The sequence below is a fragment of the Solanum lycopersicum genome, chromosome 4 (genome assembly GCF_036512215.1).
Source record: "Solanum lycopersicum chromosome 4, SLM_r2.1".
In the NCBI taxonomy this organism is placed as follows: domain Eukaryota; kingdom Viridiplantae; phylum Streptophyta; class Magnoliopsida; order Solanales; family Solanaceae; genus Solanum; species Solanum lycopersicum.
In genome coordinates, this window is record NC_090803.1 from 7,460,400 (window position 1) to 7,604,578 (window position 144,179).

General features: G+C 33.1%; 10 protein-coding genes, 3 long non-coding RNA genes and 1 pseudogene across 31 annotated transcripts; 6 read left to right on the plus strand and 8 right to left on the minus strand.

Annotated features, from left to right (window-relative positions):
* The first annotated feature begins 10,319 nt into the window (after positions 1–10,319).
* On the plus strand, positions 10,320–11,985 carry LOC138348261 (uncharacterized). Its single transcript, XR_011220571.1, has 3 exons — positions 10,320–10,438; positions 10,568–11,639; positions 11,758–11,985. It is a non-coding gene; the product is annotated as an uncharacterized lncRNA (long non-coding RNA).
* A 133-nt stretch (positions 11,986–12,118) lies between these two features.
* On the plus strand, positions 12,119–13,425 carry LOC138348260 (uncharacterized). Its single transcript, XM_069297041.1, has 3 exons — positions 12,119–12,169; positions 12,251–12,778; positions 12,879–13,425. Exons 1-3 carry the CDS (start codon positions 12,146–12,148, stop codon positions 13,086–13,088), a joined length of 762 nt encoding a protein of 253 aa, XP_069153142.1. The 5' UTR covers positions 12,119–12,145; the 3' UTR covers positions 13,089–13,425.
* Positions 13,426–13,678: 253 nt separating this feature from the next.
* Positions 13,679–15,950, minus strand: LOC138348262 (protein FAR1-RELATED SEQUENCE 8-like). The gene is made up of 2 exons (XM_069297042.1): positions 15,588–15,950; positions 13,679–15,500 (listed from the first exon to the last, which is right to left on the minus strand). Exons 1-2 carry the CDS (start codon positions 15,856–15,858, stop codon positions 13,756–13,758), a joined length of 2,016 nt encoding a protein of 671 aa, XP_069153143.1. The 5' UTR covers positions 15,859–15,950; the 3' UTR covers positions 13,679–13,755.
* Positions 15,951–22,747: 6,797 nt separating this feature from the next.
* LOC109120093 (GPI-anchored hemophore cfmA-like) lies at positions 22,748–24,515 on the minus strand. The gene is made up of 2 exons (XM_019213481.3): positions 23,430–24,515; positions 22,748–23,356 (listed from the first exon to the last, which is right to left on the minus strand). The coding sequence occupies exons 1-2, from the start codon at positions 23,727–23,729 to the stop codon at positions 23,162–23,164; spliced, it is 495 nt and encodes a 164-aa protein (XP_019069026.1). The 5' UTR covers positions 23,730–24,515; the 3' UTR covers positions 22,748–23,161.
* LOC138347859 (uncharacterized) lies at positions 23,844–25,396 on the minus strand. The gene is made up of 4 exons (XM_069296439.1): positions 25,010–25,396; positions 24,734–24,917; positions 24,003–24,502; positions 23,844–23,921 (listed from the first exon to the last, which is right to left on the minus strand). Exons 1-4 carry the CDS (start codon positions 25,394–25,396, stop codon positions 23,844–23,846), a joined length of 1,149 nt encoding a protein of 382 aa, XP_069152540.1.
* Positions 25,397–34,039: 8,643 nt separating this feature from the next.
* Positions 34,040–36,707, plus strand: LOC109120087 (uncharacterized). Its single transcript, XR_002027531.3, has 5 exons — positions 34,040–34,264; positions 35,039–35,128; positions 35,200–35,243; positions 35,440–35,699; positions 36,313–36,707. It is a non-coding gene; the product is annotated as an uncharacterized lncRNA (long non-coding RNA).
* A 7,311-nt stretch (positions 36,708–44,018) lies between these two features.
* Positions 44,019–57,128, minus strand: LOC101264813 (F-box/LRR-repeat protein At5g63520). Of its 4 annotated transcripts, none has more exons than XM_004236550.5 (10): positions 56,828–57,128; positions 54,041–54,148; positions 51,434–51,526; positions 51,207–51,338; positions 50,922–51,023; positions 50,583–50,622; positions 50,299–50,451; positions 46,286–46,467; positions 44,998–45,116; positions 44,019–44,700 (listed from the first exon to the last, which is right to left on the minus strand). In XM_004236550.5, exons 1-10 carry the CDS (start codon positions 57,041–57,043, stop codon positions 44,241–44,243), a joined length of 1,605 nt encoding a protein of 534 aa, XP_004236598.1. In that variant the 5' UTR covers positions 57,044–57,128; the 3' UTR covers positions 44,019–44,240. The 4 variants fall into 4 exon arrangements, with proteins under 4 accessions (XP_004236598.1, XP_010319178.1, XP_010319177.1 ...); XM_010320876.4 differs by having other exon boundaries at positions 50,922–51,035; positions 56,828–57,121; XM_010320875.4 differs by having other exon boundaries at positions 51,434–51,550; positions 56,828–57,094.
* Positions 57,129–68,937: 11,809 nt separating this feature from the next.
* Positions 68,938–75,347, plus strand: LOC138347860 (zinc finger BED domain-containing protein RICESLEEPER 2-like). Its single transcript, XM_069296440.1, has 6 exons — positions 68,938–70,087; positions 70,245–70,940; positions 71,391–71,492; positions 72,102–72,202; positions 74,894–75,007; positions 75,081–75,347. Exons 1-6 carry the CDS (start codon positions 68,938–68,940, stop codon positions 75,345–75,347), a joined length of 2,430 nt encoding a protein of 809 aa, XP_069152541.1.
* Positions 75,348–76,584: 1,237 nt separating this feature from the next.
* On the minus strand, positions 76,585–77,182 carry LOC138347861 (uncharacterized). Its single transcript, XM_069296441.1, has 2 exons — positions 77,102–77,182; positions 76,585–76,824 (listed from the first exon to the last, which is right to left on the minus strand). Exons 1-2 carry the CDS (start codon positions 77,180–77,182, stop codon positions 76,585–76,587), a joined length of 321 nt encoding a protein of 106 aa, XP_069152542.1.
* A 10,187-nt stretch (positions 77,183–87,369) lies between these two features.
* Positions 87,370–88,908, plus strand: LOC112941334 (uncharacterized). Its single transcript, XR_003246432.2, has 2 exons — positions 87,370–87,605; positions 88,414–88,908. It is a non-coding gene; the product is annotated as an uncharacterized lncRNA (long non-coding RNA).
* Positions 88,909–93,198: 4,290 nt separating this feature from the next.
* On the minus strand, positions 93,199–100,117 carry LOC101264509 (F-box/LRR-repeat protein At5g63520-like). Its single transcript, XM_004236549.5, has 10 exons — positions 99,799–100,117; positions 98,592–98,699; positions 97,349–97,441; positions 97,127–97,255; positions 96,820–96,909; positions 96,558–96,597; positions 96,273–96,425; positions 95,087–95,268; positions 94,212–94,330; positions 93,199–93,836 (listed from the first exon to the last, which is right to left on the minus strand). Exons 1-10 carry the CDS (start codon positions 100,051–100,053, stop codon positions 93,371–93,373), a joined length of 1,635 nt encoding a protein of 544 aa, XP_004236597.2. The 5' UTR covers positions 100,054–100,117; the 3' UTR covers positions 93,199–93,370.
* Positions 100,118–104,651: 4,534 nt separating this feature from the next.
* On the minus strand, positions 104,652–107,734 carry LOC101264204 (xylan glycosyltransferase MUCI21-like). The gene is made up of 3 exons (XM_004236548.5): positions 106,692–107,734; positions 106,536–106,607; positions 104,652–106,024 (listed from the first exon to the last, which is right to left on the minus strand). The coding sequence occupies exons 1-3, from the start codon at positions 106,927–106,929 to the stop codon at positions 104,763–104,765; spliced, it is 1,572 nt and encodes a 523-aa protein (XP_004236596.1). The 5' UTR covers positions 106,930–107,734; the 3' UTR covers positions 104,652–104,762.
* Positions 107,735–127,716: 19,982 nt separating this feature from the next.
* On the plus strand, positions 127,717–133,288 carry LOC101263896 (glycine-rich RNA-binding protein 4, mitochondrial). Of its 16 annotated transcripts, none has more exons than XR_002027520.3 (6): positions 127,717–127,891; positions 129,014–129,082; positions 129,160–129,266; positions 129,491–129,547; positions 129,756–129,943; positions 132,899–133,288. XR_002027520.3 is itself a non-coding variant. In XM_004236547.5 (5 exons), exons 1-4 carry the CDS (start codon positions 127,798–127,800, stop codon positions 129,536–129,538), a joined length of 318 nt encoding a protein of 105 aa, XP_004236595.1. In that variant the 5' UTR covers positions 127,717–127,797; the 3' UTR covers positions 129,539–129,547; positions 132,899–133,288. The 16 variants fall into 16 exon arrangements, 6 of the variants coding, with proteins under 6 accessions (XP_004236595.1, XP_069153147.1, XP_010319175.1 ...); XR_002027522.3 differs by having other exon boundaries at positions 129,772–129,943; XR_011220572.1 differs by having other exon boundaries at positions 129,756–129,883; positions 132,899–133,039.
* LOC101248187 (uncharacterized) lies at positions 130,603–135,436 on the minus strand (annotated as a pseudogene).
* Positions 135,437–144,179: the final 8,743 nt, after the last annotated feature.

Below are 144,179 nucleotides of genomic sequence, written 5' to 3' on the forward strand. Positions count from 1 at the left end.
GGCAGGACGGATCATCGCAGGCACGACGGGCCGTCACAAACTGCGTAACCCTGACTGGGTCGGATTTCTGTTAAAAGTTTTAAGGGGCGTTTTTGACTATTCCTGCTTATAATTATAAAGTTAGTGGTTGAATGTTAATAATTCAATTACATGGGGGTTAAAGGAGATAACCTTGAATTAATTAGTGGGGTACTTTGGTCATCTTTTACACTTAATTATATGGTAATTAGGATAAAAGAAAAAGAGTTTGAATAAGAAAAAATCAGAAAAAGAGAAGAGGGAGAATGAACGAACGAGAGAGGGAGAAACGCAGAAGAAAGCAAAGCATTGGAAAAGTAGATTTCTTGACTTCAATTCTTCGGTGGAGGTAGGTTATGGTTTATGTGATTTCATAGTAAACTCTTAATAGCGAATGATATGTATTGGGTAGTATTGTAAAGTCTTCTATATGCTTAATTGTGTGCTTGCATGATGTGATTATGTAATTGTGACGAATTAGCATGATGAGACTGTTGAATCTTAAACCTTAAAACCTCTCTATTAATGATGATGTCTTGGTATAAAAGAAGGCTTGATGAACTAAAAGAATGAGGTTAATGGATCGGGTGTCACGAACCGACATGTAGTATTAAGGGATCGGGTGTCACGACCGACACATAGTATTAAGGGATCGGGTGTCACGAACCGACACATAGTATTAGGGGATCGGGTGTCACGAACCGACACATAGTATTAGTGGATCGGGTGTCACGAACTGACACATAGTATTAGGGGATTGGGTGTCACGAACCGACACATAGTATTAGGGGATCGGTTGTCACGAACCGACACATAGTATTAGGGGATCGGGTGTCACGAACCGACACATAGTATTAGGGGATTAGAGTGTCACGTTCCGACACAAGAGGAATAAAGAGAATGAATCTTGAATCATGTTAATGGACTCAATTTAATGAACCTATTTCCTAAATGAGTATGGTATGGAGGCTTGAGTCCTCATGGGTGTACTTGGCGTTATTATCAATGATCCTTGTACTTGTTGTTGCTACCTGTTGAGTATTGTAGTTGATTTTATGATATCATCTGATATATATTGCTTTCTATTTTGAGTTGGCTGATGATATCTACTCAGTACTTATGTTTTGTACTGACCCTTACTTGTATGTTTTCTTTTTGTTAATTGTGGAGTGCAGCAAACGTACCGTCGTCTTCAACTCAACCGCAACTCTAGCCAGTCTTCATCACGTCAGATTTCAGGGTGAGCTATTGTTTCTAGCTTGGACTGGATCTTCTTCTTCACGTCTTGATGCCTTGAAGTTCTGGCATAGACTATATGTTTAGTTATTTTAGCTTCTTAGATACTCTTAGATTTAGTAAGCTGAGGATAGATGTTCTTGTGATGATGAGTTCCAAATTTTGGGGATAATGATAAGTTTTGAGTTTTACAAGTTGATTATTGATTCTGTTAATGGTTTTTAAGTCTTCCGCATTGTTTTCTATTTATTATGTTTGAAATGTTGGGGTTCAGATTGGTTGGTTCGCTCACATAGTAGGATAAGTGTGGGTGCCACTCACGACACATTTTGGGTCGTGACAAACTTGGTATCAGAGCATTATGTTCGTTGGTCTCATCACACAAGAACGAGTCTAGTAGAGTCTTAAGGAACGGTAGGGGGACGCCTTTACTTTTCTTTGAGAGGCTATAAGACTTTAGGAAAATTTCAATTCTTTCTTTCTTTCGTGCTATTACTTGGGTCCAATTGGTATCTAGGTGATACAAATTGGTATCTAGGTGATAAAAATTGGTATCTGACCATCTTCACTCTATTTCGCAGATGGTTAGAACTAGAGCAACAACCGCGCCAACACCAGCACCGGCAAGACAAGAGGCGTCTGAGCCAGCCACTGAGACTGTAGCTCGAAGAGGAGCAGTGGCAAGAGTTCGTGGTAGAGGTCGCGGAAGGACTCCTCTAGAGGAAGAGGACAAGCACCTGACCTATCAGTACTAGGGCGGTGACTCCTCCACCGACTGAGGAAGTAGTAAGAGAGGGGGAGGAAGGGGAGAATGAGCAAGTGCAGAATGAGGAATTACCACCCCAACCTACCCCAGAGATGATTAATCAGGTTCTTGCTTACCTTAGTGGGTTATCTGATCAGGGCCAGACACCTCCAGTGTTTTCTGCACCAGCGACTCAGGTTCCGGGAGTATAACATGCAGCTGTTGTGGCTCCCCGCATGGATGCCTCATTGGAAATAGGCACGTTTCCTCTGTTGACTACATGGCCTATAATGACAAGTGATCAACATGAACTCTTCAGTAAGTTCTTGAAATTGAAACCTCCAGTCTTCAAGGGTACTGAATTTGAGGATGCCTATGATTTTCTGGTTGATTGTCATGAGCTACTACACAAGATGGGTATAGTAGAACGATTTGGCATCGAGTTTGTGACCTATCAATTTCAAGGGACGCCAAAATGTGGTGGCGATCGTATGTTGAATGTCAACCAGCACAAGCACCACCTACGACTTGGGCATCATTCTCTAGCTTGTTTATGGAGAAGTATATACCCCGGACTTTGAGGGATAGGCGGAGAGATGAGTTCCTGATCCTAGAGCAAGGCAGGATGTCAGTTACTGCATATGAGGCTAAGTTTTGTGCATTATCTAGGTATGCCACCCAGCTTTGCTTCAGTCCACAAGAGCGGATTCACCGTTTCATGAAAGGGTTGAGGTCAGATTTACGGATTTCAGCCTTACAGGTAGCTGCTGCAGCAAAATCCTTTCAGGAGGTGGTGGATTTCGTGATAGAAGTGGAGGGAGTGAAGCCAGATGACTTCACCATGGCATCGACATCTAAGAGGTTTCTTAAAGGAGGTGAGTTTAATGGTTCTTACTCTAGAGGGCAGAGTTCAGGAGGTTATCCAGCCCGCCCTATTAAGTCTTCACTACAGACTGTAGCTGGGGGTCCACCGCAGACCGGTCAACACTTCTCTGAGTTTGGAGGTTATCCTCAGACTCCGTCGTTCTCACAAAGACCTCTGCTTGAATCCAGAGATTGTTATGGATGTGGAGAGACTGGACATATTAGGAGAAATTGTCCAAAACAGAGTTATAGAACCCCAATAATCAGAGGTAGAGGTGGTCATGGAAGAGGTCGTTATTTGGGAGGACGTGGTGGTCGAGGTAATGGTGGTCATCAAAACGGCCGGGGTGACGGGCAAAGTGGAACTACTACAGCGCCACATGGTAGGGGCAATGGACAGACCGGTGATAGGGCCCATTGTTATGCTTTCCCTGGGAGATCTGAAGCGGAGACATCTGATGCTGTCATCACAGGTAATCTTTTGGTTTGTGATTGCATGGCTTTTGTATTATTTGATCCTGGATCCACATTTCATATGTATCTTCCTCATTTGCTATTGGTCTTAATTTACATTGTGAATTGCTTGATATGCCTATTCGCGTTTCTACTCTTGTGGGTGAGTCTGTGATAGTTGAAAAGGTGTATAGGTCTTGTCCTGTGACTTTTATGGACAGCAATACTCATGTAGAATTGGTTATCTTAAAAATGGTTGATTTCGATGTAATTCTGGGTATGATTTGGCTTTCTCCAAACTTTGCAATCTTAGATTGTAATGCCAAAACTGTGACATTGGCCAAGCCTGGGACAGATTCGTTGGTGTGGGAGGGTGACTACACTTCCACTCCAGTTCGTATCATCTCCTTCCTTTGTGATAAGAGAATGGTTAGAAAGGTTTGTTTAGCTTTCTTGGCACAACTCAGGGATGATACTACCCAAGTACCTTCAATTGAGACGGTTTCAATAGTCCGTGAGTTTCTGGATGTGTTTCCCGCAGACCTTCCTGGTATGCCACCGGATAGGGATATCGACTTTTGTATTCTCTGGAGCCGGGTACTCGCCCCATTTCCATACCCCCTTATAGGATGACTCCCGCTGAGTTAAGAGAGTTAAAGGCCCAACTTCAAGAGTTGTTAAGCAAAGGCTTTATTAGACCAAGTGCATCCCCTTGGGGTGCTCCTGTTCTGTTTGTGAAGAAGAAGGATGGAAGTTTTCGGATGTGCATTGACTACAGACAACTGAATAAGGTAACTGTTAAGAACAAGTATCCTCTTCCTCGCATCGATGATTTCTTCGATCAGTTACAAGGTGCTTGTACCTTCTCAAAAATCGATTTGAGATCTGGTTATCATCAATTGAAAATACGGGCAACGGATGTGCCCAAGACTGCTTTTCGGACCAGGTATAGGCATTATGAGTTTTTAGTAATGTCTTTTGGGCTTACGAATGCCCCTGCTGCTTTCATGAGCTTGATGAACGGCATTTTTAAGCCATAACTGGATCTCTTCATCATTGTATTCATTGATGATATACTGGTATACTCAAAGAGCAAGAAAGAACATGAAGAGCACTTGGGAATGGTATTGGAAATGTTGAGGGAGAAAAAGCTTTATGCCAAATTCTCTAAGTGTGAGTTTTGTCTAGATTCAGTGTCCTTCTTGGGGCATGTGGTTTCTAATGATGGGGTGATGGTGGATCCTTCTAAGATCGAAGTAGTGAAGAATTGGGAAAGACCTACTAATGTTACAGAGGTAAGGAGCTTCGTTGGTTTATCTAGCTACTATCGTCGATTTGTCAAGGGATTTTCTTCCGTTGCTTCCCAATTGACAAACGTGACTAAGCAGAGTGTTCCATTTGTATGGTCGGATGAGTGTGAAGAAAGCTTTCAGAAGCTCAAGACTTTGTTGACTACTGCACCAATTCTTACCTTGCCAGTGGAAGGTAAGAATTTCATTGTTTACTGTGATGCATCCTATTTTGGTTTGGGTGCAGTGCTAATGCAAGAGAAGAATGTAATTGCTTATGCCTCGAGGCAATTAAAGGTTCATGAACGTAATTATCCTACCCAGGATTTGGAGTTGGCTGCAGTAGTATTTTCATTAAAGCAACGGAGACATTATCTATATGGGGTTAAGTGTGAAGTCTATACAGATCATCGCAGTTTACAGTATGTCTTTACTCAGAAAGATTTGAATTTAAGACAGAGGAGGTTGATGGAACTACGGAAGGATTATGATATCACGATCTTGTATCATCCTGGGAAAGCTAATGTTGTGGCAGATGCTTTAAGTAGAAAGGCAGGAAGCCTGAGAAGCCTAGCCCACTTGCAGGTTTTAGACGCCCATTGGCTAGAGAGGTTCAGACCTTGACTAATGACTTTATGAGGCTAGAAGTAAATGAGAAGGGAGGATTTTTGTCCTGTGTGGAGGCAAGATCTTCCTTTCTTGATAAGATTAAAGGAAAGCAGTTCACTGATGAGAAACTTATCCGGATTCGAGATAAGGTATTGCGAGGAGAGGCTAAAGAAGCAAAAAGCAATGAGAAAGGTGTTTTGAGGATTAAGGGAAGGGTATGTGTACCCCGCGTCGATGACTTGATTCACACTATTCTTACAGAGGCTCATAGCTCAAGGTATTCTATACATCCTGGTGCAACCAAGATGTATCGTGACCTAAAGCAACATTTTTGGTGGAGTAGGATGAAGCGTGACATTGTTGATTTTGTTGCTCAATGCCCGAATTGTCAGCAAGTAAAGTATGAACACTAGAGGCCTGGAGGGACACTTCAGAGAATGTCCATTCCTGAGTGGAAGTGGGAGAGAATTGCAATGGACTTCGTGGTTGGTCTTCCAAAGACAATGGGTAAGTATGACTCCATTTGGGTAATCGTTGACAGATTAACTAAGTTTGCTCACTTCATTCCGGTTAAGATGACTTACAATGCAGAGAAGTTAGCCAAAATTTACATCTCAGAAATTGTTTGATTGCATGGAGTTCCACTCTCCATCATATCAGATAGAGGTACGCAGTTTACTTCTAAGTTTTGGAAAACATTGCATGCTGAATTAGGTACTAGATTGGATCTTAGTACTGCATTTCACCCTCAGACCGATGGTCAGTCTGAGCGAACGATTCAGGTTTTTGAGGATATGCTTCGTGCATGTGTGATAGAGTTTGGTGATCATTGGAATAACTTCTTACCCTTAGCAGAGTTCTCATATAACAATAGCTATCACTCAAGTATTGATATGGCCCCATTTGAGGCATTGTATGGGAGAAGATGTAGGTCTCCCATTGGGTGGTTTGATGCATTTGAGGTTAGACCTTGGGGTACTGATCTTCTGAGGGAATCATTAGATAAAGTGAAATGCATTCAAGAAAAGCTTTTAGCGGCTCAAAGTAGGCTGAAAGAATATGCAGATCGAAAGGTTAGAGACATGGAGTTTATGGAGGGCGAGCAAGTTTTGCTAAAGGTTTCACCCATGAAAGGGGTGATGCGGTTTGGTAAGCGAGGTAAGCTTAGTCCGAGATACATTGGACCATTTAAAGTTCTGAAGCGCGTGGGGGAGGTAGATTATGAATTAGCCTTGCCCCCAGGACTCTCAGGGGTGCACCCGGTATTTCATGTGTCTATGCTGAAGAGATACCATGGTGATGGAAACTACATCATTCGTTGGGATTCAGTCCTTCTTGATGAGAATTTGTCTTATGAGAAGGATCCTGTTGCCATTTTGGATAGAGAAGTCCGCAAGTTGAGATCAAGGGAGATTGCATCCATCAAAGTTCAATGGAAGAATCGACCCGTTGAAGAGTCCACTTGGGAGAAGGAGGCCGATATGCAAGAAAGATACCCACACCTGTTTGCAGATTCAGGTACTCCTTTTCGCCCTTGTTTTTCTTCTTGTGATCGTTCGGGGACGAACGATGGGTAAATTGGTATCTATTGTAACGATATGGCAATAAGTAGTATCATTTATATATATATATATATATATATATATATATATATATATATATATATATATTTCTCTGTTATTATTTTTCTTTATTCTACTTACCAATAATTTTTTGAACAAATTTGAAGAAAACATAAATGATACTACTTATTGCCATAAGAAATACCATAAATAGAGATATATTTCAAAATTTAATATATATTATTAAAATTATCAAAATATTGTTTGAACATAGGTGAGTTTTTATCATATTCTAGACAAAATTACAATAACTAATTTGTATCTAACAAAGGTACATATTTGTGACAATAAAAAATTCATAAAACTTCAAACATAATAAAATTCATGAAAAAAAACATAATGCACACATCTTTTTATGACTTTAATCATAAGAACATAGTGAAAAGAATAATATAAATTAATGTAGAAATTTAAAACTCTTATCGACACTATTTTCGACAAACTAATCAACAATCAAGAGTCTTCTTCACCGAGTCAAGCATAAGAATTTGATAATAATAATAATAATAATAATATTAGCAAAACACTACTTCAAATATGAAGTGAAAAGAATAGTCATGAGTAGAAATAATGAAAACTCATTCCAAAGAAAATAAATGAAAAGAACACGCATCTTCCTTAACCTTAATCACAAGAAAATAAATGAAAAATAGAAATATAGATCGATGCACAGTTTTTTTGAACTTTTGTCCAACATCCTTTTTGACAGACTAATCAACATTTAAAAGTCTTCTTCATCGAGTTATGCTAAAAGATGAATGTGATCCTATAATAATAATAATATTTATAAAAACAATGAAATTAAAAAAATAATCTTGAGTTACATGGAGAGAACACACAATACATCTACCTTAATCACAAGAAAATAAATGAAAAATAGAAATATAGATCGATGCACAGTTTTTTTGAACTTTTGTCCAACATCCTTTTTGACAGACTAATCAACATTTAAAAGTCTTCTTCATCGAGTTATGCTAAAAGATGAATGTGATCCTATAATAATAATAATATTTATAAAAACAATGAAATTAAAAAAATAATCTTGAGTTACATGGAGAGAACACACAATACATCTATCTTTCTTAGTTCCTTAGGACCTTAATCATAAGAAAATACATAAAAATAATAGTGTATAATCAATGCACAATTTTTGTTACTCTTATCCGACATCCCTTTTGGCAAACTAACATCCAAGAGCCTTCTTCTTTGAGTTATGCCACAAAATAAATTCGATCCTACAATAATATAAAGATTAACAATGAAATTTAAAAAAATCTTGATTTACATGGAGAGAACAAACAACACATTATGAATTTATAAAGGTAAAATTTGAGAATATATCATAAAGTGTCATAAATATTGTAATTAAATACTTGGGGGTTATGAATATGAAAATTTAATATTAAAAGAGTTAATGATAGTATTAAAAGTAGAAATTTAATAGGTATAAGTTATAAATATGAAATTGTACAAATAAATGAAAGAGGAAAAGAATAAATATAAAAACGAATAAAGGAGATGAAAGAAATAATTTTATATTATATATAACTATAACTTTTATGGATTGAATAAGTAATAAATATTTTAACAAAATCATAATGTGTTTTTAAATTGAAATAACAATAAATGTTGCCATAAAGTCTAAAGATAGCAATTCAACAAAAAATTCTTTATAACAATTTCAAATTTGAGGAGTGAGTAATTTTTAAAAAAATTGATTTAAAATCTATTTAATTTGGGTAATTAATGCGATGTTAGTGGGCTGAGTTTTAAATGGGTTGGACTGCATTTTTTGGGCTATAACTGAGCAAGTAATTAGTTATAGTATTTAGTGTGATGTTTTTACTCATTTATGTATTTGTTTTGAGATAAAAATAAAAAATAAATCAGAAAAAGATAAAAATAGATATTGGCAAATGTTGGCCATTGGAGGGCGCCACATCAGCGGATCAAGATTCAGATTTATATATATATATATATAGATTTTTTAATAAAAACTAATTAAGTAAATATTAAATTCTAAAAAAGTTAATTGACCATCTTTCATTTACTAAATTAACATTGTTGCTCTAATAACTTATGCTTAGAAACTATATCATCATGCAATCATTAATGTTTCAATGCAAAAAAAAAATCTTTTTAGAAATTTCTAAGGTTATTTTGTAATTTACAAGTATTTAATATGGTTCATGTATTAGAAAAAAGCGTGTTATCGAAGAAAAATTTGTTAATATTCTCATGCATATATATGATGATTAATTTGTATTTATCTAATTATTGAGTATACACATTCATTTTTGGATACTGGACTAGAGTGTCCCAACTATCTAAGTCTAATTATCTTTTAAACTTTGACAAACATATGATTAATGTCCTCTTCCCGATAGAATTAGTAGATGGGGACTTTTACAATTAATTTGAACTTTTACATAGATTGTGATACAATACTTTCATTCAAATTGAATTTGTTGTATATAATTAGTTGTATATAATTAGTACATGCATACCATTGCAATTGATAAAAATATAATTGGAATTGATAAATTACCTTCATTCAAAAGGATTAACATATGTATAACCAGGTTATATATGTAGAGTCCGAAACTCAAAGGGTAAAAAATATTAACAAAAATTTCAAAACGGTATATAAAATTTTATATAAACCAAAACGGTAAAATCGCTGCCGACGCAGCGATTTCAAAATGTTTCTTCTTACAAATCGCTGCCAGGGCAGCGATTTAACATTATTTTTTAATTTTCTTTTTTTTAAAAAAAAATAAGGTATATCGCTGCTCTGGCAGCGATTTACGAAGAGAATTTTTTTTAAAAAAAATCGCTGCCAGTGCAGCGATTTATAAAAAAATATATATATATATTTTCCAATATAAATCGCAAGGCAGCGATTTATAAATAAAAAAATTTTGATATAAATCGCTGCTAGAGCAGCGATTTACAAAAAAAAAAATTCTTATAAATCGCTGCTTAGGCAGCGATTTATTTTTTTTAAAAAAATTTGTTATTAAATCGCTGAGCAATTTTTAAAATAAAAAAAAATTTTAAAAATGTTAACTTATGTTTATAATTTATAAGAAAATATACATTATTTTAAAAAAATTAAAAATAAGTAAATATATTTTCTTTCTAAAAAAAGATATTATATTGAATTTAAATTTAAATAATATTTGAATTCAAATAATTAATTTTTTTAAATAAAAAATTAAATGAGAAAAATTATTTAATTTTTTTTAAAACAAAATTATATACTTTTATATATATATATATATATATATATATATATATATATATATATATAAAGTGAAAAGGATCACATGACAATAGTAAAATTTTTTGTTTTTATTGTATAATTTGAAGAAAATTTTCACAAGTTAAAGTGGATGACATCACAATCGTAAACCTTTGTTTTTATTGTAAGTTTTGAAAAAAATATTCACATGTAAATAGTACATCATACTTTGAATTCTATAAATTGGTAGTTCAATCTTTCAATCTTCCAATCCAATCTACTTTCAATCTTCCACAATCTTAAAATTCTTGTTATTCTTCAAATTTTCTAAAGTTTTTAAAAGCATTTTCTTTATAAGGTGAGTTTAAATTTATTTTATTTTAAATTTATTTTAATTAATTTTATACTTTTATATGATATTGTTGATATATTCAATCGTTTGATACTTATATTAATGTTAATTTTTATTTTTATTTTTTGTGTATAGATATGGATCCATCAAATTTATACGTACATCCTGGTCCAGTAGAGCATGATGTATTAAAAATTCAAGTTCATCATCGTTCCGAAGGAATTTGGAATGGTAGCATAAAAGAAGAGAGATGTTGCTTATATACGCGTCGTGGTGATATTGAATTTTGGCAACATTTAAAATATCATCCATTACATTCTCGCATCCTTCAATATTTTGAAAATTGTAGATTTAAAGGAATTCTTGATGTTGGATGTGTGCCGTATGACTCCGGATTAATTTCTGCTTTAATTGAAAGGTGGCGTCCGGAAACTCATACTTTTCACATGCGAACTGGCGAGGCTACCATAACTTTACAAGATATTGAAATTTTATTCGGAATGGTAGTAGATGGTAGTCCTATAATTTTAAATGGAGCTGATTCTTTAGGGATTATAGGTAGACAAGAAATGATTTTTCAATTAACAGGATGGTTACCCGATACTAGTTGTTTTTCTGGTGTTAGTAGATTGTCAACATATAAATTGATTGAGTATATCGAAGGTTTGGAAGTTATTAACGATAACTCAACTGAGCATGAAGTTCAACAAAGATTTAGATTATATTTATTATGGTTATGTGGTGGATCAATATTTCCGGATAAATCTAATAATAAGATTAATTTGGACATTTTGATTGACATGAGAAATTTAGATTTAATGTCAACTCAAGCATGGGGATCGGCCGCATTATCATATTTGTATAATTGTTTATGCCGTGCGTCAATGAAAAAATCAAATGAAGTTTGTGGATTTCTCTCTTTAGTGCAGCTATACATATTTTTTTGATTAAATATTTTTTATATACTAGTAATATGCACTTTTAAATTTAAGTGCATTATAAGTAATGGTGAATTTATTTATTGTAGATTTGGGCATGGGAAAGAATTATTCCCCTGCAACCATTGCCAAAGCCTCTAAGAACCAATCAATTTGAGGCTTTAACTGCACTTGCACGTAAATGGACGCGACGTAGAAATCATCAAAATGAGGCACGAACTGTAATCGGTGTGATTAGGGATGTACTTGATAATCTAACTGATGAACAGGTATTTAATATTATTAGTATCTTATACTTTTTATATTTTATTTTATTTTAAATAAGAATATATTTTTTTCTGCCAATGTTGTTTTTATAATTATCTTACTTAATTATTTTTTTTATAGTTTATTTGGCAGCCTTATTCGGAAGATGTTATTAATGGATTGCCTGAGTGGTGTCGGTCAGGACAACGTGTCTGGATGGCACAGGTGCCACTGATTTATGGAATTTATCGTGAGTGGCACATGGTTGATCGTGTTGTGAGACAGTTCGGTTATTTACAACATATTCCTGGACCGTGTACCCAATTTTCCGAATATCATTTTAAGCGTGATAAACGATCAAAAATAAAACAAGAAGATATAGATGCATTTAACTATACACAATATTTATGGGAACAACGTCAAAATCGTATATTTCGACCTCCATTTGTAAGTGATCAAACAGATTACTTCCGTTGGTACATGAGGCATACCCGCACCACAACATGTTGTACAAAAAGGGTATCAACACATGGCAGGAAGACATGAGGCATTAGTATGTATATTACATAAATTTCAAATTATTATGTCAATCTTTAATAATTTTTTTTTATTAATATTTGTTTATTCATTATAGGCTAGAGGTCATGAAATGCAGTATCGTCGAGCTCGGATGATTGAAAATGATGAAAATCAATCTAATGAAATGAGACAATATGCAGCGGAAGTCGCTCGTATTTCAATGGAGTCAATGAATGCGGCCTTTCAGGGAACGCGATTGAGCTTTGATCATGATTACAATCCTCCCACTCAATACGATGAACCACCACCAGTACAAGTATCTCGCCGATCACGACAAACAACACCGAGAGAGGGTGCTCGTCGAGGTAGAAGGACCACTAGTGAAACAGCTGATTTTTCTGCAGGGCCCTCTAACACTAATGTGGCGACTCCCGAGCCTTATTATCCCACATTTGATTTTTCTGTAGGGCCCTCTAACACTAATCCGAATTTTTCTAGTCAGCAAACAGTTGGTTTTGTAACTCCGCAGGTTCCAATATCTGGGTTTGCACAATTTAGTGGTTCTCAATATGGTTTTCAACATGGTATGCGTGAATTTCCGATACATAATTCTCCATTTGGTGGAAGATTGAATTTTTCGAATGTAAGTATAATTATTTTCATACAATTTTTTTAACTTTTTATAATTTTTTTTATTTTTATTGCATGTTTATTTGATTATATTATGTTATATTGTATTATAGGTAACTGCGTTTGATGATTCAAGATTTAATGCTGGGGCTTCACAAAATTTAGTTCTTAATAGACAAAATCCACCTCGGAGAACATCTAGGCTACACAAATCAACTAGATGTGGAACAGGCAGTCACTATCAAAATGAGGAAGATTTTGAAAATGAAGATGAAAATGAAGATGAGAATGAAGATGTAGAAGATTCGGATTCAGAAGAATAATTTTTTTTATGCACCTTTATTCTAAAAGGCTGAAGATTCGAATTTTGAAATATGTAGATTTTGTTGTTTCGTGCAAGTTTGAACAAAGTAATGAGATTATGTTTGAACAAGTTTGCAGGATTTACTTTTCTTTTTGTAATAGGTCAAATCAATACTTTTTATGTTATGTCAAATCAATACTTTTTATATTAGGTCAAATCATTATTTTTTAATAGAGTTCAAATCAGTAATATAATAATAATGTAAAGATATTATACGTACAATATTTAAAATGCACAAGACAAATTAAATTCATGTTAACAAATAAATATAAAAGATATATCATATGTCAAATCAATACTTTTTGTCAACATTTTTGTATGTTTGAACAAGTTTGCAGGATTTACTTTTTTTTTTATCTCAAATCAATACTTTTTGTCAACATTTTTGTATGTTTGAACAAGTTTGCAGGATTCACTTTTTTTTTATCATAAGTCAAATCAATACTTTTTATGTTAAGTCAAATCAATACTTTTTATATTAGGTAAAATCATTATTTTTTACGTACAATATTTAAAATGCGGAAGACAAATTAAATTCATGTCAACAAATAAATATAAAAGATATATCATAATATTAATAACAAGATAATAAAAACACATTAACCTTAAAAACATATACAAAATATTTAAAATCGAGTAGGACATCGTGCCTTTGTGTGACCTGTCTCCTTACAAACACTACATTTTCTAGTCATGCGAGCCGGAGCTATATCCATATCATTCTTAAGTCGGCTTCTTCCTTGCGTACCACTTGTCCGCAAATATTCAGTATTTGCAATTAAATTAAAAGGAGCTGGTGGCCAATACATTTCATCACCCACTGGATTAAATGTCTCACTGTATGTTCGTTTGTAATATTTTGCACTGTAGAATTTACTTACATAAGATTTTGGCTCGATTCCGCGAAGTCCACAAAATTTGATGGCATGCGAACAAGGCATATGATAGTTTCTCCATTTTCCACAAGAACATTTCTTACCTTGTGCAGTAACCTTGTGGACATTTCCACCTTTACCATCATGAGCAAAAGTAAGAATTTCAAAAACTCCATCACCTGTGTTGTAAGTCATCATATCTGTGTGCCCTTGAGCTCTTTGATAATAATCATTAAATTTTTTATCTATCGCAAGTGGCCATGGCATATTACTTTGAAGTAATGCAATTGCAAGATTGTTTCTTTCGACAAAACAATCAACGAGAGCTTTGAACGTCGTTCGAACCATGGCAGTCACAGGAAGCCCCCGAGCTTTTTTCAATAAACCATTATATGACTCAGACACATTTGTCGTCATGGCACCCCATCTACGACCACCATCCTTATACATCGTCCATTTTTCCAAAGGAAATTCATTTAACCATTCATATGCTGTAGGAGACAATGTTTTGATTTGTTGCATCCGTTGCATAAACTTTTTCTCCTGATGCTCGGTAGCAGCCAACCACATTAGATTTTCGAGTTCACTATTTACAAATTTTTTATTAAAATTTGCTTTTAAGTGTCGAACACAAAATCTATGATATGTGTTGGGTGGACTCAACCAATCATAAGATTGAACGCACTGCAAGATTCCTTGATGACGATCAGAAATAAGACCAATTCCTTGTCGTTCACAAACTACATGTGTCCATAATAACTTGAGAAACCATGACCAAGACTCAAAACTCTCACGTGCAACTAAAGCATATGCAAGTGGAAAAATATTTCCATTCGCATCAATTCCAACCGCAATTAACAATTTGATATCATACAAACCATAAAGATGTGTGCCGTCGATAGAAATGACCGGCCTACAACTTTTGAAACCATCAATGCTCTGTTTAAAAGCCCAAAAAAGAAATTTAAAAATTTGCTCACCTTGCATTGTTGTAGAATGATGCTCCCACTCAATAATAGTGTCTGGATTGAATAATTGTAGTGCAGCCATGTATCGAGGTAATGCCTTAAATGAACTTTCAAAATCACCATAAACCACTCGAAATGCTTTTCTTCGACCTTTTTGTGCTTTTCTGTAACTAGGAGTATAGTGATGTTTTCCTTTGATAATTTCACGGATCATCTTAATATTTATGTCCGGATTTTGCATAACATATGGTATTAATGAAGTGGCAATCATGTTATCATTCAAATTGAAATGATCCTCCTTATAGTTATCTGTAAGACAAGTATGCGGTTCAATCATTTTTCCTGTCTTCCACATACCGCTTGAAATCTCTCTAAACCGAATCATCCAATCACACCCTAACTCATGACGCTTGCAAATAACTTTCCAACTTTTACTTTTGGATTGATCACAAAGAAATTCTTTTTTAATAGCAAGACTATATGCTCTTACTGCAGATTTCATTTGCATCTTATTCATAAATAACATACCTAGTTGCATATACAAATTAAATTAATCAACATGCAATAAATAAATAAATAAACAACTATAAAATATTTAGTTTTCAACAATCGAACCTGACTGGATATGTTTAGGATTGTTTGAATTCCAAAGTGCCGTTCGAATGGAACCGTCATCTCTCGTGTACATAAAATCTTCTGCATTTTCGTCAGTGTGATCTAAGTATGGAATCGCTGTAGAATGATAATTAATACTTTGATCTTCAATGGATGCATTAGGTGCATTATCCACATTATCATCATCGTCGTCATACATATCATCACTGTCTGTTAATTCATGCTCGGAAGGTTCATCATTGTGCAACTCACCAACTCGTTCATCACCCATAACATTGTTATTTACAATTTGTGTACAATAACTCACTGCATTTTGAATTTGATCATACCTATAAAAATAATAATATAAATATATTACATATAAGAAAAATAATTTTTAAGAAATAAAAAAACATTACTTTATTTACCTATTAGTTGAATCCGATGAGAAACAATTCAAATGACTGAAATTTTGGCTAGACTCTCCCATAATATTCATTTTTTAAAAATAAATCGCTGCCTAAGCAGTGATTTATAAAAAAAAAAATTTTATTTTTGTAAATCGCTGCTAGAGCAGCGATTTATATCAAAATTTTTTTTTTTTTATAAATCGCTGCTAAGGCAGCGATTTATATTGGAAAATATATATTTTTTTTATAAATTGCTGCACTGGCAGCGATTTTAAAAAAAAAAAATCTTCGTAAATCGCTACCAGAGCAGCGATATACTTTATTTTTAAAAAAAAGAAAGAAAATTAAAAAATAATGTTAAATCGCTGCCCTGGCAGCGATTTGTAAGAAGAAACATTTTGAAATCGTTGCTTGAGCAGCGATTTCATTTTTTTATTAAAAAAATTTTTTTTGGCAAAATCGCTGCCTCAGCAGCGATTTTACTTTTTCAGTCGAAGTAAATCGCTGCGTCGGCAGCGATTTTACCGTTTTGGTTTATATAAAATTTTATATACCGTTTTGGAATTTTTGTTAATATTTTTTACCCTTTGAGTTTCGGACTCTATATATGTATACTTAAACAAAGCATTTTTTTTAAAATTATTTTTTAGAAGAATAAAGGTGAATGATCTTTAGGAGGGATATGCTTTATTTAGTTCGTATTTCTTTCTCTGAATGTAAAATAAAGGGTCATACATTGAAATATAAGATTATTATTCTTTACTTATATACTTGTGTGATGTAATTTGTAAAAACAATTAATTATAATTTACTTGATCTTTTAAGCAATTAAATTATTATACTATATTAATTGATAGAAAAACTTGTCTAATTTGTTTTTAAGATTTTATCAATTACTTATTTATGTTTTTTTTTGTATGGGGTATGTAATATATAATATATAATATATAATACTACCTTTTTTTATCAATTTGTTCTAAAAGGGTGTAACAAAATTGAGACACGATAAATAATTTGAAATGAAGAAAGTAACATATAATTAAATTATTAATAACTTCTTTAATTCACGGAAGAAATAATGATATAAATATCAATAAAATAAATATAAATGTTTATCCTCATTTATTTATTTATTTATCCTTTTGTCTTATTTTGAGACAGGCAAATTCAATGTATTTACTTTTGATACCGTTTCATATTTTAAGTTGTCACTCCATTAATGCTATATTTCTGCATTCTAAGCTCATTTTTTAAAAGAAAATTGAGCATAATTAAATCGGTAAAAAAAATTATATATTAAAAAAAGGGTTGCATTATATATATAGTACAAACCCAAGTCAACCTAAGGGGTCATGCAGTGTAAGACAAGTTTGGAAAAAATGCATGTTGCTTAACCTAAGTTATCATCACAACCCCACATGCATTTATCATCTTTGGACCAATTAAACTATAATATTACATGTAAGGATTTATTCAATTTTATATAAGTTTTAAGTTTCTACTTCAACTTATTTAAAGCTAAAGGTCAAAGCTGTCGACTGACGTCAAGTTAATAGTCATATTTATATATGTCTTTATTAAAGATAGAAAGGTAATTAAAAACATTAGACTCAAGTAAGCATATTTAAATCGGTAAAAAAAATTTGGATACTTACTCAATTTCAAAATCTAGAACCTTAATGGCCACTGCAGTTCCACCAAACAATGTGCCTTTGTACACAGAGTCAGAGCTTTCGTCACCAATTAAATTGAATTCATCAAAATTATTTGTCGCTCATCGAATCTCACGAAAAAAAACTAAATGATGAGTCTTGATATCTAATACCTGTTCAACATCTTTGAACTTTTCTTTCTTCTGTTGTTTCATTATCCAAATTGAATCTAACAAGAATATAAAAAAGAATGCAATAACCACTGGAGTAACAATTTTTAGTAGAACCTCCTTAACAGTTTAAGAATATCAAAAAGGATGCAAGTAAAATTATTTGCGCTTTACGTGTCAATTTAATATTATGAAATTTATAAAATAATATTTAAAATTTATTAACCATTAAAACTAAAACATTAAATTATCTTACATACAAAATTACATAATATCAAACATTAATAATATAAAAAAATTAAAATTATTACATCTTATTATTTATTTTTAATAAAATATTTTGTAGGATTGTGTAATCACCTAATGAATGGTATTCATAACTTTTATAGAATCCATGCCTTTTATTTTTACGAATTCTAATTTTTTTTTATGTGCATTAATTACCCTATGAAATTTGATTATCCGAAATTTTTTGACTAACGAATTTGTATGACCATCTATAATTACCCGAGAATTATATTCATAACTTATATACGATCTACACCATTCTTATAGCATTTGGACGAAATAAGAATTTGGATATTTTTATATTGTATATTAACCTATAAATATTTTGCACATATGTTCGTTCTAAACATTTTGACTCTAAATTTTATAGAACCATCTATAATTACCTGAAACAATTAGTTCTTCTATGGTATCACCTCTTTGAATGCGGAACAACTGAACAATCGAAATAGCAATTCTCTATTTACCTTTTTCGAATTTGCTTTTCGTAGTGACTCATCAAATTATAGAGTGAAATCTTTAGCAATGGTATTTAGAAGGTGTATGATATTCATAGTTTCCATATGTTGCACACTATTCACTACTAGAATTTCGCTGTTTGTCGACTGCTAAATTGGTCAGAATGTAGTCGGAAATTGGAGTTTTCCGATGACTTTCCGACTACTTGTAAGTGGTCGTCAGACTGAGCTTCGGAAAATATTAGTCGACTACAGTAGTCGGAATTTGCGGACTATAGTAGTCGCAGTATATAAATTAAAACCCGATTATTAAAGTACATGAATTGCCGACTACTGTAGTCGGAAAGCTAGTAAAATAATATTTTATTAATTTAAATACTACCGACTACTGTAGTCGAAATATTTTCTAAATAATAATTTATTAATTTAATAATGCCGAATCGTAATAGTTAAATAATATAATAATTAATTATATATTTTCCGATCACTTTGGTCGGCATTTCTTAATCATTCGTTAATTTTCTAAACATTATTCGATAAGAAAGCTATATTTTTAACACATGAAAAATATTGTTCATTTTGGTACACCACCTGCTAAATTATACTACTGCCCATAATGATTTAATAAAACCAAATATCTAACATTATTAATAAACATTCAAATTCCACTTGATTCACAAATTCAAAGTGGAGTACTCTAAAAGTTGAAGCATCATATAAATCAAGTCTAATAAGTATTCAGTTGTTATTTAAAAGCAAAGTAAATAGTTTATAACAAGTCTAAATGTCGTAGCGAATTTCTAAACAACTTGAATATAATCTACTCTTCATCAGAGTAGCTCTCTTCTTCGCCATCATCAGATTCAGCCATATGATTCTCCATGAACTTATGTACTTTAGCATAATTAGCTTCTGATATTTGAAGTCGTTCTGTTAGCTTAGAAATCTCTCTTCACATTGCTTCCATTTCTTCTGAAGTTTTGAGAAGTAGAAGCATCAAACAAGAATAGTGATGGATGACATTAAGAAGGTTGTGCTTCAAGCCCGTAAACTCTGCATTTGTTCACACCTCCTGCTATATTTGTCCATATTGAAGTAATATCATCAAATGTTAGTTGGAATAACACAATATGACAATCACAAAGGAGGAAAAGAAAAAAAAATGAAGCAAAACATAGAAAGCTTTTGTCCAAATTTAATATGAGATGTGTGTTGGATTTTATTTACCCTAAATTTCTTACCATAAATAGGTTTTCCTTTTAGAAAAAGTTTTGTATTGACTAATCCTTTTTCTGGTAGGAAAAGGTTTAGGATTATAAATAGAGACATGTTCCTTCTAACTTAATCATCATTCCCAATGTAGTCTTAAGGGCTTTGAGAGTTTTGGTTAGGGGGAGAATTTATGGGTCGCAAACTTGATACGTTATCACTTGTGTGAACCTCTTATATATTCCGAGTGAATTGGTTGAGGTTGTTTCTCTCTGTATTTTGTACTCTCATATTTATAGTTAATTTCTCATCTCCTTTGTGGACGTAGGTTGATTGACTGAACCACGTCAAATCTTTGAGTTTTTTGGTATATTTCTCGTTGTCTTCTTACTCGTGGTCTTTCGAGGATTGCATTGCTAGCTTTCGTGTTCACACCTGCTTATTTTTTATCCTAACAAGTGGTATCAGAGCCAGATTCAATGAGGGAGTCAGGTTTAGTGCTTCGATAATCGATGATTGAACCAAGTTAGAAGGAGGTGTTCATATAGACGGGTGTAGTTCTAGTCTCAACCTTTTTGACAGTAATGAAGATTTTGTTGGAGAAATTGTTTCAGAGAGGTTCTCTGTGCTAAGACATAAATTTTGCAAAGGAGATTATGGAGAGGAGAAGCTGTTGAAGATTAAGTAAAGAAAGTGGACAAATTTATTTTGTCAGAAATTCAGGTCAAGGGGGAGATTTGTTGAGTTCTGTTTGCCCTAAATTTCTTACCATAAATAGGTTTTCATTTTAAGAAAAGATTTTGGATTGACTAATCCTTTTTCTTGTAGGAAAAGGTTTAGGACTCTATAAATAGAGGAATGTTCCTTCTAACTTAATCAGCATTCACAATGTAGTCTTAAGAGCTTTGAGAGTTTTGGCTAGGGGGAGAATTTATGGGTCACAAGTTTGATACGTTATCACTTGTGTGAAGCTCTTATGTATTCCGAGTGAATTGGTTGAGGTTGTTTCTCTCTGTATTTTGTATTCTCATATTTATAGTGAATTTCTCATCTCCTTTGTGGACGTAGGTCGATTGACTGAACCACGTTAAATTTTTGTGTCTTTTGGTATATTTCTCGTTGTCTTGTTACTCGTGATCTTTCGAGGTTTGCTTTGCTAGCTTTCGCATTTACACCTGCTTATTTTTTGTCCTAACAAGTGGTATCAGAGCCAGATTCAATGATGGAGTCAGGTTTAGTGGTTCGATAAAATGATGATTGAACCAGGTTAAAAGGAGGTGTTCATCTTGATGGGTGTAGTTCTAGTCGCAACTTTTTGACAGTAATGAAGATTTTGTTGGTGAAATTATTCCAGAGAGGTTCTCTGTGTTGAGACATAAATTTTTCAAAGGAGGTTATGGAGAGGAGAAGCAAGCTATTGAAGATTAAGAGAAGAAGGTGGACAAATTTATTTTGTCAGAAATTCAGGCCAAGGGGGAGATTTGTTGGGTTTTATTTGCCCTAAATTTCTTACCATAAATAGGTTTTCCTTTTAGGAAAAGGTTTTGGATTGACAAATCATTTTTCTGATAGGAAAAGGTTTAGGACTCTATAAATAGAAACATGTTCCTTCTAACTTAATCAGCATTCACAATGTAGTCTTAACGGCTTTGAGAGTTTTGGTTAGGGGGAGAATTTATGGGTCACAAGCTTGATACATTATCACTTGTGTGAACCTCCCATGTATTCTGAGTGAATTGGTTGAGGTTGTTTTCCTCTGTATTTTGTACTCTCATATTTAAAGTGGATTGTTCATCTCCTTTGTGGATGTAGGTTGATTGACTGAACCACGTTAAATGTTTGAGTCTTTTGGTATATTTGTCGTTGTATTCTTACTCGTGGTCTTTCGAGGTTTGCATTGCTAGCTTCCGCGTTCACACCTGCTTATTTTCAATCCTAACAACGTGCAAGGTGAAACTGTGTAACCTAAAGATTACTAGTCAAAGCTACTCTTCTCCAAGTCATAGACAAAAATCGTGAGTCTTTTTAATAGAATCTAGGTAGTCATCAAAAAATAGGTATGAATGTGTAAGATATTACTTTTTCTAGAGTTGCTTCAAAAGATTCACTTTTCCTATTTTGAAAGACATGTTCAGACAATTTCTTATAGTCTTATTCTGTATGTGCAGCCATATACTTTCTAAAGGACATATGTCCAAGTAGAAGCTATCTTTGGGCCACACATGTCTAGACAAACTGAAACTCTTCAAAAATATCAATAACTATGTCTTAGATACTCCAAAAATTTTGGAGTTCATAAAGTGTCCAAGCAATATATATATTTCACTATTTTACAATTTAGGCCAAATACATACGCAGGTCCCTAAAGTTGTTCGCGCTTTTCTCCCAGGTACCTCAACTAACCAAGATTCCTATTAAATCCTTTAACCCCAATAATTTGATCCTTTTAAATATTTTTGGCTGATGTGGAGCCAAACGTGATCTCACGTCCTGTAAGCGCGTGCAGACGCTTTAAAAGTGCTGATGTGGATCTTCAACCACCCACCAACAATCTTCTTCCCCCTTTTAACCCTAATTTCTCTCATTCTTCCATTATTTCTCCTCTTTTGTTTCTCTTCATCCCTTATTTCTCCTCTTTTGTTTCTCTTCATCATTATTTCTCCTCTTATATCTCTTTTTCATTGATTTCTTCTTAATCATTAAGTTCCAATGTCGAATTTATCTTCTTCATCGATTTCTTCTTCTTCAACTGCGAAAGTACTATGTCAATGTGGGATTGTTGTGGAAATGAAGACCTCATGGACGCAATCCAATCCTGGACGTAGGTTCCTTTGTTGCAAAACTTCAAAGGTAAATCAAATTCATTTTTTTGTCCAATATAGTAAAGAATCACCTTATTTATAATTCAATTTTTTTCTTTAATTTTGTAGGCACGAGGTGGATGTGGATATTTTTGATGGTATGATGATGAAATGCCTGCTCAAGCTAGGAGGGTGATATGGGGTTTGTTGAAAAGAGTCAAAACATATGAATTGGAGAGGAATCGATCAAGAAAAGTATGGATAATATGCATCATCGTAGGGGTGATATTGGCTACTTGGATTTGTGTAAAAAATAATCTTAGTTGATTCATTTGTCTTCTATTAGATTCCTTCATAAAAGTATGTATGGTAGATTCTAGTGTTCTTTATGGACAATTTAGATCATTTTTTCTACTGTAAATGCCTTGTGTTTTTATTGTAATGATCTAATTGAAGGAATGAAGATAATTTGTGTCTCAAAAGCAGTTAAATTGATCATTCATGCCATTAATTTGCTCTAGTGAGCTCCAAGTTTTAAAGCAGTCAATACAAATTTCTGCTGCTAATTACACAACCAAAAAGTGACTAGTCTACATAAATACATAAATTAGGCATTCTTTGGTGCACTAGATGTTCCACGCTTGTTTTTCCTTGACTGAGTGATATATTGCAACTGTGAACCAGTGACAGCATCTCCACCATTCCACTTGAGTCCTCGAGGCTTATAACCAATATCAATATTTGTTGGAGATGCATCCTTATAAACTCTCGAATTGATAACTTTTTCTCCTGAAGTACCAGGCTGCATGGAAATATCTTCAAATGAGACTTTATATAGTAGAGTAAGAAATGAACAAAATTATGTATACACTTACATTAAAGGTTTGACTACCACTTGCATTTGTATAGATGCCAAATCCTATAGTCTTGGTCCTTTTTTGTCTTCCTGTTGATATTGAAGCTTCCACAGCCCTTGGTTGATCAGGTTGCTGACTTGATACACCTCCAATGTTGAAAACACTGCCTCTTCCAATTTCACTGGCAGTGCCAGTACCTCTCCCAGTGCCTCTACCAGTTCCTCTGTCAGTACCTCTCCCAGTGCCTCTACCTCTGCATGTGCCTCTGCTTTTAGCAGGTTGTTGCTCTGTTCTAACAGCTGGAGAATCAAAACACATAGAACTGCCTTGATGATTGAATATTGGTGACTGACTTGAGCTTGATGGTCTACTAAAAAGTGGTGGCTGACTTGAGCTTGATGGTTGGCTAAAAAGTGGTGGCTGGCTTGAGCTTTATGGTTGGCTAGACAGTGATGGTTGGCTTGAGCTTGGTTTTCTATTTGGGTAGCCTCCAGTTTGTCCCATTTCAGCCTATTAATACAGTAATAATAATTGATTATTGTAAATAATTGAAACTTATTGTAAATGTATTAGAAGAGAATAATAACTTACCAATATTGGACAAGATTTTTTGTTGTGGCCTACTTGATGACACAGTGAACATGTCATTTTTACTCCTCTTTTGGATAACTTTCCATACTTTTTTCTAGGCTCATTCTCTGCCTTTCTTCTGCACTTTGGTGGCCTACCAGGCATGACTTTTGGTTCAGGAGGTTCAATCACTACACCACTAGTGTGAGGCCACATTTTCATGTTTGGTATTGGCTGTAGAAAATGATTATAAGCCTTCAAAAAAGTCTCTTTCCTATACCAATGTACCACTTCATGTTCAGGTTCTATGCCTTTGTGCTGATATGCAAGCACAGCATGTTGACATGGTATGCCCCTCAATTGCCATGTTCTACATGTACATGTCTTCTTTCTTATATCAACAATATGTCTGTATTGACCATCTAAGATTTCATACCCAATATCACCATTGAATCTAACTTCACAAAATCTAGCAAGATCTTTGTTCTCTTCTAGTACTAGTCTAGCCATAGGAGAGATATCTGAGATCCAAGTTTCAGCAAATTACCTCATTGCAATATTTCTATCCATTATCTTGTGCCTAATCTCCTCTAGCATAGTTATGATAGCCTTATGTCTAGCAACTAGTATCCAAGAATTAAAAGTTTCACACATATTGTTTTCAACAATGTCACACTTAGAATGCTCTTTAAAATATGTTTTGCACCAAGTAGTTTTTTCATAATGCAACAAGTCCTCACAAATTTTATTACCTAATTTGTTGAGTTTATCCATCTCATCTTCAAATTTCACTTCAAAACTTGACTTAGCACATCTCCAGAACTGTTTCCTTCTTTCTTCACCACTCCATAATTGATGCCAGTTGGACCAGATATGTCTAGCACACCTTCTCTGCTCACTATCTGGTAGCATCTCACATAAAGCTGGTACAAGGCCCTATGTAAGCAGTTGTAGCGCAAACATTAAAAAGTATTAGCAACACAGGAAAAAAAATAATAGAACAAGATACAATGCAAAAACCATCTAACCTTCTGCATATCTGACATAACAGTCAGTCCATGTCCTGTGCCTAAGTTCAGATCTTCTATCAAGTACTTTAGAAAAAAACTCCAACTATGTTTTGTCTCTATGTCAACAACAGCCCATGCGATTGGAAACATCTGTTGATTTCCATTTCTACCAACAGCAACCAACAATTCTCCCTTGCAAGAACCCTTCAGAAAACATCCATCAAAACCAATAATTTTTCTGCATCCTTCCAACCACCCCCTCTTCAATGCATCAAAGCAAACATAGAAGTAAACAAACAAATTTTTTCCTGGCTGAGACTCTCTATCTGTCCTCACCCAACAGGAAGTACCAGGATTAGTATGTTTAATCATGTCTGCATAATCACACAATCTTGAAAATTCCATCTTCTAATCACCTAAGAACTCCTTGATAATCCTCTTTTTTCCCTATGACAAACAGTTCTTCCAACATATAACCCAAATTTTTTTCTCACTAATTCCTGAATTTCCCATAATCTTATATATGGTTGACAGGTTATTTCATCCTTGAACTTTTCTGCAACAAACTTAGATGTACACAACTTGTTCTTGGTCGATTGAGGACATACATGCACAGGATAATAATTTTTGACAACAAAATCACCAGAATCTTTATCTATACTAGCAAACAGCAACCATTTACATTTCTTGTCCTCACATTTAACTCTAACTCTTTTTTTGTCATTAGGCTTCAATTTTAACCTAGTTTTATATTGACAAGAATAGTCTGCAACAGCTTTTCTAAATTGTTCAGCACTTTCAAACACCATACCAAGCTCAAAAATTGCTACAACACAATCAGGATCAAATCTTACCTTTTTACTTTTTCTTCTTCTTGGTAAATCAACACCCTTCACAAATTCTGAATCCAATTCATCCCTACTGTCTTCACTGTCCAATTCTGAGCTATCTATATATTGCTCATCACCCCCTAGTCTTCCAGTGTATCTAGCAGCCTTATTCCTTTCTATGTCTTCAAAGCCTTTATCAACACCAGCTGTTCCAAGCTTTATTTCCTCAGTTTGAGTAGGTTTTTTCTTTTTCACTTTGTTTCTCCTTTCATTTCTAAGAGATCTTAATTCTTCATCAACCTCAGAGTCATCCACATCAGGAATAGCATCCTCTTGAGAGTCATCACTACTTTCTTCATTTGATTCAGTCCATTCCACATCTAGATCTGATATATCTCCTGGCTCAACTTCCACATTAACATTTTCAGATTCAGCCTCATGATTTAACCCTTCACTTGCAGTCACATTTATATCTTCTAAGTCTTCTTCAACGACAGACCCACAAAGCAAACCTGTTGTGATCACTTCTAAATTATCTACCACATGCTTTACATAAATGTCTAAAAAGTCACCATCTTTTAGGTCTTTGATGAGATTTACTAATGTTAAATCAGTGTCCACCTCAATAAAGTCATTTTTTGTGGGGTCTTTAACACAGAACCCACCAACAGTAATATACCCCAATTGTTTAGTGTAAAAAAGTAACTCGATTATTGAGAAGTGATCCTTGTCGATATTAACATATTCCACCTCGGCTTCCCCTTTATAAGTAATTCCAGTTTTGTCCTGAATAAACTTACCACCATGATGAAAACGAGTTATAATAATGGCGTCCATAAGACTCCCTGAAACAAGGCTCCAAATTTTTCTGACAGTTATGAACAATAAAAACCAAAAAACCCTAACTTTATCTAGATATTAACAACAACAACCACATTGATATTAAAACCCAGTATATATCAATAATAAACACAGGATAAACACATATATTAAAAACACACAACCACAACAACATGTTCGTCACTTACCTCACACTCGTCAACTCGAAAATCGCGAATGAACTCCAAAATCGTCTGCAATCTTCGATGATTCCTTCAACAAAACACTCGAAATCACTATAAAATGTAAGAATTTCAGCTGTAAAAGTAATTGAAAATGAGAGATTCTTAGGGTTTTCTCGTTTAGAAACGGGTTAAAAGTGATTTGGGAGAAAATTGATTTTTAGGTTTGATGATATAATATGTGGCACTGACGTGTAATTTGGTTGGACTGTATTGGTCAAAATTTTCACGTGGGGAAGGTTCATCTCACGCGCCTAATTACCAAAAAAAAAATTATTGAAATTTGGCTCCACATCAGCCAAAAATATTTAAAAGGATCAAATTATTGGGGTTAAAGGATTTAATAGGAATCTTGGTTAGTTGAGGTACCTGGGAGAAAAGCGCGAACAACTTTAGGGACCTGCGTATGTATTTGGCCTACAATTTACTACTAATTCATGAGGACTTAGTTTATACCGTATAATCTTACAAGTGTGGCTTGAGGAGGATAGAAAATACACAAATCTTACTCTAATCTCACTAAGCTTTATTCAGAGGCTTTCTTATTAAATTCTTTGTTTTTTTCAATAGAAGCATAATCCTCCTCTGCTTCCTCACAACTATAATTTAAAAAAAAACACTATTATAAATAACCAAAATGATGTTTACCATCTGCTAGGGGAGTTGCTGATTTACTTCAAGTGGTACTTAAGAAATATCTCTCCTCTGCATCACGAAAAACATGTTGCTTGGAATCACAATGTATCTCAAATCTGCAGTGGCATTTAAATGTATGAATTGCCAGACATAATATCTACTAAGATGAAAAAGGCAAGCACAAATAAGTTTAGTATCCTAAAAAATTTGTAAATTTTAAAAAAGACTTGTTCAAACAAACCTCATTTGTCTCCTAAAAATAACAATTCACGTTTCTCTAACGTGAATTCTTTAAGATTTATTAACAACTCTAAAGAAGAGTTTACAACAGCTCTAATTCTTTAAGATTTTTCATTTAGAGAGACGGTACAGTAGTTTTCTCTTTTTAATTAATGAATTTATCAACTGAAAATATATTTACCAAAGTGAAATGTTCGATGCCCAGGATCGAACAGGGGAATTCACTATATTACTTTACCTTAATCAAAAATTAAATTGATTTTTAATTAAAAAAATATGCAAAATTGCCGACTACAATAGTCGCCGATTTAAAATATGTGTAAATTAGGTATATAGCATTTTCTATAGTAATATTCTCAAGATATAGCATTAGAGTTTGTATTTCAGTATATAACATTTAATATCTCAACCTATAGCATATTATTATAAACTATAATGTTTATTTGAAATAATTAAAAAAATTATTTTTAAAAAAAATGAATAAAAAATGGACAAAAATATAAATGGAAAATGGCATCCTTTATTACTTAAATTAAATATAATTATTAATTGGTGTTAATTGATTAACACGTTTTAAGGAAATTTAAAAAATATTCAGATTAGTTAGTTGCCTTAAATCTCTCAAATTAGTTTAAATAAGGATAAATTTTGGTTAAATTCCTTAAAAAGCTCTAACAAGTTGACATCAACATACAAGTTTTTTTTTTTTTACAATTTTCACTATTCTTTCAGATTTGCAGCAGATATCAGTTTGTTTTTTTTTAGTAATTGAAGAAATTTTGACGTTGGAAAAAAATTGATTTGCTATGATGGAGAACATTGTGTCGATATTAATTAAACATGGTGGAAGGTGGAATTCATCAGGTTGGTTTTAATTATGATTTGTTGGTCTTGATTATGATTTGTTGGGTTTTAACATGGAGAACATTGTGTCGATTTTTTTTTGTTATTTTAAGATCTGATATAGATTATAGAATATTTTTTTGGGGATGAAACAATGTTTTGGTATATATACAGTATCTGAAAAACAACATGTACAAGTATATGTGTTTGAGTTTTAATAAAATTGAAGATTCGCGTAATACTTGATTTATGAAAAAAAAATATAAAAAATGAATTTGATGATGCAGTGTATTTAGTCACTAGTCAAAAAATAAGTATTTATAATTATGTGAACCATTGAAGTATGAAAGTTGTATTAATCGTGTATGAACCTTATATGAAACTTGTATCAATTATGTATAAAGTTTCTTTTTTGTTGAAATAAGAATATATGTTTCTGTTTGGCATATGAAGGTAAATGTTGATATAATTCTGTATGAGTTTTGTATGAAAACTGTATTTTTTTTGTTTAGTTAATTTTTTTTGTGATGATGAAAGCTATATTTATTTTTTTGTTTAGTAATTTTTTTGGTATTTGTGTATATGTGTAATATTAATGGAATTGTTGGTGAAAAAATAGTATAAAATTGGTCGAAATATGAAATGCTAGTTTGTTTGTCTGTTTCCGATTTATAATGCAATGTTTGTATTTTTTTTTTTTGACATATATAGTATGAAATGTGTATTTTTGATATTAAATATTTTTATTTTATTTTTTAATGACATATTTTTTTGGAACTGTTTTTAATGAGCATTAATTTTCCATGTTAGGTAGTACCATCGACGGTTGATACGTATGTTCTTGTTGAAGGACCAAAGAAGTACAAATTTAACTACAAGGTGTGTAGTTGCGGGAGATTTCACCATTATGAAATATCATGTAATCATGTAATTGCAGTGCTTAGATACAAGAAACTGCATGAAACATATTTCAGTTCTGTCTTTTATAGCCTGAAGAATTTCAGAGGTGCATATGTCATCCCTTTTGAACATATCCCCTGCGAGAGTACGTGAAATATACCTAGTTATATTTCAAAGCCTAAATTGATGGCACCCGATCCAAGTAGATCAGTTAGAAAATCGCATGTTGAATGTTAGAAGGAGTTTGCTGATGTGAAATTTAAAAGGTCAAAGGTTACTTGTAGCAGATGTCGTCAAGTTGGACATAACAGAAAGACATGTTCAAATTATTCTGTTAAAAATGATTTCATGATTTTTACTTTTTGTTACACAACATGTTTTATTTTATGGAATGAATTTGGTATAATTAATATTTGAGTAGTTGTGATTTCTTAATATTATCCAACTATAAATAATATTGAAACACATTTTGTGTCCATTTTCAAATTTTATTGCTATACTAATATATAGTTAAACAAGAATCGTACATAGTTCATACATTTAAACATATAATTATACAGTAAAACTCTTGTTAAAATAGTTCATACATAGATCATACATAGTTCGTACAAAGTTCATACATATGGATCAAAAAATATATAATAGTTGTCATACTAAAATGATAATAAATCAAAAATGTGATATCATATTCATACTAGTAGTAATCAGACTCTATACATAATTCATTCAGATAATAATCAGACTTCATACATAATCAATAATGGAAGAAAGATTCATACAAAAAAATCAACAAATTAGAAATGTATGTCATGCCCATACAATTAGTAATCAGACTTCATACAGAAAAGCTAACAAATTAAAAATGTAATGTCATGCCCATACAATTAGTAATCAGACTTCATACAAAAAAGCCAACAAATTAGAAATGTAATATCATGCTCATACAATTAGTAATCAGACTTCATACATACATCAATTTATATATAAAATGGAACATCATTCAAACACTAGTAATATGTATTAATATCGTATGAATTCTGTGTGGATTGATATATTAGTTTGTATGACTTGTGTATAAATGTTGTATGAATTGATATATACATTGATGTATTACTGTTGTATGATTTGTGTATGAAAGTACCTTAGAATTTCATTTCATGATTTGTGTATGAATTGATTTGGTTGTCCATTTATATGACAGTGTTTAATGATGTTTGAATTGATACATAACTTGATGTATGTATGAAGTCTGATTAGTAATTGTATGGGCATGACATTACATTTCTATTTTGTTGGCCTTTTTGTATGAATCTTTCTTCAATTATTGATTATGTTTGAAGTCTAATTACTGTCTGGATGAAATATGTATGAAGTCTGACTACTACTAGCATGAACATGATATCACACTTTTGATTTATTATCGTTTTAGTATGACAACTATCATGTATTTTTTTATCCATAGGTATGAACTTTGTACGAACTATGTATGATCTATGTATAAACTATGTCTGAACTATTTCAAGAAGAGTTTTATTGTACAATTATATGTTTAAAAAGTTGTTTAATATATATGTTTTTTGTATAAACTATGTATGATTCTTGTTTAACTAAATATTAGTATAGGAAAAAAAATTGAAAACGGACACAAAATGTGTTTCAATATTATTTATAATTGGACAATAATAAGAAATCACAATTACTCAAATATTAATTATACCAAATTCATTCCATAAAACAAAACATGTTGTGTAACAAAATGTAAAAATCATGAAATAATTTTTTAACAAAATAATTTGAACATGTCTTCCTGTTATGTCCAACTTGACGACATCTACTACAAGTAACCTTGACCTTTTGAATTTCACATCAGCAAATTCCTTTCAGCGTTCAACATGCGATTTTCTAACTGATCTACTTGGATCGGAAGCCATCAATTTAAGCTTTGAAATATAACTGGGTATATTCCACGTACTCTCGCAGGGGATAGATTCAACAAGGATGACATATGCATCTATGAAATTCTTCAGGCTATAAAAGGCAGAACATAAATATGTTTCATAAAGTATCCTATATCTAAGAACTGCAATTACATGAATGGTGAAATCTCCCGCAACTATACACCTTGTGTTTAAATTTACTATGTACTTCTTTGGTCCTTCAACAACAGCATACATATCAACCATCGTGGTATCACCTAAAATGGAAACTCAATGCTCATTAAAAACAGTTCCAAAAAAATATGCCATTTAAAAATAAAATAAAAATCTTTAATATCAAATAATGCACATTTCATATTATAAATGTCAAAAAAATAATACAAACATTGTTTTACAAATCAGAAACAGACAAACAAACTAGCATTTCATATTTCATACAATATTAATATGCAATTCAGACAACTAACATCATGTTGACCAATTTTATACGATTTTTTCACCAACAATTCTTTTAGTATTACACATATCCACAAATAACAAAAAAAATTACCAAACAAAAAAATAAATATCATACAATCTTATAAGACTCTTAATACAATGAATTAATAGAGATTACTAAAAAAAATCAGAAAACTATAATAAATACCAACATGACGGGCCATCTTCCACCATATTTAATTAATATTGATAAGTTATTGTCCATCAAAATAAACCACAATTTTTTCACATAAAGAAAAACTCAGTCAAGAAAAAAAGGGAGTAAAAATTCTGCAAAAAGAAGAGTGAGAAACGTGATAGAGAGGAAAAAAAGAAAAAAATCATGTTTTAATTTGATTTAAATTAATTTGAGAATTTTAAGGAAACTGAATAATTTAATTTTTTTTTTGAATTCCTTAATATATGCTAATTTGTTAATTATCCATTATTAATTATATTAATTCAAATCCCACAATTGGTGCTACTTACTAATTAATAAATAAAACCTTTTTATTTTATTTAAAAATAAAATAAAATTTAACTGTAAAAATAAAAATAAATATTTAAACATATTAATTAGTATTTAAATAACTACTTATAATTTATTTTTAATTAAATATATTTTAATTGATATGCTATAACTCGATAATAATCTTCTATAAGTGATTTATTTTTAAAAAGTATGTTTATAACTCGATATATGTAGCCTTAAATGTGTATGAGGTGTTATTTTTATTTAAAATATTTTAATAACTTGCCGACTATTGTAATCGAAACACTAGTAAATTTTTTTGTTAACTTTATTTCATAAAACTTATGACTTCTGTAGTTAAAATAATTTTCGGTAAAATATAAAAACAATTAAACAATATAAATTTTAATGTATCGATTATTGTAGTCGGAAAATTTTCCAAATTTTCGATTACATATTTGCAGTCGGGAGCTGTAACCGGTAAATAGCTTATTTCTAGTAGTGATTTTTTTTTAACATTTAGGGATCATGAAACAGGAATTCATATATTTTTTCTCAATTTTTTTTGTATATATTAGCCTATGAATTTTCGTATAAAATTTTTTAGGAAAAATTGTATATAATAGCAAACTAATAACCTAAAATAAATGGAGTAGCTAGTGTTTAATTTAATTGTGCTCCATAGCAAATGTTTGCAAAGAAATTGTCAGGCGCCTCTCTCCCAAATATCTCGCTCGGAACTCTCCTCCAATCTCTCGCTCGCTTCCTCACTTTTTATTCAAACACAAGTGTATAAAAATTGTTTCTAATTGTATAAAGCAGAGAAAATTGTATAAATACATATATTGTATTCCCCTCTTCCAGATCTCGCTCGCCACTCTCCCAAATCTTGCTCGCTGCCCCCGCCTTTCTCACTTATACAAACAGAAGCGAAATGTATAAATTGCGTTTATGTTTGTATAAAGCGTGAGAAAATTGTATATACACATACAAGTACATATATTTTCGTCCTATACACTTATAATTATACAATAAAAATACTCCCCTGCCCAGTTTCTTTTGTCTTTCTCTCTTTCTCGTTTTATATAATTTTCAAATTGTATCTAATTTCTCTCTTTCTCGTTTTATACAATTCGACTCAATTGTATATTCCTTATCAAGTCTCTTTTGTCTTTCTCTCTTTCTCATTTTATACAAATTCAAATTGTATATAATCGTTCTATATACTTATAATAATTATACACTTCATTTTTATACAGTTCTCTGCCCAAGTATCTTTCTCTTTCTTGTTTTATACACTTCGTTTTATACAATTTGCTTCAACTGTATATGTATAGCAAATTATACAGTTTCTATGTTTGCTATGGAGCGCAATTATGCAAACTTTGTTATAACATACAAATATAAATTTTTTATTTGCTATATGTGAAAATTGCCTAATTTTTTACTCTAAATTTTTGTATTAACTAGTGACTGATGTTCATACCTTATGTGGGATCCACACTATTTTTTAGCTATTAGGATCACGAAATACAAATTTAGAATTATTTTATTTCAGTAGCTTATGTGTATTAACCCCCCCCCCCCCTCCCCCTCTCTCTCTCTCTCTGTCTCTCTCTCTCTCTCTCTCTATATATATATATATATACCCTTATTTAGAAGGGACAGTTTAGAGGACTAACACTGCATAAGAAAATTGTACCAAAAGCAAAGTAAATTGTACTACGTTTGCTCTGTCTGATCCATATTTATTGGCAATAGTTGCTTTACATCCACGTGTAAGAAATTGAAATCACCTCTACTTTTGAAATAAATAAATTGTCTCTCTTTGCAAACTATAATCATCTCTATCGCTTTCTCTTTTCATCTTGAAATGGGTGAGTTCTTTTTGTCCCATGTATTATATGTGATAATTGTAAAATGTCTATTTTTATCGTTCAATTCCTAATTTATTTCCAGTTCTTTTTGATATTTATTTGATATTATGATTTTTAATGCATTGTTGTAGGATATTATTCTTGCATGTTACTAATTCGGTTTGATTTAATCAGGGTTGTTCGAAAATTGATTTCTCCATTTTTTATTTTTCTCACTTTTCTCTTTAAATCTTTGCAAGTTCATGCTTTTATTCTATCTTGTATTTTTTGCTTTTCAGTAGTTTATGGTAGAATTTTGCACTTTCATGTTCCTAATTTTGTGTTATATTGATATATGTTTAGAAAATGTATATGTACTAGATTGTGTGATGTAGTACTGTAGCGCATCTAGAGCTTTTTTGTGGGTTTTGTTCTTTTAGAACTTGTCAATTTTTTTTTCTATTTGTGCAAGTTTGAGCTCCCTATTTTGAAAGTTAAATTTTTATTTTGAATTTTGAATTTGACTTGAGAGTTGTATTGTGAATGGCTTAGGAAAATAACAAAGATAGCCTATATGTGGAGCAATGAAACTCGAACGTGAATTTGGGGAAACAACAAACGTATATTTCCATCTTAAGAGTAGTTCCATTTTTTTTAAAAAAAATGAGAAAAAATCATGTGAATGTAGAGTAGGGCATGTGTCTTCTTTCCTCCTTTGAATTGCTTCCCTTTCATATCAATCTGCTAATATTGATCCATTTGACAACTAATTTTAATGTTTTCTTATTTTTCTAGCATATGGAAAGATGCAAGCACAAGGTGGATAAGCTGATAGGAAAAAACATGTTCTCGGGATCACTAGAACCCTTTGGGATGCTTCAACCGGTAATGAAAGCATATAGTTTTTCTCCACCGTATTACAGTAACAAAAATCTTTTTTTTATGAGTTCCTTTAGGCTCATTTGGTGTCGAATGCACAAGCAGAGCAGAGAAGAACAAGGTAAACGTAATGGTAGCACAATGTAATTATAGAAAACTTTAGTATTTAGGATAGAAAGTCGACTGGTCCGTTAAAAGTTTTCTTATTTTGCATAAATTACTTTAAATGTTCTCAATAGAGTTATAGCGTGACATGTGGATGGATTCTCCTAAATTGTTATTGCGTTTGTATCTAATTTTATGCACTACTTTTGAAGTATCCGACACGAAGAGTCCAAGAAACATAGCAAGTAGAAAAAAGTGTCCCCGCAAATGCAGCAGTAAGAAGAAAGGTCTTTGGTTATCCAGGAGGTGACATTGTTGTTGTGATAAACCCTGTTGTCGAAATCAAAATTCTTCGAAAGAGCCGATTAAGCACTCTTGAGCAAAAGAAAAGCAAATACGACTGAAGATTTTTACTTCCCCCTCTTTTACCAATAATGAAAGATATGAATGCATTCCCTTGCCTAAATGAAAGGTATATCAAGTAATATCATTATATATAGTTAGATTGATGATTTATTATCAGGTTGTTTATGAATGTTCATGCAAATCGAACAATTTTCTTCTTGATGTTGTGATCCTGTGCATTACAGTTTAGATTACATTTCAATATTGACATTTTAAACTTGAAGTATAGTTTATACAGAACAACTCACAATAACTCTTACTTGAATACCTTGATTTCTGAAAATACCATATTAAAAAAAATGACAAGCTTTATTAAAATGGATGAAAGCTAAAAAAATAATTCAGACACACATATAGGTCAACTGGTGATATATTATTCAATATTTGTTTTTGTACTTTTTCACTATAGTAAATATTTTTATGATGATCGACATGTCAACTTTTTGTCTACTTTGTATTAAATTGTTCAGGTTGTACATTAGCTTGGATAGTAGTAAATTTATCATTTTTTAATACAATTATCTACAACTCATTTTATTTGTACTTAAATAGATAGTAGTAACCAATGAACTCTTAACGCTTATCTTAAGATTCCACATTCAGACCATAAAAACTACATATCTATTTTATCATTCATTGGTGGAAAATCTAAATCTATAACTATATGATATTCATTCCAGGCATTTTTGATAAAATCAAGATGAGAATAGAGTCATATTTGGTGAACATTTCTTCAACTGGACACTTAAATCGGGGATCGACTCTAAAACCTTTCCTGGGTACATGTATAGGGTGTCAAAGTTGAACTAGGAAGCATCCGTACTGGCATGTGACATCTTCGACTTTACCCGCCTTTGGAGTCTATTTGTAAGTCCAAATTTATGGATGTTCAGAAAGAACTTGATTGATAATATCATTTTTTCAGTTCATAGTGTTGGTTTGATATTTGAGATCTGTTTATGTTGTAAATGTGCAGAGTCTAATCTTTTGATTGTAAAAAAAAGATTATAATCTTAGGCTATGAAATTTATACATCACTTCCCTTGTGGTTAGTGTTTATTTTTTAATGCTCAAATGTCCTCGTTATTCATGTTTTCTTTGTGAATTCTAGCCTCGGGAGTTTCTATCTGATAAAAATAGCAGTAACAACAAGTAAAGAGGATTGAAGCAACAATGTCTTTGACGAAATTTTTCAGTGAAAGAAAGATCACCAACAAATTTGTTTAACTCTTTTTCTACAACTATCTACTATCAAGCTCATCGCTTAGCATGGACGTTAATCATCGGTATTTCTTTTGTCATGCTATTCTCTACAGTATGCTTCATATACAAAAGACATATGTCTTGAATCGAAAATGAACACTCATTTAGTTGAATTAAGATACTGAATGTTGTCACAATTGTTTACTTGGTGTTAAAATGAACTTTATTTGAAGTATCATACCATTATTCAATGGTATTGAAAAATTGAGGATAAGTATAATGTTTTAATTAAATTTTAGTTAAAATCATGAGTTTGAGGTGTAATTTATCCTAGCTGAAACTGCTTACTCTAGCAATATGTTGGTATCTCATATTGAGAAGTACATTGTTGCTATTCCTGGCCCAGTTCACTATATTTTTATGAAATTCTTTGATCTCTACAGGTTTATTTGTTTTTGGCTATGAATAACTTTTGATATATTGGTGCTACTCCTAGCCTGATTCACTATATCTCTAATTTTCTATTGAATAGTGAAAATGTAGGTTTTGAAGTGATTTACTAATACATTATATGCGTACATTTTGATTTTTTTTAGAAGAAATCACAATGGACATTCTTTTGTTTGACCAACAGCTAAGATTATCAGTTTCATGTGTTATTATAAACTCTCAAATATTTAACCTATTCAGTAGGTAACTTCCTGATTTAGTCTGCTGAGTTTAAGTTTTATGAATTTGATGAAAAAACATTTGGAATGATTAGCAATTAGTACTTTTCGATCCTTGCTCGCTTTAACCATTATATTGTTTAGTGAGGTAAGTAACAGAAAAAACAATCGAATTCTACAAACAGAACAGATTAGATCATGAAAAAGGATTGATTATAAATTCTCTTATTATCATTTCTTCAGGTATAATTTTACATGGCTAAAGATGAAAATTGACCTTGATAGACTTTAACAGAAATTTGTGTTGACTACTTCTGGCCTAAGACTGGGCAACGGAACGGGACGTACCGGTACCGTTCCGGTTCGTTCCGGTTCGTCCCGTTTCGGTTGCCTACGGGACGGGCCGGGATATTCTAAACCGGTACACGGAAGGGGACGGAACCGTAGTTTCGTACCGGTGTACCGGTACCGGTTCATCCCGGTTCATTCCGGTTCCGGTCCGGTCCGGTCCGGTCCGGTCCGGTTCCGGTCCGGTTTATTTAATATATATTAATTTTTTTATATTTTATATTTTATATAATTTATATTTATATTTTTTATAAATTATATTTTAAAATTTAAATTTTTTTCAAAAATCCCGCCCATTGAAATTGTAATTTGTTACAAATTTAAATAAATTAAATTGATATTTTTTAATTTTTGTAATTTAATTTACTTTTTTAAAATTACAAATTTTATTTATTTAATATTTACAAGATACAAGTTATAAATATAACTTATAAAATAAATATTAATAAATATAAGTAATAACTTATAAAGTATAAACTTCAAAAGATTTAAATTTTGAAAACTTTATTAGATTACTTGCAAACTTAACAATAATAAAAAAAATTAATAAAATATCTTTAAAATAAACTTAAGTTAAAAATTATAGTATAAATTTAAAAACTATTAATTTATACTTAAAAAATAAAAAAAATTATATTTTCGTAATTTAAAAAATATCGTCCCGTTAATTCCGTCCCGTTCCATCCCGGTCCGTTCCGGTTCATTCCGGTTCCGTCCCGGTATATAGTGGAACGGGACGGAACCGATGAACCATCCCGGTAATTCCGGTCCGGTTCATCCCGATACCGGTCAAAATTCCGGTCAACGGATTCCGGTCCGGTCCGGTACCGGTTCATTCCGATCCGGTGACCCGGTTCCGGTCCGTTGACCAGTCTTATTCTGGCCTGTGGAAAAGAAGATATGTACAAAGAGTTGAAAAGTTGATGTTTTTCATTAAATGATATGTTGTAAATGCGGAATGTTTCCAATTACTTTTTTGTTGATCAGGCGACATCCGGATTTGAACTGGGGAAAAAGGATTTGCAGTCCTCTTAGAGTCTTTTACCATGCCGTGCGTGCGTGCGTGCGTGTGTGTGTGTGCGCGCGCGCGCGCGCACGCCCAAAATTTTTAAATTTTGTAGGGCTATCTAGAATTACATAATTAATAAGGATATACATAACTTCTAAAGGATTCACACCACTTTTTTTTTAGTATTTAAGGGTCACAAACATGTATTAATGCTTTTTCTTTGTTTTTTATGTGTATATTATTATCCTATGAATATTTTTGTTAATATGATTGTTCGGAATAGTTTCACGTAAAATTTTATACGACTATTTATGATTACCTACTAAATGATATTCAGAGTTTCTATAGGATCAGGTGCCATTTTTTTTAGCATTTAGAGGTCATGGAACAGAAATTCAATTTTTCTTTTTAATTTTTTGTGTGTATTAATCTGCAAATATTTCATAAATATATTTATCCATAGCTTTTTGTGTCCGAATTTTAAAGAACCATCACCTAGTGAATGATATTCATTGTTTCAACAGAATACACACGATATTTTTAATGCTAAGAGGTCACGAAATAGAAATTCAAAAATTTTCTCAATTTTTCGTGTACTAAGAATTACTAGTGTACTTATCCCCGTCAACGCGGTTCAAAAAATACATTTACATAATGATTTTTTCTTTTAAAATTTAATTGAGATAAAATACATAATTTCCATAAAACCAAAATAAGATAAGTTAATAATATAAGGTATACATAAAAAAATAAATTAGAACTATATGAAAATTAAAAGCAAAAATAAATCCAAACAATTGCATAATGTTTTGCACATTATAGCTTTCAAAGAACAATTCATTATAAAATCAACATTCATTTTATATAGAAAAGGAACAATAAATCAAAAAATAAATTTATATATATATATATATATATATATGTTATGAAACTATATAAATTTAGAAGAAGAAGAAAGTAGGGAGAAGAGAAAAGATTTCTTATTTCTCTTGAAGTATATTCAGGATTCATAGATCTTTCACAAATCTTATTTACAATGAAGGAAAACCCTTTATTTATAGGAAAAACCTTACTTGGTCCCCAAGTAGGATTCCTAACCATATCCTACTAGGACTCCACATAATTAGACATTCACTATAACACAAATTGTTTATAACACTCCCCCTTGAATGTCGGTAGATTATGTGCCTCGTTAAAACCTTACTAGATAAAACTCAATGGGAAAAAATCTAGTGAAGGAAAAAGAGTACACATATCTAATAATACGCATTATGGATGCCTCATTAAAAACCTTACAAGGAAAACCCAATGGGACAAAACCTTGTGAGGGAAAAAGAGTACATCGCGTATTAACTCCCCCTTATGAGAACATCAATTCAGAAACTAGAATCTTCGTTTTCCAAGCTTGTGCATCATCTTCTTGAAAGTTGTAGTTGATAGAGACTTGGTGAATAAATCAACAATAATGTTACTTGAACATACCTCTTGCATGTTGATATCACCATTCTTGGGAGCTCATGAGTAGAAAAACCTTGACGAAATATGCTTTCTTCTATCTACTTTTATGAATCTTTCCTTCAAGATCAAAGATTTCTGCAAGTTCCTTACTTTAACTTCTTTAAGAAAATAATCTATTGCCTTTTGAAAACTCTTCAAGAGTTTCAATTCTAGTTATCAACTTGCATAACAATATTTGTATATGCTTCACGCATTTTGAATCGATATATTACATATGCTTCATGTATTTTGAATCGATTTAATCCTTATAAAGATTATAAACAAGTTCTCCAAAAACTTGCACATACTTTAGATTTTGAATCCTTCATGACTTTTCATATTAATTCTGTAAAGTGATAACATTCAATATTAAATGTATGATATATTCTAGTGACTAGATTGCAAGTCAAATAAGCTATACGCTTACGAAGATGCATCATTCCACTTTTCACTTGATAATTATTTCTACACAAGTATGCTTTAATAGATGTAGAATTCATATCCTCATAATCTTTTACAATATTGTGCGCTATTGTATCAAAGATATCGTCAACGATATATCATTTTGTATCGATTCACGATACGACTAAACTTTTGAGATCTCACCACTTTATTATTTTTAGGTAGCTACCCCTCCCATGAGGTTTTCATAAAGTGTTATGTCGTAGGCTCTCCAAGAGCACATTGTCTCCTTATTATGATCATTTTGATTCTTTGATCCTCCCCCTTTTCAAGGATTAGTTTTATTTAGAATTGATTAGTCTATCATGCTTCATGCATGTCATAGACTTTATCCTTAAGGGATATTCAATAGATGTACTTACAACTCTTGTGTTGCTTCTAATCTCCCCTTATGTTAGAAAAACTAACATATATCTCAATCTTTTGGAGAATCTATCTTTGTGCATCATAATATATTCATTAATCATATATTTCACATTAAAATTATCATATGAAAACTATTTGGTCCCTGACCATAAACCAATTAACAGAAAAATTGATCATAACTTATTGGTTTGATTCAAACAATTATGTTTGTATGTAATATTATATTTCAGATCAACACATGAAACTTTATTTTTCGTAAACAATGATTTTACTATTTGAGACATGTAGTGTCACATCATCTTGAGTATTTATCATTATTACCAAGATAAATTGTCTTGATTACACATTCTGAAATTGTGCTCTTAACTCAATTATTTTTGCACAAACAATTTTGTGAATGTCAAACTACATGTTGACAACAAACGCACATGTGATTATCTTATAGATGCATCTTTTTATCATAGCACATGATAGGTGAATGTGCTCATATTCACCTTTTATACCTTTCAGAATTTAGAGATTTAATCTCAACATTAGTTGATCCAATCAACTTGTAATGAGAACAAACAACAAAAGAATTCTTGAAGAATCTTCGAATTTTTCAATGTATGTCCATTACTCAGTATGCATATCTTTGGGATGACCAAATTATTCATACCAACTAATAAAATATTAGTACTCGTAAACTCTAAGTTTACTATGTCATGTGCCTTTTGCTTTAGTAAATTTCTGATTTACTATTATACGAGTAAATTTCAATTTTATTAGTCCAAGAGTAATTTTCAGATTTATCACCCTTTAGGTAAGTCATGATCCCATCATTGAAAAAACTAATCTGAAGAAAATTGTGCATGTAACATATTATTTATGCCAATATTTTTGTAAACATCAAGTTGCGAGATAATAGTAGGCACACATGAGACCATATACAAGAAACATTTAGGACCATTAAATGTCTAAACAATCCACTGGGTGGATGACTAGGTCCACAAATATTTGTATACGTTCCTAGAACACAGAGAATTCAATCTCAACTTTCGTTTATGATGGTCTCACAATTAGCTTGCCTTACTAACAATCATTACAAGAAAATTCACGTCTAGCATGGTGGCTTATCACCTCATTCCCTTTAAAGAATGGATCTGTATTTTTACCATTTATCAAAGGCTCTCATTCTTCATGAATGGAACACAATCATCTAAGTACATCAAATTTTGATAATTTAGTACCTCATTTCATATTCATGTGCATCATTTAATCAATTGTCTTCTTTTAGACATTTATGCACTGCTACATTCTCTTTGGAGAATGGTTCTGCTTCAACGAGATATATTTCATGACTAATTTTATCAAAAGTTCATTATTTCCCTTAGTTATCATTATATCATCAATATGGTGCATTGAGACTCAAACTGAACGTCTTATGCCATAAATCAATGAGGGACTTAAACCCAACATCTTTCATCACAAAGTATCAAGACTCCTGATATCTTACTCTCTTGGTGCGATTGGACGTAAATCCATCGTCTTATTCTTTTGGTGCGATAAAACTTAAATTTATCGTCTTACCCACAATGAGGCTCAACCTCAAGCCTTCAAAATAATTGTAATTTTACCACTTTTGATGACCATTAATATGATCGTACATTATAATTACACACAGAATTGAGATTGTTGAATTCTTATAATCAACATTAGTAGTTAATAAATATAGCTTAATAGATCACATACCTCATATAAGGTTGAAAACATACCTTTCACTAAATTGTGCTTATTTAATTATTATAATAAATTAAGAAATTCTCTTTCGAATCGATTAAAATTAAACGTATAGAAAGTCAACAAGACTCTTTAAATACTTACTTTAGATGGTACCTCCAGATCTGTTACATAAATAATTATAACATAAAGATAAATCATACCTTGAAAATATAAGAACCTTATTGCATAACTTATTCAAGATATCTTTTGCACTTTTTTCGTCTTCTTCATCATTCTTTAAGAATAGAATAATCGTGCTGATAACGTATTATGAAACTATATAAATTTAGAAGAAGAAGAAAGTAGGGAGAAGAGAAAAGACTTCTTATTTTTCTTGAAGTATGTTCAGGATTCATAGATCTTTCACAAATCTTATTTACAATGAAGGAAAACCCTTTATTTATAGGAAAAACCTTACTTGGTCTCCAAGTAGGATTCCTAACCATATCCTACTAGGACTCCACATAATTAGAACGGCTTAGAACATAGTAGTGTATTTAGTTAATTTACTTTTATTACAAAATAAATGGTAGTTTCATTTGAGAATATATTTAAAATTAAATTAACAATAGGACGTTTTTCTAATTCAGTATAACAGATTATCTACAAATTAAAAGTGCTTAATTTTTTTAATAATTGCAACATGAAAAATTAAATTTAGTTTCTGATAGCTATTTAAACTTGGTTAATCCTCACTATTTTCCTAAGCTTCTCTCTACCGCTAATTATATTCTTCCAAGGGTTAAAACATGTAAATTTTGATCCTTTTTTTTTTGGATCTAGTATATGTATCAAATATTTGTTAATATATGGCTTTCAAGTTCCAACTAATTATAGTCTCCTTGTGAATTATCATTATTTATTTATTTTAATATTTTCATCATTTATATGATCTAATTGTCCATTCTTCATAAATATAATAAAAAATTGTGCGTATACTTACAATTATACCGAACAAGTAGGACAATACTTGTAGGACAATAATTACCTGATCAATTATATTATAGTTTCTATAGGATCCACACCATTTTTTTTTTTTAGCTTTTAGGGTTTAGGAAATAAGAATCAAGGATTTTGGAATACTGTTAACCGGTTCCATTTCGCCTCAAATTTTGTTGGTCTATTCGAAGATACCAATAAGAATGTGTAAAAAGTAGCACAATTCTTGCAGTAATGTAATTTACAACATTATTAACTACTAAGAAACAGCAACAAATTACAAGTTCAAAATTCCAGAATTTTGTTTTCTTTTGCCAATACCTGTCAGGATTCTCAATGGCAAAACCAGCTATCTCTAATGTTGAGGCAATGGAGGGGTATATGACATAACAAGGTAGACGGTGCTAAATACGTGCAAATTGCAACTTATAGAGCTGTGTTCCTGAGAACCCTGTTCGTATGAGCATAAATCTGCACGTGCAATTTCTCCGGTACAATAGGTTCCTGAGAAAGTAACCCCAGGGAACTTCTCCAAGAAAGGTGAGCCGTCTACATTAGGTTCACCAAAAAATAACTTGCCACGACCACAACAAGCAAACATTATACCACCAAACACAGGCTTCTTGTGTGTAGCTACGCCATTGCTATTAGTATGATCATCACATTCATAGTTAAGTAGTTGCTTCAAATGTCTGAAGTTATTTGCAACAGTGTTGCAAGAAGCACGGGCTAAATCTGAACTTGCATGGTAAAACCGGAAGGAGTCTCCACTTCTGATACCAACACCATGGACATACAGATACTCCTCATCACCACTGCAAATTCTTACAATTAGTTGCAGAAGTGAAGAGTACAACGAAAAGTGTACTAGACTCTGAGCATAGTGGTTTCAACTAAAATTAACATGGCTTTGCACGTTAGCAGAAACAAACTTAGGTGAGGAGGACTCCCGATTCTCTCCAAGAACCATGTAAACTTCCTGGACAATAGTCCCTCTACCAGCATGTGCAAATCATCGCCTCAGGACACCAAAAATGTAGTAAAGACAGAGAGCAGAACATTCAAACATCATAAGTGAAGACCAGAAATGGATAATCAAGTGCATTAATTACCTTAAAACCTCATGGAATTCATGTGTACTTATCCAGCTTGGTTTTTCCTGGCCAATAGAGCATTTCCTTCTCTTTGTAACTCCAATATATAGAACTGGACAATTGTTATGACCTCCAAGCTGGAAAAATCAAATAATAGAGAAACATCTCGAGTCAGAGAATAATGTGAACATGTATGTAAAGAAATGGAACTTGGGCCCAATCCAACCCCACAAGCTACCTCATGGGATGAGGATTGCCCAAGACAATATTAAAAGACCAATTCATCGTACTCACACCATTGTGGAAACTCAACACCTCCTCGCACTCCGATAATACAAGATAGGGTCCTAACATCGAGCAAAATTGGGATGAGTCTGGCTCTTATGCCATGTAAAGAAATGGACCTTAGGCAAGGATTGTCCAATCCATATATAAAGAAACCAGTTTTCCATCCCCACACTGATGTGGAAACTCAACAATGTTCATGGGTTGACACACACACACATGAGTAGCATATAAACTAGGAGAGCAAAATATATCATTACTTAAGACAGCTTCGATGTTCTAAATGGCTAAGTAAAAAATAATCTCCAACCCACAAGAAACCTTCACTTTCAAATTAGGCATTATAGAAAGATTAGTAAACCACAATGGAACTCGATTAACGAAAGCAATTTTCTTTTTTTGGTTCATCTCGAGGATTTTTATTTTTTTTAAAAAGTTTTATTATTCATATCTTATTATATGCCTTTTGCAATTGTGCATGCAACAATAGATCAAATAATAAACGTACTTCTATAAAGTAATTCTTATGAAAAGGGGTAGTAAACATACTTCTGTAGAAAAAACGTACTTCTATAAAGTATTCTTATGAAAAGGGGTAGTAGACATACTTCGGTGAAAAACTTTTTATAGCCTTGATTTGTAAGGTCTGCATTCTTTGAGATGTACCAATGGAATTTGAAAATAAGTAAAGACAGGATGATAGACTCTAATCATCCAAATATCTCCAATATGCCATTATGCATCTCTCTAAACACATTGCATGCTCATCCCTGCTAAAGTGAGGCAAGAGTATTCTGGCAGTTGATGGATCTCCCCGCAATTCTGAACTTAAAAGGCTTCACTATGGTGGAGGAATCAGAGGAAGAGGAAACGAGACTAGTTACACTATACATCTTGTAACCATTTGATAGTCACCTTTTTAACAAACCAGCTGTAAATTACTTCCTTCAGAAACTAGCTAGTTAAAATCTAGTGCTGAAACATTAACTACCAATTTACTTCACAAGATGTACTACCTTACCTCATCATAAATCTGATCTAAAATAGTCTGACCATCTAGACTTCCATGAACTGCTTCTCTTTTTGCAGTGAGCCAAGTTGAGTAGTCACAGGATCTCCCCCTAACAGAAACAGCTTTGTATGTAGGCCCAATCGATGAAATGCCAGTGGATAACATTACGTGAAACTGAGTTTCCCCAACACCTGTTTAAAGGGTCCGAGAAAATGATTGCCACAATGAATCCCTTGACTTATAATATACTAAATTATACGAAGTAACATGAATATTAACTAGAAGATGAGGAATCTAATATTTTAAACTATATTTACAGATATAACTGCAAAAAAAGCAGCGGCATGACTCCAAAAATACTGAGAATTTTCAAAAAGTACCAAGGAAATGCACCTAAAAGATCATGAGCAACAACAAATTTAAAAGAGGATAAAATTTCATTTGAGAAAGCACATGGGGTAGCACTTACTGAAGTTATTCAGAAAAATACAGGTCAAATGTACTACACGGTGCTCAAGCTATAAATTTTTCAGAATACAGCGACCTAGTGAACAATACATACTGTTTTCCAAGGACTGACATCGCTACTTTCCATCAATTTTTGAAATATGATCCACCAATTCCGCAAGGCCCAAAATTTTGCAGGTCCATTTGAAATGACCCAGTGAATGATACTTAGTGCCTCTACCAAACTGACGTCGCTTTTTTTTTTTTGGAGTTTCGGGGTCACAACATAAGAATTCTGGACTATCTCAATTTTTCCCGTGTACTTATGCATGAATATTTCGGAATACGATTGACAGGCTCTGTTTGACCCAGTATTGTGAATGGCGAGCGCCTCAACCCCAAAGGCGAGAGGTGAGGCGAGCTCTTCTAGCCATTTCACACTGAGGCGAGACATGGAAAAGGCGAGCATGGCGAGGTATGGCTAGCTAATTGCGAAAAGAATGGCGGCGCTTTTTTGATTTTAAATTTTTTTAAAGATTTGACTTAATAATATTAGTCAAAATTAGTGGCTTTTTTCTATTTTCAAAATTTGCTGCTCCAGTCGCAATCTCTTCTCCCCCGACTCCTCTTCCCCTCGCATCTAGTTGCTGCTCCAGTGCTCCTCTTCCCCTCGCGTCGCGTCTCTTCTCCTAGACAGTCGACTCCATCATCTTCGAGTTGCTGCACCTCTTTTTTTTTTCTTTTGATCTTTTCAGTTCTTTCTTCTTCTTCTTGAGATGCACCATACACGAGTTTCTCTGTATTTTTCCTTCAGTCCTTCACTGCTGACTCCTCTGTTTTTTTTCTCTGTTCACTGCTTACTGCTAGAAGATCCTTCACTGCTCAAATTTTTTTCTGTTCACTGCTTACTTCTACTGCCTATAATTTTCAAGAGTTGGATAGTTTTGAAGAAGAACAAACTTTCAGAGTTCTAGTGTTGTCTTTTGAATTATTGGGTCTTTAAAGTTTTAGACTTTTTACTATCTACTATTAGTTTTTGAATTGAATATTAGCTAATATATGTTATTGGCATTGAGATTTTGGATATTTATATATGCAATTAAGTATTTTTAATTTTTGGTATTAATTGGTGCCTTTTTGAAAAAAGGCGAGCGCCTCGCCACGTGGCGAGGCAGGCCCTTGTCGTCTTTCGCCGTCCAAAACACTGGTTTGACCCCAAATTGTGGGTCCACTCAAAACAAAATAATGAAAGAAACTCATTGCTTTTCCATGTTCGATGTCGCTTTTTTTAGAATTTTGTAATCATGAAATGGGAATTCAATATTACCTCAATTTTTATGTATTCGTCCATGACATTTTCTGGAATACGATTGACCAATAGAAACGATCTAAACAACGATACTACTTGTATCTCAAGGAGCAACATCGCTTTTTTCTTTTTGAGTTTCGGGGTCATGAAACAAGAATTTTTTTTTTTTTATGACAAGGAAAACCCACAGTCGCTACCCCTTGAGTGCGCACGGGGTAAAACCCCCGTTCCTATGCAATAGCTCACAGACCACACAGGATAGGTAACCCGCACTACGCAAGCGCGGTGCCACGAGCTCGACCCAGAAGGCAAACCTCTTGCTTTCGCTGGCAAAGGGTTTCGAACCCGAGACCTCCAACATGGAAACCCCTCATTTCATGTGTACTAGTCCATGAAGTTTTTGAAAATATGATCGACTGACTTTATTTCATTTCATTCTATTGATTGGTTCAAGAGTCATCATATTAGTGTTTTGGGAAAATGCCTACCTAGTTTGGCCCCAAATCTAGTGGGTCAATTAAATACGACCGACTCAAAGATACTCATTGTTTTTCAAGGACCGACGTCACTTTAGAATTTCGCGGTCACGAAACTAGAATTCAGCTAAGTTGCTCGGACTCGAGTGCAGGTGTCCGATACTAGTGCGGATCTAGAGGTCGGGTCCTTCATGATCTAGGCTTTAAGATTCGGGGATACGGATCCATGTATGGATATTGGTGCGAGGATTCGCCTAAAATAGTTAAAATATCTAAAAATAGAGTTGTAAAACCTAAATTATAAGATATTATGTGGAGAACTTGAGGAGAATCATTGAAAGAAATTGAAGGAAAATGAGTGACAAAGAAATTTCTATATAAAAGGTATTCCATATCTTCAATTTCACCTTATCCTTTGGATTGATTATAGGTATCATTAAAATTGTCCAGACTTTCCCCATAGATTTTGGTCAAGGTACCCAAAATTTGTTGACCAAATCGGTCACAGATCTCACGCCCAAGGCGTGTCGACACGGGTACGACACCAATAGTGAAAAGTCCAAGCAACTTAGAAATTCAAAATTATCTCATCTTCCAATGTATATAATAGTCGATGAATTTTCCGGAATACGATCGACAGAATCCATTTGGCCCCCAAATTTTAGTGGGTCCATTCGGAATGACCTAGTGAACGATACCTTATTGCCTCTATAGGACCAACTTTGCTTATTTTAGAGTAGGGTCATAAAACAAGACTTAAGGATTATCTCAGGTTTTCGTGTGTATAATAGATGAATTTTTTAAAATTTGATCCACTAAATTGGTACCAAAATTTTTGTGGATCCATTCAAGACAACCTATTGAACGATACTTCTTGTTTCTCAGGGACCAATATCGTTTTTTTGGAGTTTGTCACGAAACTAGAATACAAGATTATCTCATTTTTTCGTGACTATTAGTCTATGATTTTTATCAAATTTTTGAGATCACGAACATGTCCATGAATTTTATGACTTCGAAATACGATCAAGCGACTTTTTCTGGCCCTAAATTTTGTGGATCCACTCAAAGAACTAGTGCTTGATACTTTTTGTTTCACAAGGACCAAAGTTGTTTTTTGGAGTTCCGAGGTCACAAAACTAGAATTCAAGATCATCTCAGCTTTTCAAGTGTAGTTCATGAAATTTTCAAAATACAATCGACCAACTTTGTTTGGCCCCACTTTTGGATCTAGTCAAAACTACCTAATGAACAATACTCATTGTTTTATTTGTTTCTCAAGGACTAACGTTGCTTTCTTTTTAGTTTCGGGATCACGAATCAGGAATTTAGGATTATCTCTAGTTTTTGTTCCTATTAGTCTATGAATTTTCAAGTTTTTAGGTCACAAAATAGGAAATCGTGATCATCTCGGCTTTTCATGTTTAAGTCTATGAATTTTATGAAATATGATTGAACAACTCTGTTTGACCCCGTATTCTTTGAAGGTCCATTCGGAACGACCTAATGAGCGAAGCATATTGTTTCTTAAGGACAGATGTTGCTTTTTGGTGTTTCAGGCCACAAATCTGAAATTCGTGACTTTCTTAGCTTTTTGTGTGTATTAGTCCATATGTTTTTCCAAACTACGACAAACCGGCTTAATTTGGCCCCAAATTTTGTGGGTCTATTAGAAATGACTTAGTGAACAATACTCCTTCCTGACGATATTGTAAAATAGAATTTTTGTTATCGGACAAACAGGATCACAACTTGAAACCGTAAAATTTTAATCAAAAAGCAACACGTACCAGGAGGTTTGCCTCTATCCCTTGAAAATAAAAGAACAACAGCAGCTGAACTCGCCGCTTTGTTATTAGAAGGATTAATTGCAGCCTCACCTCGGTATAAAAATTGAGAACCTCCGTCACCCACAATGACAGTCTCAGTGGAAAAGGCATAATCTACAAACACGAAATGTGACACTTAAAATATAACTTGTTTCTCGCAGAATCAAATACAAAGGCATATTTGCATCCATTAAATGTGAACAAATAAAGTTTTTTACAAATGAACAATTATGAAGCCAACTCACCAAACTTTTCAAGGACAAATTTGATGTCAGTTTCCTCATCCTAGAACAACATCCAAATGGCTTTTGTTACCACTTAAATGTAAAAAGAAAGAAGGTTGATCATATATACTAGAAAAGCAAAAACTCCAATCCCTCAAAGTTCATTCCAGCATTTTAATCCAACATACTCTAAATCCAAAATGACTAGTCCAGGCACTCATAGAGAATCTGAATTGCAAAAGAACTAATTTTATCCCCTTATCCACAATTATAGAATATTAGGCATCATTGGAATAAACTGCTTTGCCGCAGGGGCCCCAGAAATAACAAAATGATAGGTTTACAAGACTTTGGACTTACAGAAAATAACAAAATCCCCACCGGTGATGCTGATCCAGAACGAGAGGATGAGCGTTCCCTGACACTGAGCACGAGATCATCAATCATGAGTACTTGATTTCCCTGAAATTTGTTCTCCACAAGTTGTATATCCCATTTTGAATAAAGTTAGCGCAAATTCTCTAGTAGGAACTTCATAAAAAATGAACTGAAAATCAAGCTAAAAGGTGGAAGTTCAAATTTCTCTCAATAAGGCAGGCATTCATATTTTAAAGATATGTTAGAACTACTGGAGCAAAAAATTACCAGAGTCCTTGATAATGGGATTAAATCAATTGCCAGTCCTGGCAAGAAGCCAACAGTTAGTAAAGCACCGTGGATCTCATTACCAAGATCGGCATGAGCCTCATCATCATCATCAAACGTGTCCCACTGAACCTGGAAAAAACATCATTTTTCTGCACTTCAATTCTTGTTAAAAGCAGTCAGAATGCAATCCCAAATAGGTTCTAATCTATATCCATTAGATTTACCTCTTCAAACTCATTGGTGGTAGCATTTTGCCCAAAAATTCCTTGGGATATCGAAGTGATTACTGGAATTTGGGAGCCAAATCTACCAGCGATCTGCAGAAATAATTCATATAATGACTGGAAATGATGTTATTAAGGTTACTACTGTAACAAAGTACAATACATCAATTGAAACAACAAAAAGGAGGCTATAGCTATGCTAAAAATTAGGTAAAATGTTTGCAGGTTATTATACCCTAACACAAATTACTACATAACCATATGATCTCTCCTTTCTTTCTGATTAAGAACCAGTGGATCTCTTTCTCTCCTAAAAGCCTTAAGCCAAAAATGTTCCCAACAATCCTACAATTGGGTAGGGCAATTATTGAGTTTAACAGGTCTATTACTGATATATTCCTCACCGTATTTTACTACGCTTCATTCTCTTATCTTTTGTACATTATCTCATCCTTCTCAGTTCTTCTATTTCATTTTAAACCTCTTCAAAAATACTTTAAATTTTGTTTTTGAAAAAATGGTAAGTGCATTATAGATGTAGTACCACAAGGTGCTGTCAAACTATGTTTCTCTGACTCTTCAAAACGCCTTTGGGCGGGTTCTAGGCCCTACAAAAATGTGAACCGACACAGGTACAGCAACAAAATGCAACATTTTGGAGAGTCCAAGCAAACATAGCTGTCAAAAGTATTTACAAAGTGCCAGAAGAATAATGATTCTATGAGATCTATCACTGCTTCAGTATCATTTACATAACTCTGTTTACACCAAAAATAAAACAAAAGCAAACTAATCATTTTAGTTGACTGGAATTCCTTTCTCTGATGTTCCAGTAATCCAAAAGCTGAGTTATGTGTCCTGGCATACTCCATTTATACTAAATTGGAAGTGAATCCAAGTTGAGTCTTGAAGAAATGAATTATTGCTTAGAACTAAAACTAAGGTCATAAATTATTATGTTATATAATACTCATTAGTCCAATTTGTAAGACACCTTTAACTTGGGGATGTACCAAAATGTGTGCGACCATTCAATTAAGGAAAAGGGTTGTATTTGCTCTCTATTATTGAAATGTTCAATATTGTCCTCCGTTATATTATTGGTCCACATATGCCCTTAATATTATACTATCCGTCCATATATGCCCTTACAGTTATAGAAGTAGTGGCTTAAATTTCCCCTTCCTCTGTCAACTCCATCCATTTGCATACGACCTATGCTTAGCTTTTATCGGCCGCTGATTAACAACTATAATTATTCGATCTACAAAAATGATGATGGAACATCTGATGTAACACATTAGCTTGATCATCATCAAACCCATGAATACAATCTGGACAGTATCTTTACATGCCTATATCTGTAGAAACTCCATCAGCAAATCGAAGGCAGACCAAACAGAGACCTTTTTTCTGTCCAAAAAACTCAAAGCAACTTCCTCAGAATAAATCACACTTATGGACCGAATACCATTCAAAGGATCTGAAAAATAGTTTGTTGGCTTTAAAACGGGGAGATGATGTGCAGTTGAGAGATCAAGACACCTAACAAATGCAATACTAAGTAGAATCATTATGTTGGTGATGATGGTAGGTGAAGGTGTTGGTGACTTTGGGTTGTGGTGGGAGAAGAAGGATTGGAGAAGTGAGTTGGCATGCCATTTTCAGCTAATGGATGGGGTTATCACTTCTCAGAGGAATGGCAAATTTGACCCCCTTCTATAAATTGAAGGGCATATATGGACCAATAGTATAACAGTAAGGGCATATATATGGACCGATAGTACAACATTAAGGGCATACATGGATCGATTGTATTAAGGAGGACAATATTAAACTTTTTTTAATAGCAGAGAGGTAAATATGACATTTTTCCCTTCTATTAATGGCATTATTCTATACAATTTTCACAACTTGCAAGAGTTTTTTCTATGGGTATTTTTTTCACAAGAAACCTTTTTTTACAAGTTGCTTTTATAAATGTATGACCAGCACCAAGTGTGTGCTGGTGGAGTGAACCAGTTACAATGTCCTGTTAGTCATAATGGACTATGTAAAGACTCTCCAAATCCTGAGTGACTTCTATCTCAGCCATGTTGTCAGAAAAAAAGAAAGCAAAAGCATACATATGAACTTGGACTAGAATATTCTCCTTTTGTCTTGATAAATTCTAGAATTCCTCTCTTTCCAAGTGGTCCTCCAAATAGTAACAGGGACGGTATTCTATAGTCGAGTTTGGATAGCCACACAAATGTTATGCGATACTTTTTTTTGATAAAGTTGAAGTTCAAATGTTATGCCATTTTTAAGACTACAAGTTTCAAAAATTGTATAGCGACACAAATGTTGTCATATTTAAGTCACAAGTTCCAAAAGCTTCTCCGTCTTTCATAAACTCCATGCCAAGTCAAACTAAGCCTAAGCCATTCAAATTTGAAACAGGGAGAGTACGGAAGTCAAATTAATATCTTAATCTCCGAGTAAAAGAAGTACTTACTCATAAGAAAATGTTTCTTTTTCGATGTAGAAATTTAGCAAACAGATCTGTCGACGGAGTTGCGACATATAGTGCACATAAATGCCAAATTCAGAGAGAAAACTGCATACCAGCCGGTGAGCTTCATCCAAGTCAAAAGCAGGACCAATGGAAGCAATGACAAACTGGGGCCGAATTGGACAAGCTAAAACTTTGTCAATAACATCATTCACAGCAACCTACACCAAAAATTGAATTCCCACTCAATAAATTCATATAATAACACTAAACAAGATACTGCATTTCTTCCAAAATAGTTCTCCTGTTTGGTTCTCTGAAGTTCGACAAACTGATTTTGTTATCAAATTTTAACTATTTCCTTTTATCACTTCTCTTTTTTTATAACCGTGGTGTTGAAGTCAACTTGTCTGCATCTCAACTAAATCCACTGAGTACTTTCTATTTCGCACCAGCACTTTCTATTTCGCACCAGCACACGTACTGGATAAATTTGTCCACCGACGCTGGCTTGGACAGAAGGGGAAAATCACCTAGTGTTGTTGCCACCTCTGGGATTTATAAATAAATTCAAACTCTTAAACAAATGGTCAGGGTTTGGAGTACGATGTATTTCCTATGACTTGTTATGTGTATTGGGACACCCATTTCTTCACTTTTTTCAATATAAGTAATACTTGCATATTCAAAAATTCTGTGAGAAGTACTCCAAATCATAATTATTATAGTTAAAAAGGGAAAAGGTTCAAAAATGGCTTTAACGTATCACAAATGGTTTTAAAATGCCCTCCTTCCACCTATAAAAATGCCCTCAACATTGCTTTAAGGTCTAAAAATAGCTCTTTTTAATAGCGCACAATGACGTGGCATTAATGAGTCATTTGATGAAACAAGTAGCTTCATCTTGTTGGTCCACATAAATTTTAAAATCAAATCTAAAAATCCAACCCATCTAAGGTAAAAGATCCAAACCCACCTACAACACATTTTTTCAATCTATCCTTGTCTAAGAGAAGAATAAGGAACCTTTGAATTTTTGGTTGAATTTCTATGGAACAGCCAACAGTTAGAAAAACTGCCTTCCCGATTTTCTGTGTTCTTATTTTTTTGGGAAACTGTAACATTGTATTTCACATAGTACTTAGGTAGTACTGAAAAACCATATTTACAAAAGCAGAAAGTAAGTATAATCTATCCAAAAAACTGAACCAAATCTAAGTGGATCCTAAAACATCTATGATTGACTCAGTTCCATTGGAGTAGACATTTGTACACCAAAAGCAGAACAACAAAATACACTTAAGCTTAACTTCCTGCATGTTGTTGTTCCTATTTTCAAAACATTTCTCGTTTCTCTCCCTCCCATATAGTCCACCAAATACTAGCAGGGATCATACGCCATCTTTCTCTGTTTGTAGCCCCAACTCCAGCCATCTCCCAACCGAATAGAGTTTCATCAATCTTGCTAGGAATACACCAAGATATGCCTCTGAGATTAAGGAAAATCTGCCACAGCTGCCTCTGAGATTTTCTGTTGTGTTTTCTTTAAGATTTGAATATTTATGAAGTTCATGAACGAGCTGGAATGGTACTTATAGGTTCAACATAGAATTTCTGTCGAGGCATGAGAGTGATTTTCCGGTGGCAGAATAAAATCCAACTTTGGGGGGGGGGGGGGGGGGGTCTTCTGCAAGAATATGCCTGTTTGGAAGTTCTACACAATGATGGAACAATTGGTAGAGGTGGAGAAAAGATGATTGATAACAAGGAAGGGTGTTTGAATCTTTGTGCAATTTTTAAAAAAAAAAAAAAACAGGTTAGTTGGTGGATTTGGATCTTTTACCTAAGATGGGTTGGATAGTTAGATTTGATTTTAAAATTTATTTGGACAAATAAGATGAAGCCACTGGTTTCATTAAATGACTCATCAATGCTATGTCATTGTTCTGTTAAAAAGGGTATTTTTAGACCTTAAAAACGTTGAGGGCATTTTTTATCTGATAGGTGGAAGGAGGACAGTTTTAAACCTTTTCCCTAGATAAAAATAGTTGAAAAAACATAATCGAAAACAAAGACTCTTCATATAGTATTCAGACACCCAGTTCTTCACATTCCAATATAAGTAATACTTACACATTCAAAATTTCTATAAGAAGTACTCCAAATCATAATTCTTATAGTTAAAATAAGTAGGAAATAATATAATCCAAATCAAATTAACCCTTCAAATAGCAGTAGCACCATTTGCCAGACCTAACGAGAGTGACATTTTTCCACACCCAAGGGTTTCTCATAGTGATCAATAAAGTGGGTTGAGCACCATGAGATCCCAGGTTCAAATCCCAGAAGCAAAAACACTACGCGATATTTGGCAATCAATTTTTTTAACATTTTTTCAGAAGTTGTAATTGAATTCCGGAATTTGAAAAACAATAAAAGGTTGTTTTCACTTTTTTTTCGCTCCAATTAATATTCATGATGAAACAGAACTCCAATTTTAAAATACCATCATTTTATCACTTTGAAAGCAAAAACTACTTTTTCAATATTCACAATTTTCATTGACAAATGCCCATTGGGGCAGAGCTAGGTAGGCTTGAGGGGTTCATCCAAACACCATTCCAAGGATAATTACACTTCTTATACGCTGTTAAATTTTTTCTTTTTCGTTTGTTTACTTATTCATGAAAATTCTAGCTTTGCCACTGAAACTCCCTCGGTAGACAGAGTTACCTAGAAACTACATGTGGGAGGTGACAGATATGTCGTGGAAATAGTCTAAAGAGAGTAACATTTTTTCTAATTAGGTCAGACAAACGGTTAGCCATTCGAAACATAAATTAAGATAAAGAGATTATATGCTTAAATTTTAAGTTACACATATGTGAAAATAGAAGAACCTGAAGAGAAGGATTGAGTGAAACAGCAGAAGAGAGCTTTGGAAGAGAAAGGAGGCGAGTGATGGTAACATTCCACGAACGGCTCACACATGCTGCTGCTGCACAGTCAACTGCTGGAAGTTTTGAGAAGACGTTGAATAGAAGGTCTTCTCCGATCATATCAATCGTCGCCGGCGGTAACGCCGTCGCCGGTGATTTCTGCCTTGGTTTATCCATTTTTCTGAACTGAAAGCCGAAAACCCCTTGACGTAATGCTTTTGTGTGTTTTCAGTGTTTGGCTTTTAGCATTTTGGTCCTTCAATTATTGGTAAATCTAATTCTAGTCTAGTAGTTCATATAAATCGTAAGTATGTCTTTTTGGTCCTCTTAGTATGCAATATGTTTTTATGCACTCATATAGAGTGGTGAATATGTTTTACAACATAATTTTTTTTTAGAATATCATTGTTTTGGATGGACCATCGGCTTTTTGTATTTCAGTCACTTATTATAGATCGACAAGGTGATATAACACATCATCTCCTTTTGTGTTAAACGGCAAATGGGACTAGTAATAGTTTAGTATAAGCATCTATGACTAAAAATAGTACTAATAGCACATCTAACATGTAGTCTTTGTTTTGTAGTACTAACCCTTCGAGTATAGTTTGGCCTTTGTCAAGCGAGGACATTTGACGGAGTATATTAGTAAAAATAATGCATACATTAATTATATGTATCAGTAATCTCTTGTTTCATGTATTTTTTTCGTTGTATGTATAACTAGTATATTCTATTGTGTATTGAGGAGTGTAATACTAAATCTAGAAATACAAGGTATTAGTAATACAAAGGATTTAATGCGTACATTAATATAATTAAAGACTCAATTACCCCTCAAAAGTATTTTTACATCTTTTTCGCTATAATTGTGAAGGATACTTTTGTAAATAAATATTTTTATACAATGCATGCTATTTTTAATATACCAAACCAAACAATGCCTAAGAAATAATCTATGCATTATTATACACTTTATTGGGTATTATTTTTATACACTCTACCAAACAACTAATAGTTCAAGATAAAGTTTGATCTTTTGTGATAAAAAGAAGGGAAAATGGGATGGCAAACATCCCTAAGTAATTATATAATAAGGGTATAGTTTAATTATTTACTTTCTATAATTATAATATTTTTTTTTGCTATAATTAATGGGGTCCACCACCTATTCCTAAACCAATCGTATAAAAACCCTTTTTTTTAGTTTTGTATATAATTTTATACAAATCAATACTATCTCTCCTATTCATATTCCACCTTTTTCTCCTATAATCAATACTTCTATCCGATTTTGAATTTCAAATTGGAAAAAATTCAATTTATCCCTCCCGAAATTAAATTCAACTTCTTATTCAACAATTGTGTATGTATTGTGTTTCTTACTTTTTTCATATTTTTTTGGTGAAATAATCTATTGTTCTTATTAGATTACAGATTCTTCAAAATCAGAATGAATGAATCATCTTCATCTATGAGGATTACCAGAGGTATTCCATTGCATGTCAATTTTGTTGACAATTTACCCTCGTTTTCAATGGGTTTAACTCAAGATTTTGGGGTTAATATAGGGTCTATGGTAAAATTCAAACAAGTTCAACATGAACAAACAATGAAAGAATTGAGATCAAAGAAAATATATGACCCTACGACAGTTCAAAAAGTTCTTAACAATGTCAAAGCTAAAAGCATTAAAATTGTACAAGGAGGAAGAAAGAGGAAAGCAGTAAACGGTGATTCAGAGGAGAGTGCATCTGAAATTGACTTATCTGAAGAACTGTAACGAACTGTTTAGTCGTTTTGAGCAGTAGAGTTTATTTCTGGTTATAGCTGTCTGGGTCGACGGATCCCACGACGGACCGTCATGGGCACGACGGACCGTCGAGGCGGCCTCGTTCCAAAACACTTAGATTCTAAAATTTGGGTACTGAGAACAACTCTCTGAACTTCGCGACGACATGCAGGACGGACCGTCGTGGGCACGACGGACCGTCACATACCCTTTAGTGAAATTTAGTCTCTGAACTTTGTGACGGAAGCAGCAGGACGGGTGTCACGTTCCGACACCAGGATAGTAGTAGTGGATCGGGTGTCACGTTCCGGCACCAGGATAGTAGTAGTGGATCAGGTGTCAGGTTTCGGCACCAGGATAGTAGTAGTGGATCGGGTGTCACGTTCCGACACCAGGATAGTATTAGTGCATCGGGTGTCACGTTCCGACACCAGGATAGTATTAATGGATCGGGTGTCACGTTCCGACACCAGGATATTATGAGGAGGATCGGAGTGTCACGTTCCGACACCAGGATAGTAAAAAGAATGAATCTTGAATTATGCTAATATACTCAATTTAAAGAATTTAATTCCTAAATGAGTATGGTATGGAGGCTTGAGTCCTCATAGATGTGCTTGGGTTGTGGCAAATGGTGATGGTACTGGTTGTTGTCACCTGTTAAGTATGTGGTTGGTTTTATGTTATTATCTGATATATATTGATTTCTATTCTGAGTTGGCCGATGATACCTACTCAGTACTTGTGTTTTGTACTGACCCATACTTGTATGTTTTCTCTTTTTTATTTGTGGAGTGCAGCAAACGTATCGTCGTCTTCAACTCAACCGCAACTCTAGCCAGACTTCAGCATAATCAGACTTCAGGGTGAGCTATTGTTCCTAGCTCGGACTGGATTCTTTCCTTCGCGTCTTGATGTCTTGAAGTTCGGATATGGACCATCTCTTTTACTTATTTTAGCTTCTTAGATACTCTTAGATTTAGTAATTCGAGGATAGATGTTCTTGTGGTGATGACTTCCAGATTTTGGGGATAGTAATTGATAAATTTTAGAAGTTATTTATTGATTTCGTTAATGAGTTTTAAGTCTTCCGCATTATTTTCTATTTAGTATAGTTGAAATGTTGGGGTTTAGATTGGTTGGTTCGCTCACATAGAAGGGTAAGTGTGGGTGTCACTCGCGGCTCGTTTTGGGTCGTGACAAACTTGGTATCAGAGCATTAGGTTCGTTGGTCTCATCACAAAAGAACGAGTCTAGTAGAGTCTTGAGGAACGGTAGGGGGATGCCTTTACTTTTCTTTGAGAGGCTATAAGACTTTAGGAAAATTCCATTCTTTCTTTCTTCGTGCTATTACTTGGATCCAATTGGTATCTAGGTGATACAAATTGGTATCTGACCATCTTCACTCTATTTCGCAGATGGTTAGAACTAGAGCAACAACTGCGCCAACACCAATACCGGCAAGACAAGATGCGTCTGAACCAGCCACTGAGGCTGTAGCTCGAAGAGGAGCAGTGGCAAGAGGCCGTGGTAGAGGTCGCGAAAGGACGTCCTCTAGAGGAAGAGGACAAGCACCTGGCCTATCTAGTACTAGGGCGGTGACTCCTCCACCGACTGAGGAGGTAGTAAGAGAGGGTGAGGAAGGGGAGAATGAGCAGGTGCAGAATGAGAAATTACCACCCCAACCTACCCCAGAGATGATTAATCAGGTTCTTGCTTATCTTAGTGGGTTATCTGATCAGGGCCAGACACCTCCAGTGTTTTCTGCACCAGCACCTCAGGTTCCGGGAGTACAACATGCAGCTGTTGTGGCTCCCCGCATAGATGCCTCATTGGAAATAGGCACGTTTCCTCGGTTGACTACAGGGCCTATAATGACAAGTGATCAGTATGAACATTTCAGTAAGTTCTTGAAATTGAAACTTCAAGTCTTCAAGGGTGCTGAATCTGAGGATGCCTATGATTTTCTGGTTGATTGTCAAGAGCTACTACACAAGATGGGTATAGTAGAACGATTTGGCGTCGAGTTTGTGACCTATCAATTTCAAGGGAACGCCAAAATGTGGTGGCGATTGTATGTTGAATGTCAACCAGCACAAGCACCACCTATGACTTGGGCATCATTCTCTAGCTTGTTCATGGAGAAGTATATACCCCGGACTTTGAGGGATAGGAGGAGAGATGAGTTCCTGAGCCTAGAGCAAGGCAGGATGTCGATTACTGCATATGAGGCTAAGTTTCGTGCATTATCTAGGTATGCCACCCAACTTTGCTTCAGTCCACAAGAGCGAATTCTCCGTTTTGTGAAGGGATTGAGGTCAGATTTGCAGATTTCAGCCTTACAGGTATCTACTGCAGCAAAATCCTTTCAGGAAGTGGTAGACTTTGTGATAGAGGTGGAGGGAGTGAAGCCAGATGACTTCACCATGGCATCAGCAACTAAGAAGTTTCGTAAGGGAGGTGAGTTTAATGGTTCTTACTCCAGAGGACAGGGTGCAGGAGGTTATCCAGCCCAACCTATTCAGTTTTCACTCCAGGCTGTAGCTGGGGGTCCACCGCAGACCGGTCAATATTTCTCTGAGTTTGGAGGTTATCCCCAGACTCCGTCGTTCTCACAGAGACCTATGATTGAACTCAGAGAGTGTTATGGATGTGGGGAAATTGGACATATTAAGAGATATTGTCCCAAACAGAGTTACAGACCCCCAATAGTCAGAGGTAGAGGTGGTCATGGAAGAGGCCGCTATTCTGGAGAACGTGGTGGCCGGGGTAATGGTGGTCACCAAATCAACCGGGGTGGCGGGCAAACTGGAACTTCTGCAGCACAACATGGTAAGGGCAACAGACAGACAGGTGATAGGGCATATTGTTATGCTTTCCCTGGGAGATCTGAAGCGGAGACATCTGATGCTGTCATCACAGGTAATCTTTTGGGTTGTGATTGCATGGCTTCTGTATTGTTTGATCCTGGATCCACATTTTCTTATGTATCTTCCTCATTTGCTACTGGTTTTGATTTACATTGTGAATTGCTTGACATGCCTATTCGTGTTTCTACTTCGGTGGGTGAGTCGGTGATAGTTGAAAAGGTGTATAGGTCTTGTCTTGTAACTTTTGTGGGGAGCAATACTCATGTAGACTTGGTTATCTTAGAAATGGTAGATTTCGATGTAATTCTGGGTATGACTTGGCTTTCTCCAAACTTTGCAATCTTAGATTGTAATGCCAAAATTGTGACACTGGCCAAGCCTGGGACAGATCCGTTAGTGTGGGAGGGTGACTACACTTCCACTCTAGTTCGTATTATCTCCTTTCTTCGTGCTAAGAGAATGGTTAGTAAGGGTTGTTTAGCTTTCTTGGCACACCTCAGGGACGATACTACCCAAGTACCTTCAATGGAGTCTGTTTCGATAGTCCGTGAGTTTCTGCATGTGTTTCCTGCAGACCATCCTGGTATGCCACCGGATAGGGATATTGACTTTTGCATTGATCTGGAGCCGGGTACTCGCCCCATTTCCATACCCCATTATAGGATGGCTCCCGCTGAGTTAATAGAGTTAAAGGCCCAACTTCAATAGTTGTTAAGCAAAGACTTTATTAGACCAAGTGCATCTCCTTGGGGTGCTCCTGTTTTGTTTGTGAAGAAGAAGGATGGAAGTTTTCGGATGTGCATTGACTATAGACAACAGAATAAGGTAACTGTTAAGAACAAGTATCCTCTTCCTCGCATCGATGATTTGTTCGATCAGTTACAAGGTGCTTGTACTTTCTCAAAGATCGATTTGAGATCTGGTTATCATCAATTGAAAATACGAGCAACGGATGTGCCCAAGACTGCCTTTCGGACCCGGTATGGGCATTATGAGTTCTTAGTAATGTCTTTTGGGCTTACGAATGCCCCTGCTGCTTTCATGAGCTTGATGAATGGGATTTTTAAGCCATACCTGGATCTCTTTGTCATTGTATTCATTGATGATATACTGGTATACTCAAAGAGCATGAAAGAACATGAGGAGCACTTGAGAATGGTATTGGAAATGTTGAGGGAGAAAAAGCTTTATGCCAAATTCTCTAAGTGTGAGTTTTGGCTAGATTCAGTGTCCTTGGGGCATGTGGTTTCTAAGGATGGAGTGATGATGGATCCTTCTCAGATCGAAGCAGTGAAGAGTTGGGTAAGACCTACTAATGTTACAGAGGTAAGGAGCTTCATCGGTTTAGCTAGCTACTACCGTCGATTTGTCAAGGGATTTTCTTCCGTTGCTTCCCGATTGACAAACTTGACTAAGCAGAGTGTTCCATTTGTATGGTCGGACGAATGTGAAGAAAGCTTTCAGCAACTCAAGACCTTGTTGACTACTGCACCAATTCTTACCCTGCTAGTGGAAGGTAAGAATTTCATTGTTTATTGTGATGTGTCCTATTCGGGTTTGGGTGAAGTGCTAATGCAAGAGAAGAATGTAATTGCTTATGTTTCGAGGCAATTAAAGGTGCACGAACGTAATTCTCCGACCCATGATTTGGAGTTGGCTGCGGTAGTGTTTGCATTAAAGCAATGGAGACATTACCTATATGGGGTTAAGTGTGAAGTCTATACGGATCATCGTAGTTTATAGTATGTCTTTACTCAGAAAGATTTGAATTTGAGACAGAGGAGGTGGATGTAACTACTGAAGGACTATGATATCACTATCTTGTATCATCCGGAGCTAATGTTGTGGCGGATGCTTTAAGTAGAAAGGCAGGGAGCATGGGAAGTCTAGCTCACTTGCAGGTTTCTAGACGCCCAATGGCTAGAGAGGTTCAGACTCTGACTAATGATCTCATGAGGCTAGAAGTAAATGAGAAGGGAGGATTTTTGGCCTGTGTAGAGGCAAGATCTTCCTTTCTTGACAAGATTAAGGGAAAATAGTTTACTGATGAGAAACTGATCCGGATTCGAGATAAGGTATTGCGAAGAGAGGCTAAAGAAGCAAAAACCGACGAGGAAGGTGTGTTGAGGATTAAGGGAAGGGTATGTGTACCCCGCGTCGATGATTTGATTCACACAATTCTTACAGAGGCTCATAGTTCAAGGTATTCTATACATCCCGGTGCAACCAAGATGTATCGTGACCTAAAGCAACATTTTTGGTGGAGTAGGATGAAGCGTGACATTGTTGATTTTGTTGCTCAATGCCCGAATTGTCAGCAGGTAAAGTATGAACACCAGAGGCCTGGAGGGACACTTCAGAGAATGCCCATTCCTGAATGGAAGTGGGAGAGAATTGCAATGGACTTCGTGGTTGGCCTTCCAAAGACAATGGGTAAGTATGACTCCATTTGGGTAATTGTTGATAGGTTAACTAAGTCTGCTCACTTCATTCCGGTTAAGGTGACTTACAATGCAGAGAAGTTAGCTAGGCTCTATATTTCAGAAGTCGTTCGGTTGTATGGAGTTCCACTTTCCATCATATCAGATAGAGGTACACAATTTACTTCTAAGTTTTGGAGAACATTGCATGCCGAGTTAGATACTAGGTTGGATCTTAGTACTGCATTTCACCCTCAGCAGAGTTCAAGTTTTGGAGGATATGCTTCGTGCATGTGTGATAGAGTTTGGTGGTCATTGGAATAACTTCTTACCCTTAGCAGAGTTCTCATACAACAATCGTTATCACTCAAGTATTAATATGGCCATATTTGAGGCACTGTATGGGAGAAGATGTAGGTCTCCCATTGGGTGGTTTGATGCATTTGAGGTTAGACCTTGGGGTACTGACCTTCTGAGGGAATCGTTAGATAAAGTGAAATGCATTCAAGAAAATCTTTTAGCGGCTCAAAGTAGACAGAAAGAATATGCAGATCAAAAGGTTAGAGACTTAGAGTTAATGGAGGGTGAGCAAGTCTTGCTGAAGGTGTCGCCTATGAAAGGGGTGATGCAGTTCGGTAAGCGAGGTAAGCTTAGTCTGAGGTACATTGGTCCATTTGAAGTTCTGAAGCGCGTGGGGGAGGTAGCGTATGAATTAGCCTTGCCCCCAGGACTGTCAGGAGTGCACCCGGTATTTCATGTGTCTATGCTGAAAAAATACCATGGGGATGGAAACTACATCATTCGTTGGGATTCAGTCTTCCTTGACGAGAATTTGTCTTATGAGGAGGAGCCTATTGCCATTTTAGATAGAGAAGTCCGCAAGTTGATATCAAGGGAGATTGCATCCATCAAAGTTCAATGGAAGAATCGACTAGTTGAAGAGTCCACTTGGGAGAAGGAGGCCGATATGCAAGAAAGATACCCACACCTGTTTACAGATTCAAGTACTCCTTTTCGTCCTTGCTTTTCTTCTTGTGATCGTTTGGGGACGAACGATGGGTAAATTGGTATCTATTGTAACGACCTGTTTAGTCGTTTTGAGCAGTAGAGTTTATTTCTGGTTATAGCTGTCTGGGTCGACGGATCCCACGACGGACCGTCATGGGCACGACGACCGTCGAGGGGGTCTCGTTCCAAAACACTTAGATTTTAAAAATTTAGGTACTGAGAACAACTCTCTGAACTTCGCAATGACATGGCAGGATGGACTGTCATGGGCACTACGGACCGTCATAAACCCTTAAGTGAAATTTAGTCTCTGAACTTTGTGACGGAAGCAGCAGGATGGACCGTCTCAGGCACGATCGGCCGTCACAGGCTGCGTAAACCTGACTGGGTCGGATTTTTGTTAAATATTTTAAGGGGCGTTTTGGACTATTCCTGCTTATAATTATAAAGTTAGTGGTTGAATGTTAATAATTCAATTACTTGGGGGTTAAGGGAGATAACCTTGAATTAATTAGTGGGTTACTTTTGTCATCTTTTATACTTAATTATATGGTAATTAGAGTAAAAGAAAAAGAGTTTGAATAAGGAAAAATCAGAAAAAGAGAGAGGGAGAACGATCGAGAGAAGAGAGAAACGAAGAGGAAAGCAAAGGTTTTGGGAAATAGCTTGCTTGATCGCGAATTCTTCGGGGGAGGTAGGTTATGGTTTATGCTATTCCGTAGTAAACTCTAAATAGCGATTGATATGTATTGGGTAATTTTAAAAGTCTTTTATATGCTTAATTGTGTACTTGCATGATGTGATTATGTAATTGTGATGAATTAGCATGATGAGGCTGTTGAATCTTAAACCTTAAAACCTCTTTGTTAATGATGATGCCGTGGTATAAAAGAAGGCTTGATGAACTAAAAGAATGAGGTTAATGGATCGGGTGTCACGTTCCGACACCAGGATAGTAGTAGTGGATCGGGTGTCACGTTCCGACACCAGGATAGTAGTAGCGGATCGGGTGTCACGTTCCGACACCAGGATAGTAGTAGTGGATCGGGTGTCACGTTCCGGCACCAGGATAGTAGTAGTGGATCAGGTGTCAGGTTCCGGCACCAGGATAGTAGTAGTGGATCGGGTGTCACGTTCCGACACCAGGATAGTATTAGTGCATCGGGTGTCACGTTCCGACACCAGGATAGTATTAATGGATCGGGTGTCACGTTCCGACACCAGGATATTATGAGGAGGATCGGAGTGTCACGTTCCGACACCAGGATAGTAAAAAGAATGAATCTTGAATTATGCTAATATACTCAATTTAAAGAATTTAATTCCTAAATGAGTATGGTATGGAGGCTTGAGTCCTCATAGATGTGCTTGGGTTGTGGCAAATGGTGATGGTACTGGTTGTTGTCACCTGTTAAGTATGTGGTTGGTTTTATGTTATTATCTGATATATATTGATTTCTATTCTGAGTTGGCCGATGATACCTACTCAGTACTTGTGTTTTGTACTGACCCATACTTGTATGTTTTCTCTTTTTTATTTGTGGAGTGCAGCAAACGTATCGTCGTCTTCAACTCAACCGCAACTCTAGCCAGACTTCAGCATAATCAGACTTCAGGGTGAGCTATTGTTCCTAGCTCGGACTGGATTCTTTCCTTCGCGTCTTGATGTCTTGAAGTTCGGATATGGACCATCTCTTTTACTTATTTTAGCTTCTTAGATACTCTTAGATTTAGTAATTCGAGGATAGATGTTCTTGTGGTGATGACTTCCAGATTTTGGGGATAGTAATTGATAAATTTTAGAAGTTATTTATTGATTTCGTTAATGAGTTTTAAGTCTTCCGCATTATTTTCTATTTAGTATAGTTGAAATGTTGGGGTTTAGATTGGTTGGTTCGCTCACATAGAAGGGTAAGTGTGGGTGCCACTCGCGGCTCGTTTTGGGTCGTGACAAGAACATCACAATTATGAGGTAGTGGCTTAAAACACAACTTTAGATACAATTATTTTGTTACTTAGGTGTCAATATACAAAAAGTTATTTGTTTAAGTAATTTTTGTATTCACGTAATTCTATATAGTATATTGCATGTTTAGTACACACATGTTTTAGTTATTTGTATATATCTTCCATTATTTATTTGTATATTCCTTTAGTTATTGTACGTGTCTGTAGATTTGATTAGTTTATACATATTTTAAGTTGTGTATATTGAATAATATACTATGTTTTAATAAGGGTAGTAGTAGATTGTATATTAAAGGCTCCATATTATTTTTGTTTTTGTATACATATACAAAAAGTAATTGTATTTAGTTGTAGAGATGAGAAAATTACATATATGATTATAATTTGTATATTTTAGTAGTTATATACAAATTATTGAAGTTAAGTATAGATTAAGTTTATATATTATTGTAGTATATACAATGTCATTTAGACAGTTGTATATATTGACATATTAAAGTACCATATTCATGTACACATACTAATATACAAAAAAAAAGTAAGTTTGTATATATATATAAAAAAAGGCAATTACAAATGTATATTTACTTTATACTTTTTTTTGTTATGTATACAAAAAAGTATTTATATGTAGCCCTTGATTGAAATAATGTAGCTTTTCCTTGTGTTTTTTTGCAGTCAAATTTATTTGCAAGAACCGTGGAAAAAGGACAATTCACATGCAATGTTATACGCAAATCAATACATTGAATAAGCTTTAGAATAAACTGCCTCCAAATCAATATAATCGTATATGTACATCATCGTGTTTTGCACAGTTGACAACAATGAGACGGTGTCATGTGCAAGCCCAATTGCTTAGATTAGGGCTGTGCAAAAAACGGGTAAAACCATTAACCCTAACCAATTTTCGGTTTATTGGGTTAACGGGTCGGGCTATTGGGTAATTGGGTCGGGGACCGGTTCACTAATTTTTTTAATTGGATTAACGGTTCGGGTGACGAGTTTGGGAAGGAAATATCCCGGGTCACCCGATTACCCGACTATTTCCCCCTATTTTCTAATTTTCTAAATCACATTTCACAATTAGGTTACAAGTTAGAAACCTTCTCCTTCTGCAGTTCTGCTTCCGCCGCTCTCCACTTCTCCAGTCTCCAGTCTCCATTCTCCAATTTCTAAACTCCGGTGAGGTGAGGACGGAACTCGACTAACCAACGAGTTACTCAGGCGTCCGACGAGGCGACAACTAGGGGTGCATATCGGTCTCAGTTCTCACAAGGTAACGACCGATCTTTAATTTCTGTATTCGTTGATTTCGTTCTATTTATCATCATTTCATGACCTTCTTCTGACTACTCAGTTTCCGCCGCTCTCTCTAGTCTCTAAAGTTTCTCCAATTGCCAAACTCCGGTGAGGCGAGTCGGCGACGACTAACCAACGAGTAACTCAGGCGTCCGGCGAGGCGACAACTACTCTCTAGTCACTCAAGCGAGGACGGAACTCACGTCTCACAAGGTAACGACTAACAATGACTTGTTTTGGGTGCTACGAGTTGTCTGAGTACCCTACTATTAATTTGCTGTAATGTTGACATAAATCCTTTATCTGCTCCTCTCCAATTTTCAAATAATTTTGCTGGTATTTGGTGTAAGTTTTCTCTGGAATCTGGATTATAAATTAGCCATTGTATAGTGGGAAATTGGGAATGCTTACACTGTTGTTAGTTGTTACACAGTTTATTTCACTATAAAAACTAAAAAGTGAAAACTTATCAGTTAACACTTAGCATTGGGCAAGAAATGTACCTTTTCTCCCATTAATTCTTGGATTTAGGGGTGGATCACTCGAAATTCCATGCATAATGTCTTGTGGCAAAACAACTGTAATAGCCAACTGATTGTACTTGGTATTTTTTGCTTGAATAAAGCTGCTTACTCCTTTTTTAGTTCCTTCAAGGCTTCAATAATTCATTGCTTCATCTAAATCTTATAAAAAATAGTTCAATAAACGATTATGGCATATCTTTTCGCAGTTTTTGGTGAAAGTATCATGGCTGAAAATGTCATAACTGATAAGGTTGTTGGTGAAAGTGGAGCTTCTAATTCAAATGCAATAGATCAAAGTCAAATTGTTGAGTTTCAAGTAAAGAAAGGGAGGAAAAAAAGATCTCGTGCGTGGGATCATTTTTCTCGTAAAACTGATTCTGATGGAAATGAAAAGGGTGTTTGCAACTACTGTAAGAAAGAGTATTTTGCTGATACAAAAGAACATGGTACGACGTCAATGCTTACTCATATATCCAAATGCCCTAAGATGCCTTATAACATTGATATTAGACAATCAAGATTCGCATTTCAACCAATGATAGGTGGTAACAAGGGTGATGTAGTTGTTGTTCCATGGAAATTTGATCAGGAAGAGTGTAGAAAGGCCTTGTGTCATATGGTAATTATTGATGAACTTCCTTTTAGATTTGTTGAAAAAGAAGGCTTTAAACAATTTATGAAAGTATCACAACCTTGTTTCCACATTCCTTCTCGTACCACTGTGACTCGTGATTGTTTTAATCTTTTTGATGAAGAAAAACATAAGTTGATGGCTGTTTTTAAGGGAACAAAACAAAGGGTGTCTTTAACCACTGATACTTGGACTTCCATCCAAAGAATTAATTATATGGTCATTACTGCTCATTGGATTGATAAAAATTGGACTTTCCATAAAAGAATTATCAATTTTTGTCCAATCACTAGTCATAGAGGTGAAGATCTTGGAAAGTCTATTAGTAAGTGCTTACATGAATGGGGATTGCATCACATTTTCACTGTTACAGTTGATAATGCTGGTTCAAATAGTGTGGCAATAACTGAGTTGTCTAAGCAATTAACTAAATGGGGGACCAACCTAATGGGTGGTAGTCACCTTAATATAAGGTGTATGGCTCATATTGTAAATCTTATTGTTCAAGACAGTACAAAAGAAGCAAATGCATCTATTGAACGAGTTAGGCAAGCAGTGAGATACATCAGACAATCTCCTGCTAGGTGGAAAAAGTTTCAAGAATGTTGTGAAAATGAAAATCTTGCTAAAAAGTCTTTATGCCTGGATGTTCCTACAAGGTGGAATTCAACCTACATGATGTTGAAGCGGGTAATTGAATATGAAGGTGCAATTGTAGATTACTTTGAAGATATCTGGATCACGATATGTTACATCAAATATTCATATTTTGTTTTTCCTTTTAAAATTTTTAGAGTTAGAAAATATTTCTTTTTGAATTTGTCAAGTTGGTGTTTACTTGAATCAATTGATATCAAATGAAGATCATGTTTTGGCTAAAATGGCGGAAAATATAGAGGAGAAATTTGATAAATATTGGGGTGATACTGAAAAAATGAATAAAATGGTTTTTATACCATGTGTTTTGGATCCTCGTCACAAATTTATCACTCTTGGCTTTGCACTTAGGAAGATGTTTGGAGAAAAAGGGGCTGCTTTAGAAATCGGTGTGCGAACATACATGGAATCTTTGTTTAATGAGTATACAAAGCCTGTTGATTCTGATAAAAATGGCCAATTTTCTTCAACTGAGGTGGATACTTCTGATTCAAGGTCTGTTGATTCAAGGTCTGGAGGAGAATTTGGAAATTTTTTTGAGGAATTACAAAAACATACATCTGAAAAAGGAGGAGCAAGTTCAAAGTCAGAATTAGTTAAGTATCTTGATGAAGAAATTGAAGTTGGAAAATCAGATTTTGATGTATTGCTTTGGTGGAAAGTTAACTCCCCTAGATTTCCAATTCTTTCTGAGATGGCTCGAGATGTGTTGTCTATTCCCGTTTCAAGTGTGGCGTCTGAATGTGCTTTTAGTACTGGAGGACGCATACTTGATTCGTTTAGGAGTTCATTAACTCCTAAATTGGTACAAGCTCTAGTGTGCCTTCAAGATTGGATTCAAAGTGAGCCACAACCCATAAGTATTGAGGAAGATTTAGATTTTCTTGAGCAACTTGAAGAAGGTAAAAAACGAACCTCATTGATGTAAAACTGTGAATAGTTTATTCTATATTTTTATTTTTTAAGTCTTGAGCCTTGACTTGTTATATTTGTCTTTAGATTTGGCAAAACTTGGAAACGAACTTTGCATTGATGACATGTAAAATTGGAGGTTTCCTTCACTAACTCTACTAAAGAAAAAGGAAGGTAGATGTCTTACTATTGAGGTGGTCTCTTATATTACATCATACATGTGTTATTTATTATCTTGTCTTTATGCATGATTTATGATTGACTTCTCTTTTCTGATGACTAATGAGTAATGAGTATGTAATATTATGGTTGATACAAATATTTGTGCAAAGCTCCCAGTAGAATTTGGTGTTCTGTATCAGTTTATCACTTTATTTTGACTAATCTTTCATTTTAATCATTAAAATATCTAATGCTTTCTCTGTTTCTTTGTTCATCAGATTTCATCATGCCTCAACTTCATGGTTCTAAGGCTCGATCACCTATTTGGAATCACTATGAAAAACTTGAAGAAAAAGAAGATGGATCATGGACAGTGAAATGTATTCATTGTGGTTGTGTTGCTTATTACCATTCACACTATAATGGAACTGCCTCCTTAAGAAATCATGTTAAACGTTGTTTGGAAACAAGAAACCAGAATCATTAACTTGCAAGAATTGATTACTAGCTATTAGTTGTTTACTTGAATGTGAAATATTAGTACTATGTTTGGACTAAATTTTCAGTTTGTGTGACTGCTATTTTGAATTTTTGAAATTTTGATTGCGCCTGTGTGAGCTGTTGGGGATTTGTTGACTGTTGTGGCTGTTGTGTCGAGCGTTTTCTAGTATAAAATGTTGTGTTGTGCTGACTGTTGTGGGCTGTGGCTGTTGTGTCGAGTGTTTTCTAGTAGAAAATGTTGTGTTGTGCTGACTGCTGTGGCTGTGGCTATTTTGTCGAGTGTTTTATAGTAGAAAATGTTGTGTTGTGCCGATTGTTGTGGGCCTGTGGCTGTTGTGTCGAGTGTTTTATAGTAAAAAATGTTGTGTTGTGCTGAATGTTGTGGCTGTTGTGTCGAGTGTTTTATAGTAGAAAATGTTGTGTTGTGCTGACTGCTGAGAGTTGGGTGAGCACTACATAAATGCATACTGTGAACTTCACTGATTCAGCATCAAGTGCACTTGTAGCTTCATCAAAGAGTAGTATTCTTGGGTTCTTTAAGATAGCCCTTGCTATTGCAAGTCTTTGCTTTTGTCCATCAGATAGTTGGGTTCCATGCTCACCTACCATAGTATAAAAAGGTTGTGATGAATATTGAATCAAGTAGTGTTTTGTTTGTGTTTTAGTGTGTGACTTTGTGTTTTAGCAAGTAAAAGAAAGGCAGTGTAAGTGTTTGCTAATTGCTAGTATGTTGTCACTTTAGTTGCACCGTTGCAGCCTGCAGGACCTTTTGCCTGTTCTTCATTTTAAAAAATGTGTGATATGTTAACGGTTAACCCGATAATCGAACCGATAAGGGTCGACAACCGATTAACCAATAACCGATTAACCGATAACTTAATGGTTCTTTAACGGTTTAGCTAGTCTACAAACCGATAACCGATAAGCAAAAACGATAATGTTCAAAACCGAACCGAACCGACCGATATGCACCCCTAGCTTAGATGTTTTCTGTTGAGGGAGTTGGAAGGTAGTTCTGTCAATGCAATACTTTGTTATATAAATGGCACAACGCTTCGATTCACAATCAGGGAGGTTGCAATAACTTTTGGTTTGAATTGTTCTGATAATGCTGCTAACTTCTGCTTTGATACTGATCAACCCAATAGAATCATGCTAAGTATTTTTCAAGATATTCTCTTGTCACTAAAGGTCGATTGGTTGAAGCTTTTAAAGCAAAGGTATGGGGTGACAATCAGGAAGATGCATACAAGTTTGGGATTCTATATTATATACTAGATAATCGAAGGCCTGTATACGGGCCCAATATAATTACTTATAAATTTAATATCAATTTTTCATAGAGAATTTTAATGTTTACTTTTATTTTTTATTATTTTTAAATAATAATTTTTTTAACAAAAATATTACATCAAATTTGATCAACATTCTTTTCCCCAATCAAACTTTTTGCGTAAATAAAGTAATATAATAATGTAGATTAATTCAAAACAAATTTTATGCTTGGTAATACTCATGATTTAAAATTTAAGTTTTCTTTTTACTATTGCATACTGACATAAATTTAAAGATTTTAAAATAATTTTTTTTAATATTAAATTGTTATATGTAATTTTCTTACATATCTTTACTTTAATTTATTTTTTCACAAGTAAAAATTAGAATTAAGAAAAGCATCTCATTATTACATGAAGCTCAACGTGGAATACATCTTAAATAATAACAGAAAAATGATTAGTAATTAATATAACACACTATTTTCTTTATATTCTGTTTCTCAGGTAGAATGATATATAGCGTTTATATTTTTCTTTTCTAAATTCATATCAAAATTATATTTTCTTCGTCTTAATTAATTTTTCTTATTTTTTTAAAAAAATACTTTATATATTTATAAATTATGTAAAATATGTAATTATAATAATTAGAAATTTATAATAGTTACATGACATATAAAAAACAGGTTGACTCTCAAAATTTTATTAATGACACGTAAACGAAGACATGCAAAATAACATATATTATTTGAAATGATATAACAATACTATAAATCACAATAATTAACACTTTTAAGATACTTTTATAATATAAAATAAATTTGATTGATTTTCAATGAAATTTATAATTTGAATTATTTATTTAACATTTCGGAGAAATGCCAAAAAAATAAAAATGATTTGGAGTTTAAATGTGAAGAGGAAATGTGAACCTTTTTAGTTTTGGATTCTACTTTTGAAAATTTCTTATATTATTCTAGGGTAAATAAAATAGTGTATGGAATGAATATTGATTTTTAAAACTAAGGAACTGTCCATTAATCTTTTTCTTTTAACCCATTATTTTGATGTATTTAATTAGTTTCAATTAATTGTATACGAAATAAAAATTACACTGAATAATCAATTAACTAATGAAATTTTAATGAGTATATTTGTATTTGTAAGTAAAATTTCAATCAGTGTGACATAAATAGGATAAATGAAGTAACATACATTATTTGCAATTGAAGTAAATAATAATGTAAGTTATAATAATCAACAATTTTTAATATTTGAAACAATTAAAAATTGATCAACTCTCCAAATTTTATTTATATCATATATAACATAAATAATATTGTGAATCGTAATAATTAACAATTTATGTTTTGGCTAATGCAGAATGTTGTGTGTAGTGTGTATATTTAGATATATAATAATAATCTTTTATATGAAATTAGTTGTTTTTCATAACTATGATGAATATAAATTTTTTGTGAATCTAAGAAGGAATAACAAAACACAACAATTGAGTAGATTGAATGTTACACTACTTTAAGGAAAAAAAGTATTTTAATTTTTTAATGTTATTAACTTATTAGTATATTGAAAAAATGTAAGAAAACTACTACGTGGCCATAAGAATATGTTAGAATTTGGGTGGTTTTTCTGGAATTTCAGTACTTCCTATGCACGAAGTACAATTGCTATTAAGCTGTAAATTTTGTTTATTTACGAATTTGCCCTCGGTCTTCCTCTTCTTTCACTCTTCTATATAAATAAAATACATGAATTTATCATGTCCTCCAAACCTACTACAACAACAATAGATAAGTTGGACTTTGATTTGATTGAAACAGGTAGATTTATGGATTATCCGTGGGGTCGGAAGACTTTTAATGAACTTTCCAAATCGATCAACGACAAGATAAAGCCAACTGGACAGTAATACAGGATTTAGGGCTTCCCCCCTTCCAATAAAAGTTTGGTTTTATGAATGTTGCTCGTATGTTGATGAGAAGATTGTTGTCAAGGTTTCTAGTCACATTCCTCGGATTATCAATTGGGTGACTAAGAACGACCATCCTCGTTTTGATTATTTCATGAAAACAATCTTCAAAGATGCAGATAATTCGGTATGCATTTTTAACTACAATATGCATATTACATTGTGATTATATTGACTTACAATTTTTCATGATTATGAAGATTAAGTTCAGAAATATTGAACCAACAGCGATGGAAATTAAAATCCTCCAACTTCCTCCACCGACAGACCAATCAGTTTCACATGCCCCACAGATTGAGTTTTCTGATCACAATAAAGCTACAGAGCCGGATGATGATTTTCAAAATCCGCCTATTATAACAAGCAGAAAAGAAAAGTTATTGAATGTTCCTCTCCGATTAGGAAAAATAAAAAGCAATCTGTTCCAGTTATCTCCCTCAACAAATCTTCATCAAAGGGGCAATTAAGATCTATACACGAAGATCAATCTCGCGGCAAGCCACACGATCACAGTCCATCAATATCAACAGTGTTGAGAAACACGGTGATGTTGGTAGGTCACACAACAATAAACGTGGAGAGCAGAAAGGTGTACAAGACTAAACACAAATGGGGCAAAGCAAGAAGTCAACATGCATTACCATTTCGCATGATGAATATGAATCATTCAAAAAAATTGGTACTGAAAGGATTACAATCCTGTAGCTTTTTACCATAGTCGTAACATGATTTTTGTTTAGTTGACAGTTTCAATATTTGGTTTAAATTAACAATTTTACGCTACCTTTGATTTTAACTAACTTGTAATATCATTTTGCTTGTTTTGAACTATCATCTTAGTGTTATACAGATATATGACACTGTCTTTTTCTTTTTAATTGCACATATAAGTTTGACATTACATATAAAAACAGATCTAACAATTTCTATCTTAGTTTTATTTTGTAAATCGTAGATAAATAAAATGTATACATATACAATTTATTTGAACAAAAAATTATTTTAAAACTCACTATTTTGATTCTTACGTGTATATATGCACTGTTTTGTATACAAATTAATGCAACTACTATATTTCATGCATATAAGGTTTTATTTGTATAAGAACTTATTTTTTATCTAACATTTTTTCATGTTGAGTATATATATACAAATTGGATTTACGAATTTATATAACAAAGTAATATATTGTTCAAATTATTCATTGTATATTGTATATAATTACACTTATTGTGTAGAATAATTACTTTAAACAATTTGTTACACTTCACTGACACTATCTATTCATTTGTATTCTTTTAGTATATACCGTTTGTTTACAATTTTTTTTTTATAGGTCAACACACACATTTTGCATGTAATTGTAAAGAAATGTACAACATATAACAAAATTACAACGTAATTTAAGTCATATAAGTATACAAAAATCAAGAATGCAATTAAGTCATAAGTTGCAATATAGACGCATAGAGTTTCAATTCAATTTCATGAAAAAAAAAATTCAACCTTAAACATCTTGTGGCTTAATCCTACATGAATGTCAATTGTGACCTGTCATTCCACAAGTGCTACATGTATTTTTCCCCTTAATCCTCGATAACTCTCTTGCTTTTTTTTGCGAGGCTTTTTGCCTGCCCAGAGGTCGTTTAAATTTTTGAGGTAATACTTCATCAGCAAGTACGCTATCCGAAATCAGCCATGCTTTTACATCCGGTAAAGGATGTATAACATATTATAGGTCTTCAACATAGTCTTTGGTTTGTATAAATCAAAGCAATATTCATCTGGTGGAAGACTCTTCCACTTCAATACGGCCCAAGCATGCTCACAAAGTATTTCCTCGTACTGAAATCTTCCACAGGTGCAAGTTTTTTCCTTAAGACAAACTACAAAATATCTTCCATCATCATTAACATTGTACACATATTCCGTTGATTGTACAACCTGCTCATTTATAAATACAATAAAAAATCAATGCATACTAATATATATATATATATATATATATATATATATATATATATATATATATATATATATAATATACAATAAAATATTTACACATTACTAATTATACAATTATTCTTAAATTTACCGTCATTCTTGTGCTTATTGCTTCATTGTCTGCTAATATGACATGATATTTTCCAATCAATGGTGTAAATGTGCAGGTTGCCTCCTTCTTGTAGTCATGATTTCATCTTCCAAATAATAGTCTTACCTCTTCGAGAAATTCCAAAATAGGCAATTCTCTCGCTGAAACAAGTGCAACATTTATACTCTCAGCAATATTTGATGTCATGTGTCATCTTCTATGTACTTTTGCATAACACAGAGCTCATTTTTCATATCCAGCTAACTCCAAATACTCTTTCACTCTTATATCTTCCTTTTCTACAGTATCCATTAACATATCAAATTCATTCTTCGTGCAAGCTTTTGCCATTGAGAATACACCAGATAACTTCTCATAAGATTTTCTAAACTTTTTCTGAACATTATTTCATAAGTGCCACATACACGCATAGTGTGGTACATTAGTGTATACATTTGTATCAGCCTTTATACTGCCCTCATTTCTATCAGATACAATATACATGTTACTCCTCTCACCGTATGCTTCTTTAAGCTGCTCAAAAAACCAAGTCCACGCAACATCGTTCTCTGAGTCAATAATACCATACGCAAGTAAAAATATATGTCCTACAATAATATCAATATACAATTTATTTTTAATGACGAAATCATATATTTAACCGTACATATACAAAGATTCATGTATATACATATACATTAGTTAATATATATATACATGTGTCATCTGTCGTGCTTGCTGCAACAAATGTCCCATTATATGGACCTCTTAGATGACTACCATCCACCACGACTACTGCTCTACAATGCATGAATCTTATAAATGTATTCAATGCAACAAATAGATACAAGAACTCATTATTTATACTTTTTTTTCATACGTATATGAGACCCCGGGTAAGTGATATCCATCATATACAAATATGCAGGTAACTTTGCATATGATCCAGCTGGTGTACGCCTCAAAGATTTCAACGCTTTCTCCCTGGCCCTCCAAGCCAACATATAGTTAACATCAACTTCAAGATCAACCTTAACATCTTTTTTTATATCAGCTAGTGTATATTTACGCTTATGATCTACCAATTTAGGTTTCACAATCCCTCCAATCAAATTGCTAGTTACATGTTGTTGCGAATAAACTCTATCTTTTAAAGGACATGTATGCTTTCTGTTGAATGCTCGAATTCTGAACATTCCAGATTTGTTGATATTAGAGGCCTTCATTAACCATTCACATCCCTTAGAATAATATTCCAGAGTATAACTGCATGATATTTTTCATCACATTTAATCAATTTATATAGTATACAAATTTATTTTACACTATGCAATAAAAACCTTTATACATTTTAAAAGACGATATTTGTAAGGCATACTACCTGATTGAATTTGACCTAGCAGTTTTATACTGAAACCTCTCTTCAATCGCATATCTTTCCATGACTGCTTTCAAAATTGATCTGTACTTGTATACTTGATCAACCTCAACATGCTTGTTAGATTCATCTGAAATCACCCCAGTTGTATCAATCGATACAAATGCAACATTTGTTTTCTCCAATTCAACAAAAATCATACCATGAGAATCATTTTCTGAAACAGTTGGCAACACCCCTATCTCTCCATATGATAGACATTGACACTGCGAAATCTGTCTATCACATGAATCCAAAATAGTTATACAAATCGAAAACTTGTTAAAATCAATGTTGGCCTTTTTAAGCATTACGTACACTCTGACACCCATGTCATGTGTATAACCATTCGTTTATTGTTTTCTTCAACCTTGTACTATATCTTCAAAATCTTATTATTCATATCAACACCAATCTGTGTGGCAATAATAGTATAAATTTCAAGAACCGTTGATTGTTCCTTAAAAACTATTCCTTCTATAGTATAATCAATGTACCTATTTGTATCGTCCCATTTTCCAGAATACATAACCAAAATAGCCAATGAGGCCATTATCTGTAGAATTTCAAACAAAATTTTATTTCAAATCATTCGCAGAAATCATATATACATTTCTATACAATAAGATTAATAAATAATGACAAACTTATGTTTACACTGATCTTCTTTCTAATATACTAATACCAATTCAAAAAAAGTATATAATTGTATCCTATGGATTTTCATCTTAAAAAATTTATATAAATTTCAACATATACATTACTTCAGTATTTGTCACGACCCAAAACTGAGCCGCGACTGGCACCCACACTTACCCTCCTATGTGAGCGAACCAACCAATCTAAACCTTAACATTTCAATGTAATATCAACATAAAGTAATGCGGAAGACTTAAACTCATTAATAAAAACCAATTCAATAACTATTATTTTCCAAAATCTGGAAGTCATCATCACAAGAACATCTACTTCAAATTACTACATCTAAGAGTTTCTAAGAAGCTAAAAATACATAAAAGCTAGTCCATGCCGGAACTTCAAGGCATCAAGACATGAAGAGGAAGATCCAGTCCAAGCTAGAAGCATTAGCTCACCCTGATATCCGGAATAATGAAGACTGGCTAGAGTTACTGTTGAGTCAAAGATGACGACACGTTTGCTGCACTCCACAAATAAACAAGAAGAAAACATAAAAGTAGGGGTCAGTACAAAATACGGGTACTGAGTAGATATCATCGGCCAACTCAAAATAGAAATCAATATATACCAAGTAATATCATAAAATCAACTATGATACTCAACATGTAGCAACAACAAGTACTATATCATTAACAATTACCATCAAGTTCACACATGAGGACTCAAGCCTCAATACCATACTCATTTGGGAATTATGTTCATTAGATTGAGTATATTAACATCTTTCAAGATTCATTATCTTTATTTCTCTTGTGTCGGCACGTGACACTCCGCTCCCTCATATTCATTAATCCTCTTGTGTCGGTACATGACACTCCGATCCCCTACTACTATGTGTCGGAACGTGACACTCCGATCCCCTAAATCTACGTGTCGGTTCGTGACACCCGATCCCCTAAATCTACGTGTCGGTTTGTGACACCTGATCTCCTAAATCTACGTGTCGGTTCGTGACACCCGATCTCCTAAATCTACGTGTCAGTTCGTGACACCCGATCCCCTAAATCTACATGTCGGTTCCTGACACCCGATCCCCTAATCTCCTTCTATCAATTCATCAGCCTTCTTTCTTACCAAGGCATCATCAATCTCATTATTTTAGTTCATCACGCCTTCTTTTATACCAAGGCCTCATCATTAACAAAGAGATTAGGGTTTTGCAAGATTTGGGATTCCATAACTTCATCATGCTTATATAATCACAATTATATAATTACATTCATGCAAGCATACAATTAAGCACATAGCAGGGTTTACAATATTATCAATACATATTCGCTATTAAGAGTTTACTATGAATATCGTAAGAGAAACCATAACCTACCTCCACCGAAGACTAGTGATCAAGCAAGAATTTCCCAAGCTTTGTTTCTCCTCGTTTCTCCTCTTTCTCGTTCGACTTTCTCTCTCTTTCTCTTGTTTTTTCTATTTTCTTTATTCAAAACTCTCTTTCTTTGACCCTAATTAGCATATAATTAAGAATAAAAGATGGCAATAATAACCCACTAATTAACTTAAGGTTACCTCTTTTAACCCCCAAGTAATTAGACTTATTAACATTAACCCACTAACTATATAATTAAAGCAGGAATAGTCAAAAACATCCCTTAAAACAATTGAGGAATTCCGACTCAGACTGGGATTTACGCAGCCTGTGACGGCCCGTCGCGCCTGCGATGGTCCGTCCTGCTGCTCCGTCACAGAGTTCAGAGACTCAATTTCTCTGAAGAGTCTGTGACGGTCCGTCACACCTGTGACGGTCCGTCCTTCCATTCCGTTACGAAGTTCAGAGAGTCGATTTTCGGTACCCAATTTCAGATTTTCTAAATGTTTTGAAACGAGACCCTGCGACGGTCCGTCGTGCCCATGACGGTCCGTCGTGGGGTCCGTCGCCTCAGCCTGTTTTTCCAGAAATAAAATCTGCTGCTCAAAACGACTAAACAGGCCGTTACAGTATTTGTATATGCAAAATTAGAAATCACAGAACGTATACTACACAACTATATCACAGGTAATGCAAATAGATACAAAACAAAAATTTCATACTTATATACAATTAAATAACACGACCTTTGTATACAAAAAAACTTAATATACAACTGCAAATTGAAATTACTGCTACAACATACTTCCGTTTACGATAAACATTGAAACCAGTTTTCAAAAGAAAAACACTCCAAAAGAAATTATATACACTTACGTTATGGACATATACAATTCTCAACACACTAAGGAACACACATATATCCAAATTTGTATATTCAATAGAACATTGTATAATTATTGCAATAATAAACATGAATTTTCATCCAATGAACCATTACCTGTATTTGAATATACATAAAAACAAAAAAGTAGATGAACTGCTGCTTCGTCAAAGCGCAGAAACAAGTTTATCTTGTCTTTCAATTATTGTATACTCTTATTTTTTGAAAAAAAAATGAATTTGAACGTTTACATTAAATTATGGCATTATCTAAATTTATTGTTAGCTTATTTAACGCTTTAGTTACAAACCACTTTTTCTAAAAGAAAATTGTATAAATAAAAAACAAAAGAAACGTTATATACAAACACTAAACTATACTCATAGAATGTAATTAGATAAACTATACCCATATAATGTTATTTAATCAATTAAGTTTGTCATATATGAAATTTTTCCAAAAAAATACTATTGAACTTCTTTCACAAAATTAAGAAGAAAAGCTCATGCAAGGCATTTTCGTACCTTATCACAATGAATAGTAAGTAGTGGTGAATCCAAAATATAAACAAGGGTATTGTTATAGATACGAAGATACAAATGCAGTTACAATCGACAACATACTCAATATAATCTCACAAATATAAGTCAAAAGAGGATAGGATATAAATAAACCCTACTTCTACCTTTATGGAGTAGAGATGTTGTCTCCGAAAGAGGAAAGTTCCATTAAGTAACTAAAATTACAAAATAACAAACGCTAGAATGGCTTTTGAAATATGTATAGGAGACATTTGCCCTCTTACCACCAAATTCCAACACCAAAAAGTAGAGAGCAATATCATATTCAAATCACCAAGGATTTTTTGACACTACCCATCAAGCCATAAGATTGTCAAAGGCAATGCTAGTTATGCTCTAATCTTCTAGCAATGCAAGAGGAGTATATGACACAACAAGGTAGACGGTGCTAAATTTGTGTAAACTGCAACGTATACAGCTTTGTCCTTCAGACTCCTTATGTAAAAGCTAAAATCTCCATTACAATAGGTTCCTGAGAAGGAAACCCCAGGGAAGTTCTCCAAGAAAGGTGAGGCATCTACATTAGGTTCACCGAACAATAACTTTCCACGACCATAGCAAGCGATCATCATACCACCAAAAACATACTTCTTCTGTATACCTATGCTTCCATTACTATTAGAATGATCATCAGTTAGGTGGTTTAGATTCTGCTTCAGAAGCTTAATGTCGTTTGAAACATTGTTGCAAGAAGCATACGCCAAATCAGGATTTGCATGGTAAGAGTGAAAGGAGTCGAAATCACTGATACCATCACCATGGACATAAATATACTCGACATCACCTCTGCAAATTCATATAATTAGTTACAGAAGTAGAGAGAGAGAGGACGAGGAAAGGCATAAATAGTTGTAACGACAACAGTTCAACTATGACAACAGTATGCCCAGTGTGATCCCACAAGTGGGGTTTGGGTAGGAAAAGGTGTATGCAAACCTTACCCTACCTTGTGTGTGTGAGAGAGAGTTTATTTCTGATAGACCATCGGTTCAATAAAAGCATTTTCAAAGATAGATTCAACAACTACATCTAGAAAAGAGAAGTACCAGCAGTAAAAATAATAAAGATATCCAAACATTAGTAATAAAATTGAAAATGTTTTTTCATGTTTGCAGAAACAAACTCAGTTGAGGACTCCCTATTCTCTCCATGAACTATGGAAACTTCCTAGAGAATAATCCTTCAATCTGCATGCTTTTACACATCAAACACCTCAGGATAAAATTCATGCATACATATCCAAACATCGTAGAACATTCAAAGTCTTGAGTAAAACCCAACAAAAAAGATAAATTTTGTACAAATTCTCTTTGATGAAGATTATTCCTCCACGACTATACTGATAGGGATTACAATTCCAATCGATTACAATTCTTGGTTGAAGAACTGTGAAGAAGTTGGGTAGAATGAAAAGTTATACAAATAGAAATAATAAATTGATGAATGTACAAAAGAAAAAAATTACCTAGAATTGAATTGAATGAGAATTAATTTTAAGATTTTAAAATATAAATTTAATTTGTTTTAGAGATTTGTGAGGATTGAGGGGTTTATGGTGGTTGAGAGAATTAAGGAGACAATTAGGAAAAAGTGAAACAAAGAAATTGAGTGCAAGTTTGTATAAAATGGTAATTGAAATTCACCCCTCCAGTACAAATAAAAAAAAGTGAGACCCATTATAATCATTTTTTAAACAATAACCTTTTTATATAATTAATTTGAACTATAGTCATATAACATAATTAAGTAGTAAATGTTAGCTTAGTTATATAATTATCCCTTAATTTTAAATTAGACCTTGTGTAGTATTTTCTTGAAAAAATTATTAGCACTAAGTTATTAACGTGTTGTAGTGATACCATTCAGGAAAATCTACAATAGGTAAATTCTCTTACGAAAAACTACAACACTAGGTCAATGTGAAATTAAGAGTAAGTACATAATAGAGGTATTGAATACGAGATATATAGTGACCAGACTCACGAACTTGAAAGATTATGGGATCTATACTTTGAATCTGACGTAAAAACAACGATATGAATGACATGCATATCCTTTCCTAAATCTATCACTAAATCTTTTTTCCAATGAGGCAATTACCTCGATAGCAGTAATGAATGAAACACTAACGATTGACATAGCTATGAGAAATCGAACTAGACCTAGTTATGCTAAAGTCAAAATAGAGATGGACAAAAGTGATTTATCACAAAACAATTCAATGATGACCAAAGAAGGATATTTGTTGCTTGAACAAATAGACAAAATAAAGGAGACGTGCCAAGCAAAAGAAACAAGAAGGAAGAGAAATCACTACTATTCAAGCATCATCAAGACAATCAAAGAGAACAATTGTCAAATATAAATACAGTGATTAGTATTTTAAGAATCTGACTCTACATTCTCAGTCCAGAAAAGAAGAATATATATACATGAGATTGAATCTCCTACTCCTAAAATTGTTCCTAAAAAATATTCTGAATATCTTATTTTTATAGTATATCATATAATATCTCATAGAATATTTTTCACAAAATAAGATACACAATTTAAAGTTACTATATTTACACAGATCTTTGCTTAATACCCCCTCAAGTTGGTACGTCAAGATTTTGAATGCCCAACTTGCAAATAAGGTAGTCAAACTAATGCTTTCTTAATGCTTTTGTGAAAATATCTGCGAGTTGAACTTTAGAGGAAACATATGTTGGATGAATTGTTCTCTCATCTCAGAGAATATGACAAAGTATTTCTATATGTTTTGTCCTTTCATTAAATACTGAACTTTGTGCTATATGTAGCATCGATTGACTATCACGATATAGTTTTATTGGAGTAGGATGTGTCACCCCTAGACTGGACAAAATTCTCTTTAGCCACTTTAATTCACAAGTTGTGATAGTGATAGATTTGTATTCAGCTTTTGTAATTAACCTGGACACCATTTGTTGCTTCTTAATCTTCCAAGATATTGGTGACTTGTCTAAGAGAACAAACCACCCAATGAGATCATCAAGTTAAAGGAAAACATGCCCAATCTGAATTGCACCATCCACTACGCAATAAGATTCCTTGTCGAGGTTTTTTCAAAAATCGAACAACTCCTGACGTTGGCAATAGGGATAGTATATGTATACAATAGGACAACTATGATCTAGTGAAGCGCAAATATATGAGACGACCTACTAATTGTCGATACCTTTTGGATCAGCAAGTATGCTTCCTTTCGCTAAGTCTAACTTGTGGTTTGACTCCATAGGAACATTTGCAGGTTTCTCTCCTAGTAATCCAACTTCAGAAATAATATCCAAAGCATACTTATGTGGACATATGAAAATGCCTTATAAATTTCTAGCAACTTCAATGCACAAAAAATACTTCAACGTGCTTTGAAATTATCAAATCATACACACAAATAAGAACATTTATTTGTATGTCATTCATTTGTAAAGTAAACAATGAGTAGTCGGAGTAGTATTTCAGGAAACCACACTCATTCGAGGAAGTTGATAACTTTGTGAACCAACATATTGGGCTTGCTTCATTTCATACATTGATTTTTATAGTCTACAAACCATATCAAAATGTTGTACATTAAAGCCTGGTGGTTTATTCATGTGCAATAATTCTTGAAGGTCTCCATGAAGAAAAGTGTTATGAACATCCATTTGATGCAACTCCCATTGCATTGTTGCAGCTACATCTACAAATGTCCACATTGTAACCACTTTGATAACTGGAGCAAATGTTTCATTATAGGCAATTCCTTCTTTTTGATGATTGTCAAATGTTACAAGTCGTTCTTTATGTCGCTCCATAGAACCATCACAATGATATTTTATTTTATAAATTCACCTGCACCCGAGTACTTTCTTTCCATGTGGTAATTTTTCAATTATCCATGCCTCATTCTTTTTGAGAGCCTCAATTTCAGTCTGCATTGCTTGTCTTCGCCTTTCATCTTTCAATACTTTTGAGAAGAATAATGACTCATGATGTGTAGTAATAGCTGCAAGAAAATTTTGATATAGCAAAGAAAATTTATCACAATTCACATAATGTGTTATTGGGTAAGGCGTACATGAGGTATGCATTGTAGGATATGAGCTAGTGGAAGGACTCAATTTTCGGATGGTATTAGTAACATAATTACATAGAAAGGCATACTGTTGTTTTATTCGATATCCACGATCCAATTAAGGTTCATTATTTTGTTCTTCGCGGCCCTCTACCTCTTGGATACTAGACATGTCTTCTTTCTTCATTTCTTGAGCATCTTGCACCTCATTAACTTGTGAATCAGACATATTAATCACTGGTTGGTGTTCGCGATGCTCAAATCCAATATCTCTCTCAAAACAATCATAAACAAATCCATTATCAATAACAACATTTTCAATTTTCTCATAAGAACTGGAACTTGTTGGATATATGAGAATTCATTCTAAAATAATACAACATGTCTATAAAAAAAAGTATTCATTTGTTTCAAGATCATACAATTTCCAACCCTTTTTTGTATGGGTATCCAACAAAAATATATTTACGACTCTTACTTGAAAATTTATCCCTTTTCTTTCCTGATTATAAGCATAACACAGTGAACCAAAGGTTATCTAGTTCCCATAAGAAGGAAGCTCTCCATGCAAAATTTCATACATTGTTTTTCCGTTTATAATTAAAGAAAAAGAGTTCTATTTATCAAGTAACCTACGGCGGACACACATTCTTCCAAAAAAATAATTAGAAGATGTCTCATTGATCGTGATACATTCAAGATGAACATGATTTTTTGTGGGGTTTTGACACAAGAACTTTGAAAACTATTCTTTGTTCTAGAAAATATTTTTTCATGCAAGTAAATTTCATCCCATTATCATTTGGAATAATTTTAACTTCATTATTATATTGTTTTTCCTTCCATGATGGCAACATCATGTGTGACACCTCCTTATTAATTAACAAAAATATTCATATTGCATGGAATAGTCATCTACAATTGTCCAAAAAAATAAAGCACCACTTGATGATAAATTTCTTTGCAGAGATTTTTTTTACATTCTATGTGATATGATTGAAAGCAAAGTTGGTTCGGTAGTATTTTGAATCCATGATACTATCATGGATTAAAAGGTTCACCAGTCCTCCAACACAGACGACCCTTCTACCGGTTCCGTCAATAAATTCATATTTCCTTCAAGCACCTCATTGCATGATCTCATTCTTCATGATTTTCTCCCCGCAGTTGTACTTCCGTAATCAAGTTATCTGGGTTGTTGTTTAAAGTCAAATGATAAGGTGAGATTTTCTATAAGTTTTGGTCGTGGGTCGCCCACGTGGACCAACCCGACCCAACCCAATCTGTTTTAATATCTTATCCAATTAATTAATTAATTAATTAGGATAAATCCTTTAAAGGATAAGACTATACAGTTACAATGTAAATGTTCAACTTCTCTTTAAAAGACTTCTAGTGGGAGCAATTTTAGTGAGACGTGAGAAGTGGAACATCAAGTGTGAAAAGAGAGAAAAATTGTGAAACAAAATCAAGAATCAAGTGTTCAGTCTAGAAACAAAAGTATTGAGTTTCTAAGACAGATTCATCAACACACAAAAACAGACTTCTAGTTTGTGAACAAAATCTTTGTTTCCTAGTGATTCAAAGATGGACTTGAGCACCAACCTGTCAAAGAAGCAGATTAACGACTTTCACTTTGAATTACAAGGTACACATCTTGTTCTTAATTCCTCTTAATATTCTGACAATGATATCAGAGTCATTGTTATTAATCTAATTATGCGTTACTTTCTTCGATATTCACTATGTTTTAAGAAAATAAATTAAGTATATTTCTTTTAAAAATCAGTGAATAGAAAGAAGAAGAAAAAAAATTGGAAAAAAATTTTAAGCTTTTATTTGATGTTTAATTATGAATTAATAATATGGAAAATAGGATTCAGAATCCTATTTGGTTGTGAATCATGAAAGAGAAAGGATTACTTGTCCTACTATGAAAATAACTCGACAATTTTTTTTTTAAAAAAAAATGCTTCTGTTTGATAGCAATTTGAAAATGGGTTGGAAGATATTTTTGGTCGAAACTTATCCAATCATAATTCGGCTGTGCATATCTTTCCGAAAAAATATTATAATAGAGAAACAGAACTAAAATGAGTTAGATACGAATTGTTGAGAATTTTGATTGTTTTTTTTTATAGTTTTTCGAAAAACTGCATCTGTCTGGAGCAATTTGGAAATTTTTTGTGCAGTTTATACATGTCTGCAAACAGACTTAAAACAAGTAAGATATGAATTTTTTAAGTTGGACTAAAAAAAACTTTTTAAAAAAAAACCTATTCAGAATCATTTTTATATGTGTCCTCTTTAGGATTTTATTGGTCTTGTGTATTCATTTACTCCTAATGTTTCTTAAACAGTTGCTTGCCTTTTATGAGAAATTTGTAACATATGTTGTCACATTAAATGGATTAACCATATTTCTTTTTGTTCCAATTTCATATATGGCTGAAAAGGAACATGCTCAAATTACTCCAAGTGGGAGTTCTCAAAGTAGAGCAAAAGGAAGAGGTCAATGAGCAATCCTCCGTAAGATGTGTTTTTCGAGGGCGAAAAGTCGTACAGATTGGTGTCCCAAAAGAGACACAAAGTATGTTAAGGAGTGAAAGGACCATTCGAAGAAAAAAAGAAAAATATCTAAGAGAGTTTAAGTTTTTGAAGATGGATCTCCTTGGTTGTTTAATAGGATTCCTCCAGATCTTTGTCAAAATTTTGAAAAGCTTAATGAAAGTGAACAAGTTTCAGAGAGTAAAAAGGGTATGATGTTTTGAATAATTCCTTGCCAGAATACTGGAAGAATGAACTTAATGAAGTTAGAATTGAAATTGGGGATACTAAAAAATTATGAAAGTACTATGTAATAATAGGAGTTAAGTGGGTAAAACTTAAAACTTCACCCACAATGTATCCAATACTTCCTTTTTTATCAATTTAAATATTTTTTTATTAAACTTTAAAGTGAACATCTTTAATTGTGCTTTGATATGATTTTTTAAGTTTTATTCTCTTTTATTTTGGATGAGTGAATGATTATTCTATTGCACAATATTATATGGTGTTTAATAATAAGACATGAAAATTTGTGATTATAGTCTAAAATACATTAGCGTACACATTAAGAAGTTAATTTTAAATATTGGTTAAATGTTTAATTTATAAATGATGAATGGATACTTAAGTATCTTTTCGATTTTACATTTAAATATGAAACCTTTATGAGAATTGATTTGCTTGAATGTGTATGTCACATGCATACTTATTAAAATTCTTGCCTAATTATATGCCAATAACAGTCATAACATGCTACAATAGGTCACATAGGACAATATTGAATGAAATAGTTGGCAAAAGAAGGGCATTTAGGTTCTTTCACTAAAACTGAAATGTCAACTTATGATAATTGTCTTGCTGGAAAGATTACGCATAAATCATTTGAGAGGCTAAGAGAGCTAAATTCCCACTTCAATTAATATTTGTCGTCCAATAAATGTAAAAGCAAGGTGTGATGCTCATACTTCATTAAAGAACTTGAGTGCTTTAAAAGATATATGAATGAAGTTGAACCTCTGTACAAAATGTTGAACTCAGAAAATCAGATAATGTTGTCAAACATACTTGATAATTCAATAGATCAAGAAACGATTCTAGACCAAATGAGAGTTATGAATCACAACCACTGTACGAAATGTTGAATTCAGAAGATCAGATAATGTTGTCAAACATACTTGATAGTTCAATGGATCAAGAAATGATTCATCAATCAAGTGAGAGTTATGAATCCCAACCTCTGTACGAAATGTTGAATTCAAAAGAACAGATAATGTTGTCAAACATACTTGATAATTCAATGGATCAAGAAATGATTTCTGGACCAAATGAGAGTTATGAATCCCAACCTCTGTACGAAATATTAAATTTAGAAGATCAGATAATGTTGTCAAACATACTTGATAATTTAATGAATCAAGAAATGGTTCCTGGTCCAAGTGAGATTTATGAATCCCAAAATCCTATAGAGGAATTTGAACTTCAAATATATGTTTTCTTGGTATCTCCTACGAAATTTGATGAACATAATTCTGTAACAAAGCCTTTATCAATCCCTAAAAGGGACGAATGGTTAAAAGCGATGAAAGAAGAATTAGAGTCTATGAAAACCAACAAAGTATGGACTCTAGTTGACCTTCCAAAGGAACGTTAAGCTACTGGGAATAAATGAATTATTAAAGTTAAATGTAAACCGGTTAGGTCTATAGAAAGACATGTCTCGAGTTCCTTATTCTAGTGCAGTCGGGAGTTCGATGTATTTTATGATGTGTACTCGCCCAGACATTTGTTATGCCGTGAGTCTAGTTAGTAGATATCAATCCATTATTAAAAAAGATCACTGGAAAGCAGTAAAGAGAATATTCTGATATCTGATGAGAACTGCAAATCATACACTGAATTATAGTGGATCTGATCTATTCATAAAAGGTTATACAGAAGATGATTTGGCTGGTGACTGAGATGATAAGAAATCAAACATCGGATTTTGCTTTGTTACTAAATGGTGGTACTATTTCATGAAAAAGTAAGAAGCAAACTTCACAGCACTTTCAACCATGGAACCTGAATTTGTGGCATGTCTATATGCATTACAAAAAGTTGTTTGATCAAAGAGATTCTTTGAACATTTGAGTATTACAAAGAATTCTAAGGGTCCAATATTTCTACATTATGATAGTCAAGCAACTATCGTGCACAAAAAGGATCTTAAGTATCACAGAAGAACCAATCTCATTGACATCAAGTATAGCTTTGTGAGAGACGTAGTGGCAAGTGGAGAAATAACTTTACTATACATTCATACACATGAAATGATAGTTGATTTTTTTAATGAAGATCATCCTTTAAGACTTGTTTGAAAAATATGTTAAGGCTCTAGGTTTACGTAGAGTATGATGATATTTCAGTATTGTAAACTGTCTTGATTGTTATGATATTATCTTTTATATACAATTATTGAATTTATGTTCAAATGTAGTATGCATGTAGTAATATGTAAGATATATAATGGGTCGAACAAGTCGCGAGATTGGCTCTCTCATACGAGCAATCGCCTCTTACATCGGGAACATGAGGGGATAAATTTCACCACCATTTTATGACTTGTTTTTTGATTCAGACAAAAGTTTCTCCAAGAAATGAGCTTAAAGATCACTGAAGAGAGAAACTAGGGTTAAACATCTCGATGTTTAGACCAAGGTTTGTACGGTGTTGAATAATCAATAGAATGAGACACATACACCAATTTAAGGCGTAAATGTCGTAGCATGTGTTTCATACCACGTGTGTCTAGTGACCAATGGGTCAATGAAAGAATATTCCCTGCTTTTTTATTGTGTGAGACCCAAAAAAAGTTAAAATAACTTTTCAATGAAATGCCCTTTGACCTTTAGCTATTTCTTGAAGTTTCAATCGGTGTTGCTACTTTAGCATGTTACTAATAGACATGAATTATTCAGCCATGCAGTACATGTCTAGAAAAGCAGTGTTTATGGAACACATAGATTCGAGTAGAAAGGTAAGACGATTAAATGAACAATTTAACTTGTATACATAAGTCGGCTATTACATTCAAGTGTTATTGTGTGTATAAAGTTAAACATGAACTCGAGTTCACCTCTTTAAGAGGTTGGGGGATCGAATAAGTAACTACTGAAGTAGTGAATGACGTCTAGGGTATTGTGAGTAATAGTGTCCTTTAAAAGTAGTGAACTCTTTCCACATGTGATTGAATTCATACATTAGGCTTGTAAAACCTTAAAGATAAGTTCTTCGTGCTCACATAGGTCGCACAAACTATTTGTCGTATCAATTGTGTGTCTGATTGATATAATTTTGACTTGGGTCTTGTCCACCATGTGTGAAGTGGAAGATGTAAGTCTTGGGTCGTGGGTCGCCCTTGGGACTCATCCAATTAATTAATTAGGATAAATCATTTAAAGAATAAGACTGAACAGTTACAATGTAAATGTTCAACTCCTCTTTAAAAGACTCCTAGTAGGAGCAGTTTTCGTGAGACGTGAGACATGAGAAGTGGAACGTTAAACATGAAAAGAGAGGAAAACCTGTGAAATAGAAAATCAAAAATCAAGCGTCAGTCTACAAACAAAAGTATTGAGTTTCTCAAATAGATTCATCAACACACAAAAACAGACTTCTAGTTTGTGAACAAAAATCTTTGTTTTCTAGTGATTCAAAGATAGACTTGAACACCAACCTATCAAAGAAGCAAATTGATGACTTCCGCTGTGAATTACAAGGTACACACCTTGTTGTTGAATCCTCTTAATATTCCGACATTTTCTTTTTGGTTGGTTCATTTCTTAGTCATTCTTCATCCCCTACCATGGCTCCGATATCATATAAAAACAATTATTAGTGTTTTAAGAATCTGACTCTACATTCTCATTTCAGAAAAAAAGAATATATATATACATGAGACTGAATCTCCTACTTCTAAAATCGTTCCTAAAGATATTCTGAGAATATCGTATTCTTATAATATATCATACAATATTTTGTTACAAAATTAGATACACAATCTAAAGTTACTATATTTTACATGTATCTTTGCTTAGTATCAAAAACACTAAATATCTATGAGGACCTTAATATGAAATACTAGGTTGGCAAACACCCAAAACATGTTTACTAGACAGATAAATATGCATACAAGGTACCAATTTTACATGACGGGATTTATAGAATCATTTGAAGATAGTCAACAACTAGAGGAGCTTAGAAGGAAGTTTGGATGAAGTATGGTTAGGCAGACATAGATTGTAAAATTTGAAATTTTATTGATGAAATCGTGGACTATGAAATAGTAAGGGATGAAGAGAAAAAATGATAAATTTTAAACTGCAAAATCAAGTATTAGGCATTGAAGTGATGATAGTACTAGTGTATGCTAAATGTACACAAAGTGAAAGATTGCAATGGAATTTAATGTCTAAATAATAGCAATCTAGCATGGCTGGTAGGAGAAGACTTTGATGTTATCAGTACTAATGAGGAAGGAGAAGGCCAGTAACAGAGGTGGATGGTTAGAGATTTTAATCATTGTCTTAATGTGTGTAATCTGGTAGATGATTCTCAAACTAATAGTAATAAGTGAGTGCAAGTATAAAACTCATTTAAGTGTGTTTTCGACTCTTTCCCAATTAATAACTAAATTAACAGAACAAAAACAATAGTAAAATAATGTAGAATTGCTTGTGAAGTATGTACACGAGACATTTGCCCTCTACCACCAAATTCCAACACCAAAAAGTACAGAGCAATATCCTATTCAAACCAGCAAAAACACTTTTGCCATTACCCACCAGTTCACCAAATTGTCAAAAGACAATACCAATTAAATCTCTAAAATTGTGGCAATGTAGGGGGAGTATATGACATAACCAGGTAGACGGTGCTGAATTCGTGCAAACTGCAACGTGTAGAGCTATGTTCTTTAGACCCGTTTTCGTATAAGCTAAAATTTCCATGTGCAATTTCTCCATTACAATAGGTTCCTGAGAAGGTAATCCCAGGGAAGTTCTCCAGGAAAGGTGAGGCATCTACATTAGGTTCACCGAAAAATAGCTTGCCACGACCATAGCAAGCAAACATCATACCACCAAAAACATACTTCTTCTGCATACCATAGCTTCCATAGCTATTAGACTGATCATCAGTTACGAGGTTTAGATCCTGCTTCAGAAGTTTCATCTTGTTTGAAACATTCTGGCAAGAAGCACGCGCCAAATCAGAATTTGCATGGTAAAACTGGAAGGAGTCGTAACTTTTGATACCATCACCATGGACATAGAGATACTCGTAATCACCTCTGCAAATTCGTATAATTAGTTACAGAAGTAAAGAGAGAGAGGAAGAGGAAAGGCATAAATGGTTGTAAAGACAGCAGTTTCAACTACGACAACAATATGCTCACGGGTATCCCACCACAAAGGTTTTGGTAGGAATGGGGTGTGTACGCAAACCTTAGCCTACCTTGTGGGAGAGAGAAAGGTTGTTTCCGATAGACCCTCCGCTTAGTAAAAGCATTTTCAGAAGAAAAAAAATCGACAAATACAAGTAGAAAAGAGAAGTACTGACAGTAAAATTAATAAAGATAGCTCAAGTAAAAGAAACAACAGTAGTTATACAATTGAAAATGTTTTTCAATTGTATGGATAATCAAGCTCAATGGTGCATTAATTACCTTAAAACCATTTGGAATTCATGCATAAATACCCAGTTTGTGTCCACATGCCGAGAAGTGCATTTCCTCATCTTTGTAACTCCAACATAGAGAGTTCGAGAATGGGTATTATCTCCCAACTGATGAAATCAAACCATAGAAAAGAAAGAAGAAATCAAAGAGGAGTGAATTATGTTCATGTGTTTCAAACACACACATGAAGGAAGATGTATACTAGAAGGGAAGTTTCATCAATAAGACAGCTTCTAAATTCTAAATAGGTAACGATTTTGTAAAAGACATCTTCAACTCACAAGAAACCATGACTTTCAGATTACGCTCTATATAGCAGATTATTAAACCATTAAGGATTTAAAAAAATAACATGGTTTAACAAAAGTGGTTTTATTGCTGTTTCTTATGATGCTATTATACCTTGTGTAACTGTACATGCGACAAAGATCAATCGTGAAAATTCTTCTATGAAGTCTTTTATAACCTTAATTTGAAATGGACAGTTTTTTTTTCTGAGTTACCAATAGAATTTGAAAATCAGTCAGACAGCATGATCAACTCTAATCATCCAAATATGTCCAATCTTCTGTAATGCACCTCGTTAAACCCATTGTATGTCCTTCCCTCTAAGTGAGGCAAGAGCAATAGAGTTCTGACATTTGACAAGTCCACACATTACTGAACTTAAAAGGATTCATTATGATGGAAGGAATCAAAGGAAGAAGACAACGAGACTAGTTACACCACAAAATCTTGCAAGTATTTTTGGTAGTTGTCTTTCTTATCAAATCAGCTGTAATTACTTCCTTTAGAAACTAGCTACTTGAACTTTGGAGCTTAAACATTAAAACCAATTTACTTCAGAAGAGGTACTACCTTACCTCATCATAAATCGGATCTAAAATAGTCTGACCATCCATATTAAAATCAATTTCATCTGTTGTCGCCATGAGCCGAGTAGAATTGTCATCAGACACTGCCTTAACATAAACAGCTTTGTATTTAGGCCCAATCGGTGAAACGCCAGTGGATAACATTACATGAAACTGAGTTTCCCCAACACCTGTTTATAGGGTCCCAGAAAATGATTTTCTCAATAAATTCCCTGGAAATATGATATGCTAAATTGCCTACATATACGAAAATATTAAGTAGAAGACAAGAAATCTAACCATACTGATATATTTACTGATATAAGTGCAAAAGAAGCACAATAACTTGAACAAATACAGACAATTTTCAAAAATATTAAGGTCATGAACCTAAAAGATCATGTATAATTACAAAGTTCACAGAGAATGAAAATTCATTTAGTAGAAACCACATCAGATAGCACTTACCAAAGTTATTCAGACAAATACGGGTCAAATGCACTACACAACGCTCAAGCTATATAGTTGGTGGTTTATGTTGACGATTGACATGATTGGCGGTGTTTTATCGGCACTCTGCTCCAATTATGTGTATTTATTTAGTGGTTTATGTTGACGATATCGTTATTACCAGCAATGATCAAGATTTTGTTAAGGATGTTGATTCAAAGCTAGACATAACAGAACTTTTGTTGTAGGCTCTAGGAGAAAGCTATACTTGTGGGGTTTTTGTTATCTGTAAAGATGGCCTAGAAAAGCCTTTGTGCTACATATATAATATTGTTATCTTTCTCAAAAAAAGAAAGAAGAGAAAAAAGATCAATTGATTATGTTCTCTTCCTTCCTATCTCTGTTTCTATTTAACTATAAAGTTGAGGAGCTAATAATTGAGTTGTACTCAAATTGGTAAGTTCATATTATTCCACAAGGAAGTCGACAGACTTCGGATTTTCATCGATGTTAGCTGATCAAAAGTTGAGTTTGTGAAATTTTTCAAGAACAAAATTTGGGGAGTTTAGACAATTTCATAACTTAGTTGATATTGAAGATGTGCGCCAAATATTAATCACGCCCCCCTATATCAGACTAGCAAGTTTCTCTCCAACCCAAATGCCTAATAAAACTGTGCTCTTGTTATTGAACAACAGAATCATGATTTGAAACCGGAAAGTTCCAGTCAAGAAGAATTCCATACCAGGAGGCTTGCCTGTATCCCTTGAAAACGAAAGAGCAACAGCAGCTGAACTGGACACTCTGCTATTATAAAAACTAATTGCTGCTCCATTTTGGTATACAAACTTAGAACCCGCGTCACCCACAATGGCAGTCTCACTGGAAAAAGCATAATCTACAAACACGAAATGGGGCACTGAACATATAATTTCTTTCTCACAGAATGAAGTAAGAAGAAAAATCAGCATTCATTAAAGTATGGGAAGAATGAAGTTTTGCATAAATGAGAACTATGAAGCTCACTCACCCAACTTTGCAAGGACCGGTTTGATGTCAATGTCCTCATCCTAGAACAACATTCAAATGATTTTCGTTACATTTTAAGTAAGAAAAAGAAGGCTGTTCCTAGATATTGAAAAGCATAAACTTCAAGTGTCCCTCAAAGTTAATTCAGCTTTTCAAACACAATTAATTAAATAAAAGCATGTTCCCGCTAACAGCATAAACTGCTTTTCCACAGGAGGGCAAGAAATAACAAAATGAAAGGTCTTAAGAGACTTAATACTTACAGAAAATAATAAAATTCCCATTGGTGATGATCCAGAACGCGAAAACGAGCGTTCTCTGATACTGCGAACGAAATTCTCAGTCATGAGTCCCTGAAGTTTGTTCTCCCCGAGTTAGTTTAGCCCATTTTAAATCAAGTTAGCACAAATTTCCTACTAGATATAAACTATTCATATCCTTCAAAGTTCCAAGTAGGAACTTCATAAAATCGAAATGAAAATAAAGTTAAAAAGTGGAAGTTCAGATTCCTCTCAATAAAGCAGACATATTTGTATAAATGTTAGGAGTTGTATTGGAGAACAGGATTACCCGAGTTTTTTTTAATGGGATTAAATCAACTGTTAATCCTGGCAAGAAACCAACAGTCACTAAAACACCCTCGTCCTCATTAAGAAGATCCTCATGAGCCTTGTTGTCTTCCCATGTGTCCCACTGAACCTGGAAAAACATCATTTTCTCCACTTCAATTCTTGTTGGTTGAATTCAGAATGCAATCCCAAGAAGATTCTAGTCTATAACCACTAGAGTTACCTCTTCAAACTCATTAGTGTTAGCGTCTTGCCCAAAAATTCCACAGGATATCGAAGTGATTATTGGAATTTCGCTACTGAATCTATCACTAATCTGCAGAACAATATATCCACCATAAGCAGCACATATAGCTTATTCCAATGTAAGACAATTCATACTTCGAAAGGATGATTTTTTTAGTATCTCTAGTTTAACAAAGTATATCATTTCAATTTCAAAAACAAAACAGGACGCTCTTCATTCTGATTGTTTCGTGTATTTTTTAACTTTGTAATCTTCATACTGATCGCCTCAATATATTAATTAGTTCGCATACATAACTATAGACTTGCTTGTGCCTAAAAAAGATGTTTTCTATGAATCACACGATATCAATGCTAAAAAACTAGGTAAAATGTTCATTAGATTATTCACTATAGATACAATACTCTAACAAACTTAAATAGCGCTGTCAGTCACTATGTAACTACTTGAAATTAAAAGGTCTTTAGTTGAAAAATTACCAACACTTCTACAATTAACATAATAATAATAGGGCTAAACTGATCTTTGACTACACTTCACTTTCCTAATCTTTTGCACGTCAGCTCATACTCAAACCATTAGGTATCTAATTTGTTTCAGAAGAGCTATTAAGATAAGATTTCAAGTAATTACGCTGAATTAAACGCGGTTCCAAGTTGATATTTGAACAATTTAAATATTGTTTAGAACAAAACTGAGATCCTAAATTATTCTTTTATATAATAGGGTAATACACTCTCGATCTCAATTTATATGACACTATTTTTAATTTTGTACAACAACAACTATGCCTCAGTCTCAAACAAGTTGGTGTTGGCTATATGAATCGTCATTGACCACATTACCCCATTCTATCATAATATTATCCTAAACAATTTTCATAACTTTTAAAAGTTCAAGATTATTCAAATTTACACTTCACTGTGAAATTTTTCCTTTCAAACAAACATTTCAGCCATTTACTTTGCAACATTTTATCTTATTACATGATACAAATCTCAAATTATAATCTTAAAACTCTGAATTAAAAAGTATTCAGAATCATAAGAAAATGAGAACTGTTTTAGACAACTTAAAATAAAAAGTAAGACGTTAATTTGAATTTGTTTTGAACATATTGATGCAGACCATTTAACAAACATATTCATTGAGTATGCCACAATTTCTAGTACACATAAATGTCAAATAAAGAAAGAAAGAGAGAGAGAAGATCACATACGAGACACTGAGCTTCCTCCAAGTCAAAAGAAGGACCGATGGAAGCAATTACAAACTGGGGCCGGATCGGCCTAGCTAAAACCTTGTCAACAGCCTCATCCACAGCACCCTACACCAAAAAATCATTTTAAACCCAATAAACTCTTGTAATAAGCTAAACAAGATACTACCATTGTCCCAAAATAGTTCTTTTGAGAAGTTCTCAACAAACTACAGTAACTTTTAACAAATATTGTATTCTTCTCATCTTGTGTTGACTATCAAAGTTCGAATTCTTAAAATATATATCTCTCCTCCAGTCCCAAAAAGAATGGCAAGGTTTGGAATACAAAGGTCAATTCATCTTATTTTTGTGTGTATTCAATCACTCATTTCTTCAATTTTTCAAAATAATTCTTCTAAAAAGACTGTCTTTCTTTCTTAAATCAGAACAGAGAGAGTAATTTTTATAGTTAGTACTCCATATGTGCCCAATTTATTTGATAATCTTTTCTTCTTTCTTTTGCAATAGTATGTCTCAAAGAGGAATGACATCATTCTATTCTTATAATATTATAACTTTAAGCTTTCATTTTGCCTTTAGAGGCGTCTCAATTTCATGTGACATACTTTATTTTTTAGTTCACAAGTTTCAAAAGTTCTCTTCCTTTCCTCTTAAGCTCCACGTCCCGTCAAAGACTGCCATAAAAGATGGTGAGGAGGGTGTAATTCTTATAATTAATAGTCCTTTTTCCCAATGTATAAAGCACATTGTTCTTGATAGTCTGTCTTATGAAGAATATGCTTTTAAACTTCTCATTTCCCCCTTCAATAAAATAAAATATATGTAAGTTGCTTTAAACCACAAGTTTCAAAAGTTCATCTTCCTTTCTAGTGCTTCGTATTGAGCATAGAAACCCATAGCACCTACTATTTGGGTGCACACCGGATAACACAATAGCTCGCAAATCACATAGGTTAGTCAAAAGCTCGATTGAGAAGGCATTGACAAGGGAATTGATCTCTCGAGACTCGCTTCTGACTATGCATCATCTCATTAAATTACAACAGAAAGTTTAAAGTTAGATTATTTAAAAATATAAAAAAGATATCAAAAAACTAAAAAGGAAATGTGTCGCATATAAAATAGGGCTTTTAACAAGTTTCATACTTAGATCAACAAAATGATTAAGCCAAAGGAAACAAAAAAATTAGAATGAAGCTTATACCTGAAGACAAGGATGGCAGGAAAGAGCAGATGTAAGATTTGGAATTGTGAGAAGGCGATTAATGATGAGATTCCAACTACGGCTCACACATGCTGCTGATGCACATGATTCTGCTGTTAACCGAGACAGAATGTTGTGAAGAAGGTCTTCTCCGATTAAATCAATCGCCGCCGTCGCCGTCGCCGTCGCCGCCTCTGCCGCTGCTGCGGTCTCCGTCTCCATCGCCGTCAATTTCTGCCTTTGTTTGGCCGCCATTTTTCAAAAGCTGAAACACACTTGAACTTCCTTTTTTTAATTATTGTTTTGAAAAACTGATATTGCTAGAGTGGCCCTTGAACTTTGGGTTTTATTATATTTCGATCTCATTTTTTGAAATTTTTTATATATATGGAATAAGGGTCAAATATGTCCCTAAACTATTCGAAAAGGTTTAGATATATCCCCGTTTAAAGTTTGGTCCATTTATACCCTCGCCGTCCAACTTTTGGTCTACATATGCCCTTATGGCTGTTAGTTGGCCAACTCAAAATATCCAACTCATTTTACTTTTTCTTGAATGCCAAATGGATTTTCCACGTCATTTTTATGTATTATCACTCGACATTTATATTAAAGGAAAAATGGTCAAATATGTCCCTAAACTATTCGAAAGGTCTAGATATACCCCCGTTTAAAGTTTGGTCCATTTATACCCTCGCGTCCAACTTTTGGTCTACCTATGCCCTTATGGGTGTTAGTTGGTCAACTCGAAATATCCAACTCATTTTACTTTTCTTTAAATGTCAACTGGATTTTCCACATCATTTATATATTATCACTTGACATTTATATTAAAAGAGAAAGTGGCCACTTATCCCTAACTATCCGACTCAATTTTAAAACAAATATACGACCGTCTTTTAAATGGTTCAATTATGCCCCTAATCCGACTCATATATGTATGTGAATTATTCTGTTATTTACATCATCATCGCCTGCTGCAACTTGCAGTTGTGTCAGTAACATTGTTGCGGTGAATTCCTCCGCTCGAGCTCTTGCCTGCCAGGTTTGCGCCTTTAGTTCTGCGTTGTGCCGAAACGCTTTTCAAACCTCGACTTCCTTTTCCTTCAGTTGTCGTGTCATTGATTTCTCGGCGGTTCCAATCAGAGAACGATAGTGTTTGCCTTTTAAATGGTTCAATTATGCACTAATCCGACCCATATAGGTTATTTAAAAAAAAGGGTTGGGTTGTATAGATTATTTAAAAGACGGGTTGTATATGTGTTTTAAAATTATGTCGGATAGTTAGGAGCATAAAGGACCCTTTTCTCTTTCAATATAAATGTCAAGTGATGATATATAAAAATGATGTGGAAAATTTCATTTGGCATTTAAAGAAAAGTAAAATGAGTTGGATATTTCGAGTTAACCAACTAACACTCATAAGGGCATATGTAGACCAAAAATTGAAAGGCGAGGGTATAAATTGACCAAACTTTAAACGGGGTATATCTAGACCTTTTTGAATAGTTTAGGGGCATATTTGACCCTTTTTCTTGAATATAAATGTCAAGTAATAATACATAAAAATGACGTGGAAAATCCATTTGGCATTTAAATAAAAGTAAAATGAGTTGGATATTTCGAGTTGGCCAACTAACGCCCAAAAGGGCATATGTAGACCAAAAGTTGGACGGCGAGGGTATAAATGGACCAAACTTTAAACGGGGTATATCTAAACCTTTTCGAATAGTCTTTATCAGAATATTTTTGCTTCTCACTTCGGTCAATTAGCAATAATTTTTCTGTGGACTTCCGGAAATCTGTTTCATGTAGCTTGGCAAGGAAATTTTGAGTCGTGGGTACAGGAGTCTTTACATGTAAGACCTATTGCTCATGCAATTTGGGATCCTCATTTTTGTCAACCGGCCGTGGAAGCTTTTACTCGAGGGGAAGCTGAAGCAGCTACTTCTGAAGTAACAGAAAGAAAAACAACGACTGGAGTGGGAGAGTCAGAGTTGAAAAGAGGATTCCTCGCTTCTTTCTCTCATTCAAAACCGTGCATGAGACTTTCATCTCACACGGCTCCTAAGTGATAAAAGAAAGAAGAACCCATTTTCTTTCTTTTTTGATTACCTTCCTCGCGTATGTAGTTTGACCCTTTTCCCTATATATTTTGATTTATGTGATATATTGTGATTTCATGTAGTTAAAATTTATGAGAGATGTTTAAATGTCACGTAAATTAAAAAAATATATAAATTTTAAAAAACAAATAAATTTAAAGTAATACAATTTAAATTTATTAGTTGAGGTGTTATTTGGTTGGTAGTTTATATTAGAATGTAAATTGACAAATGGTGCATGGGCTATATCAATAATATCGTTGTTTAATTTGTTACAATTATGATCCAAACTTTTACATGCTCATTTTATGTATATTTTGATATTATCTTTTTGTGAAAATAAAAAGTATTTCATTTATCTTTCAACTTTGACTTTTTATTATTATTCTATTGTGTAGAATAAAGTTGGACAAATTGAAAATAGACATATTGTGTAATTTTCAGGTTATATCATCATCGATAAATAATATTTGTGAGGTATGTTAAGGAAAAAGTTACCTTACTATACACACTATATTATTATATTTTTTTATTTTTTCTACCATTTGAAAAAATATCAAAAATTTCCTCTTTTACTCTCATCATCCTTTTTTCAAGATACATTAATTCAAAAATCTCATACCATGATTTTCTTTCTTTTTTTTCAAGTCACAAATTTCCTTTTTCAAGCCATAAATCTCTCTAAGTTACCAATATTAATTCATTTTTGAATTACAAATTTTTTCTCTTTCTCATTATTTATTTCAAGATTTTTAAGGGGTAGATTTCTTTCCATCACTACAGTTTTCATTTTTTTTTAAAAGTTTTTTCATTTTAAAAAATTGTTAAATTTGCTACTCCCAGTCTCTTTACCGGAAAAGGGGTGGAAAACATTGCTAAGGCAGAGATGGTGCTCTTGATATACTTCATTCCATTGATTCGATCTTTTAATATTAGGCTTACCCAATTAGTCCAAGAAGGATACATCTTCGTTGCTTTCCGTTGATTAGATTGTTGACTCTTTTTTTTATCTTTTTGGTTGTTCTATCATGCACAATGTATCTTGTTCAAATATTAGTTTTGATACATAATCTTAATTAGTATTGATACTTGATACAAAAGTTCTACCAAATATATCATTTATAAGCCTTTTCATCTACCAATTTCTGATACTTTGTTCGTAAGTTTATATCATAAGTTTATCTATTCATTTGTAACTTTTTTTCCATAAATTTTCTTTTGTTAAAATTCAAATGTGGTTATAAAACCTAAATAACTATGTATTAAAATATTGAGATTAAGCGATTAGGCTCAACACATTTTTAAGTCCAACCTTTGAGCCCAAAGTAAATTTGAATGGGTAAAGACTACTCAATTTTATTTCAATTCATTTTAATATTTCTAATTTCATGTCAATCCACAACACCCCTAAATTTAACTATAACACTAAAATTATATTCGCCCGAAGTCACGTGCCACTAACACTCACCAACACTTAACCATAACATTGTAAGTTGAATTAGTTTTAAGTGATTTAGATAATGTAATCATATTATTTGACTAGTGAATAGTGTGTTAAATTAAATGGTAGATTAGTGGTCTTTGAGTGCCAATACAGAAATATATACTTCCCATTTTACTTAGATTTAAGTATGAAGATATTACAAAATCTTTGACTTTATTTGTGCATTAATATAGATGGAGAATCGTATGGAGAATTGTCAATCTCCTTTTTTTTAAGATAGAAAGTATCGAGCTCAATATCATTTGATTGAATAATTGACCCAGCCTCTTGTTGTTTGAAGAAACCCTCCACTTTAATTGGTATTTTTTCACGAATTAATTCGATTCACCGAATATCTATTAAATCCTAGTAGTCAAAAATGTTTTCAATAAAGGAAGTGAGGATGCTCTTTGATGGTAATTGTTTGCTTGATCTTTGATTGTCTAGATCTAAGACAAAGTAGCATTAAGTTACATTCTAGATGTTTGTTCTAGATATTATAATAATGATATTCGAGTCAATTGTGCATGCCTTAACCATTCCATTAGTTGATAATTGTTATCTCTTGTCAATACAATATAAGATAACTTTATCCACCAAGCAATAATAGATTTATAGTAAGGCTACTCAAAGCTTAAACACCCATATCATATTATTACCCAAACACTAATTTTTATATTGGAAACTAGTAATAACATACAAAATCAGAAGTGAAGTGAAGATGGACTAAGTTAAGTATCATTAATTAAGAAAATGTATAATGTATTAGACAGTGCATAATTAATTAAATTAGACCTAGCTAGGACTAGTATTTTGCAGAGAAAATTAATATAATAACTTATTAACATGTTGCAAAAAGATGATCTAATGTGCACAGAAAAACAATCATATGCAAATGGACAAGTCAAAAGGGCAGATCCTAGATGTGTGGGACTTCTTGTTGTGATATAGTAGACATACTCACGGGTATGAATTCGAGTCGTGGAATAACCTATTGATGTTTGTGTCAAGATAAGACTGCTTACGCTAGATAAGATACTTCATACACTGAATTGTCATTTCATATGGTATAGAAACTTATACGGGGTAAATCCCGAGTAGTAAACCAATGAATCAAGATAAGTTTAGTCAGTGAGTTTCGAATACCAGATGGTTACACGAGAAAAAAAGGCAGTGAACATGTTCAAGGACATAAATGTCATGCCAGTAAAATTGGCAAATGAGTATATGCAATGTACACACAAAAAGGCATTTCCACAAATCTATACAAGGAATTAATGTTCATTTCATTTATTCTGAATCATGATGTACAACTCTAAGAACTCACACAATTGAGACTAAATATGTTTAATGAACCGCAATATATAAGGTAAAAGTTACTGACTTTGATGCCGATAACGTAAGCTTTCATTGGCCACAGAATGATAGTAGGCACGAAGCAATCTTTTACGGAACCTTCCAAGATTCAACTTAACATTTTGTCGATCAAGGTAGATCTTTTTCGTGAACTCCCATCCTCTATCATTCACGCTGTTAGGGTCAGTCAGGACGGGATCATTCTTGTCATATTCATCATACAATGAACTCTCTTTCGGAAGAATTTTGTATCCAATGTACTTGAGGCCCAGTTTCACTGCTGGTTCTCCGTAATAAGTACCTGCTGCCCAATCTGTTCCGAGTGGAATGATTTGGATGAAAACAGAACCAGGCCTCATGAAGAGGAAATGTGTCATCGCAGCACCATGAACTCCTATCATAACATCACTTGAATTAAGGACTCGGTAGATACTTGCAAGCTCTGTTGTTCGTTGTGGCCTCAAAACTTCCACATGAAATCCAACATCTTCGAGTAGTTTAACCAAAGAATCTTCGTTCACTATAGCTCTCGAATCATTTCTAGCTATTATAACCACTTTAGGTTTCTTCATATCCTGTTTTTCTTCCATCTTTGTTTCGGATGAGGGTAAAGAAATATGTTTTTCCATGTTCATTCGAGCTTCACGTTCCTCATCTTGGATCAAACTTCTAATCCGAGGCCAATAAGCTCGGTCTAGAAGGTCTCTAAAGTCTCTAATGGTCTTATCATTTCCCATCAATGAAGAATTAACCGTTAGCTCATCATGGATTCTTAAACCAACTATGGCTTCAGGGAAGCAATGTGTCCTCTTATCTCCGCTAAAATCTATAATAGGATACTCAGTGAGGTGAGACAGGACGTTCTCGTACTTCATAATCCACCATGCATGGTACTCAAGGATTACAAACACAACCTTCTTGTTGAACTGCTGAGAAGTGATGTAAAGGGGCAAAAGTCCGTCATTAAACTCGTGGTAAAGATTACCGGTGTAACCTCCAGTAGAGAAAAACACAGCCGGCACATCATGTTTAACATCACACTTTTGATGAACCCTCGAATGCTCTCCCTTCACAACAAGGTCTAACTCATCTATGGTGTCCATCACATTTTTTTCCCATTTCCGAGTATATGGCCTAATCTTCTCATGCCGAAGCACCTCACCATTCTCATGACCATTGTTTCTGTAGAGGGTAATTCTAGAGGAAGCAGAATCTGTCCTAACATCCCCTTTCATCACGCATACATCGGAGCGGATACTGCTTCTTTCACAGCAAATTGACCCTGCAATTCATCCAAAGGATCTATCAAACACAACCATGTCTGACATATTTCACTGTCACACTAAAACCAAAAACCTTAACAAGCAAAAGTCTAATACCAACACAAGAAACTTCAGCCCCTAATACAAACATTTATGGCATAATACATACGCAGACACTCAAATTTGGCCTTAATTGGCAAGTAAGCACTCCAACTTTGAGATGTGCACATCTAGGCAATAGGTGCCTCAACTTGGTCTCAAGTGGCAACTGAATACTCTAACTCGTTGGTGTCTAGATTTGCATATTCAAAGTCGGAGTGTTTGGTTGTGAATAGTGACCAAGTTAAAGTGTCTATCCATATATTATTCCACAACCATCACATGATCATAATACAAGATAAAAATCCAAAAATAGAGTTCATCCCCCACCCCACCCACCCACCCCCCTCCCAATATGTCACCATAGATGGATATAGGATCATTTTCAACATAACATAAAAATAAGTAACAAGTAAAATATTTAGAACTAACCATTAGAGACAGAGGAACAAGCATTAAAATCTGATTCAGAAATTAGTCCACCTTCTTCAGAACTAAATGAATCTGCACACATGCAAAAACAGAACAAAATCAGAAAAAATTGAAACCCCAAAAAACAAAAAGAGAGAAAAATAGAGAGCAGCTTACACAAGAGAGAAAAATTATGATGAGAAGTGAACAACTGTGGAGCTAAAAAAAAGCTAAAAGAGATTAAACAAAGAAAAAGAAGGTAAAAAAGTTTTGGTTTAGTTCTTTTGTGATTGTAACTAGAATTTCCACACACTAAACCAAGAGGGGTAGTTTCTTCATCTACACAAACCACAAAAACATCCCCTTTCCTATTCCAGTGCTGATATCTCTTATAATGCATCATTTTCTTGCACATACTATACAGTATACACTAAAACAGAAAGACAACAACTATTTTTTTTGTTTTGTCAAGACCAAAGGAGAAAACTTTTTATGTTATATGCTTGTAAGAAGAAAAGGGTGTTTGAATTTAAGAAAAAAGAAGGGGAAAGACAAGAGCTTTATAAAAAAAAAAACTCAAGATTGAAAACACCAAAGGAAAGAACTTTCTATGCATACATGTTTGAAAGAAGAAAAAAGGGAAAGACAAGAGCTTTTTTTTATTTTTTTTCAAGAATGAAAACACCAAAGAAGAGAACTTGTTATGTATATATGTTTGAAAGAAGGGGAAAGACGAGAGCTTTTTTTTTGTTCAAAGAAAGAGAACTTTTTTTCAATTTACTATATTGTGGTATGCACACTAATTAGCACAAGAGCTTATTTTTTCTTCCCAAAATGAAAACAACAAAGAAGATAAACTTTTTATGTACTATATGTTTAAAATAAGAAAAAGGCTGTTTGTGGTTTGCTCAAAGAGAAGTTTTTTCTCTGGTTGAAGAGGAAGACTGAATGAGAAAGATGGTTTTTTTTTTTTTGGTATTTTCAAGAATGAACACTTTCAGGAAGAGAACTTTTTTTGTGTTTGTCAATACAGTTTTGCTTGATGGTAAGATTTTGAAGGCTTGACAAAACCTCAAAAAGAGAGATTCTTGAAGGGTAGTAGGGTGGTGGATTTGGAGAGAGGGGGAGGGGGGGGGGGGATGAGGCTAAGGAATCAAGTCATCTTTGTGTGTATCTTTCACTGGCTAAAACCTGTAAAAAGTTTTGGTATAATAATTTCTAAATAAAATTTGAGAATTGACTTAATTTTATATTTGAATTTCAATGTTAGTAAACGTTGAAGTTTTTTTTTTTACTAAAATGGTAGGATGCAAGTGAGATGTGAACACGCGAGGATTAGCTTATTCTGGTATAATAATTTTAAAATAAAATTTGAGATTGATTTAATTTTATATTTGATTTGAGATATTAGCGAGTACTAGTTCATTTAAAGATGTTTGAAATCCATTAAAGGGGTCTAAAATTATTGAGCTACAACAATCTATTATGTCAAGAGCGTCTACAATATGTTGTTTAATCACTTCTTGTATATCAGATATCTTTTTTTCGATGAAGAGTGTCAAATATGTCCAATTAAACGGCCTCACTTGCACGTGCCTCCATCCCTATGTATAAAATGAGGTGAATAATATTATTTTATTCTTAATTAGATAATTTGAATTTGAATTATATGTATGAAAAATATAGCAGTAGACAATGTTTTTTCCTTAATGAATTTTATATTAGTCAAATTCAAATTAATTAATATCAGAGATTTAAAAATATATATAATATAATTATGTAAAAATAAACTCAAAAGACTATGAACACTAGGGAATTGGCTGATGAAGACAGCTCCATAAGCAAGTTAACTTGAAGTTGAAGTTTATGAAAGCATAAAATAAAAAAATTCTTCCTAATTTGGGGGAGAACTATCCAAATATATTTATTTAAATAAATGAATACATATTTTATTATAACAAAATATTGTCAGGATGATCACAAATTATTAGTGAAATTTAAATCAACAAAGTCTAAAAAGAGATGAAATGGAGAAAAAGGTTTGATATTGTAAAAAGTTGCACTAATTAGAATTTCAAGACTTAAACTACTTTGGGAATAGTGAAGCAACATTTTTCTAAATATACACGTTTATTTTTATTTCTCATATTAATTTTAATATATTATATTATATTTTTATTTTCCTTTATCTCTGTATATTTATCAATTTTTGAATTGATACACTTATCAGAAAATAATTATTGATATCATAAATTTATTATTTTATACTGTTTAATTATAAAGTGGATAATACATTTATTAAGAAATAATTATTGACATGGTAAATTTATTATTTATTTTTTTAATTTTATGAAGTGGATAAATTAAAATTTTAAGATTTTCGAAAAATTTTATCTTTTTTAAAGTTATTATTTAAAGGTATAATAAATATAAAAAATTATTTTTTCTTAATTTGCTAAAATAAACTAGTAAGCAGGAACAACAATTTAAAAAAAAAAAAAAGAGGAAACACATAGGGACTGAGGGGAGTATTAGTTAATATTTAATTTAAAAAATAAATAGTCAAATATTAAAAATAAAATAGTTAAAAAGGTTATTTTCTTAACATGTTAAAAGTAATATCCATTTCTTAAAATTAAATAAAAGCGAGGAGAGAGAGTAAAATGAATTCTTAAACTTTAGCCACAAGTAGAAAATTTGTAATTGTTCCATATATGCTCCAAATAACTCATCAATTAATACAATTAAAATATAATTAATTTAATATTATTATTTTCTCATCAAATTAACTTTTCTGAAAGTATAACATATTTTTTAAAATTTCTATTATTACTTGGATATTGATATATAAGACACATGACTGTATAGTATTAAGAGGAATTAAAAAATAAATTAGAAATTAAGTGATAAATTATTAATTTCTTAAGTATAATAGTCTAAAATAAAATTATTTTTTAAAGAGCATAACCTATGCCTAGCCAAAAGAAAAAAAATTGCCTTGCAAATTTTTATTTTTCTTAATATTGAGTGCAAGAATTTACCTTGCAAATTAGATAAAACTTTACCCCAGGACAAATATTTTCTAAAATTATTTATCTTCCTAAATTAAGTCATAATCAAAAGTACTCTTGACAGTAAATTTTCATTAAATAAGCAGCAACAACAAAAAAATTAGAGACCATCAAGTTGAGAGAACAAAATTAAAAATCATTTCGAAATGATGCTCATAATTTTTTGAGCGAATTATAATGGTGAAGCAAAAAATTATACTAAGAGAGTTCAAAATAAGAAGTAAACTCACTAAGAAACGAAAAAAGATCAACTGCACATTTTAGAAATTTGATGGTAAAAGATACACATTTTAAAATATGAAATTTTCTTTTAAACACTCAAATCCTATATTCTAAAAAGAGAACTAGAAGTGATTTTTTTTTATTGGAAGTTCATGTATACATTCATATAAAAATAATCTAAATATATTTTGAATTATTTAGTCAAAAGTCTATTGTATGATGAATGAAGAGTGTAGTTTGAGTAATGAAAATTTAAAAATGTGTGTTGACGTTGGAATAAATTAACAAAAAGAGGATGAAATCATGAGTTTTTTTTATTAATTAGAAATTCATTTTGTAAATAAAGTCAACAAGAAATTTGTCGCGAACTTTGTAATAAAAATGTTTTTGAGGGGATCTATCTGTTGATTATGTTATTATTACTTATTATTTATGTCTCAAAATAAAGTTTTTAATTAAATATTTATTTTATTGAAATGTTTACTATTTTTAAGAGTAGCTAGTGCTATATAAAATAAATTAAATAATTATTTATCTTAAACTACTAAAATAACAAATAACTTAAGATAATTATTTTTAAAAATTGTCATAGACAATTTGAGAAGGACGAGTAAAAATTTAGTTTATAATTTGTCAACTGTATCATTGAATGATTGATTATGTAATCATGAGGGAGGGAGCTAGGAAGGGAGGATTTATCCGGAGGGAGTAATTCGAATGGTAAGAACTCTTCAAATTCGAATCACTAAAAAATTAAATTATTAACGTGAAAAAAAGAAATATCTAATGAAAAATTTAAAATAAATAAATAGTGCACTAATCAAGGTCTTGGAAACCTTACTTTGGAGGATTTTTTTCGTGTGTATTTGTTACCTTTTCCCACATTATACGTAAAACCATTTTTTACTTCTTTATCTGTATTGATATTTGATTTTTTAAATCAAAAAATTAATATTTTATTTTATTTGTTAGAATTTTTTTTACTGTTTTTCTTCATATTAATCGCTATATTAAATAACTATATAAAGTAACAGTAATTAAAGTTAAGAGTTTTAAAATTATATTTATTAGATTCGATTTAGTAAAATATGATTTTAGTGGAACAAATTTAAAGTATATGTAGGTATACGTTAGTAATAGGATGAACCCATCGGTAATCTCTTAAAATTGACATTAATTTTCACTTAGACATTTTAAGTAGACTTTGTCATATTGATACCTTTTGACAATCAGCTAAAATTACAAAGTGTGTGAAACACACTTGCGGATGACATGGCATGATGACTAATTAAGTAGGGGTTCGCTATGTCATTTTAACACCTTTTTGACAATTAGTTAAAATTACAAAGTGTGTGTAACACACTTGCGGATGACATGATATGATGACTAATTAAAAGCTGACATGTGACATTTGAATGTAAAAATAATAATTTTAAAATAAATTATTAAAAAACAATTTATTTTTCAGCAAAAATAAATAAATAAAAAATCCTTGAAGTATTGAAAATGATATAAAACTACCCTTCATCCATCTATTAGCTCCAAAATGTCTTTTTCATCCACCTATTGGCTCCAAAATACCCTTGTCATCCACCTTTGGGTTCAAAATTAAAATTAAACTCTTTAAATATTTTTTAAAATACTTGACGTTCAACTATTGGTTAAAATTTAATTTCTTAATATAATTTATAAACCAACCCACTACTCACTTATTGCTAACTAAACCCCACCCAATTAATGATCCAATTATAATATCAAAATCGTCATAAACACTACTAAACCACGATGAAATTATAGATTCCTAAAAATGACATTCAAAATTATTCGAGTCCGAATCGAAGCCCCAACTAAATTTAGGTTGAGCCGCTTATTTAGGAGGATATTTTCAATAAAATTCTCTTTCAAGATTGAATTAGAAGTTTATGATTAAAGGTAAAAAAAACACTTCATGCTGAATTAATTCATGCACTTTTTTTAAATATAATTTTATAAATATTTATGATTTGTTTTAAAACCTTTAATTTATTATTTTGAAAAAAAGTTACCTATGAAGTAACATCATATAATTGAGACGTAAAAATAATTAAGATGAACATAGTCATACTTTTAAGTTTATCAGTAATTTTTATTTAGACACTTGAATGTATGATAATTTACTTCTATAGATATTTTCGCCTCAAATTTTTAAAAACACTCAATTGGCAATAACTTTTCTGTTGTTGCATTAACAATGTGACGGTTTTATTAATTTAGAGGGGTTTAATTAGTAACGGGTGGGTAGTGGATTGATTTATAAATTATATTAATAAGTTAAATTATAACAAATAGTTGAGCGCCACATATTTTAAAAAATATTTAAATAGTTTAAATATAAAACCGTTAAATAAGTGGTCAATTTTGAACCAAAAGGTGGATGACAAGGGTATTTTGGACCCAACAGGTGGGTGGGAAGGGTATTTTGGAGCCAATAGATGGATAGAAGATAATTTTGTACTATTTCCAATACTTTGAGGGTATTTTAGGCCCTTTTCTGTTAAATTTAGATTCAACAATAAAAGTATCACTTCGGAAAGTAAAAATTTTCTTATTAAAGGGTATTTCCATTTTCGATGGTACAATTCAAGTATGGTGTGAATGACGAAGAATGAAACAATAATAGGTGAATTTAGTGTTTTAAAATGCGGGAGCATGAGGAGAAACGTTTTATATTATATAGGGTGGTGCATAAGTCTCGAGACATTGGGCGTAATCTCATGGATATACGGGACGTAATCTTAAGTATATTCAATTTTATAGTTTTATTACTAATAAAATAAGTAAAAGTAAAATTTTTAGTAATTTTACATATAATTTTTTTTTATAAATAACCTATAATATATACAAATTATATTATAACTTTTATTTGATATAAATATGAATAATAATGAAGAAAAAAAGTATGATAGTTACTATTTGAGAAACATCGTTACAACAATAAAAAAAAACACGACTTGAAGCAAAAATGATTTAAAAAATTAAAAATGTTCGAACCTACGTTTTTTACGCCTAGGACTTATATTTTATATTTGAGGTTTGTACCTCAAATTTTAGGACTTATACTTTATGAATATACCTTTTTTATTTACGTCTCGGATTATTTTTGGTACGCCCCGCTTCGAGACTCGCCCCAAAAATGATTTTGTAAATACTGGGTGAATTAAAGAGAGAAACTAATGGATTCCTATACTGAAGAACTTTTGAAGAAGAAATACATAGCACATGTTTAAAACTATCAAAAAAGAATAATGATATGGATAAAAATTAATTTTTTATTTTCATAATTTAAATTTTGTGTGTTATTAGTTTATGTGTTTTTTTTTTTTGCATAATCAAAAAAATTGACTTGCAAAAATACATAAGTCTTAAAATATTTATACGCATATTTCGATGGTTAAAAAGATTATGTATTAATTTAAAAATTACTATGTTCAACTATTTAGAAGTTTTCTTTATTAAAATATCAAGTACGTATGTACGTTATAAACAACGTAAGTCACATTTTATACAATGTACAAAAATATTGAAAATTCAGTGAAATAATGTGTATGTTTTGTTATAAAAATATAAAAACAATTACTTTATTTAAAATTCTTAAGTTGAAGTTGTATTGACCATACGATTTGCAAAAAATATTTAGAATTTGAATATATTTTGTCTGTAATGTGGTTTAAGCCTTCAATTTTTAAAAATAGAAAAAATAACTTGACTAGCGTAAACATGTGTACACATATTTATTCATCTTGACACATTTTTTTATTGGTGGCGTGAGTTTTTTTTTTTTTTTTAAAAAAAAAGACATAACTCACATAAGAATGAGTCTTACAATTTTTTGGATAGTGTAAGCGTTATATAGAAAATATAATTACTTAGTTATGTTGGGGTTATTATGTAATTATTTATAGTCTACAGCTATATATATTGTACAAGACTCTAATTATTGGTTAGCATTATTCATAATAATAATATTCTATCATGGTATCAGAGCAAGAGTTTATTTCTTCCAAACCCTAGCCGCCGCCCCTAGTCGTCTTCTTCTTCAACGATTATCTCTCCATGGTGAAGACCACAGATCCACTAGATGATCTCCCCACGGGGTTGAAGCTTTTTATAAAAAATCTCCATTCTCTTACTCCGGAAAAATTAAATGATTCAAATTTTCCATCTTGGTTCACTACCGCGTCTGCAAATCTTTCCGCTTATCGACTCATGGCGTATGTTGATGGAACCATGGATGTTCCACCCGCCACAATCACCGTCACAGCCGATGGAGAGGCGGCAGCAGCGGCAGCCACCGCTGTCACAATAAACCCGGACCATGAAAATGGTCCGTTATTGATGCCCAATTACGGGCGTGTCTTCTAGCAATTATCAGCCCGTCCGTTCAAAATCATCTCCATGGACTCACTTCCGCCGCAGCCATTTGGAATCATCTTCAACTTCGGTATAACTCACTATCTCGCACTCATATATTTCAATTAAAGGAACAACTTCATGGTATTCAGAAAGGTAGTGACTCTATGCAAAAGTATCTTGACTCTGTTGTTACAATTGTCGCTGCTCTGAATCGTGTCAAATCTGGAATTCCAGATCAAGACGTGATCTTATGTGTTCTGTCGTCCGAATACGTGTCTATTAAACAAAATATCAGGACGAATATTGCACATGTAACGTTTGCTGAAGTGTCATCTTGGTTACTTACCGAAGAATTGAATGTATAGATGGAACAAAAATTGAAGGTTAGGGAACCCGGTGGACTAGCCGAACCACACACCGCCCTCTATGCTCAATCTTGGCAGTCAACCGGCCATAGAGGCGGTCGTGGACGAGGCTTTCATCGCGGCAGAGGCGGAACCCCTGGTCGCGGCAGCTCTGCAGGTGGTCGCGGGGGGGCTGTCGACAGCTCTCAACAGCGAGGTGGCTACTCTGGAGGTCGTGGGGGGTCTGCTGGTCGCGGCAGTAGACCTCCTCGCAGCTCCATCATCTGCCAAATTTGTGGAAAATATAATCATGCTGCGTGGGACTGCTGGCATAGGTTTGATAACACTTATTTTGGACCGTCTACATCGTCACCTCAAGCGTTCTATGCTGCAAACTCTGCTGAATCAAATGGTAATTGGTTCTTAGACACAGGTGCTAATGCCCATGTAACGCCGGATCTGTCTCGTCTCTACTCCTATACTCCATACTCTGGCAATGACAGTGTTACTAGTGCAGGTGGCCACCCTCTCCCTATTGCTCATGTGGGCTCAGGTAAAATACCTACCTCCTCTGGCATTTTTCACCTTGGTAACCTTCTTCATGTACCATCTCTTAAATCTCATCTTCTATCCGTTTATCGTTTCACCAAAGATAATAATTGTACCCTACTCTTTAACTCCAATGAATTTCAGATTCTGGACAACACCACCCACCGAGTGAGGTACAGAGGCCAATGTGAGCAAGGGCTTTACATGCTACCTTCCAATTATCAGTGTCTGCGTCTATCGAGTCGTCTCCAACAGCTTGCTCTGCCATTCTCACTCCTCAAGATTGGCATCGTCGCTTGGGGCATCCTTCTGTCGAAGTCAATAAACATTTACTTTCTCTTTTTGGTTTCAATAAAGTGTCCAATGTAACGTCCTGTGAGTCATGTTCTGTATCCAAGTCACACAAACTACCATTTTCTTTATCATATAATGAAGCACTATTTCCTTTTCAACTTATTCATTCTGATGTTTGGGGCCCTACGGCGGTCCCATCTTTTGGTGGTTTTTGGTATTACATTAGCTTTGTTGATGATTTTATCAAATTTTCCTGGTTATATCCCTTAAAACAAAAATCTGAAGCGTTTGGAACTTTTAAAAGTTTCAGTTCATGGTTCAGAATCAGTTTGGCACTACCATAAAATTGTTCCGAACTGACAATGGCCGTGAATATGTAAACAATCAGTTTGCACACTTTCTCCAGCGCCTTGGCATCCTCCACCAAAAAACGTGTCCTTATACCCCTGAACAGAACGGGGTGGCGGAGCGTAAGTATCGTCACCTCATCGAAACTGTCATTACTCTTCTCCACACAGCTCGCTTACCTGTAACTTTCTGGGTTGAGGCATTTGCCACAACAAATTTTTTGATTAATCGTCTTCCAAAGAAATCTCTTGGTCATATCTCTCCACATGAAAAATTATACAACATTGCTCCAGATTACTCCATTCTCCGTGTTTTCGGGTGTCTTGCCTATCCCCATTTGCGTCATGAGGTAAATCATAAGTTACAACCTCGATCAAAACCGTGCGTCTTTGTTGGCTATGAACCCCTTACCAAAGGTTATCGATGTTTTGAACCCACCACCCAACGTATATATGTGACCCGTCATGTTAAGTTCCATGAAACTGAGTTTCCCTACCACAAGTCCTTATCTCAGCAGTCCCCGTCTTCACCGTCCTACTTTGGAGTCCTTCCTCTTTTTCCTACACAGCCCTCGGCAGCAACAAGCCATGCTCACACGCCTCCGTCCTCACCAGTGCTGCCAGCCATCACACTCGCACAACCCTCAATCCCCGCCACTTCCATTCAGCCAACAACACCCACACCACACCCACACATTACACCAATACCGTTCCCATCGACGCAGCCGTCATTTACACCAACCAGCCCACAGCCGGCGTCGCCATCCAGTAGTGCTATACCAGAACCAGCACCCACCCAAATCCCGTCTCCTCATCATCCCATGACTACCCGTGCCAAGAGTGGCATCTTCAAACCAAAAACTTACTCCTCTACCATTCCCTATGATGCCCAGCCACTCACTGAGCCCACAACATACAAATAGGCTGCTCAAAATAAACATTGGTGCACTGCTATGGATGCTGAGTTTGAGGCGTTACAGAGACAAAATACTTGGGTGTTAGTTCCTCCTCCTTCGAACCGTTTTCCCATTGGTTGTAAGTGGATTTATCGCATAAAACGCAACTCTGATGGCACTGTGGCTAGATACAAAGCTCGCCTGGTTGCAAAGGGATATGATCAAGCTTATGGGCTGGACTACTCCGAAACATTCAGTCCAGTGGTTAAACAACAGACAATCCGCCTTGTACTGTCTCTAGCTATGCATCATCAGTGGCAACTCCATCAGCTGGACGTTTCTAACGCCTTTTTACATGGTGAACTAGAGGAGGAAATCTACATGCAGCAACCTCCTAGATATATTGATCAACGGTACCCTACTCATGTCTGTAAGTTGGTAAAATCTCTCTATGGCTTAAAACAAGCCCCACGTGCATGGTACCTACGTCTCTCATCCTTTCTTGCGGCACAGGGCTTCACTACCACTACTAATGACACAAGTCTTTTTGTCAAACATTCAGCCACAGGAATTCTCATACTACTCCTCTATGTTGATGATATTGTTGTCACTGGTTCCTCCCCTACCCTCATTCATGATTTTATAAACTGTATGCATCATGAATTTCAGATGAAGGATCTTGGCTCTCTCAAATATTTTCTTAGGTTGGAAGATGACCGCACCAGTGATCATCTTCTCTTACATCAGACCAAATATGCAGGGGAACTAATCCATCGAGCAGGAGTGGACTCATGCACCACCGCACCTACACCAATCAGCCCCAGCCAGTCGACTAATGGTGCAGACGTGCCGTTCCACAACCCACGTTTGTTTCGCAGCTTGGTCGGTGGCCTGCAATATTTAACTGTTACCCGTCCAGATATACAGTTCGCAGTCAACTACGTGGCTCAGAAAATGCACAGTCCGACGGAACAAGACTTTCACACTCTCAAATGCATTCTTCGGTATGTCAAAGGAACAATTTCGTGTGGTATTACTTTTTTCAGAGGAGACCTTCGTCTTCGCGGCTACTCCGATTCTGACTGGCCAAATGATCAGTCGGACAGCCGCTCAACAACCGGTTATCTCATCTTCTTTGGACCAAATTTGATCTCCTGGAACACACAAAAACAGGGACGGGTATCAAAGTCCTCCACGGAGGCTGAATATCGAGCTCTATCGGCTGCAACCTCGGAAGTCATGTGGCTCACCTACCTTCTAGCCGATCTTCATGTTTCAACACCGTCGCCAAGCTTGTATTGTGACAACAAATCTGCGATCTGTCTGACCAAGAATCCTGTCTTCCACAAGCGCATGAAGCACGTGGGCAAGGACTGTCATTTTGTGCGTGAACAGGTAATTGATGGAGCCATGACAGCTGAGTATGTTTCCACCGAGGACCAGCTAGCGGATTTTCTCACAAAACTGTTACCATCTCAGCGTTTTCAGTATCTTCTCTCCAAGCTTCCTCTTGCTTCCGCCAAGACTCAGCTTGAGGGGGGATGTTAGATAGAAAATATAATTACTTAGTTATGTTGGGGTTATTATGTAATTACTTATAGTCTACAACTATATATATTGTACAAGACTCTAATTATTGGTTAACATTATTCATAATAATAATATTCTACCAGTAAGGATATTTTTCACTTATATAATACAAGAATATAATTTAGGTTTATGTTATAATTCAAGGATAATACCACAAACTCTAACATCTACCATATATACATAAAAAAATTAACAGTATTAAAATCATGCAATTTTTTATTAAAATTTTTTTTTACCTCTCGATCTTATCTTGCTCCACCCCGAAATCCGATGCCACTATCAACCCCCATTGATAGCCCAGTTAACTTATGAACTGATTCATTTACTTATGTTTTATAATTTCCAAAAATATTACACTTTCTAGCAATTTTGTAATAACAATGCACATTTTAAAATATAAAAGTTTCTTTAACACTCAATAATATATTTCCATAAAGAAATAGACTTAGTGAATTTAATTATTTTTTTAAAAAGAAGTCATGTATTGCTTCAATATAAATAAACAATGCACTAATCAAGGTCTTGAAAAGCTAACTTTGGAGGTCTTTTTGTGTATTTATCCATTGTCACCTTTTCCCGCATAATACTTAAGCCTTTTCTTTTTAATAAAATAAAGAAATGATTTTTTAAGGATTTTTTTAATTATTTAAAATAATTAAATTGTTTAAAGTTTAAGATTATAAAATTGTATTTGTGATTTCACAAAGGGCAATAGATGAGTGTTTCTTATTAAAGACACTTTCATTTCTAATGATTGAACTCGAGTATATTGTCTACGACGAAGAACAAATCGACGAAGGCAAATAATAAAAAAGAAAAACTAGCGAACTCCTAAATTGACGAGCTATTGGAGAAGAGATGGATAGGACATTTAAGGTAAATCATCAATCAAAGTAAAATAAAAAAATAAATAAATTACTATGCATGATACAAATTTTTTAGCTAAAAAGTGATTTTGCAAAAGATAAGTATCTAAGATGTAATGAATTAAAGCAAACAATACATATCATGAATTTGAATCGTAAATCTATTTCATTGAAACTAAATAAAAGAAAAGGGAATTAATATTTTTATTCAACTTGTTGAATGATTTTCTCAATTTTTTTAAAATACAATAAAAAATGTAAAAAAAAAAAAGAGAGAAGGTATTTGAGATAGTGATAGATCATACACACAAAATTCTTTCTTTTTGGATAAAAGAATCAACTGAATTATTATTTTTTTGTAAAAAATTATTGAAAATGAGTTTATTTATAAGTATCCTTGCACATGACAATCACGTGTGGCTTGACAGACTCAAACTCCACCTAAGATATTGGTTCACATGAGACATATAAATTTATTTATTTTTATTATAATTATTTTACACCTAAAAGGTAATATAGAGCTTCAAAATATCCATTATTAGAAGAGCAATGGAAAAATTTCTCCAATATTATTTGTATTTATGAGATCGAAAATTAACTAATATATAGAGTATACATTAGTTAATTTTATTATACATAATTATATTTTAGATGAGGAAGATGATGACGTTAAGAAGAATGTGTAATAAATCTAAGAAAGACATAATAAAAAATGAAATTATACGTCCTATCTTTAGATGACAAAATAAGGAAATAAATAGTTCAGACATGTAAAAAGAAAGTGTGATAATGTAAGGAGGCGTGATAAATTAATCATATCAAAAGTTAAATCGAAAGAAAAAATATGCAAAGATAATTAAATTTAACATAATCTTAATTTAACATATAGCGGAATATAATTAGACTTTATACGAGAGAGGCAAAGGGCTAACGTCGTTTTCTTTCCTCTCTATTAGTAAGTAGCAATTCTTATTCGTATAATTATATCATTGATAGTTATTTCACTTGTCTCATATTTTGCTATTATAATTTCTTGCATTCGTATTCTCATAACTTCTCTTGTAAAATAAAAATTTATTAAAAATAATCTTCATATACTAAATTTTTTAAAATTTTATTTATAAAATTAACCCGAATAATATAGATTATATATCATTTTTTTCTCTTGACAATGAGTCAGAAAAGCTGAATATAAACAAGTTGAAAAACTAACACCTTTAATAATATGGAATACACCAAGTACTATAAATTAATTATATTTTGGCTATATTATCGATGTAGATAGATACTTGCATCACAATTATTTTACAATTTATCTATTTCTAAATAAAATCTCAATTCACAAGTCCCAACCAATCAATCATTTTTTCTCTTATTTAATATTTTTTAAAAGTTTTTGGTTTTTTCTTCTGTACTTCAATCTCTGATCAAAAGATAAAAACTGACAAAAGCCCCATAGTCACATGAAGCCAGCTTAGGCATCCTTTTCTAGAAAACATTTTGTCATATTTATATTAAAGTTTCGATATATAAAGTTTTGATTGATAGAAATTTAGATAAAATTTATAATTTTTAATAATTTGATAAAATTTGAGGTTATTTGACAATTTAATTATTTTTATCGAATGTTTATTAATTTCTCAATAATGCTTGTTTTGGATAACTTTTAATTGTTAAAATGTAGATAATTTATGAAGAAAATTTATCTAGTATTTGAATATATGAAGTTTTGACTCATTTTAATAACCATAAAGTCACACCTAAGTTGTGTAACTTGATCAACTCAGTAATTACACTTATTTATATTTATTTATCATAGTTGGATTCATAAATCAGAGTGAAAATAAATATTGATTAACCGTAATATATATAATAAAAACGTATGTAAAGATATGTATGTTATATATTTATTAGATTGATAAAACACAAATTCTTACTCTATCCCTTCATATTTTTTTCTCCGAATATTAAATAAATTCGCAAATATTTTGAATATAAATTTCCTTAACGAGTGAAACTTAATAAAAGTCCGAATCGATATTGAAGAATCTAACGAAAATTGAACCAACTACATTAATAAGACCTAATACTTAGATCTAATATAATAGCCTTTAATATGTCACAATGTAACGACCTGTTTAGTCGTTTTGAGCAGCAGATTTTAATTCTGGAAAAACAGGCTGAGACGACGGAACCCACGACGGACCGTCATGGGCACGACGGACCGTCGAGGGGTCTCGTTTCAAAACACTTAGAAATTCTGAAATTTGGGTACTGAAATCGACTCTCTGAACTTCGTGACGAAAGTGCAGGACGGACCGTCACAGGCATGACAGGCCGTCACAGGGTCTTAAATAAAAAGTGAGTCTCTGAACTCTGTGACGGAGTAGCAAGACGGACCGTCGCAGGCACGACGGCCCGTCACGGGCTGCGTAATCCCAGGCGGAGTCGGATTTCTTTAATGTTTTAAGGGACGTTTTTTATTATTCCTGCTTTAATTATAAAGTTAGGGGGTTAATGTTAGTAAGTCTAACTACTTGGGGGTTAAAAGAGGTAACCTTGAGTTAATTAGTGAGTTATTATTGCCATCTTTTATACTTAATTATATGCTAATTAGGATAAAAGAAAGAGGGTTTGAATAAGAAAAAGAAAAGAACAGAAAGAGAGGGAGAAACGTACGATCAAGAGAAAGAAGAGAACAAAGCTTTGGGAAATTGCTTGCTTGATCAAAATTCTTCGGTGGAGGTAGGTTATGGTTTTATACTATTCGTAGTAAACTCTTAATAGCGAATGATATGTGTTGGGTTGTATTGTAAAGTCTTCTATATGCTTAATTATGTGTTTGCATGTTGTGATGATATAATTGTGATGAAATAAGCATGATGAAACTATTGAATCCTAAATCTTGAAAAAGAAACCCTAATCTACTTTGTTAATGATGATGCCTTGGTATAAAAGAAAGCTTGATGAACTAAAGTAATGAGATTGATGATGTCTTGGTATAAAAGAAGGCTTGATGAACTAAAGTAATGAGATTGATGATGCCTTGGTATAAAAGAAGGCTTGAGGAATTAATAGAATGAGATTAGGGGATCGGGTGTCACGAACCGACACGTAGAATTAGGGGATCGGGTGTCACGAACCGACACGTAGAATTAGGGGATCGGGTGTCACAAACCGACACGTAGAATTAGGGGATCGGGTGTCACGAACCGACACGTAGAATTAGGGGATCGGGTGTCACGAACCGACACGTAGAACTAGGGGATCGGAGTGTCACATTCCGACACATAGTAGTAAGGGATCGGAGTGTCACGTTCCGACACATAGTATTAGGGGATCGGAGTGTCACATTCCGACACATAGTAGTAAGGGAGCGGAGTGTCACGTACCGACACAAGAGGAATAAAGATGACGAATCTTGAAATTATGTTAATAAATTCGAATGAAAAGAACCTAATTCCCAAATGAGCATGATATAGAGGCTTGAGTCCTCATGAGTGTACTTGACGTTATTTATCAAAGATTCTTGTATATGTTGTTGCTACAGATTGAGTATTGTAGTTGATTTATGATATGATCTGATATATACTGTTTTCTATTTTGAGTTGGCCGATGATATCTACTCAGTACCCGTGTTTTGTACTGACCCCTACTTGTATGTTTTCTTTTTGATTATTTGTGGAGTGCAGCAAACGTGCCGTCGTCTTCAACTCAACCGCAACTCTAGCCAGTCTTCATTACTCCGGATTTCAGTGTGAGCTAATGCTTCTAGCTTGGACTGGATCTTCCTCTTCATGTCTCGATGTCTTGAAGTTCCGACATGGACTAGCTTTTTATGTATTTTAGCTTCTTAGATACTCTTAGATTAGTAATTTGAGGATAGATGTTCTTGTGATGATGACTTCCAGATTTTGAGAATGATAATAGTTGTTGAGTTTTTAGAAGTTATTGAATTGGGTTTTATTAATGAGTTTAAGTCTTCCGCATTACTTTCTGCTGATATTATATTGAAATGTTAAGGTTTAGATTGGTTGGTTCGCTCACATAGGAGGGTAAGTATGGGTGCCAGTCGCGGCCCGATTTGGGTCGTGACACACAACCATGAAAACCATTTAATGAACAACATAGTTTGATCTTCAATGTTTTATAAAAATGGAAATAGAAGACTCTTGAAGAAACAAAAGTTGAAGAGGTAACACTGTTTTCTTTTTAACGAACTTTATATCATATGAATCTAAATTAATTGAAATATGTAAATTTGTTTATTTTATATTTTTCTTTTATTCGTAATCAGACTTTTTTCTAAATATATCAAAAAGTATTAAGAAATATATAAGTGAAAAAAAGCACAGTAAAATATATATATATATATATATATATATATATATATATATATATATGAATGTAAAATATGAATATTGAATTTAAGTATTATATTAGAAAAAGTCGAAATAAAACAAAAAAGGTTATAGCTTTGCCTCCACAATAAATATGTAGCTTACTCGGTAAATCAAAGTCAATTGGAATTAAATGAAGAGATAGAAATTAAGTTTGTCAAACCTGTAATTATAAAAGGGGAAACAAAATAAAATAGAGTGATGATGAAAAAAGATTAAGTCAACTAGAATTAAATGAAGAGATAGAATTAAATTAGACAAACTTGTTGTGTTTTTACTCCAATTACACCTCCCACTAAAAAATAAAGTAAAATACTATCCAAATAATTTTCAAGTAAATTTACATTATATTAATTTAATATATTAAATAAAAAATTAAAAAATTATTCAAAAAGTATATATATATATATATATATATATATATATATATATATATATATATATATATATATATATATATATATATATATATTATCAAAACGGAAAAGGATCTAAAATACCTTGAAAGTATTGGATATGGTACAAAATTATCCTTCATCTACCTATTGGCTCCAAAATACCCATCTCATCCACCTATTGGCTCTAATATCCTTGTCATCCACCTTTTGGTTCAAAATTGACCACCAATTGAGAGTTTGAAAAATTTGAGGTGAAAATATCGATAGAAGTAAACTATCATACATTCAAATTTCTAAATAAAAATTATCCATAAACGTAAAAGTCTGACTATGTTCTTCTTAACTATCCTTACGTCTTAATTATGTGATGTTACTTCATAGGTAAAAAATTTTCAAAATAATATATTAAAGGTTTTAAAACAAATCATAAAAAATTATAAAATTATATTTAAAAAAGGTGCATGAATTAATTCAGGATGTATTAATTCTTTATCTTTAATCATAAATTTCTAATTCAATCTTGAAAGAGAATCCTATTAAAAGTATCGTCCTAAATAAGCGACTCAACCTAAATATAATTGGGATTTCGATTTGGACTCGAATAATTTCGAATGCCATTTTCAAGAATCTATAATTTTATCGTGTTTTAGTAGCATTTATGACGATTTTGATACTATAATTGGATTATTAATTGGGTGACGATTAGTTAGTAATGAGTGGATAGTGGGTTGATTTATAAATTATGTTAATAAATTAGATTATAACCAATAGTTGAACGCTAAGTATTTTAAAAAATATTTAAAGAGTTTAATTTTAAAATAATAAATAAGTGGTCAGTTTTGAACCCAAAAGTAGATGACAAAGGTATTTTGGAGCCAATAGGTAGATGAGAAGGGCATTTTAGAGCCAATAGGTGGATGAATGATAATTTTATATCATTTTCAATACATTTAAAATTTTTTAGGCCCTTTTCAGTTAACAAAAAGCATAACATATCAAATATTTTGAGACGGTAGAAAATGGTGATTGGGACATTTGATATTGAATTTATTTTATAGCACAAGCAGTAGCCTCTATCTAATTTTAGGCAAAAAATTAAATCAACTATAGATTTATTTAATTAGTCCATATCTAATTTATGAATGGTTCATCGAAGGGTATAAATAGTACAGTAGGATAATAAAATTCTTTTATTTTATAAATATAAATAGAACATTTGAGTTCGAGATTTTGCTCGAAGAAAATTAATTTTATAATGTAAAATCATTAGAAGATCGACGTAATTGTGATTAAATAGCATGAAATTTTTTGTTGTATTAAAAACGTTATCTAAAAAAATAAATTCCGCAATATAATACACAGATATAAATTAATTAAGCTCACATATAAATACTTAACATCAAAATTAAAAAAAAAAACAGACAACATACACATAATTCATAATATTAATAGCAAACTAATAGAAATCTCAAATAGAGAATTCGATTCGCCGAAAAATAATAAACTAATAATACAATACTAATGGATGCATAATGCAATAAATATTTTCAACTAATTTATAACTGTTAAAATTATAAATGAACAATCATTTTTTAATTTCTTTTTATATATATAATGCTCTAAGAAGGAATTAAAAAAGAACTAAAAAAGGTGTCAGATTTTTGTCAGCAAACCTCAGTGAGAAGCAATCTATAGAAAGAGCCGTTGAAGTATACACTTGACTTTCTTTTTCTTCTGATATTTAAATGTCTGATCAAATTAAATTTATGTAATATAGGAATTGGGAAGACAATTTTTTTCGATAGAATGCTTTCATTCAAGAAAATTCGAGTTTAAAATTTTTAATTAAAAATAAAATTTAAATAATGTTTGGTACGAAGGGACAATAGTGTTTTTTTAGAAAAAATATAAAGAATCGCAGCATTATACTTACTATATAATTTTCTATATTAAAACTTTCTATATCTATTTGTAGTTAGTGGATTTATGATTTTCATTAAGGGGTTCGAAAAAAAGAAAATAATGATTTTAATCATTAAATCTCTAAGTCAACCTTTAATATTATATTCAGGAGGTTACCTTAAATATACAACGTAGTTTTTTATCGAAAGAGTTCGGATAAACTCCCTCGACATACTCTAGATCCGCCCCCTTCAGAGACTATGTGTTATAAAGTTCAAATAATACTTATCCAGAGTTCAATAAAAAAAACCCAAAAAATAGTATCATTAATTGTGTTGCTTGAATGCTTTAAAATTATTATCTCACTCCTAGCAAATTCCTTAAAAATACGTATCCTTCAAAGGATCTAATAATATATATTTAGCAAAGTTTATAAGAAATCCCAAGTAATATGCTTTATTAAGGTTAGTATAATCTATACGCGAATTCATGAAATATATACGCGAATTCATGAAATATTATTTTATATATTTTATAAAATATTATTTTTGAATAAAAAATTTATTAGAAACGATCTCTATTCCTAATAAAAAGATATATTTTCGTGTACATTCTATCTTTTCATAAACTTGATCACTTGAAAACACGCTTGTATCAAGGATTTATTGAAAAATCTCACTTTAAAGGTAAAATATTAGAAGAACGACCGTATTCTTAAAGCTCAAATCCATAAAACAAATTGCCTATTTACTATTTAGTGTGTGCCCCCTCAACACCCCCCCCCCCCCCAACCAAAACCCACCTTCTTTAAATTAAATTTTTTTGGTAACTTTAATCTTATGACAGTGACAAAGCCCATTTCTTGAAGTTGGACCATTGGGTGACAAAAAGTCACATGATGGCTTTGGCATATTTACATGTGATGAAACTACTCATCAATTGGTCTTATTTTTGTGACATTCAATTTTTAAGTCAAGAATAGCCAAATTTCAATCATGGAACAATTGAAGTATTGCATTTCTTCACGTATTGTTCAAAATGTCCATATTATTATTATCTAATAAAAGCCATTAAAAGTTAGGAGAATAATATTCCAAACGAAAACACATAAAGATACAAAAAGGAAATTTTCAACTAGGACAAATTAGTCTAGAGCTTCTAGGAAAAGTCTAAAAAAATTGAAACTTCCCTTGTTATGTGATTTTGAATTTATTGTATTAACAAATATCGAATACTGAATATCAAAGTGGATCGAAATATTTAAAAAAAAATTAAAAATTGAGACATGTTAAATAACGTCAACCAAATAAATTATCATTAGTATTTCTAAAGAAAAAGTTACACGGTAAGACACACATGTGCTATGCATTTAATATAAATAGCTATAATTTATAGTTTTATAATTTATAGTTTTATATGAATGAGGAAGAGATACACTATTAATACAATGATACAATATTGTATCAACCGTATTTTGAAATAGTATACAACACATGATCAATACAAATGTATAACAAGGACAAAATACAATTTAAAATATTGATACTAATCTATAGCTAGTTGTAGTTACACTCAAATGCATGAATACACAAGTTGTATTCATTGATATAAAACAATTGTATTTGTGATACAATCTGATACAACAAATACAACATTTATTCATCCTTTCTTTCGCCTCTCTCTTATCCAATCACACACACTTTTAGCGTGTAGCTATAAATCGTAATTAAGAAACTATAACTATAAACCTCTAATTAAGCCCAAACTATAGTCAATTTTAGAAGTTCGTTATATTTTTACCCACAAACATTTCCATGGGCTTATTATTGTAAGTGGACCTACAAAATGACATAATGGATGTCTCTTTAGATCCAATTTTAAAGGCCCAATTCATTGACCCGAAAAACGCAAAAAAATAGAACACACTTATTTTGAACACCTGAAAAAGAGCTTCAACAATTCAAGAACACAAGCTAAAAACAAGATTTTTTTTTTCTCTGTAGTGGCTTTCAATGCAACGTTTCAATGAATTCTTCCTAAATTATCAAACCCCACTTGCTAGATTTGTCACTTCTCGCCATTCTTGCAGCAAATTGTTCATTGGAGGTCTGTAGTGATACTATGATTCTGTTTCTTTACTTGTATATCATGATTGGCATATAGTTATTTTGGGCTTTCTCGCCCGGTGTTTGGTATCTGTATTGGGGTTCCACTAATTCTGCGAGTTCATAGCAGGTTGAACCCGAGAGCTCTGGTTAAGAATGAAGGGTTATATAGTATGGGCATTTAGTTTCAGTGAAAAAATATGGTTAAATGTTTAGTTTTGTATTCCTTATATTCAGCTTGAATGTTATGTATTACCTTTTCTTGAAAAATTTCAAATTTTTAATCATATTGGCATATTAATTGAACAGTTCTAGTTGGGGATCTGACTGTATGAATTGCCTATATTTATTTAGCTCTATTTGGGTATGTTTCTTTCCAACAATGATAAATTGTTGTCTAGGATTCTGTTTTAGAGGTTCTTGGAAGATTTAAGACTGCTAAGTAAAGTTGGAGCCCGCTTGTTTAGCTGAATTTAAGTAGCTTTTATTTACTAGGTGGGAGCTGAGTTTTTGTACAAGCAGTTACGTGTTTAGATTGAAATGTTGTTATGTGTTCAGATAGAAGTTTTGTTACGTGTTTAGATAGTCATATTACACTTTCCAGAAAAGATTCTTTTGAATACTTGGATGAGCTATACTTCAGCAGTATATCTAATAAGGCAGCAATGTGGAATGTAAAATGAGAGTTGATATCGATAATTATCTCTGCTTTTTGTCGAGTTAGAGTTTGAAGCACCGTGATAGTGTATGTCGTCAATGCAGAGATTTTCCTGTCCTTTGCTAAATATTTTAGCTTAGATGAGTCCTTTTAACTACTCTGATGCACGCAAAGCTAAAGATTGCCTCTCGTGTCTCTCTGTGCTTAGTTGATTTCTTCTTGGATGTTGATGTAATAGTTGCGTTCTTGAAAATCTATGGTCTTTTCATATTAATGAATTCTCACTCTCACTTTACTCATGGTGTAAAAGTTGTGTTTTTAACCAATCCAGAAATCATCTGTTGTTTCAGTGTCGAGATGTAAAAATAATGAGGTCCATTCCTCTGCCTTTTTCCACTTAAATACCAGACTTTGGTTAAACAATTAGGTTACAATATCTGTTAAAGCAAAATATGTTGCTTTCAGGGCTTTGTTATGATACGAATGAACCTGTGCTTAAACAAGCTTTTGAGCAACATGGTGAAACAATTGAAGGTAACGTGTGGATGACAACACTTCTCTTTGTTCTTGTGACTTCTTTTAGATGAAAGTATATGCTTATCCACTTACAGTGAAAGTAATATGTGATCATAAAAGTGGAAAATCCAAAGGATATGGGTTTGTGAAGTTCACTTCAGAAACTGCAGCTAGCAAGGCCTTGAAGGAAATGGATGGTCAAGTAAGTGTACAAGTTGTATAAACGCTACCTATATTCTTATATATATCTAGCAGTTTTTGTTTCCTGGAGTATCATGTTGTTTTGTTGCAGTTTCTGTTTTGTTACTATCTACTGGTTTTATTATTATCTTTTGTTTCTTGTACATCCACTACTTCTTTTTCTGGACTCCTTTGGTCTGTCGTTCTTGTTGGTGTCTTACAGCTTTTGTTTTTTATGTTCCTTAGTTATTGGATGGAAGAAATATTCGCATCAGTTTTGCCCACAAAGGATGACGTTGACAGGTTTCAACTCTTTATCTTTTCTTGTAAGTTTCTAGATTCTCCACGCGTTGTCATGTCTTATTGCTTATTCCCACACTAGTGTTGATCTTTGAGTTTGATATATGCTCTCTTATGCCTCTTCATTTCAATATTGATTACCTCCAGCTAAAAATTCTTAAATGACTCGACAATTGGTAAGGTTTCATCTTCTGACTTAGGTGTGTGCAAGAACTTGTGATTTTCAGCCATGAAAGATGTATTGAAGATTGTCTTGATTCGGGAATTTAGTCGAGGGAGAAACATCCACCAACCAAAAGGTCTTATACCATGATTCATTGACTCTGCATCGCGTGTCAGGCAAGTGATTACAGCAAGCTGGCATGACGTTCTGGTGATAGTTAGCTAGTCGTCTAACAGGTCTGGATCAAACTTTAATTGGTCCATTTTCTTTTTCCCTTCTACCTATAGGTGATTTTCCGTTGCCTGTAATAGCAAGGATCGTTGTTCAATTTTTACAGCTGTTAGAAGGAATAGAAGGAAATTTTTAATTGCAATAGCTTTTAACTTTTTGAGGGAGGAAACTCCAGTAAGTTGAACAAGGAATTGAGTTTGGCACTTGCATTATGCTATTAGCATGGATGATATAGGTTTTCATAAAAACTTGTACATACTTTCTATACCCTAGTTTGTTTTAGTACAACAACAACTAGGTCACAGTCTCAAATAAGTTAAAAGTTAACTATACAAATCCTCACCGCTTGTGTGAGCTTACTCACATTCCCGGTCCCAAATCAGATAAAAAGAAGAAGGTTGTGGTAGGATTGAACTAACATAAAACCAGCCAATTAATAATGAACCAACACAATACTAAACAGCTTTGTTTTATAAGGAAATCTTTTAACTGTTCAAAGAAAGTACAACAACTAGAGCTCTAGGAAGGGTAGAGTGTATGTAGACCTTACCCTACCTTGGAAATAGAGAAACTGTTAACGATAGACCCTCAATTCAAGGGAAAGATAGTCCAAAGCAGTCCAAAAGTACAAGAAGCAGCAGATAGTAAAAACAACAACAAATAGTAATAGGGTAGTAACTACAATAAAATAATATAATAGTCGAAGTATAAGAAATAACAAATAAATAACATATATCGGAGGACACAAAACTAAATGAGCAATACTACAACTACTAGTATGGACTTAAAACAAGACAATCCGCTCCCACCTTACATGCATCTTGACTAATTCCACGGGGCAACTGCTACCTCCCACCAACAAAGCTGCCAGATAACTCTGTGATCTATCGATACTTGACATGATTGCTAATGTTACGACGAATTTAAGACCCAATAATCCAAGACAAATATCAAAACTGTCTCATAATGAACCTTTCGATGAACATAGGAGTCTATGAACCAAGTCTTTTGTCATAAAACAGTCTAATGTAGGTCATCTAGATCATCCAACTGAGCATACGCAAAAAACTGAGAAATGTAAACAACATCATTAAGAGAGAAGTACAAACAATAATCTCACTGATAAGTGATAGCCATAAAAAGTTTCAGATACTGAACTTTTTAATATCAAAGAAATACATTTCTGGTGAAAAGCTACTCTTATCTTGTGATGTGCGATTAAAGAGTCCAACTCCATTCGAGAAGCACCTCCTTTTTCTGTGGAACGCCTTACAGCTTCTCCCAATTCTTCTGCTCTTTTCCTAATTGCATCACCGTCTTCAAATGCCATCAACTTCCTCACGACATTCTCAATAGTGGATGCACTTACTAGCTCCTCAAGTTTCTCCCTCTCCCTCACAAACAGGCCTATTTTCAATATTTCCATTACCAAGAAACTATTTACCGGTTGATCAGAGCGCATAGGCCAAGCAGCTATAGGCACCCCCATAGTAATGCTCTCTATGCAAGAATTCCATCCGCAATGACTCATGAACCCACCTGTGGACGAATGAGGCAAGATATCGGGTTGTGGCGCCCATTCTCTTACCAGTAACCCAACCCCTTTTACTCTTTCCTCAAATCCTTCAGGAAACACATGTTTTCTAGCTTCCCCAGTAAAGATATCTACTCTTATCGGTTTCTCTCAACACCCATATGAACTTCTATTTGCTTCGTTCTAATCCAATCACGAACTCCATGACTTCTCCATCGGAAAATGTAGTTGATGTTCCAAATGATATATAAAGAATTGATCTCCGAGGTTGTTTTTCTAGCCATTCCAAACATATATTGTTCCTATTCGAGATATGATTGAGTTTAGTTGGCAGAGTTGGATTGATTGCCCATTGTTGTTTACTTTCTACTTGTGCCAGCAAATCAAGAAACCCATGTTCAATTATTTTACTTGTATTATGGATATCACCTGTTCTAATATCCATATATGGACTCTGAAGAGCTATAAAGTTCTTGACTTCATCAGGCATTGCTCCTTCAAGGGACGGTAGCTTTTTAAGCAATTTTTCTCCAAGTTGGACAAACATTCCACTAAATAAGTATGAAGAACAGTACAAAGTGAAAGCTGAAATGCAATTAAATCTATAGGATTCAGCATTGAGCAAGGAAGAAACATCCTGAACACTATATGACATAAAAAAGTCATGAACAACAATGAGTCGTCTTGATTTTGAGGAGATATCACGTAAAAAGGAAGTACTGGGCTCGCGAAGAAGCAAAGTTACATCCCATAATGGCTGATTTTGCTCAAGGCATTAAAGTCAGGTGGAGGTAAGGCTAATTCATGAGTCGGAATGTCATGGAACCGAGCTTGTTGGTTATGTGTGGCTGAGACAACATAATAGACAGGAAGATCGTATGTTGAGGAGAGTAAACAGGCTAGTTGAAGAAGCTGATTGAGATGGCCTTGAATTGGAAAAGGAACCATGACTATAACTACTTCACGATCCATAAAAAAGCCGTTACCTTTGTCGAAGTTATAGAAAATTCAATTCAACTCACTACTGCTTTTGAGTTACTTGAATCATGTGTGAGTGTGCGAGTGTGTACGTAAATATGTAAGAAGAGGATAGAATAGCAAGTTTAAACCTTTGAAGATGTGTGAAGGTGAGAGGAGGGTAGGCTTCATTAAACACGTTTGGATTATTGAATCTGGTTATTTACCTTTAAACTTTTTAAAAGACATAAGGACCACAAAGTTCATGCGATGAAAGAAAAGTGTGTGGTCAGAAGTATTGTATCAGAGTTTTGGAGTCATGCATGAATTATTGAATCTTGGTTATGTACCTAGTTTTTTTCTCATAAAATGCTGTTCACATTCCTCAATTGTTTGCATTTGTTAAATTTTGTTGTTTCTTTATGACCTTAAACATGGTACTGTTTATGATAAAAGATTTTGTTTGTAGATCCTGTTCACATTCCCCAGTTGTTTGCAATGGACTCGCGAAGAAGCATGCAAGCATTCCAGATCACCAGGATTTTGCCTGAGGTAAAATCAGGACTACTTGGGAGGTCATAAAAGTGAATCTTGTCGACGTTGGCTTGAGCCTAGCTTGACGATTGTAAGTCCTTTGGAGTTTGGACAGGGCTCGAGCCAACGCCTTAAATGACCTTAAGCTTGAAGGTTGAACAATCACTACAACTACTTCATGACCTTTTTTCAAATTGCCACTGATTAGTTCATTCATTTATTCGTTGTTTTCGTTCTTTCTTAAATATCGTATTTTGTGTGATGAAATTCACTTAATATGTACATATACTTTATTTAGAACCTAATAAATCGTCTTTACTAAAAAGTCAGAACTCCTTATCTCAAAATTTTGAAGTTGATTCTTAGCTGACTTAGTAGAATGGGCTGTTGTAGCCTGTAAGTGGAGACAATGTACATAGGACAAGTTGGAGATCATGTTGAGGATGTCCTTTTCTTGAATAGGTAAAAACATGAATTTGGTCATAAAATATATAGTCCATGAATCTATTTTACTAGTCCAACATAGTTGCTCTCATATGAACTAATTAATTTATATAAATCCATTTGCATAATCAATCATTGATATAAAATAATTATCCAAAACCTGTTAAACTTCTTATCCAACAACTTATGGGACCGAAATGTTACTTCTCTGAGTTTGATGACACATGGAAAGATCTTGACCGTTGATTTTAGATGATTTCACGTTATATAAATGACCGTGCAAAATTAGTCAATCAGATCATCTAAAAGATACTAACTACACATAAGCGCCTTGATATTAGTTATTTTGAAACATGCACTACTAAATATATATAAATTAGGGCCCTTGTGGCACACAATGACAGCGATTGAATGAAGATGATGCATATGTTGCTTGAACTTTGCAAAAATATCGTCGCATCTACGTCAGATTCTTATGCACTAATTTTTAGAAGATCTAACATGTTTTCAGTTGACATTTTTAAAGAATTCAAATAACATAGCTGATTGATCAAATTTTCCTTGTTATGTGAGAAATGAATGAATCCAACTCCATATTCTTAATGCCACTTTCTGCTACTGATTTCTTAAGAGCTCCACTCAAATCCATTGCTCTGTTCCTCATTTCTTCTCCTTCTTTAGACACCATTAATTTTTCAACTGCTGCTTGCACCATGCCACGTGTCACCACCTCGTGCCTACGTGTCCACTCCTTAACGACTAAGCCAACTTTTAAAATCTTGGTGACCAATACGGTGTTTCGGGGTTGATCCGAATGCATTGGCCACGCGGCTATTGGCACCCCCATGGAAATGCTCTCCATGCATGAATTCCATCCACAATGACTCATAAAACCACCAACAGAAGAATGTGCCAAGATTTCCAACTGAGGCGCCCAGTCTCTCAACACAATCCCCTTATCTTTGACTCTCTCCTCGAACCCTTTTGGCAATTCAATCTTTCTTGATTGGTGGTCCTTCGCGAAAACATTCCCTTTATCCGCGTCCCTCAGCACCCAAACGAACTTTACCTCGCTCTCCTCCAATCCAATTGCAATCTCCTTGATTTGTTCGTCAGAAAATGAAGTCGTGGTCCCAAATGAGACGAACACAACCGAATTAGGCTCGTGTTCGTCGAGCCATATTAGAGATTTATGTTGCTTGTGACAGCTTTTGGTCCCATATTGTTGTACTAAAACAGGATTGAATGGTCCAAGGGCCCATTGCATCTTGTTATTACTTATTTGTTCCTTTGACAACAAATCAAGAAAAGGACCTTCTATAACTCTACAGGTGTTGTAAATCCTCCCTGAATTGAACTTCATATAATCATGTTGTAATTTAATGAATTTCTCAAATTCAGGGCTAAAACAATCTTCAAGTGATGGAACATCTTTTAGAAAATTTGCATCAATATCAAAAGGCCTTCCCATATTCTCCCATATGAACAAGAACAATGTGAATGCTGAGACACTATGGAAAGCATAAGCCTCAGCATTAGGCAAATACACAAAATCTTGAACTACATATCCCATTAGTGAGTCATGGATGATGACAATCCTCTTTGCTTTAGACGAGAGGACGCTTAGGAGTTTGGATAAAGGCTTACGTAGATGAGAAGATGACTCGAAAGAGGGTTGGAGATGGCTTGGGAATTTGATCGTGGAATTCGGGTTGGGAGGAGGGGAGTTGAAGAATGGCGTTGAGAGTTCATGAAAATGGATGTTGTTGTTGTTGATGAATGAATATGGATCATGAACTCTTGTTTTTGCTTGATTAGTGTGTGTCATGGTTGTAACATAATGGACTTGTATGTTGTGTGATGCGATGAGTTTACATAGTTGAAGAAGTTGATTTAGATGGCCTTGTGCTGGAAAAGGGACAACAACTACTATGATTTCTTGATTGGAGGCCATATTACTATATGGAATGTTTTATTTCAAAACTGTAGTGTGAGCTTTACATTTATATATATAGCAAGTTCTTTTTTTCTTTTTCTTTTTCTTTTAGGTTCAATAGCCACTTGTCTCAACTCACCCATCCGTCAGGGGATATCCGATAAAATTGGAACGACAGAGAGAAAATTATATGACCCCAGAGCAAAGATAACACACATTGATAAATAGTCCCAACTCATCATCTCCTTTTGTTGTGTATTTGGGAGATTAGGGGTCTCTGATTGTTCTATTTTATGTGGTACTATTTCTTTACTCTGTCAATTAAAGAAAATGATGCTGTTTTATATGTGGTGACAATGTAACTTTAAAAACTTTTATTTTACCCTTGATGACATGCTTTTGTAGCCATTTAGATAAATGACATAATATATATATTAGACACTAAATTTGGTTTTAGATTTTAACTTTGACCTTCAACTTTCATAATACACAAACAGACATTTTAACTATTCAACTTTTAAATAAATAAACACATGAGTCCTACATGGCAAAATACACGTAGTACACCACGTAAGACAAAAAATGACATGTAGGATGACATATAAGACATGTGTGTCTATTTATTCAACTTTATACATATTTAAGTGTCTACTTGTGCACACTCAAAATTGAAGGACATAAATGTAATTTAAAACCAAGTTAAAAAACATATTTATGTATTATGCCTGGATAAATTATGGTAAGAGTACGAGTTTTATAATAGCTTCTTTCTTTCTTTTAACCTAATGTCATAGCATAAGTTGATGTTTAAATGATTTTCGATTTTTTCTTTTTTAAGTTAATCATCTCGTATTTAAAACTAAATAGCCTGACTAATTTAAAAATATATCACGTAAGATCCATTTTAGACAGAATAGTTGCCTACTAGGTATTTCCATTCCTAAGACATGAACTGAAATTTCTAATAAAGGACAGACAAATTGGCTAAAAATTTACGATATTTATTAATTTAACATAAACATCAAAATATTTTAATCCATAGACGATATTGGAACAGAGATAAAACAAATTTGTTAGTTTTATGCAATAAACTATTACATTAAATTACGCCATGTGATTTGACAGCTGTAATTGATGAATAAAATATTAGCAAGTCTAGAATTATGATGCAAAGATTTCAATGTAGGACATGTTATTAATTAGTTTGTCACATGCTTCAATCTTATCTATTTGTGCTATTAATGCTCTTATTTCCGTCTCATATTATAAGTCATTTTTTAAAAAAATAATTGAACTATGATATATGTTAAAATTTCTGTATAAAAAATCATATTTTGTTTATTATATTTTTATTAATTAATTAATTAATTTTAAAAATATATTTACTTTAGCTAGTATTGAAAATCAACAACTAATTAGAGGAGGGAATCGAAGTAAAATTATCTTATTTTTTAATGCAAGTGCAAATAAAACACGTGACTTATAATATGAGACGGAGAGAGTATTTGATATGAACTGGATTTTAAAAATGTTAGTTTGACAATAGTTTAGTATATTAATTAGAGGTTTGAATTTGAAGCCTCAATTTCGAGAAAATTTATATTTATATTTGACATAATACATCAATATGTCGTTTAACTTGATTTCAAATTACATTTATGTCTTTCAATTTTGAGTTTGCCAATGTAGACACTTAAACTTGCATAAAGTTGAACAAATAGACACACACGTCTTGACGTCCTATATGTCATTTTTATCCTACGTGGTATCGTAGGACACGTAAGACTCGTGTGTCTACTTGTTCAAATTTATATAAGTTTAAATGTCTGCTTGTTCATGCCCAAAGTTGAAGGACATAAATATGAAATGAGGCTAAATTAGAAGGCATATTTGTGTTTATGCCTTTATATTTATATGTAATGTATAATTTAGTGTGTATATATATATATTATTTATTTATTTTTTAAAAAAATTTTTTTTTGACTGAGCGATTAACAGAGTTTAAGCCCAACAAGCTTCTCAATCTATTTGCAATTTATCTGTTATTTTTATATATTTTTTAAATAATAATTATTAAATATTTAATTGTAAACTTATTTATTATTGTATTACAAATTTAAAATCCATATATAAAATTTTTTTAACTTTAAAATTCTGAATCCACCTTTAGTACGTGTTAGAACATTTTCTGTTTGTTTCACCAACATATTCTTATCTTACATTAGTGGTGCAAAATCAATAGACATGATCTCAACTTGTTACAATTAATGCAACTAAATTTCTCAATTTGTTTTCCCACATGATTGACAGTATATTTTATTTTTTGCAAATTGCAATTAGAAAATAAATCAAAAATAAAATAATTATAATTATTATGTAGGGTAAGAACCAATAGTTTCTTATAATAAAAACACTGGTCGACAATAGCTGGATGATATTATTACTGATTAATTTGATATATATCTTTGCCTACAATTGTTTTTTCCTTTTATTATAAATTTTTTATATAAAGAATATAATTAAGCATGATATTTATTTATATATTTATATGACATATTTTACTTCAATCGCTAACCAATTCGCTAATATTTACGAGTCGTAGCTAGTACAAATAGATTCGAAAAGTACGTACAAAATGTACTCTTCTATATCAATTAAAAAATATAATCAAATAATTTTAATAGTGTAATTGATCAAAGGGATAGTAATTTATACCATAAGAAGAAATTCTTGTAGCACACATCAATTATTACTTGTATTATGAAGATTCATAAAAAAAACAACAATTTTATGCTAATCATCAACTAATTAATATAGTAAGTTTCATTGACAGTTACTTAAATATATCCCTTTTTATGAGATTCACAATATGAGCAAGCTCACGTTTATGAAAATTACAACGGAGGGCCGGGGGTGGGGGGCAAGAGGGGATTATATGTATATTTGGAGGCATTTATTATTATATTACCGGTTAGAAATTGATCATAATTGAGTTATTTTTGTATAAATTAAAATATTGAATTTATACAATTATAAATATCAGAAATGTAGACATATTATGTTGTATAAATTTTGAGTTATATAAATAAAAAATTAAAATTATATAATTATAATTAAAAAGTAAACCGTAAATTGTAATAGAAATAAACTATATACCTGTATTGATAAAGAATATAGTGGTCCAAAACCGTTAATTTTCGTCACGTGTCTATTTCTCTGAAAAGATTTCTATTAAAAAAGGGATAATAATTGGCCCTACCCTATTTATCTCACTTCAATATATCCAATTATAATTATGAAGATTCAAAAGATCCCTTTTTAGTTGAAAGAGAAAAAGAAAATTACAGTGAATTTTTATGACAATTTAATTAATTGATCGGTGAATTTTAAATTTTAAATATGTATATATATATATTAGATTTATCGGGTTGATTAATAATTGATATTAAAATAAATATTTCGATGAAATGAGTATGGAGATGATATATTGATAATGTCCATTTGCAAGCTGATTTAACTACTTTTACTTGTGTGTTGAAGATACATAAACGAAAAGAAGTACGCGAGTTTGATGGCTACAAATATTCGAAATATGTGGGTGATACATATAGAATTTTGTTAGAGTGTTTAGTTCTATTATCCCTGAACTTATTTAATTTTCTATCCCTTTTTGGCCTACGTGGCGCTTGTTTGAAGAAAAAGTCAACCATATATTTGACACATAAGATAGTGTCACGTAGGTCGAAATGGGGTGGAACGTTATTAATAAAATAAGTTCTGAGGGGTAATAGGATCTTAGTATAATATAACCGTGTCTCTAAAATTTAGGACATAAATTAAGGAGGTGCTCGTACATTATCCCAAATAAAAATTATTAAGTGTGCTAATAAAGTCTTACGTTAGTTGTTGAAAAAAGAAAAAGCTATATATATTAGTTTGAGGCTTTTCATAGAAAAAAGTTTGCACGCTAGATAAAAAAGCAAACAATAACATAATATAACATAAATATATTAAGAATACTAGCTAGACAAAATTAGCTAACAAAGTGGTAAAAGTATTTTTGTTTTTAATTAGAGATTTTAAGTTTTAAAATAATAAAAATGGATCTGATTTTCGTTTATTGTGTGGCATGCTAAAAAATAAATATTGAATATCATACTAAATTAAAAAACTAAAAATAGTACAAACAAAAATTATATTAATCACTTAAAGTTGTTCGGCATATGAGCGTTGGCTAATATCACAATCAAATTGAATATATTGATAGGTACATCAAATTGCTAAACCAATCAAAATTGTTGCGAGATGGTTAAAATTTCTTTTAATTTTCACTAAAAATTTTAAATTTGAATTCTGAAAAGAAAAAATCTAATAGAAGAATATTTCCTCTTTGAATAAATACAAATTAAATCAAAATTTATATGTTATATTGAGCATTAAATTAAAAAAAATTATAATATTAATTAATCAAAGATTGTACAACTAATTGTTTTTCTGCCGACAACATTTATATAGGTAAGGTTTCAATATTAAGCACATGTCAAAAAGAATTTGAGGTTGGGTTGTGGGTGGGGGGTTTAAAGCATTTATATTGTTTTCTCTCTTTATCTATTTATGGTAGGCTGAATAAATATATGGTTGCTCAAATTTGTTAGGTTAATATATATTTTATAGGCATAATACATAAATGTGCTCTTTAACTTGGCTTTACATTATATTTATGTCTTTTAACTTTGGATATGCACAAATAGACACTTAAACTTGTATAAAGTTGAACAAATAGACACACATGTCCCACATATCATCCTACATGTCATTTTTTGTCCTATGTGGTGTTCTACGTGTATTGTTCCATGTGGGACTCATGTGTTTATTTATTTAAAAGTTGGATAGTTAAAGTGTCTGTTTGTGCATTATGAAAGTTAAAGGTAAAAGTTAAAATTTGAAACCAACTTTAGGGTCCAATATATGTATTATCCCTATTTCATAATTACAATTGTATGTAAATACCATTCGCTATGATAGAATAATATGATGATAAAATTAGATTTTATCAAAATAAAAAGTCAAAATTTTAAAAAAATTAAGCACATGTTAAAAATAAAATAAAATAAAATAGGATTGGTCCATGCATTAATGTTTTCTTAATGGTCATTACTGTCATCCTCATACCTATATTAGAATCTATATTTTCTGAATTAAGATTTTATTGTTCTTTATCTTTATTCAACTACTGAAACATTTAGAATAATTACAAGACGACAGAAACAAGAGACTACATTGTCGATGAACAAGAGGTTAGATTTCTTATTGTCAAGTTGTCAAAGAATATTATTGATAAATATTAGCTAAACTTTCTACATATAGTTATCTCAATTTATAAATTTAATCATAGTAAACTTATATTCTTAAGGCTTAAATTATTTGCGCCTCCTTAAAGTTGTCTGCGTAATTTATTTAGACACCTCAACTAGTTCCAGTACCTATTGAACACCTCTACCAACCACGATTTGAGCCGTTTAAATATTTTTTTTGCCTATATGGAAAAACATTGGTGGGTCACGCAAATGGGGCACGTGAATTCGTTTTTCTCCATTTTTTTGCGTGCATATTATAACTTCCCAACGTTAAATTCTTAACATAGTTTCTTTCCCAACGTACTCTTCTTCACTTAAATTCATTTTAGAACCCTAAATTCCCAATTCTATCTTTTTTCTCTCTATATCTCCAATCTTTCTCTTAATTCTCTTATTTCTCTCTTCAAAATCAATTGTCTTTTATCAAATGTTGCAAAATTCAGAAGTCGATATATGTAAATGTGGTGATTATTGTCAACTGAAAACTTTGAAATCTCTATTAAATCTAGGTCGTCGATTTTTTGGATGTAGAGCTCAAATGTTTGTAACTATTCGAACAAAAACTATTTCTTCATAGCCCTCTGTTTAGCCTTGTCATAAATAGTCTTATCAACATAAATACACAACTTCTTTCTTACCAAATCTTGAATTTTTCAAATTCTTATGTATGGTAAAGATACAATTCTGTCCTTAAACTTCTAGCAATCAACTTTGAATTACACATCTTGTTTTTTTTATTGGAATACACTTGTGAACAAGAGGAAAGTTCTTCACAATAAAATTATCCGAGTCCCTGTCAATGAAAGCATATAACAATCACTTACAGTTAGAATTTCTGCACTTTACCCTTACACTATATTTTTCATTAGGTCTTAACTTTATCTGCCTTATATACACTAAAATATAATTTGACACTACCTTCTTGAATTGATTTGCACCCTGAAAGACCATTCCAAGCTCAACTATTGACATTTCACAATATATGATTTTTTTGCTTCTCTTTTAACAAGAATATCTACTCCCCTAACAATATCCACGTCAAGTTGTTCATCATTATCATCACTCCAATAGTTATTTCTATCAATATAATCCTCATTTTAACCTAATTTTCCTGCATATTTTTTAGTTTTATATTTTCAATATCCTCAAAGCCTCTATCTGTACCACCAGTCTCTCCAACTGATATTTCTTCTTATTCAATATCCTTTTATCTATGTTTTTAGTTTCTTCTTTCTTATTTAAGAGATGTCAACTCCCCATCAATATCTGTACCATATTCTGAAGGTATATTCCCTATATCTGAATCACTACTCAAGAATTTAGATTTATCTTCTCCACCTAAGTTATCATCCACATTATTTCCACCTAGGTTATAATCCACACCCTTTCCACCAAGGTTAGCATAAACACATTCTCCACCTAAGTTAACAGCCTCACCAACTCCACTTAAGTTAACAACCTCACCCTCTTCACCAAGATTAACACCAACACTCTCACCAACTAGGTTAACAACTTTATTCTCTCCACCTAGGTCAACAACCTCACCAACATCAATACTACCATTAGTTCGATAGCAGTAGGTCCCTCAGTTTCAAGTAAGGGTTCATTAGGTACAAAATAGACAAATATTTTAAAAGTGTCCTCATGTTTTAAGACTTTAATTGGGTGTAGGAGATGCTGGTCAGATGCAACTAGGAACAAATTGTTTAATAAATCCTTGACATAAAAGTCTCCAACAGTTTCATACCCCAATTCTTTAGTATAATACAATAGTTTCAAAATGAAAAACTCGTCCTTGTCTTTATACTTGAGTGCTGGCACACAATTTCCAACATAAGAAGCGACAAATCTTTCGGGTAGCTTATTTGAGTGAATTTTTCACTGATTGTCTTTTTCTGGGAATGTTGTTTAGTAAATGATTTTTTTAATGTAGTTTCTCATACAATTTATGAATCTTTTAGACCACGATCTAAGCACATTATTTTTCTTCAAAAAACTGAAATTTTTATTTGAAAATGTTAGACCACTATCTAACATTTATAAGTTATTGCTAACATTAAAAGACAATTTATTTTTCTATAAGATAAAAATAATATAAGCAAACGTTAGACCCGAATCTAATATTGTTTGAATACTATATTTGTAAAATTTTCTCTTAAAAAATATAAGACCGAGATTCAGAAAATAACATAAAAGGAGACATTTTTAAATCAACCCTTGTTCGATCCATAAGCCCAATTGCAAAGTGATCATGTCTTAGCATATGGGTTGGATAGGACCTCTTAAGCCCACCGACTCCAACCACAGGCTTAGGCCCATGAGCGATCCACAAGTTATTCTTGCTTGTTTTGGCCGGCCCATTATATTGAATATGAAGAAAATTGGGAAAATTATGCAAAGGAAAAAGGATAACTTTCACATATAGCAAACAAAAATTTGATACTTGTATGCTATAGCAAAATTTGCATAATTGCGCTCCATAGCAAACATATAACTGTATAATTCGCTATACATATACAACTGTATAATTCGCTGGCCTAAATTGTATAATTCGCTGGCCTCGCTATACATATACAATTGTATGATTCGATGGCCTAAATTGTATGATTCGCTGGCCTATTCGCTGCAATTGTATTATTCGCTGGCCTATTTCACTGCAATTCTATAATGCGCAATTGTATAATTCCCTGGCCTATTTCGCTGCAATATGTGTATGAAATTTGCTTTGCATACAATTGAATCAAAGTAAAATGTTTGTATATTGTATAATTATAAGTGTATAGGAAGAAGATATATGTTTTTCTCTCGCTTTATACAAAAACAGAATATACACTTTTGTTGTATAAAGCGAGAGAAAATTGTAATTTCACTGCAATTGTATAATTCGCTGGCCTTTTTCGCTACAATATTTGTATAAAATTTGCATTTGTATACAATTGAATCGAAGTAAAATATTTGTAAATTGTATAATTAAGTGTAAAAGCACGAAGATATATGTTTTTGCATGTGTATAATCAATTTTCTCTCGCTTTATACAAAATAGAAACACAATTTATACACTTTTATTGTATAAAGAGAGAGAGGCGAGCAGAGGGAGAGTGGCGAGCGAGAATAGGAGAATGGCGAGCGAGAATTTTGGAGAGAGGCGATTGGCAAACTTTGGCAAACGTTTGCTATGGGACACAATTAAATCAAACAGTAGCTACTCCATTTATTTTAGGTTATTAGTTTGCTATTATATACAATTATCCCAAAGAAAAATTACTTGAGTGGATCCTTTTTAAAAAATAATTACTTATTTTAAATATACTCTTTAATTATATAATTTATAAAAATATATAATAATACATTATATTTTATAGGGGAAATGCACAAGTACCCCCTCAACATATGTCCGAAATTCTAGAGACACACGTATACTATACTAAGGTCATATTACCCCCCTTCCCCCCTGAACTTATATTATAAGTAATCTTCTA

Coding starts and splice junctions, on each gene's coding strand:
- LOC138348260 (XM_069297041.1), top strand. CDS start 12,146: ATGGCAGGAAGACATGAGGCATTA. Junction 12,170..12,250: donor CAGGAAGACATGAGGCATTA/GTATGTATATTA, acceptor TATTCATTATAG/GCTAGAGGTCATGAAATGCA. Junction 12,779..12,878: donor GAAGATTGAATTTTTCGAAT/GTAAGTATAATT, acceptor ATTGTATTATAG/GTAACTGCGTTTGATGATTC.
- LOC138348262 (XM_069297042.1), bottom strand. CDS start 15,858: ATGGGTGATGAACGAGTTGGTGAGTTGCACAATGATGAACCTTCCGAG. Junction 15,501..15,587: donor TCCTAAACATATCCAGTCAG/GTTCGATTGTTG, acceptor ATATGCAACTAG/GTATGTTATTTATGAATAAG.
- LOC109120093 (XM_019213481.3), bottom strand. CDS start 23,729: ATGTGTTTTGATTCTCCAGCTGTTAGAACAGAGCAACAACCTGCTAAA. Junction 23,357..23,429: donor GTGGTAGTCAAACCTTTAAT/GTAAGTGTATAC, acceptor ATTTCCATGCAG/CCTGGTACTTCAGGAGAAAA.
- LOC138347859 (XM_069296439.1), bottom strand. CDS start 25,396: ATGGAATTTTCAAGATTGTGTGATTATGCAGACATGATTAAACATACT. Junction 24,918..25,009: donor TTATGTCAGATATGCAGAAG/GTTAGATGGTTT, acceptor CTGCTTACATAG/GGCCTTGTACCAGCTTTATG. Junction 23,922..24,002: donor AAAAATCTTGTCCAATATTG/GTAAGTTATTAT, acceptor CTGTATTAATAG/GCTGAAATGGGACAAACTGG.
- LOC101264813 (XM_010320874.4), bottom strand. CDS start 57,043: ATGGATAAACCAAGGCAGAAATCACCGGCGACGGCGTTACCGCCGGCG. Junction 51,036..51,206: donor TCCCATTATCAAGGACTCTG/GTAATTTTTTGC, acceptor CAACTTGTGGAG/AACAAATTTCAGGGAAATCA. Junction 50,452..50,582: donor ATTTGTCCTTGAAAAGTTTG/GTGAGTTGGCTT, acceptor TCGTGTTTGTAG/ATTATGCCTTTTCCACTGAG.
- LOC138347860 (XM_069296440.1), top strand. CDS start 68,938: ATGGCATATCTTTTCGCAGTTTTTGGTGAAAGTATCATGGCTGAAAAT. Junction 71,493..72,101: donor TGGATCATGGACAGTGAAAT/GTATTCATTGTG, acceptor TCACTGATTCAG/CATCAAGTGCACTTGTAGCT. Junction 72,203..74,893: donor TTTGTCCATCAGATAGTTGG/GTTCCATGCTCA, acceptor GTTGATGAGAAG/ATTGTTGTCAAGGTTTCTAG.
- LOC138347861 (XM_069296441.1), bottom strand. CDS start 77,182: ATGACATCAAATATTGCTGAGAGTATAAATGTTGCACTTGTTTCAGCG. Junction 76,825..77,101: donor TTTTGGAATTTCTCGAAGAG/GTAAGACTATTA, acceptor ATAAATGAGCAG/GTTGTACAATCAACGGAATA.
- LOC101264509 (XM_004236549.5), bottom strand. CDS start 100,053: ATGGCGGCCAAACAAAGGCAGAAATTGACGGCGATGGAGACGGAGACC. Junction 95,269..96,272: donor GGATACAGGCAAGCCTCCTG/GTATGGAATTCT, acceptor CCCTATAAACAG/GTGTTGGGGAAACTCAGTTT. Junction 93,837..94,211: donor GAATTCCAAATGGTTTTAAG/GTAATTAATGCA, acceptor ACGAATTTGCAG/AGGTGATTACGAGTATCTCT.
- LOC101264204 (XM_004236548.5), bottom strand. CDS start 106,929: ATGTGCAAGAAAATGATGCATTATAAGAGATATCAGCACTGGAATAGG. Junction 106,608..106,691: donor TCATAATTTTTCTCTCTTGT/GTAAGCTGCTCT, acceptor GCATGTGTGCAG/ATTCATTTAGTTCTGAAGAA. Junction 106,025..106,535: donor TTGTTCCTCTGTCTCTAATG/GTTAGTTCTAAA, acceptor GATGAATTGCAG/GGTCAATTTGCTGTGAAAGA.
- LOC101263896 (XM_004236547.5), top strand. CDS start 127,798: ATGCAACGTTTCAATGAATTCTTCCTAAATTATCAAACCCCACTTGCT. Junction 127,892..129,013: donor CAGCAAATTGTTCATTGGAG/GTCTGTAGTGAT, acceptor TGTTGCTTTCAG/GGCTTTGTTATGATACGAAT. Junction 129,083..129,159: donor ACATGGTGAAACAATTGAAG/GTAACGTGTGGA, acceptor ATCCACTTACAG/TGAAAGTAATATGTGATCAT.